General features: G+C 41.3%; 1 protein-coding gene and 1 pseudogene across 2 annotated transcripts; one reads left to right on the top strand and one right to left on the bottom strand.

The window, feature by feature from the left end:
* Positions 1 to 5,063: 5,063 nt before the first annotated feature.
* Positions 5,064 to 113,714, bottom strand: PKP2 (plakophilin 2). 2 transcript variants are annotated; one of them, XM_015151418.3, is made up of 13 exons: positions 113,425 to 113,714; positions 94,830 to 94,942; positions 93,759 to 94,456; positions 84,503 to 84,638; positions 65,672 to 65,879; positions 54,993 to 55,170; positions 37,961 to 38,078; positions 36,669 to 36,833; positions 35,559 to 35,732; positions 16,438 to 16,591; positions 10,457 to 10,646; positions 6,954 to 7,041; positions 5,064 to 6,802 (listed from the first exon to the last, which is right to left on the bottom strand). In XM_015151418.3, the coding sequence occupies exons 1-13, from the start codon at positions 113,645 to 113,647 to the stop codon at positions 6,734 to 6,736; spliced, it is 2,514 nt and encodes an 837-aa protein (XP_015006904.3). In that variant the 5' UTR covers positions 113,648 to 113,714; the 3' UTR covers positions 5,064 to 6,733. The 2 variants fall into 2 exon arrangements, with proteins under 2 accessions (XP_015006904.3, XP_077809976.1); XM_077953850.1 differs by lacking the exon at positions 10,457 to 10,646.
* Positions 66,000 to 79,188, top strand: LOC114671020 (large ribosomal subunit protein eL33 pseudogene; annotated as a pseudogene).
* Positions 113,715 to 144,179: the final 30,465 nt, after the last annotated feature.

The following is a 144,179-nucleotide window of genomic DNA, read 5'->3' on the forward strand; positions in this document are numbered from 1 at the left end:
TGATGGAGACTTCTAGAAAAATTTACTTATAAAAGAGGTGAAAGAAAGGTATATACTTCTGGCCTTTGGACATGGCTCTGTGAAGATGGAATGTTTGGAGCTGCTGCAACCATTTTGTAAACATGAAGAGATCAACTGGAATGCAGAAGCCAAGATGTCAAGGATGGTACAGCTGAAAGACAGAAGGGCCGGGTGCGGTGGCTCATGCCTGTTACCTGAGCACTCTGGGAGGCCGAGGTGGGCAGATCACGAGGTCAGGAGATCGAAACCAGCCTGACCAACATGGTGAAACTCCGTCTCTACTAAAAATACAACAAATAGCCAGGTGTGGTGGCAGGCGCCTGTAATCCAGCTACTCGAGAGGCTGAAGCAAGAGAACGGCTTGAATCCAGGAGGCGGAGGCTGCAGTGAGCTGAGATTGCGCCACTGTACTCCAGCCTGGGTGACAGAGCAAGACTCTGTCTCAAAAAAAAAAAAAAAGAAGGGAACTGGGTTCGTGATGTCTTCAACGAGCTGCTGTAATAACCAAGCACAAGCCTAAACCTGGCCTTCCTGTTACATGGGATAAAAACATTTATTGCATAAGGTGTTTTGAACTTTTTTGTTACTGAAATGCAATTGAAGCATTCCAAGTGATAAACTGAAGGAGGAGAAATAAAACATAAGATAAAGAATTGGGTCACTCTAAGTATGAGCTACCAAAAGAAATCGGAATGTGTTACTTAACATGTTCACACATAATTCTTATATAAAACTGTTAAGGCAACCCCACTAAAATAGATTGCTTCTATTTTTTAAATTAGGAATTGCAAAATCTGCAATTAGAACAAAGGGCAAAAGAAACAAAAGTTTCTTAAAAAAAAAAAACCGTTCATTTCTTAAATATTAGAATTACAGGTTTTCTAAGTGGTTCTTCTTACCATTAATTCTGATTTAACTCCTGGCTAAAACTGAACGATTTTTAAAAATAATTCTCTGCTTCTCACGCCAACCATGTCTTATTTTATAAGACAGCTATTCTAGATGATCCGTATGGGTCTAGGGCTCCTTAGCCCTCACCAAACAGTTGATAACTTTTTGTTTCTCAAGTGAAGGATACTGTGAGCAGTGAAAGTGTCCATCACAGTGCAGCAAATTTCACAAATCTGTGAGCACTTCTTCATAAAGTTACATCACCGGTCCTCAGCTCCAGGAGTAGGGGTGTTCAATACATGTTGAAAGATGGATGAAAAATGAAAACACTTTTTTCTTAAAATCCCCAAACCAAAAAAATACCCAAAGGATTGTTATTGGGAAGAACATCCAATTACTGTGAAGAAAATCCCCAAGAGTTTGGGCTTGTTTTGTATTCCTTGCCAGGTTTATTGCGGGTCAGCTGCTTACAGGAGAAATTCAGGCTTCTAAGAGATGTAATTGTTTCTTGATGTGAGAGTCAAGAGATTTATTTATCTGATCAGCCAGATGCAAGAATGCCAGTCACTGCTTCCATCTGCTTCTCTGGGCTAATAACCACCTTGAGTTATCCACCTGTCTAGATCTGCAGCACTTCAGGTGGGCATGAAACAAAATCTTCAGGAAATGACCCTCAATCTATTGAAATCACGTATTTTCAGATTTTACTAAGATTGTTCAGGACTAACACTGCGTATAGTTGCTGAGGCTTAGCTTGATGAACTGTACTGAGAGCCAGATAAACACCCCTTGTCCTCTTGCGTATGGCACAGGTGGATGTTGGTCAGAGTTCACAGCAGCGGCATAGCTTCAAGAGTTGTCTAAGAAAAAAAGGGCTTACAGCTTCAAAAAACAGTTCTCTGACATGCAGCATAAGCTGTCCCTCCTTGGAAATTTTACAATTACAAGGCACTCATGGCATTCTGAGAAGTCATGCCATGGTCAAGAATCTTTTGATCTTTGTATAACTATGTTTTTTTTCATAAGGAACATATTTATTTAAGTATAGGATATTTCTTTTCATGTAGCACTTTACCCACAAAGGACTAATGTCCTGAGGAATGGACATTCAGAGTCACTTGCCTGGGCCATATTTGTTTTCCTCATTTCTACCTGGCCTTCTATTGGGGCTTTTAACTGAACCAGCTTTATCTTCAAAGAGAAATTCACAAGAGATGAACTTAAAAAGAAAAGCAAAGACCTCCAAACCAGGGAATTCCAAGTAATTTAGTTAGCATTTGTATTAGTTTTCACACTGCTATAAAGAAATAGCCGAGACTGGGAAATTTATAAAGGAAAGAGGTTTGATTGACTCACAGTTCCACATGGCTGGGGGAGCCTCAGGAAACTTACAATCATGGCCGAAGGGGAAGAGGCATGTCTTACATGGTGGCAGGCGAGAGAGCAAGTAAGAGCAGGGAAAACTGCCATATAAAACCATCAGCTCTCATGAGAACTCACTATCAGCAGAACAGGACGAGGGAAACCGCCCTTATGATCCAATCACTTTCCACCTGGTCCCTCCCTCAACACGTGGGGATTATAATTTGAGATGAAATTTCGGTAGGGACACACAGCCAAACCATATCGGCATTTATTGAGTAGATACTATTAGGCACTGTTTCAAATGCTTTGTATTTATTAACACAGTTAACCCTCAGAACAACCCAATGAGGTAAATCCTACTGTCACACATTACAAATAAGGAAAGCTGAGGCTCAGAGAGAATAAGAAATGTGCCTCAGCTAGTAAGTGGAGAAACCACAATTTGAGCACAGGCTGGCTGTTCTAGAATGAGCCCTCTTAACCATGATGTCATACTGCACTCTTTACTCTCCAAAGGTAGCAAAGCCAAAGAGACTTCCACTGTTGACCAGCATGGAGACATGAATTGTTCACGCTTGGCTCACAGGGGACTCGCAGAGAGGAGCCAGACCATCTGGGTTCACAAAGCCCTTCTGCACTTTCCAGCTATGACTTAACCTCTGTCTGCTTCGAGGTTTTCTTTCTCATGCTTTTTAAAATGTTAAAAAAGAGGCCGGGTGTGGTGGCTCACACGTGTAATCCCAGCACTTTGGGAGCCTCAGTGGGGTGAATCACGAGATCAGGATATCAAGATGACGTGAAACCTCGTCTCTACTAAAAAGACAAAAAATTAGCTGGGCATGGTAGCATGTGCCTGTAGTCCCAGCTACTTGGGAGGCTGAGGCAGGAGAATCACTTGAACCTAGAGGTGGAGGTTGCAGTGAGCCAAGACAGTGCCACTGCACTCAAGCCTGGGCCACAAAGCGAGACTCTGTCTCAAAAAAAAAAAAAAAAAAAAAAAGAGAAAAGGATGATTTCATGAGGCTGTGAGAAGTACTCAATATATGTCCACTATTACCCTGTCAAAGCTAATCTCATAATAGCCTCCACCTATTGATCCTGGTTTCATCCTCTATACTATGCCAGAACAAGCCTATCATCTTCTCTACAGTGGGCTTTCAAATATGTACAGAGAGGTGACACAACACCCTTCTCAGGCTAAGGACTGCTGGATCCTCTCACTGAGTCTCCCAGGCTAGGGCCTTCACGGCACTTTCCCTTCTCATATTTTCAACAATTCTTATGCCAGTGCTTGGGATTTTGGATCTCTCTTTCCTGAATATCATATCACAAAGAATTTTTCTTATAGTCCTTCAAAGGTTAACATTTACTTCATAAATGATGAAACTGTTCTATTTCCCTTCTCATATTTTCAACAATTCTTACGCCAGTGCTTGGGATTTTGGATCTCTCTTTCCTGAATATCATATCACAAAGAATTTTTCTTATAGTCCTTCAAAGGTTAACATTTACTTCATAAATGATGAAACTGTTCTATAAACTAAAACATGAAAGTTAAAGCAGAATTTTATTTTGAAAAATTTGTTCCCTTTTTTATCTATCTTCCCTCCCACAAGAAATACTTTAATGCAACAGTGAGTCTTGAAAAGAGCCAGTTATATGGTCATGTTGAGAATTAGTTGAGTGTACGACTCCATGTTTTTCTTTTCTGTCACATTAATAAGAACTGAGTCTTTTTCATGCAAGATGATACTTCGAGGAGGATTTGACCAAATGCCTTCTAAATTCCCTCTTAATCCTGAGATTCTGTGATTTGAGGCTTCTTCTGCAATTTTGTTCAATGTACACACATACTGAAGTCCTCCTTATTCCAAAGCGGTAAGTTCATTAGACATTTTATTTAGGGGAAATCTCATTTTATAACTATAGTATATAGGCACACACACACACACACATATGTAGGTGTGTATATATAAACGTGTGTGTGTGCGCGTGTATATAGATATATATCTCCCATCTCCTGTTTTCTTCTAAGAAATTGCTTCTTCAGAAGGTGATTAAATTGGTTTTATAGTGGTTTATCTAGTCCTGCTGCTTATTCTCCCACTTGACATGTTAATCCCCTGTCTATTTTATCAGATAACCCTTTGGTTATTGCCATCAGATCTAAACAAATGTTTCCAGTGATGGAAATCTAGGGCAGCAGCCTCCTTCATTCCAGACCATGAAGAATTCTTGACAGAGAGCAGCCCTTTGGAACAAATAAACACAAATGAATAAAAAGGCCCAGCTTTGCCCATTCGTGTCTCTGAAGGCATGGGCGAGGTCTGGGACACACAGGAAAACAAACATATTTATATATAGACCTGTGATCAAAACTGTTCATTCACAGAAGAGCCTCCCTGAGAGGTGTTCACAAACTGTAAAGTAGTGAGGTGTTTGCAAACAGGGTAGACAAAGCAGCACATGGAAATCAAATGTAGTCTGTCTTTTCGCAGTCACAGAATCACCCAATAATATACTAAAATCTAACCACAGCTAACACGTCTGCATGTGTCTTCATTTTTATGGTCACCATCTAGTCCCACCATTCTTACAGGAAATGTCCCTTGGTAAAAAATTTAGGATTTTAATTAGGGGGAATATATAACTAATTACAAAGTATCAAACCCTTAGTAATTGAAGTTCACAAAGTTAAATCCTCAAATTTCATGTCAATCATACCATATATTCCAAGATACACAAATAAATCAGATATACACAGACACCAATGCAAGTAACACTACTTTTGTCTCATTTTGTATTTAATATTATCAAAGGCTTTATTAATGCCTTAAAAAACACAAAAAGTCATTGAACATACATTTATTATCTGGAGGAATAAATGCACTCCAAATGCTTATCATCAGAACTCTGGAAAAAGACATATAAATTCCTTCCAGTATTTTAAAAATTGGTATCTAAATAATTTCATTTTGAACTAGGTTAGTAACCTAAGTTGTCTTCATTCAGCTTTTAAAATTGAAAAAAAAAATTGTTTCAAATACAATAAAGACTTAAGTACACATTCAAAATTTATTTTCTATTACACCTTTCTGGCCAAAGGAGTTGAAGAATTTTTTTCCTTATCTTACTTAGGACAAATGTTGCCAGATTTAAAAAAATATATATAACAGAATAGTAGTTGTAAAGACTAACTCTATATGAATGGTTTTAATCATAGCGCAGTTAAAATAACATTTAATATAGATTCATTTCGCTGGATGATGTCACCTTTTAAAACATCAGTATTTCTCATATCATTTCTGGATGGTCTTGACACATTCTTATCTCTTCTTCAACATGACTTCTTTTTTTTTCTCTAGAGTTTTCTTGAGTTAAAATAATGGCTTGAAGAAGATCATATGAGATCTAGTGGCTCTGTGATATTTCTTAAATGCTGGGCAAAGCTGGGCTAGTTGATAATGTAACTCATTAAAATGAGCTGTATTTTCAGTGCCCCAGGCTGGTTGGTTAGTCTGATAGAAGGCCTTAGTTCCTCTTGCAGATAAAGATAGAGTCCATTCTTCTACTAGTCCAGGGCAGTGGCCAAAGAAGTCCAGGAAAGGCATTACACGGAATGCAATTGTTTAGAAGGGATTTGGATTTAATGGCATTGTTATAGGTAAAGTATTTCCTGAGCAAAAATCTCATTCACTGAGTGTTTGGGGGAATGTTAAATTTTATAATCATAGTTGCCTTTCTCTGTGGAAAAGATTTTATTTATTTATTTCTTATTTTACTTTAAGTTCTGGGAGGAAAAGATTTCTTTAATTTGCCATGATCACTTCCTCTCAATTTCTTTTTCTTATAGTCATGCATACTCTGTAATCTAAATTTCTTAAGTTTATTTAAAAATCAGAGGAAAAAAAAAGGGGATTAAAAACAAGCACAAAGTAAAGAAAGAAACCAATAATTTTGCCATTATGCTTTCTCCTGGATAACTGCAGATATTTATCATTTCTATTCTGTTTCAACACTGCAGAACAGTACACTCGTGGCCCAACGGTGAAGCAATGTGCACGAGTGACCAAACATGGGAACCGGAAAAGGAATATAAATGTAAATCACACTTTTAAAATCCCAGTAATGCAACCGCTTCTTTCCTTATTTATTGGATTAATGTCCCTTCCACATGAATTCCCATTTTGGTTCCAGGAGGCCATGCACCATAAACTCTAATAGCAAAGACGACTATTTGTAGTGCCTGTAGCCAGTATCTACTGGTGGCAAACTCGCGAAAGTCTTCTGGAAGACTCATAAAATTATGTTCTATTTGTTTTCTGGATTCAGGGGACCATGGAAATAGAAAAGGATAGAAACAAGGCATGCTTTTGAGGTTTCTTGGGCTGGGTAGTAGAAAAATAGGTGTTTTCCTTTGGGGATTTTTGCAGCTGAGAATGCTTTGTCATTTTCCTCAGTCTTTAAGGGAGTGGTAGGCTTTGGCAGTCCGGCTGTTGACGAAATCTGTCTTCTTAAACTGAGCCTTTGGAATAAGGAAACAGAAACGTGAAAGGTAACAAAACTGGCACACAAGAAAATGCAATTTTTTAGTGATTTCTTACCAGGGTCAAGTCAAGTGGGCCATCATTACCCGGCTCTGTTAACTATGACACATTCCTTGTTCATGTTCTTACCTTCTTGTAGGCATGGTGGAGTTCCGTGTGTGCCCACAGAGAGTACAGGAGGACGGAAGCAGCTTTACTTGCTTTGTTGGAGGCATAGCTGAAAAGAAAAGGACATTCTGAGATCAGGGAGAATGAATGAGGCTTCTGCATGCTGCCTGTCGGCGTTCTGTAAGACCTCTTCACTCTTCAACTGCTCCTCCCCAGCAGCCGTCCGTGAAGTCAGGCCACTCAGTGACCAGACAATTAGGCAGCAAACTCTGGAAGGAGGGGACCATATTTGTTTTTGTTTTCTTTTTAAACCACTAGCACAGTGCTAATAAAGAAATAGTTTATAGCCCAGGTGGGGTGGCTCATGCCTGTAATCCCAGCACTTTTGGGAGGCCAAGGTGGGTAGATCACGAGGTCAGGAGATCGAGACCATCCTGGCCAACATGGTGAAACCTGTCTCTACTAAAAATACAAAATCTAGCTGGGTGTGGCGGTGTGTGCCTGTAATCCCAGCTACTAGGGAAGCTGAGGCAGGAGAATCACGTGAACCTGGGAACGGAGGTTGCAGTGAGCTGAGATCGTACTACTGCACTCCAGCCTGGAGACAGAGTTAGACTCTGTCTCAAAATAATAATAATAATAATAAAAAAATAAGCAAAGTAGTTTATAGAGAAAAATCCCTGATATTTATAAGGAATATATCTTTAGATATGTTATAAATTCTTGAATTATTTATAGAATATAATCTATATTTGTATGGTTATAATGTATGTTTATAGAATAAAAATGCATGAAAGCATGACTGAAAAATACATATGATTTTGTGACACCATAAATGTAGGAGTAATTTTTCAAGTCAATAAAATAAATTCTTGTGGCAGCCCCTGTTAAAGCAGTTTCAAAATCTCTTTACGTTTCTGTATAGAGCAAATGGAAAACTTGTTCCTGCTATAAATCCAAGTCACCACTGCATTTGAACTGTACTTAGTATTTCATATTCTGCTTTTTTTTTTTTTTTTTTGAGATGGAGTCTCACTGTGTCACCCAGGTTGGAGTGCAGTGGTGCCATCTCGGCTCACTGCAAGCTCCGCCTCCCAGGTTCAAGCGATTCACTTGCCTCAGCCTCCTGAGTAGCTGGGACTACAAGCGTCCACCACCACGCCCGGCTAATTTTTTGTATTTTTAGTAGTGACCGGGTTTCACCATGTTAGCCAGGGTGGTCTCAATCTCCTGACCTCACGATCTGCCTGCCTCGGCCTCCCAAAGTGCTGGAATTACAGATGAGAGCCACCGTGCCCGGGCCATGTTCTGCTTTTAAATTTATTCTAAATGTCCCACTTCAGGCTTAGATCAGTGCTGCCTTAGATCTCTTTCTCTTCTATCACCTGATTAGCACATGGCTGAGTTTTTTTTTTTTTAAACAAAGACTTTTCCCCCCTCCCATAGCATAGGCATTTGTAAACATAAAACCAAAACCAGAGAGTGCAAAGATGTACAGAGAAGAGCATGCTGTGTTCCTTCAAGAGTGAAAAGCCTTTCTCTTCCATACTAGCCTGGCAGGGAGGAGCAGTCAAATCAGCCTTCACAGACTTGTTAGTACCTCCTGGACTTTTCAGAATCACTTGGTAATAACTGAAGGGCAAATAAATCCACCAAAGTGATGGGTCTCTAATATTCAAAAGTGTAAAAAGTTATTAAATTCCAAGGCTGTTATATTCATAACGTTTGTTTATAATATTGGTTGTTTGATACTTGGTACTCTTTTATTCAAAGATGTAATGTTATAAATGATAATTAGTTCCCAGGCTAGCCTACAAATGATAGGTCAGATATATAACACTCTAGTAAGGAAAGAGCAGCAGACACCACTGGCAAGAAGCTGCTTGTTAATTTTCGTTTTTGAAACAGAGCATGTGAGGACTCACAAGTGGACACTCAGGGCAATAAACAAGTAATGAAGTAGCTCACCCCCTATCTTGCTAAGCAACCAGAAGTTTCCAAAAGTAATTGCATATTCCCATGTGCAACAATTGTTATATCTGAATACTCAAATAATGAGCATCATACTATCTTATGGTGATTTGCCTGGAAGTTTGGATGACTGTTTGGAAGAAGAGTCATTTCTGTTTTCCAGCAGTAATTCATTCTTTCCACAAAGACTGAGCAACTCTAGATACTATCTGCCAGCCTGTGGCGACAGGTGAATATTCTTGGGGAACTGACGCTCCAGCCAGTGCTCAGGGCTTGTTTTAATCTGACTCTGAATGCAGTCTTCCTTCCTCATGTGCACTGCAAAGTGGGCTGCAGGGTAGAAGGGACCTCCCTTGGGTGGGGCTGTGGTGGAGGTGACATGTACATCCCTGAACAGCCAAGCACACGTTTCTTCAGTACAGATGAAGTCATCTGCTTTGTAACTCATTAGAACTACGCTATAGTGGCCATTTCTTTTCTTGTTTGGTTATTTACAAAAGTAACTTGTATCTATTTGTAAAAAGTCAAACAATTCCAAATTGTATAAAGAGAAAAAGATAATCTTCATGCCCCTTTTCAATCTCATCACTCTAAATTAACTAATAGTAAATAATTTGGTTAAACAAGGTTTTTCATTCTCCTCACTTTTTTTTTTTTTTTTTTTTTTTAATAGGGCAAAGTTGAAAACAGGAACACATTGGACCTTCTATTCTCAAAAGGGAATAAGATGTGGAAGAGATAAGACAGAGAAAAAACTGTGAAAGCAAGACTTTGTCATCAGGCTCCCCCCACTGCTTCTCCTGTGCCATCACTGCTGCTGCTGCTGCTTTTTTTCTTCTTTTTTGAGACAGAATCTCACTCTGTCAACCAGGCTGGAGTGCGGTGGCATGATCGCGGCCCATTGCAACCTCTGCCTCCTGGGCCCAAGCAATTCTCAAGCCTCAGTCTTCCAAGTAGCTGGAATTACAGGCACGCACCACCACATCCAGCTAGTTTTTGTGTTTTAGTGGAGACAGGGTTTTGCCATGTTGGCCAGGCTGGTCTCGAACTTCTGACCTAAGTGATCCACCTGCTTGGATCTCCCAAAGTGCTGGGATTACAGGCATGAGCCACTGTGCCCAGCCCATCACTGCTTCTTCTAAGCCACCTGGTGTGACGTTGCCTCTTAAGATGGGAGTGAGGAAAAGGGCACTTATCTGTCCAGAGGACTCCTGCTTTGCCTACATTCTGCTGTTATTAAATCATGGCTGTGGCTCTGGGAAACTAATTCATTAGGCCAATACAATGCTGGAATGCACTACCAAGAGAAGCTCTGGAGTCTGACCCTCTCTCGACACTTCAGAAGAGAAGGGACAAGCATGTGGTGTGGTGGCTCCAGTTCTTTCCTTGGCTGGTCACTGAGGGCTGGCCAGACAATCTGGCCTGGCTTTGCGTCCTGTTTGCCGCCATGTTGCACATGATGACCCTGACTGCACATTCATAACTGGGCTGTTTACACACAGGGTAGTAAGGGGAAAGGGAGGCCACTGACGGGCAGAAGCTGAAGGACTTACGCATCGCCTGCACTGATGGTCATAATTTTCTGGATGCCCCCGGTGTTTAGAAGGTCCCGTGCATTCTGGTAACTGTTTTGGATTATGTTGTTCAATGTGTAACAGGCAGAAGCTGTAGTTTCAATGAGAAGGTCAGTACTTGGGACTGTGTCAGGAATGATGGAAACCAAATCGGGGAGAGTTTCTTTGGCTACAAAATGAAAAAAAAAAAGAACACTTGATTTAAAAGATTGTTTCTTAATCCCAAAATCCCAATACATTTTGGGTAATGAACATCTTTTTTTTTTTGAGACGGAGTCTTGTTCTGTGCCCAGGCTGGAGTGCAGTGGCACGATCTTGGCTCAATGTAAGCTCCGCCTCCCGGGTTCACTCCATTCTCCTGCCTTAGCCTCCCGAGTAGCTGGGACTACAGGTGCCCGCCACCACGCCTAGCTAATTTTTTTGTATTTTTAGTAGAGAGGGGGTTTCACTGTGTTAGCCAGGATGGTCTCAATCTCCTGACCTTGTGATCAGCCCGCCTCGGCCTCCCAAACTGCTGGGATTACAGGCGTGAGACACCGCGCCTGGCCAAGAACATTCTTAAAAAGAAACACAGCTGGTTGACAACACATGGAAAGATGTAATTTCCCTAATAACAAATTTTTTAAAATATTTGAAAAGAGGATACTCTGTGCTCAGCACATTGAAAATCTTTTCAGAATGTAATTTGGCAGAAATGTCAAGAACTTAAAACATTTTCATCTTCTTCAATTCGGTCATTCCATGTCTAGTAATACATCTTAAAAACATCACTTTGAAAATGGAAAAAGCTTTCTACAGAGATCTTTATGACAGTACTACACGTAAATGAAAAACTAAAAAGCCTGAATATCCTAATAATAGGAATATGATTAACTAAAACACACCTGCAGAGACTATTATTCATCACAAAACCTATCTATGAAGCATGTGTAATAAAAAGAAAATAATTATGCTAATAGTGTATGTGAAAAATCTGTATATTTATTTATATAAAGAATACATAATATTATTGGCCAGGTTTGGTGGCTCACACCTGTAATCCCAGCACTTTGGGAGGCTGAGGCGGGTGGATCACTTAAGGTCAGGAGTTCAAGACCAGCCTGGCCAACATGGTGAAACCCCGTCTCTACCAAAAATACAAAAATTAGCTGGGCGTGGTGGCACCTGCCTGTGCCTATAGTCCCAGCTACTCAGGAGGCTGAGGCACAAGAATTGCTTGAACTTGGGAGGGAGAGGTTGCAGTGGGCAGAGATCACGCCACCATATTCCAGCCTGCGCAGCAGAGAGAGACCCTGTCTCCAAAAAAAAAAGAAAAAAGAAAAGAATACATAATATTACCAAAAAAACCCACATAAGAAACCTGAGGAAAAATGTTAATAGGAGCTGTTTTTCTACAACAGTATTAATAGTGAACTAAAATCATTTCTTTTTTTTTTTTTTTTTTGAGACGGAGTCTCACTCTATCGCCCAGGCTGGAGTGCAGTGGCGTGATCTCGGCTCACTGCAAGCTGTACCTCCCGGGTTCACACCATTCTCCTGCCTCAGCCTCCCGAGTAGCTGGGACTACAGGCGTCTGCCACCATGCCCAGCTAAGTTTTGTATTTTTAGTAGAGACGGAGTTTCACCTTGTTAGCCAGGATGGTCTTGATCTCCTGACCTCATGATCTGCCTGCCTCGGCCTCCCAAAGTGCTGGGATTACAGGCGTGAGCCACCGTGCCCGGCCAAACTAAAATCATTTTTGAGGCCAGGCACAGTAGCTTATGTCTGTAATCCCAGCACTTTAGAAGGCCGAGGCAGGTGGATCACTTAAGCCCAGGAGTTTGAGACGAGTCTGGAAAATATAATGAGACCCTGTCTCTATTTTAAAAAGTACAATTAAATAAGTGAATAAATAATAAATGAATAATCTTTGCTTCCCAAGGTTTTTTTCAATACATAAGTAATACTACCATTCTAAAAAGAGAAATAAACTATTTTAAAGGTACTTTTCTACTATGTATATGACTTCTTGGTTGTAAGTTTGAGTTTGGCTTTCTTTTTGTACTAATAAGAAAGGTATTAAAAAAAATAGACACATCACTTTCACAATTAGGCTACAGAAAATAAAAAAGACACATAGACCAATGGAACAGAATAGAGAACCCAGAAATAAAGCCAAATACTTAACAGCCAACTGATCTTTGACAAAGCAAACAAAAACACAGAGTGGGGAAAGGCCACCTTATTCAACATATTCAACAAATGGTGCTGGGATAATTCGCAAGCCACATGTAAAAGAATAAAGCTGGATCATCATCTTTCACTCAAAAACCAACTCAAGATGGATCAAAGACTTAAATCTGAGACCTGAAACCATAAACATTCCAGAAGATAATCATGGAAAATCTCTTCTAGACATTGGCTTAGGCAAAGAGTTCATGACCAAGAACCCAAAAGCAAACGCAACACAACGCAAAATAAGTAAATGGGATTCAATTAAACTAAAAAGCTTCTGCACAGCAAAAGAAATAATCAGCAGAGTAAACAGATATCCCACAGAGTGGGAGAAAATATTCACAAACTGCATTCGACAAAGGACTAATATCCAGAATCTACAAGGAACTCAAATCAGCAAGAAAAAAGCCAAATAATTTCATCAAAAAGTGGGCTAAGGACATGAATAGACAATTCTCAAAAGAAGATATACAAATGGCATATGAAAATTTTTTTGATAAGCTTCAAACATGAAAAAAATGCTCAACATTACTAATTATCATGGAAATGCAAATTAAAAGCACAATGAGATACCACCTTACTCCTGCAAGAATGACCATAATTTAAAAATCAAAATATAACAGATGTTGGCATGGATGTGGTGAACAGGGAACACTTCTACACTGCTGGTAGGAATGTAAACTAGTACAACCACTATAGAAAACAGTATGGAGATGCCTTAAGGAACTAAAGTAGAGCTACCATTTGATCCAGCAATTCCACTACTGGGTATCTACCCAAAGTAAAAGAAGTCATTATATGAAAAAGACACTTGTACATGCATGTTTATAGCAGCACAATTCACAATTGCAAAATATGGAGCCAACCTAAATGCCAATCAACCAACAAGTGGATACAGAAAATGTGGTATATATACACCATGGAACACTACTCAGCCATTAAAAAGACAGACATAATGGCCTTTGCGGCTCAATTGGATGAAATTAGAGACCACTATTCTAAGTGAAATAACTCAGGAATGGAAAACCAAATATTGTATGTTCTCACTTATAAGTGGGAGCTAAGCTATGAGGATGCAAAGGAATAAGTGATATAGTGGATTTTGGGGACTTGGGGAAAGGTAGGAAGGGGTGAGGGATAAAAGACTACACATTGGGCACAGTGTGCACTCCTCAGGTGACAGGTGCACCAACATCTCAGAAATCATCACTAAATAACTTATCTGTATAACCAAACACCACCTGTACCCAAAAACTTATTGGACAATTTAAAAAGGTATTACTATTTGACAAGTCCACCGGAACTTGTCCTGTGGTACATATTTTGGTCAATGCGAACTTGTGCTTAAACTTTTTGTAATAGTTATTTTCATGTATGTTTTCCTCTTTTTCCTCTAACCACTTTGGACTCTTCTTAAAAGATAGAGAGCATGCATCTTTTGCTTTTGCTGATCCCCACAGTTCCCGAATATGTGTTGCATTGATCAGGAATTAACAAATACTGCCTAATTTTATTGTGTGCCTTCATCTGTGTTCACGTGGCATCTTGAAGCACATTTCTCTCTCTGTGATACTGGATTGTAATGAATTGTGTGACTGTCTCAACCTCAAATGAGGCTGTGGGTTCCTTGAAGCCAATTATCTTACTTATTTCTATGTTTCCAGCATTGATCATCATTCCTGAAATGGACAAGTACTCAATAAAAGGCACTGAATGATATGTCATCATAATACCTGGACCTGATTGACAGGTAAGACATACTTTCTGCTCACAGGCCTGAACTCTTTCTTTTTGACTGTGGTTCAAGCACACAGCATACTGTGGAGAGCTCAGTGTTCATCTAAAGCCAGAGGGCTTTAGTTTCAGTCCTGGTTCTGCTACTTTATGGCTCTATGGCCTGAGCAAGCTATTTAACGTCTCTATTTGTTTTTCCCTAAGTTGCAATGTGAGATAATAATGTCTATGTCACAGGGTTATTTTGAGGGAATGAATCAATGCATGTTAAGTGTATTATAGTACTGCGCATGTGGTAAGCTCTCAATGGATGCTATTATCAGAAGGCTTCCTCCTTTTAATAAGTTAAACTACAGAATGAAAGCCTTGACTGGCAAAGTAGCACTGTGAGATACATACCCGTGTCTTCTGTGTGAAATCTGTTATTCTGTTACCATGCCCCATTGCCTGTCTTTAAGTTTTTGAGAAAATGTAAGTTTCAAGTTTATTTCTCTAGATGTAAGTAAAACGTAACAACTTATTGCAGGTGAGAACAGGGAAAGTTACCTGGCTTAGAAAGCTCTGGTGAGAAACACAAAGCATGTATTCAAGATGATTTTCACTTATGTCTGGCTATTAAAATTCTGAATTAAGAGAAGTCCTTTTACTTATATATTTGACATGAAGCCAATTTGGAATTTTAAAATTGCATTTATCTTGCTGAAGCCTCTTCTCTGTTATCCTTAAAGTGAAGTGTATCAACAGAATCATCTACTATAAACCAGGTGGCTACGGCTATACCTTCCCAACATTTAGGGGACTGCAGAGCCTGAGGCCAACAGCATTCCTGCCCTGAAGGTACATGCTTAATGTGTACAGTGCCATTGTTTACCTTGGCGGTGTTTTAAAGATGGAGTCAATTTTTCATTTGGGAAAAGAACAAAAAAGGGAAGGATAATACACCTCTATTGAAGTTCAGCACAAAAGACCACGGGGAGAGCATTTTAATAATTTTGAGAGTGCCTATGGCGAGGTCTCTTTCAGATTCACTGAGAATGTTCCAGGTTGTCTCTACTCATAATGAGCATGAAACCATCGTATAAAAGCTCCTGTCAAATGTGCGGCTGGCTGGCTTTGAAAATGACATTACTAAAACATAACTGCAGCCTTCAATATCTCTGGGGCTATCTGTGTGCATATTTAAAAATCTAATCCATTAAAACAAGCAAAATATTGTTTATATTTTTTGTGAAATGTTGTGAAAAACTGAGTTTGAGTTGTTAGAAACGACCTATTTATAGAGCATTACGAAGCATGTTTAATTTTAGCATTATCTTTCTATCATCTCATTTTGTAATTTTCTACTTGATACAACAAACATTTATCACATACTTCTTGGTATAAGCAAATAAATAAAAAATTATGTTATTTGATAATGTAACGCCATTATCATCCCAGTCAATAATAGTCAAAGGCAAAATATGTCTCATCGCAGTTACCCAAAAAAAGATGCCAAATTTGCTATATTCAGTGACTCCTTTTTTGTCTTTCTATTGTGATTATCTGCTTATCCATTTTTTTTATGTCCAACACACTGCCAAACTACTAAACTACCACTACATGTGTTTTTCAAATGTTCTAGAATTATGGTGCTTAAGAGAGCCACCGAGAGAACATTCTGAAAGACAACTATATGGATTAGAAAGACTTCATTGGATGGTGTGACTGAGGGTGCCACCCAGTGAAAAATATCAACAGTATTACTTATCTTGTTAATTATTAGTATGCTCTAAAATTTTTCTTTTGTAGTAATTTTTTAAAAAATGTCGGGTATTTAAAAAAATCTCTGGTGAGATCCACCGAGAAAGCCTCTTTGTGATATCTGGCGGCAGAAAAGGCAGGCCAGTTTATCACCTACTCCTTACTCCCATTTCCAGTGCATCTTTGTGAACGGGAGGGGATACAGACAACATTTCATTGCATTGTATCTTCAGCATGTACATATTACACATAGATACTTATACCAACTCACCAATTTCATTCTGCAGAGAAAGATTCCGGGACAGATTTCTTAGCAGCGAGATGGCTGTCTTTTTCACACTTAGGTCACCAACATGCAGCATCTTTCGGGTGTGCTGCAGGCCATTTTCCTTCTGGACAACTGCCTGAGCCACTGACGTCGGCATCTGTTTTGTGAGACACATCTTATAAGTGCTATTGTGTTTGATTTCATGATAATATTAAGTTTTCTGTAGATTACCAGAGGTTGATGAAAATGTTTTATTTTATTTTTATTTTATTTATTTATTTTGAGACGGAGTCTCTCTCTGTCACCCAGGCTGGAGTGCAGTGGTGCGATCTCAGTTCACCACAACCTCCACCTCCCAGGTTCAAGTGATTCTCCTGCCTCAGCCTCCGGAGTAGCTGGGATTACAGGTGTGTGCCACCACACCCAGCTAATTTTTTTGTACTTTTAGTAGAGATGGTGTTTTATCATGTTGGCCAGGCTGGTCTCGAACTCCTGACTCAGGTGATCCACCTGCCTCAGCCTCCCAAAGTGTTGGAATTACAGGAGTGAGCCACTATGCCCGGCTGAAGATGTTTTAAAAATTAGAACTGTGATGAAACTAGTCTAAATTAGGTTTTCAAGTCAATTACTAGATAAAAACTGTTTATTCAGTACATTTAAATGCAATCTTGGGGCTGGGCGTGGTGGCTCACACCTGTAATCCCAGCACTTTGGGAGGCCAAAGCTGGCGGATCACCTGAGGCCAGGAGTTCAAGACCAGCCTGACCAACATGGTGAAACCCTGTCTCTACTAAAAAATACAAAAATATTAGCCAGGTATGGTGGTGCGTGCCTGTAGTCCCAGCTACTCAAGAGGCTGAGGCAGGAGAATCGCTTGAACCTGGGAGACAGAGGTGGCAGAGAGCCAAGATCGTGCCACTGCACTCCAGCCTGGGTGACAGAGCAACACTCTGTCTCAACAAGCAAACAAACAAATAAATGTAATGCAATGCAATGTTGGATTTAATTAGGTTATTACATTTTTTTGCATCTGTGTTTATAAATAAAATGGATTAACCTTTTCCTTGTACTACCCTTTTCACTTTTAGAATCAAGGTTATACTAACATCATTAAGTTAGTTGGGTAGTATTTAATCTTTTTCTATCTCCTTTAGCTGTTTGTGTAATACAAGAATAATCTCTTCTTTTGGGCTTGGTAGAATTTAGCCATACAGATTGAGTATCCCTTATCTGAAATGCTTGAGACCAGAAGTGTTTTGGGTTTTTTTCAGATTTTGGAAGATTTGCAAATGTACAATGAAATATCTTGGGGATAGATAGAACCAAGTCTAAACATGAAATTCATTTATCTTTCATATGCACCTTATACTTATAGCCTGGAGGTCATTTTATACAATATTTGTAATAATTCTGCGCATGAAATAGTTTGTATACATGGAATCATCAGAAAGCAAAGGTGTCACTATCTCAGCCACCCACATGGACAATCTGTGGTTGTTTGGCATCACCATTATTCCTGACTCTGAATTCATATACTACGATAGGCTATCATTTTCTTACACCTGTACTCAACAGTTAAAAATATGGTATGCCATTAAAACAGTTAAAAAAAAATAATGTGTTCAGGTAACTAAGCAGCACAGTAGCATCACGAGAATACCTGTCTCAGCAGTCTAACAGCGACAGACAATGGCAGGCTTTCTGTCTCTAACTACCGTGCTGTGTTTTGATGCAAAGGTTATTGTCTACTGTTTTTTGTTTGTTTTTTTTCCGGTGAGAAGAAACATGAAAAGCAATTGAGGGATGAGGAACTGGGTCCTTTAGGGATGAGGAGGCATTCTGTTGGATGGTTTTGCAAAATGTTGCCTCTAGAGTCATCTGCCTCATTAACAATGGCTTTTTTCCCTTCAACTTTTAAGTTCAGGGGTACACGTGTAGGATGTGTAGGTTTGTTACATAGGTTAATGTGTACCATGGTGGTCTGCTGCACAGATCATCCCATCACCTAGCCCAGCACACATCAGCTATTCTTCCTGATGCTCTCCCTCATCCCCCCAAGTCCCCAACAGGCCCCAGTGTGTGCTGTTCCCCACCAAGTATCCATGTGTTCCCATTGTTCAGCTCCCACTTATAAGTGAGGCCATGTGGTGCTTGGCTTTCTGTTTGCCAAGGATAACGGCTTCCATCTCCATCCATGTCCCTGCAAAGGACATGATCTCGTTCCTTTTTATGGCTGCACAGTATTCCATGGTGTGTATGTATGACATTTTCTTTATTCAATCTATCACTGATGGGCATTCGGGTTGATTCCATGTCTTTGCTATTGTGAATAGTGCTGCAATGAACATATACATTCATGTATCTTTATATGAGAATGATTTATATTCCTTTGGGTATATACCCAACAATGGAACTGCTGGGTCAAATGGTATTTCTGCGTCTAGATCTTTAAGAAATCACCACACTGTTTTCCACAACGGTTGAACTAACTTGCCCTCCCACCAATGGTGGAAAAGCGTTCCTTTTTCTCTGCAACCTCACCAGCATCTGTTGTTTTTCTGACTTTTTAATAATCACCATTCTGACTGGCATGAGATGGTATCTCACAGTGGTTCTTATTTGCATTTTTCTAATGATCAGTGATGTTGAACTTTTTTTTCACGTTTGTTAACCACATGTATGTCTTCTTTTGAGAAGAGTCTGTTCATGTCCTTTGTCCACTTTTTAATTTTTTTTTTTGTCTGTCTTGTAAATTTGTTTAGGTTCCTTGTAGACACTGGATATTAGACCTTTGTCAGGCAGATAGACTGTAAACACTTTCTCCCATTCTCTAGGTTGTTCACTCTGATGATAGTTTCTTTTGCTGTGCAGAAGCTCTTTAGTTTCACTGCATCCCATTTGTCAATTTTTGCTTTCATTGCTATTGCTTTTGGCGTTTTTGTCATGAAATCTTTGCCATTGCCTATGTCCTGAATGGTATTGCCTAGATTTTCTTCTAGGGTTTTTATAGTTTTGGGTTTTACATTTAAGTCTCCATCTTGAGTTAATTTTTGTATAAAGTATAAGGAAGGGGTCCACTTTCAATTTTCTGCATTTGACTAGCCAGTTCGCCCAGCACCGTTTATTAAATAGGGCATCCTTTCCCCATTGCTTGCTTTTGTCAGGTTTGTTGAAGATCAGATTGTTGTAGGTGTGCAGTCTTATTTCTGAGTTCTCTATTCAATTCCACTGGTCTATGTGTCTGCTTTTGTACCAGTACCATGCTGTTTTGGTTATGGTAGCTTTGTAATACAGTTTGAAGTCAGGTAGCATGATGCCTCTAGCTTTGACCTTTTTGCTTAAGATTGTCTTGGCTATTCGGCTCTTTTTCAATTCCATATGAATTTTAAAATAGATTTTTTTTCTAATTCTGTGAAGAATGTCAATGGTAGTTTAATGGGGATAGCATTGAATCTATAAATTGCTTTGGGCAGTAGTTTACTGAGAGCTTTTACCTTGAAGGGATGCTGAATTTTATCAAAGGCCTTTTCTGCATCTATTGAGATCATGTGGTAGTTCTGTTTGTAGATCATGTCTGTAGTTCTGTTTATGTGATGGATCACATTTATTGATTTGCAAATGTTGAACCAACCTTGCAGCCCAGGGATGAAACCCACTTGATGGTGGTGGATACGCTTTTTGACATGCTGCTAGATTCAGTTTGCCAGTATTTTACCAAGGATTTTTGTATCAATGTTTGTCAGGGATATTGGCCTGAAGTTTTCTTTTTTTGTTGTTGTATCTCTGCCAGGTTTTGGTATCAGGATGATGCTGGTCTCATACAATAAGTTAAGGAGGAGTTCCTCCTTTTCAATTTTTTGGAATAGTTTCAGTAGAAATGGTACCCACTCTTCTTTGTACCTCTGGCAGATTTCAGCTGTAAATCTGTCTGGTCCTGGGTTTTTTGTGGTTGGTAGGCTATTTATTACCACCTCAATTTTAGAACTCATTATTGGTCTATTAAGGGATTCGATTTCTTCTTGGTTCAGTCTTGGGAAGATGTATGTGTCCAGAAGTTTATCGATGTTTTTCTAGATCTTCTAGTTTATGCATATAGAGGTATTTATAGTATTCTCTGATGGTTGTATGTATTTCTGTGGGGTGAGTGGTGATATCCCCCTTATCATTTCTGATTGTGTTATTTGATTCTTCTCTCTTTTCTATTAGTCTAGCTAGCAGATCATTTTATTAATTTTTTTTTTCTTCAAAAAAACAGCTCCTGAATTTGTTGATTTTTTGAAGGGTTTTGTGTGTGTGTGTGTCTGTATCTCCTTCGGTTCCACTCTGATCTTGGCTATTTCTTGCCTTGGGGTTTGTTTGCTCTTGGTTCTCTAGTTCTTTTAGTTGTGATGTTAGGTTGTTACCTTAAGATTTTTTTTTTTTTTTTTGAGATGGAGTCTCATTCTGTTGCCCAGGCTGGAGCGTAGTGGCACAATCTTGGCTCACTGCAAGCTCTGCCTCCTGGGTTCACGCCATTCTCCTGCCTCAGGCTCCCAAGTAGCTGGGACTTTAGGTACCCACCACCACGCCCGGCTAATTTTTGTATTTTTAGTAAAGACAGGGTTTAACCTTGTTAGCCAGGATGGTCTCTATCTCCTGACCTTGTGATCTGCCCACCTCGGCTTCCCAAAGTGCTGGGATTACAGGCATGAGCCACCATGCCTGGCCACCTTGAGATCTTTCTAGCTTATTGATCTGGGCATTTAGGATTACAAATTTCCCTCTTAATACTGCTTTAGCTGTGTCCCAGAGATTCTGGTAGACTGTCTGTTTGTTCTCATTAATTTCAAATCACTTCTTGACTTCTGCCTTAATTTCATTATTTATCCACAAGTAATTCAGGAGCAGGTTGTTCAATTTCTATGTACTTGTGTAGTTTTGAATGAATTTCTTAATCTTGAGTTCTAATTTGGTTGCACTGTCATCTGAGAGATGGTTTCCTATGATTTCGGTTCTTTTGCATTTGCTAGGGAGTGTTTTACTTCTAATTATATGAACAAGTTTTGGGTAAGTGCTATAGGGTGAGGAGGAGAATGAATATTCTGCTGTTTTTTGGTGGAGAGTTCTGTAGATATCAGGTCTGCTTGATCCAGAGCTGAGTTAACTCTTCTTGATGAATTGAACCCTTTACCATTATGTAATGCCCCTCTTTGTCTTTTTTTGATCTTTGTTGGTTTAAAGTCTGTTTTGTCAGAACTAGGATTGCAACCCTTGCTTTTTTCTGTTTTCCATTTGCTTGGTAAATTTTCCTCTATCCCTTTATTTTGAGCCTAAGTGTGTCTTTGCATGTGAGATGGAAGACAGGACACCAGTGGGGTTTGGCTCTTTATCCAGCTTGCCATTCTGTGTCTTTTGATTGGTGCATTTAGCCCATTTACATTTAAGGCTAGTATTGTTATGTGTGAATTTGATCCTGTCATCATGATGCTAACTGGTAATTTTGCAGACTTGTTTATGTGGTTGCTTCATAGTGTCACTGGTCTGTGTACTTCAGTGTGTTTTCACAGTGGCTGGTAATGGTTTTTCCTTTCCATATTTAGTGCTTCTTTCAGGAGCTTTTGCAAGGTAGGCCTCGTATTGATGAATTCCCTCGTCATTTGCTTGTCTGCAAAGGATCTTATTTCTCTTTTGTTTATGAAGCTTAGTTTGGCTGAAAATGAAATTCTGTGTTGGAAATTCTTTTCTTTAAGAATTTTAAATGTTGGCCCCCAATCTCTTCTGGCTTGTAGGATTTCTGCTGAGAAGTCTGCTGTTAGTCTGATGGGCTTACCTTGTAAGTGATCTGGCCTTTCTCTCTGGCTGCCCTTAACATTTATTCTTTCATTTTGACATAGAATCTGATAAGTATGTGTCTTGGAGATGATCTTCTCATAGAGTATCCTACTGGAATTCTCTCCATTTCCTGAATTTGAATGCTGGCCTGTCTTGCTAGGTTGGGGAAATTCTATTGGGATGATATACTAAAGTGTGTTTTCCAACTTGGTTCTGTTCTCCCTGTCTCTTTCAGGTACCCCAATCAGTCGCAGGTTCCATCTCTTTACATAATCCCACATTTCTTGGAGGTTTTGTTCATTCCTTTTCATTCTTTTTTCTCTATTCTTGTCTGCCTGTCTTATTTCAGAAAGATAGTCTTCAAACTCTGAGGTCCTTTCCTCCGCTTGGTCTATTCTGCTATTGATACTTGTGATTGCACGGTGAAGTTCTCATGTTATATTTTTCAGCCCTATCAAGTCAGTTATGTTCCTCTCTAAACTGGCTATTCTGGTTATCAGCTCCTGTATTGTTTTATCATGATTTTTAGCTTCTTTGCATTGGGTTACAACGTGCTCCTTTATCTCAGCGAAGTTTGTTGTTTCCAACCTTCTGAAGCCTACTTCTGTCAACTCAGCCATCTCAGCCTCATCGCTGTTCTGAGTCCTTGCTGGAGAGGTGTTGTAGTCATCTGGAGGAGAAAAGGCACTCTGTCTTTTTGAGTTTTCAGTGTTTTTGCATTGATTCTTTCTCGTCTTTGTGGGCTTATCTACCTTCGACCTTTGAGGCTGCTGACTTCTGAAGGAGTTTCTGTGGGGTCTTTTTTGTTGATGTTGTTGTTGTCGTTTTCTGTTTGTTTTTTTTTTTTTCTTTTCACAGTCAGGCTACTGACTGTTAGCAATCACAGGCTGCTGTGGTTTGCTGGGGAACTGCTCCAGACCTTAGTTGCCTCTGCTTTTCCTGTACTTGGAGGTATCAACAGTGAAGGCTGTGAAGCAGCAAAGATGGCAGCCTGCTCCTTCCTCTGGACACTCCATCCCAGGGTGGGTACTGACCTGCTTCTGGCCCAAATGCTCCTTTCGGAGGTTTATTGAAAGGTCTCACCTAGTCAGGAGGAATGGAATTAGGCCCTTATTGAAAGGTCTCACCTAGTCAGGAGGAATGGAATTAGGCACCTGCTTACAGAAGTAGTCTGGCTGTAGACCAGGTGTGCTGTGTTTGGGAGGACCCTTCCTCATCCAGACTGCCCAGACTCTCTAGAGTAGGCAAGCTGGAACAGCTCAGTTGACCGAACCACAGAGATGGCGGCCTCCCCTCCTGCCGGGAGCTCCATCCCAGGGAGAGATCAGAGCTCTCTGTCCATATAAGCCTGGCTGGAGTGATTAAAGGCCCCCCACAGGGAGGCCCTGCCCAGTGAGGAGGAATGGATCAGGGTCCCACTTTAAAGCAGTTTGGGCACAATCTGGCACAGCAGCTGTGCAGTGTTGGGGGGGGGTATCCCTTCCTCATCTGGACCACCCAGACTCTCTGGAGCTGGCAGGCTGGAATGTGCAGTTGACTAAACCATAGAAATAGTAGCCACCCCTCCCCCAGGGAACTCCCTCCTGTTTCAGGCAGACTCACTGTGTTGCCATTGGCTGGCTGGAATTCCCAAGCCAGTGGGTCTTAACTTGTGAGGTGCTGTGGAAGTGGGGCCCGCAGAACAATGCTGCTTGGCTCCCTGGATTCAGCCCCCTTCCTAGGGGAATGTACAAAGGGATCTGTCACCTTGCTGGGAATTCCAGGGTGGAGTATGTAAAACTCTTGTCTCTGTGTGTACCTGTGCTGAGGCTCCACACAGCTCTGTTTATTGGATCCAAGGCCCTAGTAGTGTGGGCTCATGAGGGGATCTCCTGATCCACAGGTTGCAGAGATCTGTGGGAGAAGCATGGTTTCCTGGGCGGGTTGCACAATCAGTCACTGCTTCCCTCTGCTGGGGGTGGGGGTTCCTTTGGCTCCGTGAGGCTCCTGGGTGGGCCACTGGCCCACTCTGCTTTTCTTTATTCTCTCCCGGTCAGGATGATTGTCTAGTCAGTCCCAGTGTGAGAACCTGGATATTTCAGCTGAAGGTGCTGAATTCACTCGACGTTTTCATTCCTCTCTGTGCTGTGGGCTGCAGCTGCTTCTAATGGGCCCTCTTGGTCTCCAACTCAACAATGGCTCTTATTTTAGCAGTCTCTCTTTGATTTTATAAATAGAATGAGTTGTTCTGTTATGAATGCCTGCTGCTCTAGTTCTTCAATAAGCCCATCACACAATTTCACCCTGTCATCTATAGGCACTTTTTCTGCAGTGTTAACAACATCACTATTATCATGATTACCTTATTCAGAATCATTTTGGCCATTTCACCATTGGTCAATGAATGAACAAGTGGAGCCTTGTTATCAATGTTAAAAACTTCTTATAGTATTCACTTCTTCCAGCTTACTGACGGATTATGAAGTCTATATTTTTGCAAAGGTAAGGAGTTCAGCCATCTTTTTTTCTCACTTGACATATATAATCCTTCAAAGCCACCATCTCGTTTATCATTACCACTGGACATAGCTGTAGGCCAGAGTTGTGCCAGGCATGCACACCTGTTTCAAGCAATGGCAACAGCATATAGAGCATCCTCAGGCTAAACTCCTTTTGAACACTTTCTCACACCCACACCTCTGTACACCGCTGCTAGCCAGCATGCTGTTCAAGAAAAGTGTTTTTTTAATCTACTCTTTATTGATCTAAGGATACTCTGGTCACATGGCTAAAATGATGAAGTCACATTTGAGGGAAAGTACATAGAATAGACATTTTTAAAATGAGAATTTCAGCTGGGAGATGAGCAGAACAGTTGTCATGTAATAACAAAATCTTGCAGTCATCATCCAGTCGAGTCTCCCTGCAGCAAGCATTAGCCACTTGGTACCAAATGTTTGTGAAACCAATCAAAAAAGATGTCCCTGGTGCTCCATGTCTTTCTGTTAGCATAATAACAGACTGGTAAGAAACTTGCTCCTTGAAAACAGTGAGGACACAAGTTTTTATCTATCACCCCACTTATGTGTGCCTGATGCATTAACACATCCCGGCATATTCTGTCCTTGGCAGCCTTAATTCTAGTAGGTGCTGTTTCAGCAGCTGTAGTCAGTGTCTTTCTGAGGCAATGATGCCAAAACAGTGATGTTTCATCAGCATTATAGACTTGTTTTGGCTTCAGATTTTCATTAGGCATGACTGGCAAACTCAATGAATTTCTTCACTGCTTTGTGATCAGCAGATGCTTTATCATCACAAATCTTTAAAAATGTAATGCTGTGTCTTTTGTTAAATTTCTGCAACCAGCCTATTGATTATTCACATTTCCTTTTAATTTTCAGTTCATCAAGATCTTTGCTTGTTTCATGGTCAGCGTACCATTATGTGGCATGTGTTCACTGTGACGGGGACAGATCCGCACTTTCAATACATGATCAAGATCTTCATGTTTGACTTTATGCAGTTTTCTAATTTTCACTAACTTCTGTGAATCAGTTTCAGCACAGAACTTCAACAATGTATCCTTCTGTTTCTTCAGGTCATATATGGATGTTTCATATACTCCTGTCCAGTTTCTCCAACAGCTTGGCTTTCTGTGCTAGAGGTAAACATAAATGCTTCCTCTTTTTATCAGTTACCCTGAGGGGTATCTGTAGGTCATTTTGTCATTTTCAGCAATACCTTTATACCACAGAGCAAAGAGTAAGCAAGCAAACACAGTTGAGTCATGCATGTAGGTCTTGGCTCCATGTGGGGCATTGTGGGAAACCTGCCATCAGCATGCCTGGCCTGCACACACGCCATTTTACTATCCTTTGTGGGTGTGCTTGCTTGCATGGGGGAAACTGGGTGTCTGTGGAAAAGATATATGGCAGCTGAAGGGAGCTGGGAGGGATTTGTTTTTTTTTTCTTTTCTGCTTGGGGATGCCGAGTAAACTGTGTATTGTGTGCCTGCGTTTTGACTTGACTCGCCATACAAGGTCAAGTATAACATTTTCAACGCATGATGTCATGCTGGTACTAAAAAGGTTTTGGATTTTGGAGCATTTCAGATTTTGAAAATTTGGATTAGGGATCCTCAACCTACATTGCTGCATATCTGTCACTCACTTCCACGGTGACATGGAATCTGTGTTCACCCAGAAAGCTAACTGAGCTGAGAAAAAAATCTTAAAGGGAGATGTCTTTCATTATCATTTCAGTTCATTTACCGGTTGATAATTAGTTATCTTTTCTATTTCTTCTTGTTCAAGTTTTGGGAATTTACACAGGTTAATTAATTTACGCTTTTTTTTTTTTTTTTTTTTTTTTTTTTGAGACGGAGTCTCGCTCTGTCACCCAGGCTGCAGTGCAATGGCGTGATCCTGGCTCATTGCAACCTCTGCCTCCCGGGTTCACGCCATTCTCCTGCCTCAGTCTTCTGAGTGCTGGGACTACAGGCGCCCGCCAACACGCCCAGCTAATTTTTTGTATTTTCAGTAGAGATGGAGTTTCACCGTGTTAGCCAGGCTGGTCTTGAACGCCTGACCTCAAGTGATCCACCTGCCTCAGTCTCCCAAAGTGCTGGGATTACAGGCATGAGCCACTGCGCCCAGCCATTATTAACTTTTAAATGGGAAAACCCATCACTATTTCCACACAAACGACCTGCCAATTGACTTTCTGTAACCTGCTTAGAAGTTTGGATCTATATTCGGTCAAATCCGTGTTAACTGATCACAGTCCTTGCATTTGTTATTCCTGGCTGTAGCTGTAAACTATCGCAAGCACAGTCAGTCTGAAGGTGAGAATTGTATTTTTGAAAATATAAAATGTCTTGACTTCCAGGAGCTTACTAGAGAAATAAAAAAGTGTAGCCTGCAGTTTTCAAAACCAATTCATCACAAGATTGAAGGTTATAAATCTAAATAATGGTCAGTGTTAGCCCAATAGTGACCAGACAAACATAAAACAAAAATGTAAACAAAACCAAAGCAAAAAACTAAAAACAAAACCCCAAAACAACCAACCAAACAAATAGTCTAAGCCATGAGGACCCCTTGTGAACTCTCATATGGATGTCTGGATTTTAGGAACAGGATTATCAGATCAGTGGGAGCAAATATATAAATATTGGGAAGTAGAATCATTTCAAGTTCATTTTGGGCTTTTGGATATGACTTTAATGTTAATCAACTTACTTTAAACTGAGCCTGCTTAATATATAATGAAACAAATAATTGTCATGTCTTATTGTTTTTATAATTTAGTCAGTATCATTTTTTCTTTCAATATTAAAAACAGCAGGAAGAAGCTAGGCCTGGTGGCTCATGCCTGTAATCCCAGCACTTTGGGAGGCTGAGGTGGGAGGATTGCTTGAGGCCAGGAGTTTGAGACCAGCCTGGGCAACATAGTGAGACCTTGTCTCTACAAATGATAAAAAAAATTAGCCCAGTGTTGCGGTATGTACCTGTGGTTCTAGCTTCTTGGGAGGCTGAGGTGGGAGAGAATCATTTGAACCCTGGTGGTCAAGGCTGCAGTGAGCCATGTTTGCACCACTGCACTCCAGCCTGGGTGACAAGGCAAGACCCCATCTCGGGAAAAAAAAAAAGGGGGAGGAAGAAAACATGTAATTGTTAGATACAGTTGTAATACTGTTTATTAGTTATTAAAACATATCTTTTATTAGACTCTCAAAGTGTCCATGACTCAAAGGAATTTAATTACTATTTTATAATGTTTGTTTTATTATAAACAAATAAAAATTTGTCTTTCATTAATTTGCAGAACATTCTGTTAGACTATTTGCTCTCCTCTGAGAAGAATCCTTCCCCTGTAGCCATCCAAGGAGGAGACTATTGGACACCACTTCTGTATCCTGGGCCAGGAGGGACATTTGGCACTTCTGTCTCTTCCCAGCTGCACTTCTACACTATTCCGTCTTCCCTCAAATGCATAAGTCCTGTTCTTCTGAGTTACCACCGTCCAGCTGTATCACCCCCCACAGCATTTTCTTTGCTATCACAAGGCCTATTGTTCTTTCCTCAATATTCGCTGGAGGCTTTGGAGCCCAGTTCACAGCCTTCTCCATCTCCTATTCATATACCTCATCAAAATGATTACCTCACAGTTCCTAGACTCCCGCACAGTCCCTGACTTCCATCTCTTCCATACATCAGCCACTCACTTCCATGGTCACACAGAGCCTGTGTTCACTCAGAGATATGTTGCCTCCGAAAACATAAACTCATCAATGTCAGGCTCTGAACACATTTTCCCATTCTCCTTGCTCTCCCTCCTACCATGTTTCTCTTCAGCCTCATCAAGAACTTCAGTCCCTTTACCCGACCTTCATTCCTTACACCTCAAGATATCAATTCTCTCCTGTCTTAAATTTCTTATTTAGACTACAGTGCACGAACCATCACATTAAATATTATCTCTCCAGGCTGGGCACTATGGCTCAAACCTGTAATCCCAGCACTTTGGGAGGCTGAGGAAGGCAGATCACCTGAGGTGAGGAGTTCGAGACCAGCCTGGCCAACACGGTGAAACCCTGTCTCTACTAAAAATACAAAAAATTAGCTGAGCGTGGTGGTGGGCGCCTATAATCTCAGCTACTTGGTGGGCTGAGGTAGGAGAATCACTTGAACTTGGGAGGCGGAGGTTGCAGTGAGCTAAGACCGTGCCACTGGACTCCACCCTGGGCAACAGAGTGAGACTCCATCTTAAAAAAAAAAGTTCCAGTACTCTCAACAATCTTGTCAGTCTAGCTTATTTTTCTCTCACCCATCAAAACTGCAATACGGGGTTCATTTAACTTTTTTCTTTTCTGATTTTATACTTGTCTACCAAATATTGCTAGGGCAAACAGTGCATTTGCAGAAGAACCAATCTGCAAATTATGGCCTCCAATCTCTACAAGAAACTCAATGTTGCTAGTAAACTGCTGTTTCTTAAACACCAGTGGGGGTTTCAAAGCCTTACACCAGAATCACCCTTGTAAAATTTAATCTGATTATGTTCCACACCTCAGATTTAAACCCTTTCATGACTCCCCATCGCCTTCCAAATGATGTTCAAACATCTTAGTACGGCTCAAACAGTCCTCTGTAGTGTGACATTTTACTTCCTTCCTTACCACTACTCCCTAGTTCTCTAGATTACAACTCTCCTAAACTGCCTATCTCTCCTACTAGACCATTCATTAGCCTCTTGAAAGAATGTATCTTATCCATCTTTTCTCCACCTCAGTGCCTTGTATGGTACCTTGCACATGATAGGTCCTATACAAATGTTTACTGACCTGAATTGTATAAATAATATGCTATCAAGTTTCCCTGAAGATTTATCATCTCAGAAGGTACTTGAAAACAAGATGAGGAATCAAAGTCACAAAATATTTGTTACAATTTTTGTTTTCTTTTAAAACATGAGAATTTCTTGAGAATTAAAATCTCGCTTTATAGACATATCATACTACACTATTTAATGATATATGCTTAGATATAATAAAGAGCATTAATGTTTTCATGTTAATTCGTAAGAACAATCATTGAAAACATGTGACTGTAGATGAGGTCTGATTCCTTAAATGCTGTTTGCTCAGCTTGGGGACAGCATGGCAAAATTTCACTAATTCTGATTCACTGAGGGAAATGAGAAAGCGTGAAGTAGGATGACCTTTATAGTTTGCTCCATAAGGAAAATAAGCAATGAGCGCTACCAAATAGAGATTCTATATTCTAGCTTTTATAAATATGTGAGAATGACTGTTATTTAGCTGGTCAACTGTTTGCAATAGCACTTTTAACTTATATTGTCTTGATCATTAATGAGGTTGAAAAAATGTTTTCAAATGTTTATTGGCCTTGAAAAAAAATTTCAACTTTTAGATTCAGGGGGTAGATGTGCAGGTTTGTGACATGGGTATACTGTGTGATGCTAAGGTTTGTGATATGAATGATCCCGTCACCCAGGTAGTGAGCATAGTACCCAAGAGTTAGTTATTCATCTCTTTCCCCCTCCTTCTCTCCCTCTTCTTGTAGTCCCCGGTGTCTAATGTTGCAATCTTTATGTCCACGAGTAACCAATGTTTAACTCCCACGTATAAGTGAGAATATGTGGTATTTGTTTTTCTGTACCTGCATTAATTCACTTAGGAAAATGGCTTCCAGATGCATCCATGTTGCTGCAAAGGACATGATTTTACTCTTTTTTATGGCTGCATATCATTCCAGGGTGCATATGTACCACATTTTCTTTATTCAATCCACCATGGATGGGCACCCAGGTGGATTCTCTGTCTTTGCTATTGCAAACAGCATGGTGATGAACCTATGAGTGCACGTGTCTTTTTGGTAGAATAATTTATTTTCCTTTGGATATCTACTCAGTAATGGGATTGCTGGGTGGAATGGTAGCTCTGTTTTAAGTTCTTTGAGAAACCTCCAAACTGCCTTCCACAGTGGCTGAACTAATTTCTATTCCCACCAACAGTATGTAAGTGTTCCCTTTTCTCCTAAGCCTCACCAGCATCTGTTGCGTTTTGACTTTTTAATAATAGCCATTTTAAGTGGTGTGAGACGGCGTCTCACTGTAGTTTTGATTTGATGATTAATGATGATTAGTGATGATGAGTGTTTTTTCATGTTTTTTGGCCACTGGCAATGTCTTTTTTTGAGAAATGTCTGTTCATGTCTTTTGCTCCCTTTTTTAATGGGGTTATTTGGTTTTTGCTTGCTGAATTTTTTAAGTTCCTTACAGATTCTGGATTTAAACCTTTACCAGATACATACTTTGTGAACATTTTCTCCCATTCCGTAGGTTGTCTATTTACTCCCTTGATAGTTTATTTTGCTGTGCAGAAGCTCTTTAGCTTAATTAGGTCCCAGAATAGACAACCCAGCAATGAAGCTCCACACCTACAGCCATCTGGTCTTTGACAAAGTTGACAAAAATAAGCAATGGGGAAAGGACTCCCTATTCAATAAATGGTGCTGGGATAACTGGCCAACCATATGCAGAAAAACAAAACTGGACCTCTACCTTTTACTATATATAAAAATTAATTCAAGATGGATTAAAGATTTAAATGTTAAGACCTCAAAATGTAAGAATCCTAGAAGAAAACCTGTGAAACACCATTCTGGACATTGGCCATGGGAAAGAATTTATGTTGGCTATTTCAATGTTATCTTTCGCCAAGTGTCTCTTAAGTCTCTTGTCCATTCATTTTTCTATTGGGCTGTCCATGTTTTGTTTATTTATTGTTATCTCAACTCTTCTGTATTTTCCGGATACCCACGTTTGTTACTTACATATGTTGCAAAAATCTTTTCCCACTCTGTGGTTTGCCTTTGTAATGTCTTAACATGTCTTTTGATAGCATAAGTTATTAATTTAGTCAATTTATCAAATGTTTACTTTAAGGTTAGTCCTCTTTGTGTCCATTTTAAGGAAATCTTTCCCTATTCCAGGTCATGAAGATATTCTTCCATGTAATTGTTTAGCATCTTTATTGTTTTACCTTTTATATTTAGGTTTCATTCCTGTTGGTATTTACTTTTATATTTAGGTTTCATTCCTGTTGGTATTTATTTTTGGGTAAGGTATGCGGTAGGGCAGAAGATCCCAACCCCCTGGGTCACAGTACCAGACCATGGACCGTTAGGAACCCGCCGCAGAGCAGAAAGTGAGCAGTGAGTGAGCATTGTTAGTGCTTGAGCTCCACTTCCCGTCAGATCCGTGGTGGCATTAGGTTCTCACAGGCGCACGAACCCTATTGTGAACTGCACACGTGAGGGATCTAGGCTGTGTGCTCCTTATAAGAATCTAATTGATCTAAGGTGGAACAGTTTCATCCTGAAACTCTCTCTCCCCAGCCTAGTCTGTGAAAAAACCGTCTTCCATGAAACCAGTCTCTGGTGCCAAAAAGGTTGGGGGCCGCTGAGGGAATCTGTTTCATTTTTTTCTGATCGATATTAAATAAAGGGCTTTTAAAACTATTTATTTCAGGCTGGGCACAGTGGGTCAGGCCTGTCCCCAGCACTTAAGGAGGCTGAAGAGGGCAGATCACTTGAGGTCAGGAGTTCGAGACCAGCCTGGCTGACATGGTGAAACCCATTTATACTATAAATACAGAAATTAGTTGGGAGTGGTGGCACAGGCCTGTAATTCCAACTACTCGGGAGGCTGAGGCACGAGAATTACTTGAACCCAGGAGACAGAGGTTGCAGTGAGCCGAGATCGTACCACTGCACTCTAGCCTGGACAACAGAATGAGACTCTATCTCAAAAAATTAAGACAAAAATACCAAACTTTATTTCAATGACTTTTAACTTTTACTATGCAATGTTTAATCTTTTAATTTATATTATATTTAAAGAGCTTGCTAAATAAGTAAATTTTATTATTCCATCCTTTTGCTACTAGAGTGACCATTATATCTGAACTAATAAAGCTTAAACTAACATACTTGTACTAACTAGAAATTACTGTCATAATTTTTGTATGTAAATTATATAATCTGTCTTTTAGGAAGCTATTTCAGCTTGGGTTCTTTGCCAAGTAAAGTACACCGTCATTAATTGTTCGGTGCTATCTCAGTTACGATCATATGACCAATGGACTTGATATTTTCTGGTACTATGTGTATGACCTAATTTTCATGTTTTCCTATTCAAAGATTCCTTGTTTGAAATTATAAAGCCAGAGATCTTATCACAGCATCTAAGCATACAAAATTAGGAAAAGTAATGATTTAAAAAAAACACATATGTCAAAATTTTAAAAAGCATCTCGTAACTTAAAAAAATAAAGGGAGGTTGGATGCGGTGGCTCACACCTGTAATCCCAGCACTTTGGAAGGCTGAGGCTGGTGGATCACCTGAGGTCAGGAGTTTGAGACCAGCCTGGCCAACATGGTGAAACCTCATCTCTACTAAAAATACAAAAATTAGCTGGGCGTGGTGGTGGGCACCTGTAATCCCAGCTACTCAGGAGGTTGAGGCAGGAGAATCGCTTGAACCTGGGAGATAGAGGTTGCAGTGAGCTGAGATCGCGCCACTGGACTCCAGCCTGGGTGACAGAATGAGATTCCATCTCAAAAATAACAATAATAAATAAAAACAAAATAAAATAAAATAAAGGGGCTTCATATTTGTCCCATGCTGCTAATGATTTTCTCTTATAAATCTCCAATCAAGTCCAATTCTAACAACCTTGAATATGAATCAGTATCAGTTGAGTGTAAGCTTCCCTTTAGGGATGGCCTATTAGGCCCCTTAGGTATGACTATTGGCTACTTCCCTGCCTTTAGGAGAGAGTATAGGCCTCCCTTTAAACACTCCCTCCTGAAGGGAGGGAAATAGCCAATAGTGATACCTAAGGCTAGGTATGATTCTAAATGCCTTGATACAATTAGGGCATGAAGGTATCTTCCTTACTTAGGTCCTTTATGGACCTGGTACCTTAAAGTTTTCCTAGTACTTTAAATTTCTGTTTTTTATCCCAGTAAGACTATTACCAAACACAGGGATTTGTCTTATTTACTGCTGTGTAACCCACACCATAACTGCTAGTGTCTGTTATGTAATATGCTCAAAAGAATGTGTGTTCAGCAAATGAACGTAGGAACTTAGGGACTACGTAATACAATCATATTCAGAGCTTAAGTGGCACAAATATCCCTGTAACCTCAGAAAAATGAAAGCACTCCTGGTCTGGATTCTGTGGGAGGCTCCTGGAATGGAAGAAGCTAAAATCCAAGCTTAAAGGGTTAGCTTATATTGAACTAGACTCAGACCACAGCAAGCTTAAACACACACACACACACACACCCCTATTTAATTTTCTTTTATGTTAGCTGGGAATTAATAAGAGGGCTTCTGTAGTTCAGCAAAGTAAGAGAAATGGTTTTGGGAAATCTAGCATAGGAAAATGGGAAATAACATGATTCATTAGTGTCCCTGTGTCATCAAGGGCTCCCTGGTAGTTATCAGTTTCTTTCTCAATGTACATTTTGCAGAAAGCCAAACAGATGAAAGTTTGGGTGCATTCTTAACCACAATGCTAAGGTAAGAGAAATACTGGTGTTAGCATTTCACAATTTTATTCAAAACAGAGAACAAGCTTCTGTGTAAACATACATATTAAAGAATAATATGGTTTCTCAAGTAAAACATAAATATTTTTTGCTACTTACAAGAGTCCTTTTCTCTACAGAGATAAGTGGAGACTACACAGATAATGAGCTACTTGGGGGGAGTTCATTCTAATCGTTTCATGACCAAGGCAAATAATACAAGCTTAGTTTAAATCATTAAATACTTATAGAATACCTTAAATATAGGAAGGGTATAAAATACATGGGGAAGTGAATAAGCTTTTACTGTTTTAATTATTTTGACTTTGCTGGTATAAAGTAAGTGCATCTGGAAAGAGGATCAGCTCTTTATTTTGTAGCTGAATTTCTGGGACACAAAAGCACAGATGGCCTTTCCAACTCCACACTGCAGTAGACATCTGCTGTTGTTTTTGCCTTCCCAGCACTTTTTCCTCCTTCCTTTGGTAGTAACAGTCTCATTTTCCATTAGGAAGCACTCCTTTACCAGTTCAGCCCATGTGGTACAAGGGGTAGTGGCCCTCATCCAATCAAACCCATCCCCTGGAAGTGCAAATCTGGGCATATGACCCAGACTTGGCCAATTAGAACATCGCAGCCTCAGAGACACAGGTACTGGTTCAGAAACGGGCAAGAGGCCCAAGCCAGCCCGTGAGACATACTCTCCAACTTCTTAACAACACTCTTGGGAAAATGGTAGTTTGTTTCTTGTGGGGGACACATTGGGCTGATAAAATGTGAGCCTGAAATAATTCATGGCTGTCTTTGTTACCCTATGGACAGAACCTTTGAGAACAAAACCAGCAGAGGAAAACCAAGCCCAAAAGATGAAGAAAGTCATAATTGTAATCACTGATGCACCTAAGTCCAGTCATGACAGAAAGAAGACCCACCCTGGACTTTTCAGTTCTATAAGCCAAAAATTGCCTCTTTTTTGCTTAAACCGGTTTGAGGCAGGATTCTGAAATCTGTAACTGAGAGTACTGACCAACAGCAGCCTGACTTGACTTCACATAAGCTGAGACTGAAACCCTCTGTAATTTCTGAGAACTGTCTTGACTAAAATAAGAAACCTTTGTCTCTTACCTCACTGTTTCGTCTCTGAAATGAATGTAGGTATGTCTACAATATCGTTATTTTAAAAAGTAGGAAATCAGGCCCAATACTCACTGGTCCACTTCCGGCAGTGAGGTTCTGGAGAGCTCCTAAGGATGCTTCCTGTGTGTAGTTGCGGACACTCTTGGCGATCAGTGACAGATACATCCTTATCACGATGGAATGCCACAGCCACTCCACACCCTTGGGGTTGCTCTTTTCCTCTGGCATCGGCATGTCCTGGTATTGCTGACCACACACAAAAGGAATCCAGAATTAATGCATGTCAGGTGACGTCTACAATTTCACACTCAAACCAGGAGACCAGAAATACTGTCTAGAAAGGCTCATAATTTGCATAAGCCCTTGAAATAGAAATTTTAAAAGCAAATACATACAATTTCTAATCACTTAACTTTTAGCCCATGATGATTATTTCTTCCTAGTAACACCCCACACCCCTAACTTGATATTTCTCCCAGTGAGAGAAAATTCAGAGAATTAAGCATAGGCCATTCTAGAATGGTTTTCAGGCTGCTGTTGAGCTAAAAGCTAAATTAGTCACAACCACCCTGCAGATAAGAAAAACAGGCCTGTTCCCTCAGTCTTGTGAAAGTGTCCAGGATCGCACCAGGGTTCTAAATTTACCAGCTGATCTCCACAAATACCATGATACTCAGAGAAGGAGGGGAGGTTACATTCTTTTAGTTTTCATATCAGTATGGAAATAAATATGTATTCCTTCCTATGAGGTTTGCTTTTAGTATGTCCAAAGTTGGTTTTCAGAATGCCCAAAGCCAAATATCAGGGCTGACTTTAATAAAAACAATTTATATACAATTAGCTATGCTGCATTAAGCTTCTTTCCTAACCTATAAGGCATAAAGCAGTATGGTTCATGGGTAGCAATGAAAATCTGGAGCCAGGCTGCCTGGGATTATATTCAATCTCTTCTACTTATTTGCTGAATTATTCCGGGAAAATTAATCTTACTGTGTCTCTGTTTCCTCACTGGTAAATGAGGGTATTAATAATACACACCTCAAAAGGTTGATGTAAGAATTAAAATAACTTAAAATAGTGCCGAGATATACCAAGTACTTAGACATACACATATACACAAACACGGAATCTCTCTCATTATCTCCCTCTCTTTCTCATTCTTTCAAAAACTTCCCAATATACCTCTTTTACTTTCCTGCTTCGACTGCCAAAACACCCAATACTTTTGTTGTTGTCAGTCTGGATATTCCGGTTTTGAATATAGATATTCTGGGAATATTTCTCTGGGAGCTCTGCCTCCAGCTGGTAGGAGAGGTTATGAAGAATGCATACACAATTCTCTGTGGCCTGAGAAAACAGGACAAGAATACTGATCGTATACATATAGACATCCTTGCAGGTGTGATATCACAGGACGCAGGCTTTAGCTCTTACAAGGTTTACCAGATGCAACTGGGTGTGCTTAAACTGCGGGATGCCTGAGGGAATCGCAATGAGTATGTCTAGAAAAGCTAATGTTATCATGAATAGTCAGGAGTGCGATGCTAAGAAGTAGAGGCTAAATTTCTTAAACAATGGAGAGTCTTTTTAGTTTACTTTCTAAAGAGTGTGTCCAGAATAACTCTATAGTTTAGATACGTAACTTACTAGCTATGCTGAATTGGAGAAGAGGAGGAGATACTGTTTATAGGAACCAACTAGGAGGCTATTGCAATAATTGGAATGAAAGATGCACAATGTAGGAAAACACTAGAAGCATCAGAGGGAAGTGGAAGAACTGAAAGCCTTTTCAGAGGTAGAAAGCACATGATTACTCAGATTTCCATCTTCTTTTGGTGGATGGTGATGATTAAGAAGGATTATAGGCCGGGTGCTGTGGCTCACGCCTTTACAGAGCAGTTTGGGAGGCCGAAGCGATGGATCACCTGAGGTCAGCAGTTCAAGACTAGGCTGGCCAACATGGCAAAACCCTGTCTCTACTGAAAATACAAAAATATATTAGCTACGCATGTTGGCGCACACCTGTAATCCCAGTTACTTGGGAGGCTGAGGCAGGAGAATTGCTTGAACCCAGGAGGTGGAGGTTGCAGTGAGCTGAGATTGTGCCACTGCACTCCAGCCTAGGCTGGGTGATGGAGCAAGACTCTGTCTCAAAAAAAAAAAAAAAAAAAAAGAAGGATTATAAACAGAAGGGGCAAGTTTGGGAATGAAAAAAGAGATACATTAAAATTCATTGCTGAACATGTAGCATTTGTGCTCTTTTCAAATATCCACATAGTGAGGTTAGACAGACAGTTAGACATTGGAGCCTGGAAAATAGAAAAGGCAATAGGTTTGAATATTTCTAACGATGTATGGAAAAATCTTAGGCTCAGCAATTGAGTCAGTGAAGAAATCCAAAACCAAGCAGCTATCTTAAGAATATTCTGAAACATCTTAGTAAGACAGAACAGGATAGTTATCTCTTGAATCACCTTGTCATCTGGCTGGTAATCTGCAATGGTTCCTCTGACATAATGGACCAGTGAGTCAATGAGTCCGTCACATCTTCTCATTGCTTTTCTCCCATCAGGGCCAGCAGAACTCATGTTTCTACCAGAAAAAAGTAAGCAAAAAACCGTAAGTCTTAGGCTGTGTATCCAACAGGCCTTTGTTTTGAAGTTTTACTTGACGCTTCTTCCAAGTGTTTGGAAACTGGCAAATATGTAAAAGTGTGACAGACTTGCCCAGTCAACAAATCACTGACTGCCTAAAGGATCAACTATGAACATACTTTCTGAATATTTCCAAACAACACGTAATCGTGTCATAAGTCTTCCGTCTACTTCACTCCAAGCACCATGATCAAAACATTATTTACTTAATCTTCGCTCCATTTTGACTGTTTTGGATATGAGGCAAATGTTTTTGTAACTAGAACGAGAGCAAATGGCACATTAGACATTATAATATACTGGATGCCAAGTCCCAATTTGCTCTAATTTTAACTCTAAGTAATTTAAAGTTGCTCTGGGCCTCAGTTTCCTCATTTGTAAAGATAGTGTGTTGGACTACATTCTTTGTGGTTTTCTAAGTTTCAGTATAAACTGTTATTGACAAATATTAAATCAGATGCTCTAAAATATGATTATTTTACCATTAAAATGGCAGAGAGATGTTACAGAAAACATGGAAGAGTCTGCAGTGTGTAAGGCTTCAGTCAAGAGTATGGCCCATGAACATCTTTACACTTCTCTATTTCTAATATGGCTAAGTCATGACACCTTTCTACAAACAGTAACTAAACCTACAATTGGAAGTTGTTTACTGAGAAATGAAACTTATCAAATACAGGAAAGTAATGCATTTGGGGATTATAGTGCAGATTCACATCATGTTTATAGTCTGGTATTATTGTTACTACCTTCCCTTAGATTAAGTTTTTCTTACTAGCATTAACTACTTAAACATATTTTTTTTTCCAAAAGTGTCAATACCTCAGTCAACAAGAATGACAAAAAAATCTGGCCTTCAGGTTTTTAAAACTTGAGAATCACCTCTATTCCCAACTTTGTTAAGAACTGTCCCTACAAAATGTATCAGATTTTTTTTTTTTTTTTTTGAGACGGAGTCTCGCTCTGTCACCAGGGCTGGAGTGCAGTGGCGCGATCTCAGCTCACTGCAACCTCCACCTCCTGGGTTCAAGCGATTCTCCTGCCTCAGCCTCCCTGAGTAGCTGGGACTACAGGTGTGCATCACTACGCCCAGCTAATTTTTGTATTTTTAGTAGAGATGGGGTTTCACCATGTTGGTTAGCCAGGATGGTCTCGATCTCTTGACATTGTGAACCACCCGCCTCAGCCTCCCAAAGTGCTGGGATTACAGGCATGAGCTACCACGTCCGGCCCAGATCAGTTTCTTTTACTGGTAGGTAGAATATCCAAAATATGTTCAGGACTTTTTGTTTACAATGTGTTAGTGTCATTCTGAACATCAAAAAGAACTGCAACTTCGAGACATTTTTGAGCCTTATTTTCCTCATCTTTAAAATAATATAGGCCAGAAGCTGTGGCTAACACCTGTAATCCCAGCATTTTGGAAGTCCAAGCCAGGAGGATTGCTTGAGCCCAGGAGTTTAAGACCAGCCTGGGCAACATGGCTAAACCCTGTCTCTATGAAAAAATACAAAAAACTAGCTAGGCATGGTGGCATGTGCCTGTAGTCCCAGCTACCTGGGAGGCTGAGGAATAAGACTGCTTGAGCCTGGAGGTTGAGGCTGCAGTGAGCCGAGATTGTGTTACTACACTCCAGCCTGGGTGACAGAGCAAGACCCTGTCTAAAAAATTAACAAAATAAAGTAATATAAGTGATTTCCAAAAGGCCTTCTGCCTCAAAATACTGCTTTCAATGTATATTTGTCAAAGAAACAAAGGTGCCTAAGCATTATATCAAGAACTAAAGGGAGCTGGGCACGGTGGCTCACGCCTGTAATCCCAGCACTTTGGGAGGCTGAGGTGGGTGGATCACGAGGTCAGGAGATTGAGACCATCCTGGCTAACATGGTGAAACCCCGTCTCTACTAAAAATACAAAACAAAAATTAGCCGGGCGTGGTGGTGGATGACTATAGTCCCAGCTACTGGGGAGGCTGAGGCAGGAGAATGGCGTGAACCCGGGAGGTGGAGCTTGCAGTGAGCTGAGATCGTACCACTGCACTCCAGCCTGGGCCACAAAGCTAGACTCTGTCTCAAAAAAAAAAAAAAAAAACAAAAACAAAAACAAAAAAAAACTAAAGGGAATGAGAGGAAGATACACAATATTATACCTTGCCTTCAGGGAGATCACATCTATAGGTTGAACTCTGGAAACTAACAAAAACCGACTGTTTTAACCCTCAAAAATGGCAATTTCATGATTCAACCTGACAGTTGAGGCGATAAGACTAACATACCTAAAACTAAGAATATACTAACAATTTAATGGCTGCTGAATTGATATAATGAAAGCTTTTAACAAAATCTCTTATGTGACTGATTCTCATTTGACACTTCTACTTCCTTATTAATTTTTACTGTACCTGAAAAACTTGGACAGTTTGTTCATTAAAAAAAAAATAATGAATGGGTTCATAAGCTGGAAATAAAACAATTTTTTTACTTAGCTTTTTTCAAAGAAATGATCATTTCAGCCAAGATCCTCTATCTACTTTGTGAGCCCTTTAAGAATCATGGGGCTTCAGAAGCTTGACAGAAACTGAAAAAGCATCTTTTCCAGTCTCCTTATTTTATACATGAAAAACTAGAAGCCAAAAGAGCTTCCGTTACTTTTCCCAGTGACAGCAAATTAGTGGTAAAGTCAGGAAAAGAGGGCTGTTCTTTATTCTGCACCCAGGGTGGCCCAGAACACAGCAAACCCCATCTAGCATTCATTCAGTCTGCAAATACCATATGTCCCCAACTACATGATGTTATCATATGTTTAAAAGCTTCCCCTTGGCCTTTTTAACCTCTAGCCAGGATAAATGGCAGTAGTTTAAAATTGCTTTGACAAATCAAAAGGTCTTTCTTCCTGGCTAAGCCCACTGCGTACCTTGCAGATGGATGACTTAGCTTTGTTTAACTCCAGGGTGTTTATTTCGGGTTGGAGTGGTAAGTCAAGTTGGCAGTACTGCCAGTTCACAAGTACTAACTGTTGTCTTGCTGTTTGGTATTATCCAGACTCTACTTGCTTGAAATGGGACTTATCAGGGGTTTCTGGCAGCCGATACTTTTGCTGACAGAAAGTGCATGGAACCCCATTGCTCCGGCATATCAAAAATAGTTCCCACCTTACTCAACTACACAGAAATATGAATGATAAGGGCAGATTATTTTATACCACTGCATCCAGGAATAGAAGTCATTAGACAGAAAGTAATTTGTTATTGTACCACCCTGAAAATAACCAATAACTATAGAAAATGATATATCCATCTTAAAATACATATTTTTTTAACAGCTAGTACTTAAGCTTGAGGGAATCAGAAAATTAACATGGCTATCCTTAGGCAGAATTGATCTTTTTTACAATGTATCTCTTGAATCATAAGAACTATTTATTGATTAGTTTCCCATACATTACCCAATCGTGGCTCAATAGAAAAATATCTCAAAACTATAAGTGAAATACACTGAAACAATGACCTTATTGAAAATTAAAAGAGAATGAGCATACAAACATGGTAGCTACTCAATAAAAAGTGCTTATTAAAGTTAACAACAGAATATATTAAAAATGTGTAATTTAGTGCCTGTCATTTGCATTTGATTAAACAATGGGTTTATTTCCCCTGGTATAATCAAGCCTAGGTCTGAGTAAATATCTGGGTACCTTTAGGAAAACTAAAACAGTATACTGTTATATACTGAAATTTAAAAACAGCTCCTTGGACTAGGGGTTGAAGGCAAGGGGCCAGAGCCTTTGGAGATGGAGAGTGAGGAAGGAGACAAACTACTCTTCACATAAAAGCAGGAATTATTTGGAGTTCTTCACCTTCACTGGTCCCAAATGGGAAGACACCAGCTTGACTTGTGGCCAGTGCTTGATATTGGGAAGAATCTCTCCAGCAATGTGACTTGTAATGGGGGAAGAAATAGAATCTGAACCTCTGTGTGTCTCTGAAATGGTCACAGAGCTTCACATATTTAGGAGGATTCAGGTGTTTTATCAGAAAGCAAATCTGTGACTTTTCACTCCCTCTAGGACCTCTTATCTCACACATTCCTGAGTGTCACAATGAAAAAGAGAAAAGAAAACATAACACCCTGGACCTTGCTAGAATGAAAAGGAAGAATGGTATGTTAATGGTTGAGATTAATGACAGTGTGACTAAATCTTAGATTCATATGGTAAACCAAAGAATGGGCAGTGACAAATGAAAAAAAAAAAAACCAGCTGCAATTTAGTGTTTGCACTAGACATTATGGTAGGCAACTTACAACTAGCATGATCTGTAATTTTCACAAAATTCCTGAAATTAGGGTACCCTAGAATTTCATTCTGGGAAATTCTGACCTGTGATTCTCATTTAAAATCAGAATTAACTGCTCTAACAGGATTGTTACAGGCTCTTCCATATAAGGTAGGATATAAGCTAGTCTGTCTGTGGCTATGTGCAGGGGTGCTGTCAAATATGCTTAATTGACCAGCATTGAAAGGAAGTTTGTTACAATCCCAGAACATCCAAACTCAGGTACAGTGTGTGGTCAGCTGGCCTGGGGAAACAACGAGCTGAAGGAGATGGTTAAAGTAAAAGGCTACAGTTAGTTTCCAGGACATGAAATGGCCAGGAACAATAATGTCTGGTGCATCTTTTCAAGACACTTCACCACCAGACAAAATAAGGAACTTTAGGAGGCAGAATTTTTGTTTTGTTTTGTTTTGTTGTTTTTGAGTTAGTCTCACTCTATTGTCCAGGCTACAATGCAGTGGCATGATCATGCCTCACTGCAGCGTCAACCTCCCGGGCTCAAGGGGTGCACTTGCCTCAGCCATCTGAGTAGCTGCGACTATAGGCATGCACCTCCAAGTCCAGCTAATTTATTTTTGTAGACAGTCTTACTATGTCGCCTAGGCTGGTCTTAAGCTCTTGGCCTCATGTGATCCTCCCACCTGGCCCTCAAAGTGCTGGGATTACAGGTGTAAGCTACTGTGCCTGGCCCAGGAATTTTTTTTTTTTTTTTTCAAAATTTTTTGAGACAAAGTCTCACTCTGTTGCCCAGGCTGGAGTGTGGTGGCACAATCACAGCTCATTGCAGCCTTAACCTCCTAGGCTGTAGGGATCTTCCCACCTCAGCCTCCTGAGTAGCTGGGACTATAGGCGCATGTCGCCATGCTCAGTGAATTTATTTTTTGTAGAGACAGGGTCTCATGGCGTTGCCCAGGCTGGTCTCAAACTCCTGGTTTCCAGGAATCCTTCTGCCTTGGCCTCCCAAAGTGCTGGGATTACAGACGTGAGCCACGGTGCCCAGCCAAAATTTTGTTTTTTAAATGGGACTATTGCTACTTGATAATGGGTATGGTTTTTACCAACACACAGTTTATGTGCATGTATCATATACAAGGCCTGGTGGCTGTGGGACCAGTCTTTTTTTTTTTTTTTTTTTTTTTTGAGACAGAGTCTTGCTGTGTTGCCCAGGCTGGAGTGCAGTGGTGAAATCTTGGCTCACTACAACATCTGCCGCCAAGTTCAACTGGTTCTCCTTCCTCAGCCTCCTGAGTAGCTGGGATCATAAGCGTGTGCCACTGTGCCCAGCTAATTTTTGTATTTTTAGTAGAGACAGGGTTTCACCATGTTGGCCAGGCTACTCTCAAACTCCTGACCTCAGGTGACCCACCTGCCTCGGCCTCCCAAAGTGCTGGGATTATAGGCGTAAACCACCGCACCTGGCCTGGGACCAGTCTTGAAGGTCTAATAATCAGCACTCTCTGAGAGAGTGATCACCTCAATGGTTTTAAAAAATTATGCACGCATCACCAACAACTATAGGCTTCCTAGTACTGTGTAATGTAAACTGTATGGTAAGACCCTAAGTGGTATCAGTCAGAAAGCCACTTGGTAGGCAAAGTTAAAGTTATTCCAAGACTAAGTAGGTACTTGACAAGACATCAGCTGATACGCAGGCATCCTTCTTCCTCTTGTTATTTAAGATTTAGGCTTGGGCTTTTGTTTAACTCCCACCTGATACATATCAAACAGTTGGGCCTTGTCTGTGATTAACTAAGAGAAGCAGCACAGTCAGCTTGTGGTTGCACATGACAAAAGGGAAGCCTCATTTGAACTGGCAAGAGGAAGAAAAACTCGATGCCAAAAGAAGGCTTGTCTGTTAACTCTGAAGTCAACATTATTTCCTGAAGGTATCAACAAACATCAGCCAAAGTCAGCTGTTCATTCTGCAAATAGAGCAACATTGGGAGGTAGGACAAGGCCCTACAACCTACACATCCTGGTCCTTTCCAGACAAGCAAAATTAATGGAACAAAGCTATGTTGTCATCTATTCTGTACCATGAAACTAGAAGGTGGTAGAGGAGAAAATCTAACCTTAAAAATCCTTTAGCTCTGGCCAGGCACAGTGGCTCACGCCTGTAATCCCAGCACTTTGGGAGGCCGAGGTGGGCAGATCACCTGAGGTCAGGAGTTCAACACTATCCTGGCCAACAAGGTGAAACCCCGTCTCCATTAAAAACAAAAAATTAGCTGGGTGTGGTAGCACATGCCTGTAATCCCAGCTACTTGGGAGGCTGAGGCAGGAGAATCGCTTGAACCCAGGAGGCAGAGGTTGCAGTGAGCTGAGATAGTGCTACTTCACTCCAGCCAGGGTGACAGAGTGAAACTCCATCTCAAAAAAAAAAAAAAAAAAAAAAATCCTTTAGCTCTGCTTTCCTCCATTTTCAGGTTTTCCAAAAGCATTCTGAATAGTTAATTCAGCCAGTAATCAACTGGCTGGCAGGCTACATTAATTTCCTCTCAATTAGCTAGAATATGTTATGTAGGACAGAATCCCAAATTCCATTGAAAATAATTCTATTAATCATAAACAGCAAACCGTAATTTTAAAAATACACCGAAGAGCTACTGCAACTTGAATAAGCATTCTTGACACATAAAGGAGATATCTGGAATGTCAGACTAGGAATAATAAAGATGTTTAAGACCTAAAGTAAAATAATATGATGCTTAGATAGTCTGTACCTTCAAGACAGGCACAGATTTTAACCACAGGATAGTGACAAAATCGTCAGTTGCTTTATCCCAATGTATCAACCCCTCACTTTTTATAATAATGAATAAAAACAATTTAGTAGTCATTTTGACTATGATGATAGTCTTACATTTTTTGGAAAAAGACCTTCAGTGTCACAAAATACAGTTCATAAAACACCAATTTGAGCTATACAGATATTTTTCTTTAAACATGAAGATGGTATTAAAAGTCTCTGATAAAGACATTCTTGTGAATTCTTTTTTTTTGCCCAAGACTCAACTCATAAGCTAACTGATTAAGAAAGCCCAGCAAAAAGAGTCCATTTGATATAATGAGTAAAAATTAATGTCCTGTTTCCTTCCCTGATTTTTCTTCCTCTGTATTGTTCCTATTCATGTATTTTCAGGCAGTCAATATTTATGCACTGATTGATAAGAATAAAGAGTTTCTTTAGCAAAGAGAAGTGTTACATAATTTCTGTAAAGTACAACTTTTAATCTGGGCCAATTTGGTAAAGAAACGAATAGGACAGTGGAAAATGTTAGTCTGAAGAACAGGGACCTTCGTAAAGGGGTCAGTTGGTTGTACATGTGCTGCTTGAGGATTTCAGTGAGACATGTACTCTTAAAAACACTGGGTTCAGGAAGACCATGGTTTACCAGGTAAGCATAGTCATATTTGTTTTGATTTTGTTTGCTTTAATAACTTAAGAACTGTTGAGATATTTCAAAATAATGGCCTAAAACCCTGAAGCTTAGTTCATAAAACAATCATTTTTAAAAATCAGGATCTTATTTACCCATTTAAATACCACTTCCACCTTTTAAATTTACTTAAAGAAAAAGTTGGCCAGGCACGGTGACTCATGCCTGTAATCCCAGCACTTTGGGAGGCTGAGGTGGGCAGATCACAAGGTTAGAAGATTGAGACCAACCTGGCCAACATGGTGAAACCCCGTCTCTACTAAAAATAAAAAATTGACTGGGCGTGGTGGCACACGCCTGTAGTCCCAGCTACTCAGGAGGCTGAGGCAGGAGAATTACTTGAACCCGAGAGGCAGAAGTTGCAGTGTGTGCCACTGCACTCTAGCCTGGCGACAGAGTGAGACACTGTCTCAAAAAAAAAAAAAAAAGATAAATTTACAAAGTAATTTAATTAATTAAACCATGTACTTGTTTGTATATCTAAAGTAACCAACGGAAAATATGGTTATGACCGGTTATGATAGTGTAACATTAGAAATATTGCCAATTCCATTATTTATGAACTTCATATTGCTTATGTTTACACATGAAACATGAAGAGTTTAAATAATCAGCCAAATAACTGAGGCTGAAGATGATGATTCAATTGTCTTTCTATTTCTGGGAAAGCCAGTCTCAGGGCTGAACTATCTAGATGCTTTCATCAAGTTTCCATTTTGTTTGCACTGTCTCATCTAGCATTACTCTTCTAGTTTTATGGTAAATTCTTCTCCAGAAGTAAATGCATTTAGATTGTGATTTTCAATAGTAAGTTCTGGCCTCTTTTGGGGGCTACATCTTACAAAAAAGAAAAATAGCTATTTGATAGTCAAGAAAATTAGATCCTGATTTACTTATCTTCTTAATTATCTGGGATTATGCACAAGGCTAGACCAAATAAGTCATGAGTATTCAGAATAAGATGTGGATAAGCAAAGGTAACTAGAATGAAAATGCATACAGGCTGAGCGCCTTGGCTCATGCCTGTAGTCCCAGTACTTTGGGAGGCTGAGGCGGGCGGATCACGAGGTCAGGAGTTTGAGACCAGCCTGGTCAGTGTGGTGAAACCCCGTCTCTACTAAAAATACAAAAACTAGTTGGACGAGGTGCCATGCGCTTGTAGTCCTAGCTACTTGGGAGGCTGAGACAGGAGAATCGCTCGAACCTGGGAGGCAGAGGTTGCAGTGGGCTGAGATTGTGCCATTGCACTCCTGCCCAGGTGACACAGCAAGATTGTCTCCAAAAAAAAAAAAAAAAAAAGAAAGAAAGAAAGAAAGAAAAGAAAATGCATAATCACGAAAATGTAGATGCAGTAAATTTCTAAAGTTTGGTACCAAGATATACATTAAAAATTATATTCAGTATGTGGTTTTTTGGTGTATATGTGCTGGAGAAGACAGTTGTAACTGAATATATTAAAAATGTACATGGAGACATTCATTTTTCAGAGAGTAGCTTGTACTGATATTCCAAAACAACTTGCCCTTAACTCTGTGACTAATTAGAAACAAGATTGATAGTTACGGCTTTTCTTTCTAAAGGTACAGTTTGCTTCCTCTGACAAGCCACTCCAGCTAGATTTCCAGTGGAAGAGACAATGAAAGTTTCTTTTAAGAATTTAAATAATTTTAAGTAATAAAATGTAATACATAAAAGGATATTATACATTCAAAACACATTTACTATAGGATGAAAGGTGGGAGAAAGTGAACTTTATGTCATTTGTAGGAGAAATGCATTACAAATTGCTTTTCGTCGTTCACCAGCATACACAGGCATAAAATGCATTGAGAAAAAAAGAATATGTTTTATAATGTGTACTGACAAATTCTGGGTAGACCTTCATAAAGCAGACTGCATCTTTATCTTAAGGTGGCAATTTTATAAGCCTTTTCTCATAAGCAGATGGTCAACAAAATACAGTAACTCAGGAAAATGACTTTTTAGGGCTTTATGAATTCAGATTTTTAATATGACTATAGTATTTAACAATGCTGGAGACAACCTAATGATAGAATGATGATCTGACGACTGAGATGGACATTCAAACACCTACTCATCCTTTAACAGTTTGACCTTCTCCAGAAAAAATTCCCAACTCCCAAGGCAAAGTGAGTGAAGCAACTCAATGCTTTGATAACAGTTTATTCATTCCTCTCTTTAATCTCTTACCAAAAGGATTGTCACGATCTCTTCAGGTGCCATTTTCCTCCACTAAACCCAGAGTTCCTCCAGGGCAAAAATAGGTCCCATTCCATTTTGAAATCTCAGAAATTTAAATAGTGGTTTGGATAGAGGAGGCCTTCAACATACTCCAGGAATAACAAAAGGGTTGGATAAGAGGGAGAATAAATGAAGACCAGTGGCAGAATCCCAAGAAGGCTGGACTAGCTGTCATTCTCAAATTTCTGATAGCTGGTTCTATAACTGTGGAAGAGTCTTGGGGACTTAATTTCTTCCCCTGAAGAATGAGGCCACTAACAGAAGCTCCCTAGATGTGTTTGGTTTTGACCTAAGTGTTTTCCAGAACTTGACTCTCACTGCTCTTAGGGCAAGTGTTTTTCCCCTTCTCTAGTCTGACAGAGCCAGCCCATTCCTCATGTCTTACACCTGCCCACTTAAGTGCCTACCTTAGCCCTGAGGCATTTTAATTTATTACCTCTAAATTGCTTCCAGTTCTTGTCCTTTAAGAGAAGAAAGAAGCTGAGGGAGGAGGAGGGGAGAAAGAAGGAAAGAAAGAAAGAGGAGGAAAGAAGCTATAAGAATAATAAGCAGAAATGATGGTAAATCTTTGGCAGCAATTTCAGACTTATCCCAGATAATAACCATTGGTTTTATTTATGCTACATTCAGAGGTTTTCCAATCAGTGATGTGGAAAATAGAGTTAATAGTCAGGTTACACCAATTCCCTAGGATGAGCCACAGTATAAATTCATACTACAAAAAAAAAAAACAGGACTCACAATAGGTGTGTGTGTGTCTAGAGGGGTATGGAATCAAAGAAGACAGCCATTGCATTTTTTTTTTTTTTTGAAGTGGAGTCTTTCTCTGTGGCCCAGGCTGGAGTGCAGTGGCGTGATTTCGGCTCACTGCAAGCTCCACCTCCTGGGTTCAAGCGATTCTCCTACCTCAGCCTCCCGAGTAGCTGGGATTACAGGTGCCCGCCACTATGCCCAGCTAATTTTTTGTATTTTTAGTAGAGATGAGGTTTCACCATGTTGGGCAGGCTGCTCTTGAACTCCTGACCTGTTGATCAGTCTGCCTCGGCCTCCCAAAGTGCTGGGATTACAGGCATGAACCACTGTGCCCGGCCTACTTTTTTGGTAATTTAAAATTCTAAGCCTATTAAATAAATATTTTGGAATTTGAAATATTTGGAAGAGCAATCTGATAATTGCAATACATATTTTAACTAAGTTATACTTCTTACTCCAAGTAAATAAAGGATGCTGTGAAAAAAAAAAAGAGATATTTTAGCAGCTTTTCTCCACTGAAGAAAGAAAAAGAAAGAGGAAAAAAAGAAAAAGAGGAAAAAAAAAGAAAAAAAAAGAAAGAAGAAGAAAACATGCTGAAGTTTCATTATACCGTCTAAGAAAACAAAGGAATTGCTTCTTCTTTGAAAAGGAGTGTTTATGGAGAAATATGCCTATACCTTAGTTACCTATGTTGTGATGTTAAAGTAATCAACTAATGGAAATTCAGTGCTAGCAGCTTGCTGATAAATGTTTAACAACCAGCTTTCTGGGGCTGTGGTAGGGGGAGACGTCTGACTTGCAGAGTTTGTCAATTTCTTTCTTTCTTTGTTTTTAGAGATGGGTCCATGTTGCCCAGGCTGGACCTCTGGGCTCAGGCAATCCTCCTGCCTCAGCCTCCCAAGTTGTTGGGACTACTGGCACACACCACTGTGCCTGGCTTGTGTTTGCCAGTTTCTTACTAAAATACTCCCATCACGGCTAGTCTCAAGCTACCAACATGGCGTCACTGAACACGGAATGATGCTGAAATGCCAAGAATCCCTCTCACTTGCCGGCTCCAACACACTGGAGTGTACAATTTATTTTCCTCTCCTATCTTGGATTTTACCAGTCATTAAGCTAGTGTAGTATGACTTAAGAAAAAAAACGGAAACTTTACGTGGGCACATGGTTATCCCTGTTGCAAAATTTGTATCACCTTTCAGTGAGTGACTTCAGTGGTGAAAAGTATGTAATTCCAAAGGGCCCTAAAGAAAGCACCGATGCCTGTGGTAAATGCTGTTGCAGGCACATGCTCATCCTAAAGACAAATGATCCGGTACATCCCCAAGGTGGCGGACCTGACAGTGCTAGTCTTTTTTGAAGGATAAATTATGCATGTTCTCTTAGAGGAGTGACCTCACTATAGAAGCTTCCGGTGGGCAGAACTGAAGTCACTGCCACAAGTTCGTTAGTTAAGCAAACATTCTACCTACAGAGCAGATTTGCTCAGCACCATTGCCACGTGCAGACCAGAAACGATCTTAACGTCAAGTCTAGTAAGTGGAGAAAGTCACTGGTGTATGCACAAGTTTTTCTCCAAAATAGACGGAAAGAATTTATTATAGTAATCTAAATCAAACACAATGCTCGAAATACTACTCAATTTAGTTCACTGTCGGCTCTGAATACATGTAGGGAGAAAATAACACCAATCAATTTGTGGCAATTAAGATATTCGGTAACATTCATGAGTTTTAAAAATGTAGCTAAGATTAACTCTTACTAGAACCAGTCAACATCTGTCTTAAAAATTTTTAAGAGTGAGCTGGAGACATAAATGAGCAACTACTTAGCAGACACCTCTATGTCCTGGAAATCAATGCTATGTGACTGCAGGTTCCATGGAGGTCTTTTCTTTTCTTTTTTTTTTTTTTTTTTTGAGACGGAGTCTCGCTCTGTCGCCCAGGCTGGAGTGCAGTGGCCGGATCTCAGCTCACTGCAAGCTCCGTCCATGGAGGTCTTTGCTTACATTCTGACTCATATCCTGAATATTCTCCTGGTGGCCTTTCTATCCATTGTGATGACATCTACCCTGAAGTTGTCTACAATGCCATCTCCTACCTTGGAAAGGTGTCTCATTTCATATACTTCATCTTTGTATCTTCTTTGATTATATGAAATGCAGTGCAGAGTTCTACATGCACAGAACTTCAAAAAGAACAACACTGAAATGCTGATACAATGCCCATAATGACAACTGAATATGCCTGTAAATTGGCAATATCTGACCCTGTGGTGTCTTGAGACTATGAAGGGCAGGGGCTTTATCCACCTAAGCACAATCTGTGGACATGTGACAAATACTAATGTATCTAGCATACTAAGACCTTCGGCTTTGAAGACAAGCTTCCCGCATTTGAATTTCAACTGTCTACTGCTAGCCATATGACTTTAGGAAAATCACTCAACCTCTTTGAGGTTGTTTCCTCATCTATAAAATGAGGAAAACCTACCTTGTAGGGGCTGCTGCTGAGAATAAACTGAGAAAAACCTCATAAGGCATTTAGAGCAGTTTCTAGAACATAACAACAATAAATGTTAGCTATTATTGTTATAAATGAGATATACAGATGAAATCGGAAGGGACAGTTTAGTAAACATATATATTATGGTACTCACTTCCCAGATTTTGGCTATATTCTGCTTTTGGAAGGTGAAATTCAAATAAGTGTTCTGGACTGTTTTGCAAACACTGTTTAAAACAGTGCTATTCTGACTAGAGTGTGTTCAGCTACTATATGTTCTGAAAAATGTGTGCCAACCAGGGCATTGCTACAACCAACCAATGTATATCTTCTACTCATCAATCGTAAGGGGAGACTACAGGAAGAGATTTGTAACTAGCATCGTTGCCTTTAGATTTTTACCTTCACAATACACCTTTCCCTGTTGATACTATCATTCTTCTTCTTCCCACAAAAATTATCATATCTCTGTCCTCCATACTAGCTAATTTTGCTTACAGAAGAAAAAAAATTAACTCCTGTTTCTCAAAGAACTAAAAATAGAATTACCATTCAATCCAGCAATCCCATTACTGGGTGTATATACAAAGGAAAATAAATTGTTCTACCGAAAAGGCACATGCGCTCGCACGTTCATCACAGCAGTTCACAATAACAAAGACATGGCTAGATGCCTATCAATAGGGGACTGGATAAGGAAAATGTGGTACACATATACCATGGAATACTACACAGCCATGAAAAAGAATGAAATCATGTCCTTTGCAGCAACATGGATGCAGCTGGAAGCCATTATTCTAAGCAAATTAATGCAGCAATAGAAAACCAAATATCACATATTCTCACTTAAAAATGGGAGCTAAACACTGGATACAAATAGATACAAAAATGGGAACAACAAACATTGGGGATTTCAAAAGCAGGGAGGGACAGAGTAGGAAAAAGAGTTCAAAATCCATCTATTGGGTACTAAGTTCACTATTTGAGTGATGGGCACATTAGAAGGCCAAACCTCGGCATCATACAATGTACCTGTGTAACAAACCTGTACGTGTACTTCCTGAATCGGAAATTTAAAAAAAAGTTAACTCCTTAATGTGATCCTCAAGATCCCCACTATCTGGCTTTAGCCTATGTTTCCAATTTCTGTTTGATTACTTTCTACCACAAACTCCACACTCTTATCAGACTCGACTATTCACCAAATTCACCATGTATTTTCATTTATTCACTCATTCATTTATTCATTTTATTCAAATACCTTGCTCACTTACTATATGCTGAAAACTTTGCTAGGTGTTAGGCATTAAAGACGGTTTTTAAATGCATAGGCTTAGCTTCTATGGCATTCACAATCTATTAATAGTAGAAAAGCTATGTAAACAACTATCATAATACAGCTATGTGACAAAATCAGTAACGGTGGTGACTTGCCTACAAATTCCCATTTGATCAACCTCAGGAACAAGCACTAGCTTTTGCTGGGGAAGCTGGAAAATGTTTCATAGAAAACATAAACTTTATCTTTGGTTTTAAATCATTAGGAGATTAAGTATTCAATAGGCAGATAATAGAAAATGTTTACCAGGCAAATACAATTAAATAAAGTCTTGATAAGAAAGTACTATGACATCTAAGGAAAAGCAAGTACTTCGGTGGGTATGAAGTATATTTGTGGGAAAAAAGGTGGTAATGAAGGTTGTGGATAGACTGAAAAGGGCTGTGTATACTGTCATGGACCAACGTGTCTTCCATTTTTGTTTGGTTCACCCAGCAAGTTCTTCCACCCTTTTCTTATGGTAATAGATCTTGCTGTCCTTGCTATAAAAGCAGGTATCTGATCCAGGCTTGGACAATCCAGGTCAAAAGTGGCTCAAATGATGTGCCCCTTTCTGAAGCCAGGCCAGGAAAAAACTTTCCCTGTGATTGGCACAATCATTTTAAGAAAGACGTGCACTTTTTTGTGTGTGTGGCTAAGCAAGGGCTGCCTATGATTAAGTTATTAAGCAGAGAAGGCTTGTTTGCATTTGCAGGAAATGAGCCCACTAGGAAAAACGAAGAGCAAGAAGAGATGAGATACAAATAGAAAAAGAGTGAGTCCCAGGAATGCTGAATTCTGTCCCAAAAAGGGAATACGGCCATGGTTCCTGGTATACTTCCTTCACTTCCTCAAGTGACCTGCAATATCTCAGCCACATGGGCCAATGAATTCCTACTTGTTTCAGTGAGTTTAAGTTTGGTCTCCACCACTTTCAATGGAAACAGTCCTAATACATCTGCCATACTAAGAACTCTGTTTTATGTGGTAAGGCAATGGGAGCCGAAGAGAAACTTTAAGACGTGAAATGTGTTTAAGCAGGTGAGCGATGGATCAAAAGTGCACTAGAAAAGCAGATTCAATGGGCAGTACAGAAGATGGATTCAAGGAAGGCCATTTAGGCACTTCTTACGCCTTTCAAGAACGTGGTCCTTTATCTTTAGAGAATTTCTGACTACCGAAATAGTCCAGCAAGGCCCAGCTCACTTGACAGCTCTTCTCTAGTGCCCTTCTGATCTCACCAGACGTCATGAATGGTCCTTTGTTCTGCATTCCCGCAGCGCTTCACTTGCACCTTTGACATCTTAGTTCGCAAACTTCAGTGTCTGTCAGAATCACCTAGAGGTTTGTTAAAACTAGACTGCTGGGCCTGACCTTGAGCATTTCTGACTCAGGAGGTCTGGGGTGGGACCTGAGAATTCTAACAGCTTCCAGGTGGTGCTGGACCTGTGGCCAGCTTTGAGAACTGCTGCTGTCTTTTATCTGTGTCCCCTGCTCCAGTAAACATTCCTTACAGATATTCTTGTTTTGTATGTTTTGAGACAGGGTCTTGCTCTGTCACTCAGGCTGGAGTGCAGTGGTGCAATCAGGGCTCACTGGAAACTCAAACCTCCTGTGCTCAAGAGATTCTCTGTCCCAGCCTCCCGAGTAGGTGGGACTACATGTCCACACCACCATGCCCAGCTAATTGTTTTCATTTTTTTGTGGAGACGGGGTCTTGCTATGTTGCCCAGGCTGGTCTTGAACTCCTGACCTCAAGTGATCCTCCTGTCTCAGCCTCCCAAAGTGCTGGGATTTCAAGTGTAAGCCACTGCACCCAGACAAGGGTTTTCTTATTCATCTTTGTATAGCCTTCAGCAGCTAACATAATGTTTTACACAAAATTGGCATTTGATATGTATTACTGTGTGATTAACTATGGAGATAAAATAAACATATTATCGTAATAAATTTTTTCAGTTACCATCCAAATAGAGTCTTTCAAAAAATCAACTGTGTAGGCCGGGCACAGTGTCTCACGCCTGTAATCCCAGCACTTTGGGAGGCTGAGGCAGGCAGATCACTGTACTCCAGCCTGGGCAACAGAGCGAGACTCTGTATATTTTTTTTTAAACAAACAAACAAACAAACAAACTGTGTAACTAGAGAAAGAACCAAAGGCAGAACATATCCTGACTTCCTTGGGGCTACCTAATTTTTGATTACATCTTCTATCAGGGCAGGGTACAGGTAGCATTACCTTAGGCATCCGGTGACGTTGTAGAATATGTCAAAATCGAGCAAACCATTTGCTTTTGGGTAGTCTCCTTCAGGCCACCCAGAAAAGGGGATGATGATATTCTCGGTCAGCGTAAGCAATGCTTCTGTTATCATGAGATTCTTGAGTTTGTCATTAGATGACAAATTCCACAGCAAACCTAGAAAAGCACAGAGTTAACATGAAGACAGTGCAGGGTGGGACCAAAATGACTGCTGGCAAGTTCCGTGAAGGCCATCAACTCCAGGGCTATGACTAGTCACAAAAAAATTTGGGGGTGGGGTGGGGCGGGCAGCCCCTTTCCCAAATGGAAGAACCCAATTAGAACTCATTAGATGGTGATGGAGGCTGACCCACGTGAACAATAAATATACGGCTTAGGCTACAAACTGTGCAGGTTTAAACTCATCAGATAGATAAATAAAAGCCACACATACTTAAGCATTTATTGCTGTTTCTCTTAAAGGGCCTTACCACAAAGCTGACTTGACTGAGATTAAATAAAGTCTGGGCTCACCAGCAGGGAGGCTTAAAACGGTCCTATTGTAACTAAAACTTCAACATTTTTAAAGAGTTGTATTTTTTTCTCCCTTAGATACACATGGGAAAATATCTTCCCTGCCTCCTTCCCCACTAACTGTAACTTTCACCTGACATTGTGCCTCCCAGTAAGAGCAGGGAGGGTCTGCAGAAAGCCTTTCTCCATGCCTGTCAACAGGAAGCTGATCAACATCACCAATTAATGTTATTGACTGCTACCCAATCACAGAATCACATCCTCCAGCTATTTATTCTGGCTACCTCATGTATAGTTTTATAGTTTGGCAGTGAAGGAGAGACAAGAGGATCTTCCCTATCTGCCAACTTGCATGGTCAAAGATTAGTACCCCCTTTACTCATTAAATTTTCTCTTTCCTCTTGAATCCCCCATATTAAAGAGAAAGACCATATGGGCTAATCTGAAGAAACTGAGATAATAGCATGTTGTAATTTCTAAGGTATATACTGTGACATAGAGACTGAGGCTGGGTACTGAGAGAGAACAGAAAGTGGTATATATATATTTACGATTTTTTTTTCTTTTTGAAATTTGGAGCTCGAATGCTTCAGGTTCAGTGGAAGGAAGACTGTACACCGATTGCTTGCTATTCCAGGGACTCCCAGCAGGTGTAGAGTTGCCTCACCATCTCTTTTTTTTTTTTTTTGAGACTGGGTCTCACTCTATTGCCCATGCTGGAGTGCAGTGGCGGCTTGATCTCGGTTCATTGCAATCTCCGCCTCCCAGGTTCAAGTGATGCTCCTGCCTCAGCCTCCCAAGTAGCTGGAATTACAGGCGCCCTCCACCATGCCTGACTAATTTTTGTATTTTTAGTAGAGACGGGTTCCACCATGTTGGCCAGGCTGGTCTCAAACTCCTGACCTCAAATGATCTGCTGCCTCAGTCTCCCAAAGTGCTGGGATTACAGTCATGAGCCATTGCCTGGCCCGCCTCATCATCTTTCATACCGCAATAGGTTACCCTAACTCACTAATGCCCAGGAAAAGGAGAAGAAGGGGCAGAAAGAGAAGGGATGACTCTTCCCTTTCTACCCTATCCTCCTTGCTGCCCAGGCAACAATTCCTACTTCTTTTTTTTCCCTTGAGACGGAGTACTACTTTGTTGCCCAGGCTGGAGTGCGGTGGTGCGATCTCGGCTACTGCAACCTCTGCCTCCCAAGTTTGAGACATTTTCCTTCCTCAGCTTCCCGAGTAGCTGGGATTACAGGCACGTGCCACCATGCCTGGCTAATTTTTGTATTCTCAGTAGAGACGGGGTTTCACCATGTTGGCCAGGCTGGTCTCGAACTCGACCTGGTGATCTGCCCACCTCGGCCTCCCCAAGTGCTGGGATTACAGGCGTGAGCCACTGTGCCTGGCCCAGCAATTCCTACTTTTTTTTTTGAGACAGAGTCTTACTCTGTCGCCTAGGCTGGAGTGCAGTGGCGCAATCTCAGCTCACTGCAACCTCAGCCTTCTGGGTTCAAGTGATTCTCCTGCCTCAGCCTCCTGAGTAGCTGGGATTACAGGTGCACATCACCACACGCTGCTAATTTTTTGGTATTTTTAGTAGAGACAGGGGTCTCACCATGTTGGTCAGGCTGGTCTCAAACTCCTGACCTCATGATCCACCCGCCTCGGCCTCCCAAAGTTGTGGGATTACAGGCATGAGCCACCGCGCCCAGCCAAAAATTCCTACTTCTTAAATTGACTGTGGTCTGTGCAAAGGAAAGAGGAAGCATAGGTACTCGGAGCAGGCTCCTTTATGAACACAGCAAATGTGGCAGACTTGGCTGAACTCTGTGGCAATCATCATCTCCCCTGAAATAACAGTCTGTATAGTTAAAGCTTGGTAATTACTCAGTATACTTATATTTGGTCCAACCAATTAGAACACATTAGGCTTCAGGCAGTCTTTTGGGCTTAAACAGTTTGCTTCCGCTGTGCAAAGGTAGCTACTTTTTGAAACTGTAACCAGATTTCCATTGGAGCCTACACAGAGCTTCCATTAGATACAGTGACACTGGGTCTGGTGTCTTGTGAGGACTAGATTTCTGGCTTATGAGGAGGTCTTTTCCTGATCAAACTAGCATTTGGGGTTAAGGAGCAGTGTCCCTCAGCCACAGGTTTTGTAACACAATGACTTCATTCCTCCCACTTCTCCTTAAGAGGCCCTGGAAGAGGGACAGATAAAACTCAGAAGGTGGTTGAAAACAATTTAAAGGCAAGTCTGAGGTTGAATTTTGGTTACTAAGCTACAAAAGCAAGTTAGAAAGAAGAGAGAAATGAAGAAGAAGAAAAAAAGCTTCTTTAGTTCTAAATAAGCAAACAAATAAATAGTCTCTGCCTGCCAGAAGCTTAAGAACGTGAAGCATAATGACATTTCCTCCTTTTAAAAAGGACCACACAGGGCACTCAAAGGGAAAGTACACCTTACAATAAAAACCAGAGAGGATTAATTGGAACAAAGGGAGTGGAATTTTCCTTCAACAGTCAATATCCGTTAGAACTTGGCATGCTCTGTTATTTCTACAAAAGTATACAATTTCGGAAGTTTCAGTATAATTTTAGAATTTCTAATATAGGATTTTGCATAGAAATGTCATGCCTGTCAAATTTCTGGGTGGCATGAAAGCTGTGAAAGAACTAAGATGTTCAGTAGAGATTTAGGATTACATATGCTTACACACACACACCCTCAAACAAAATCAGTGAGTAACCAACTACAAACTGGGAAAATATGTACAAGATGAGATAAAAGGTTAATATTCTTAATATATAGAGTTCTTATAAATCACTAAAAAGTGAAACACCAGTAGAAAAATTGGGAAGGTACACAACACAGAACCAACTGATATTAGGAGCTAATCTACACAGCAATCCATGTTCTCTAGTAACTAAAGAAATGCAAATTTAAACAACTAGATATCATTTTGTATCACTGGAGGAGGCAAAACCAGAACCAATGAGTGGAAATTCTAAAGAAGGAGATTTTGGCTCACTGAAAGTATAAACTTCTAAGAGAGCTTTGAAGAAAACAGAAGGAACTACTTGTAAGACCCAGCTCTATCACTGGAGGGAATAAAAATTAGCTTATCCCTTATCAGAAAGTAGATGAGGGCTTTCACCCTGAAATTAAAGTGTTAGACTAGACGAGTGGTTTCCAAATGAGCCCAGTGACCAAACAGACTCACAGTCTTGGGCCATGCCCCAAATTTGCTGAGCCAGAATCTCGGGATGGAGTTCAGGACTTATATTTTTTAAAAACGATTCCAGTTTTGGGCATAACGAAACCAATGGACTAGATGATTCTGAAGAGATGTCCCTTTGATGATCAGATTCTGGACTACCTAATATAATATTTACAGTTTGGGTTTTCATGTATCTTATCTTTAACTGTTGGTCAATTTATTCATAGTGTCTTAATGTCTACTAGTATAGTTCTTTGTTGCAGAGGGTCTGTCTGCCTGTAATTTTCTACCATGAGGCTCTCATTCTAGCCAAAAAGAAAGGGATCTGGACACTGTTAAGGGATATAATTAGAATAATTATCAATTATAAGAGACAATGATAACTCCTATTATCCAGAAATTTATTGCCAACTGTGATGTTTGCAAAAAATAGCTAACCAGTAAAGGGATCTTAGATATTACAACTCATGTTTAATAATAATGGCCTCAGCCGGGCACGGTGGCTCACGCCTATAATCCCAGCACTTTGGGAGGCCAAGGTGGGTGGATCATGTGGTCAGGAGATCAAGACCATCATGGCTAACACGGTGAAACCCTGTCTCTACTAAAAATACAAAAAAAAAAAAAAAAATTAGTTGGGCGTGGTGGTGGGCACCTGTAGTCCCAGCTACTCGGAGGCTGAGGCAGGAGAATGGCGTGAACCAGGGAGGCGGACATTGCAGTGAGCCAAGATAGCGCCACTGCACTCTGGCCTAGGCGACAGAGTGAGACTCCGTCTCAAGATAAATAAATAAATAAATAAATAAATAAATAAATAAATAAATAAAAATAATGACCTCTAGGACAGAAAATATAGTAATTTAACAAATCTGCCTTAACACTTAGGCAGCAAAACTTCTGATTAAATAAATTTTCTGATTAAATAAATCCCTATCTTCAGTGACAAAGAATGAGGAGGAAAAGATGATGACAATGACCACTCGAACAAGGACAAGAAAGAAAACTGGTTCTTTTTAACCGTGTTTTTCAAAGTGGTCAAAGAGTGGGAGGATTTTTTTTGTTTTGTTTTTTGTTTTTGTTTTTTTTTTTTACAATTTCCCTTACATAGATATACCCCTCCTTTCACCTAAATTTTGCAAAACTTACCTGGAATATCAGGTTATTAAAAAAGTCATGTATTTCAAGTTACATATAAACCCAGGGTACCTTGTTATACATTATGAATGTAGAATAAAATAATATACAATTACTTAAAGTACATAATATTTTATAGCAAAACATTTTGAGTATTTTATTAAAATGTAGCAATCCAATTAAGTACTTCTGCAAAACATGCAGAGATTAATACGCAGTTTCAGCACATTTCACTGACCATCACCTCTGAATCTTTCATATGTAATGAGAGAGGGATAAGAACCCCCGCTGCACTCTTACCATGACTTGTCCGTTTTCATCCAAGGTATATCCCTGCTCACTCCAGCCAATGCTCACTACTCAGTGACCTTGAAGATGAACTTCTGAGACTAAGATGTGCCGTTCTCATTTCAATTACGGGAACACTACCACACTCACTCAGTAAGGGAGAAAGAACAATCTCACCGGGTGAGGGGAATGGGGGTGTCTTTGATCCTAAAGTTCTTTCATTAGAAGAGAAGATCCTAGGCTACTACTGGAAATGTCAGGAAAGTCAGTGAGTTTAGATTCGTTCCCAGTGATGCTAAACTTCTTATGCACGTGTAGAAACAGATGGTTCATTTTGTATATTTTGGCTAGAAAAATGAAGGTCTTATCTTAAAACACACCTGACTCTCTTACTGGTATGTATTCTAGGTATTTACAGGCCAGAAGACTCTTTTTCACATTTGGTCAGACATCCACAGTTGTTGAGAAACTAACGTGAGCACCACAGCTCATTCTGTGATTAAATACACGGCATGGCAGAAGTGGCAACTTAATATTAAAGGATGCAAACGCGGCTCAGAGACGCCCCTTTCTTCAAAATTCTGCTGAAAGTCGGGAGGAAACTGAGAGTAAAGTATGGAAAGATGGCATTTGAAATGCTTCAGAGAAGTGAAGTTGAGCCAACTATTGAAGGATGAGCGGGTTCTCCAGGCAGTTTAAGTGTGCAAAAGGATTCCACTCTAAGACAGCAGCAGAGACAGACACCAAGACAGAAAACAGGCATAGAGCAGACCAGCAGGTTCTTTAGGATTTCAGAACTTAGGCTGGAAGAAGATGAGAGGAGACCCTGCTGCCAATGATCATCAGGCTCACATCATAACACCTTTGTGTGGGATACTACAGAGTACGGGCTTCATCTCACGGGAAGCAGGGAGCACAGTGGGACAGTATGTTTATTAGAAAGACAACACTAGAAGCAGAATGGAGGATAGTCTGGCGATGTGCAATACTGAATCCCAGCGGCCAGGTAAGAAAGAGGCTACTACTGCAGGAGTAGAGTGAGAGATGAAGACAGCTTGAACCAAGGCAGAGACAAGAAGAGAGGGGGCCGGGCACGGTGGCTCACGCCTGTAATCCAGCACTTTGGAAGGCCGAGGCCAGCGGATCACCTGAGGTCAGGAGGTTCGAGACCAGCCTGACCAACATGGAGAAACCCCGTCTCTACTAAAAATACAAAATTAGCTCGGCATGGTGGCTCATGCCTGTAATCCCAGCTACTCAGGAGGCTGAGGCAGGAGAATTGCTTGAACCTGGGAGGCAGAGGTTGCGGTGAGCCGAGATCGCGCCATTGCACTCCAGCCTGGGTAACAAGAGTGAAACTCCTTCTCAAAAAAAAAAAAAAAAAAAAAAAGAATAGAGAGGAAGGGTCAAACAGGAGCGAGGAAGAGCTCTCTGATGAGAGTCTCAAAGACTACAGAAATGAGTCATCACGTGCCTCAAAAGTAGGCGGGATGACAGCAAAACACTCAGATACAACTAGGTTCAAACCTGGGCTTTGTACTTTACTATTTATACAACTTTGGGCAATTAACCCCTCTGAGTCTCATACTGATCATATGTAAATCACCAATTATGCTTCCACCTCTTATGGAGTTGTCAGGAGAAACTGGATAAAAAAAAATAGAAAGCCCTAGCTTAGTGACCAACACATAATAGAGGTTCAGAAAAAAAAAAAAGGTCTAAGAAATAGACCAGTAAGATTCACATATATACTTACTTTCTTTGTGTTTCTAAACAAAGATATAAACATGTCTATATTAGGTTAACAATTTATTTCCGAGGCCCAGAAAGCCCTTATTTAGCTCTTCTATTAGTAGAGCCACAGGGAGTAATTTAGAAGGATTTGTATCAAATGTTCAAATGTCTGTTCGGTTCAATTAGCATGTAATGAACACCCTCCAGGAGGGATGTTTGGCTTATACTAGAAATCCTGGGTGCTGTACAATCAACTTCCATTTATCAGCTCTATAGCTGATGTAATGATGCCTGAATGGTTTCATATGGAATCAACATCACAGAATGTTCTCTGACGTTAGTCTCCTATTGCCTATGCAGGAGAAGAGGAACCGTGCTTCAATGGCTTGTTCCCTCGACACATGCAAGCACACACACATTTCCCAAGCTTTCTAACTACCAGGCACCCTAACTCCAAATCACGCTATTTTCCATGTTTCCTCTAAATGACTGGCAGCTAGCTTCTTTCTGCCTCTTTGCCTTGCTAGTGATGCTCACTTTGCCAGGAATAACTTTCATCCTCCTTCAAAACACCAATCCAAAGCCTATTCCTCTTTTAAGGCCCACAATGAAACAACCCCATCAGGAAATCCTGTCTATTGCTGCTTTTGCATTACAACACAATTGAGAATTGCTGCTGAATCTGTATGGCCTACAAAGGCTAAAATGTTCACTGTCTTACCCTTTACAGAAAATGTTTGCTTACCTCTGCTCTATGTGAATGGAGGTAAGTGATGAACTTTTCCAGGGTCTATAAAACTAGTAGATGGAGAAACAAAATCCAATGTGGGTGCAGTGGTGTGTCCCTGTAGTCCCAGCTACTCAGGAGGCTGAGGCAGGAGGATCTCATGAGCCCAGGAGACCAGCCTAGGCAGCACAGTGAGATCTCCATCCTTTAAAAAAACAAAAACAACAACAAAAAAACCCCAAATCCACACCCTTCCTAGGCTGTGATTCTCAGTGCCCGACCTCTGAAAGCTGCTCTGTAAATGTTGATTAAATGAATGGAATCACTTTTAATTTCTACAGGCATTTTACTACAAATCATGGATATGAAAAGAAATCCCTCATGGGACATGACAAAATGCTGGCAAGAGGGTAGCATGGTACTAGCCAGGCGCGGTGGCTCATGCCTGCAATCCCAGCACTTTGGGAGGTGGAGGCAGGAGGATTCCCTGAGGTCGGGAGCTCGAGACCAGCCTGACCAACATGGCGAAACCCTGTCTCTACTAAAAATACAAAAAATTAGCTGGGCGTGGTGGTGAGTGCCTGTAACCCCAGCTACTTGGGAGAGTGAGGCAGGGAGAATTGCTTGAACCCCAGAGGTGGAGGTTGCAGTGAGCTGAGATCGTGCCACTGCACTCCAGCCTGGGCGACAAAGCAAGACTCCATCTCAAGGAAAAAAAAAAAAATAAAAAGAGAGAGTAGAGAGAGTAGCATGGTACCTCACATAGTTTTATAAAATTAAAATACATCAGAATTTAAAATGTGATATTTAGCAATATGGATACAGCTGGAGGTCATTATCCTAAGCAAATTAATGCAAAAACAAAAAATCAAATACTACATATTCTCACTTACAAATGGGAGCTAAACATTGGGTATACATGGACATAAAGATGACTAAAACAGGGAGGAAAGGATGGGGGCAAGGGTTGAAAAACTATCTATTGGGTACTACGCTGAGTACCTGGATGACAGGACCATTCGTACCCCAAACCTCAGCACCACACAATATACCCATGTGACACACTTGCACATGTAACCCCAAATCTAACATGAATGTTGAATTTTTTAAAAATGTGATATTTTAAGATACAAAGCGAGTAGAGACAATGACAAAGTCTTTATAGAGAAATTAAACCTATCGTATAACTAAATGAATAAGGTGGAAGAGCAAAATATATTCAATTCAATTTAAAACAGTATTTGTGGAGTACTTCCTTTAAAAGTATTTACCAGAACACTGTCAACTATTATACATAGTTAATTTAAAAAAAACCTCTTCTATGATATATATTCTTTGAGCATTTGTTTCCTCATCTATAAAACTGACATAACACCTGATAATATCTAGAAACCCAAGGTTTTTGTGATAATTAAATTAGAAACTGTATGTACATCTCTGAGACACTGAAGATATTTAATAAAAATTTACTGATGATTGCACTCAGTTATGCCTCCTGCAATCTTTTTTAATTCTTTTGAGATAAGGTCTCACTCTGTTGCCCAGGCTGGTGTACAGTGGTGCAATCATGGCCCACTGTACCAACCTCAACCTCCTGGGCTCAAGCAATCCTCCCACCTCAGCCTCCTGAGTAGCTGAGACTACAGGCACACACCACTACCACGCCTGGCTAATTCCTTATTTTTCGTACAGACAGGGTCCCACTGTGTTGCCCAGGCTGATCTTGAACTCCTGGGCTCAAGCAATCCCCCTGCCTTAGTCTCCCAAAGTGCTGGGATTACAGGCATGAGCTACTGGACCCAGCCCCTCCTTCACTCTTTGTACTGTGTGCAGGGAGCACAAGTGGAGAGCTGATGGTGATGGCAGGGAGCGTGATTTTTCTGGAACATCAATAAATCATTTTCTCTTTTATCATATGACTGTTCATTTAAATGAAACTAGCCCCTTCTCTTCATGCTTAGAGGACATATTACTAACACTGCTGTTTTAATTCTCTCTGATTAGTCCATCTCTCCAATTCATTGCATAAAAAGGAGACATTTGCTCAAATCAGTATTTGAACAAAAATGTGAAGTAGACAATTAAAAAAACAAACATATCCAGTTACTCTTCTTTCTTTAAGGTTGCAGTGAGCTAAGGAGGTGGTACTGAGAGGAGTCCAGATAATGGAAAGATTGGAAAAAACAGCTTCTAATATTTGATTAATTTGATTAAATTGATTCTCCACATGGGAATACTACGTGACTCTCCATTTCGTTTTTTTTCTATAGATCCAGCAAGCCGGTTATTGAGCAAATAATACGAACAACTGAGTGTGGTTCTTGTCAGTTTTCTTTAGAAGGTTTAGGACACCTGGGTAACAGTGAAACCCTACATGTTCTTAAACTACAAAGTGGGCTGTTAGTGAATTTAAGCAGAATTTTTATTACAGTGAGTCTTGTCAAGTTGTTTTAAAGACATTTAGTCAAAGGCTCATAGAGTTCCTAATTAAGAATATCAAGCAAAAGCCGCAGAACATTTTCCCTTTCAGAAAAAAGGAATTCAGGCTGGGCGCAGTGGCTCATGGCTCATGCCTGTAATCCCAGCACTTTGGGAGGCCGAGGCGGGCGGACAAGGTCGGGAGTTCGAGACCAGCCTGGCCAACATGGTGAAACTAAACTTTAGTAGAAACATGGTCTCTACTAAAAATACAAAAATTAGCTGGGTGTGGTAGCACATGCATGTAATCCCAGCTACTAGGGAGGCTGAGGCAGAATTGCTTGAACCCCAGAGGTGGAGGTTGCAGTGAGCCAAGATTGTGCCACTGCACTACAGCCTGGGTGATAGAGCAAGATTCTGTCTAAAAAAAAAAAAAAAAAAAAAAAGGAATTCAAATATGGCTCAAATCTGGAGTCTAAGCCAGCAGGTAACCATGTTCCTTTAAAGCCATCTCTAGCATAACAATGAGCCCATCAATCATTTGCTCCAGGAAACTTAAGAAAAAGAGATGACGTAAGGCATCTGGCTGGGGTGCAAATGTGTTACGTTCTACAATATTCAGTAAGCACTACCTGTTATTTGTTTTTTAGTCTCCAAGTCTCTGGTTTGCTTCAGCACCTGGAGCAGCCGAGGTATCCCATTTAGTTCAGCCACCTCCAATTTGTTGTCATTGTCTTCAAATACTAAGTTTCTCAAGGCCCCACACACAGATCGCTGAACGTCTTCATTCTGAACTTTCAGGAGCTGCAGAAGCTTGGGGATGCCACGAAGCTGGTTAACCTGGGGAAGAAGTAGATGCACATTTCTAATATTAATTTTGATGTGGCATCAAGACATTCAATGTAATACAAACAGATGAAGTTTACTGATGCTGATTAGAACCTTTCTTCATCAACAACTATGTGTAGCACAACTGAGATTCTTGTAGAATATACCCCAGCTATAAGGCAGTTATCTGTCATCAAGGAACTTACAGTAAATTCAGGAAGTTAAGGCTGAAACCTATGAAATAATTGAAGGGGAAGATTAAGTGATAAAGGGTGCATAGGTACTAGTTAAACAAAGTTAAGTGATAAAAGCTTGGAGCATAATAAAAATGAAGAGAATTGGGAATGTAGGCAGTAAGGGAAGTTTTATTAAAGAATCCAGAATTACGTATGTTTTTTCCTAAGACAAAACTTTATAGTCCATATAAAATGAATAGCATCACTTTCATTAACAGAAGTAAAAATGGATTTACTATGTCAACCTCAGTAGTAATGCAAACTAACCCTAAATTCTTACACTCAATTGCATTGAGTATTTTAAAAGACTTATAAAACCTATGCAAGCAGTTTAAGCAGATAAAATAACTTTACACTTTTAAATGTGTTATTTAAAAAATATTCCTTCTCTCCAAATACGTAAGAAAGCGCATGCTATTAGAGAAAGGGCACAACCACCAATGGGAAACAAATTGATGGTTTAAATTTTGAAACCTATGGGTGTTTAAGAAGAGGCCAAATAATCCTAATCTAAACAAGGAGATTTCCTGTTTTAGTCTGAAAATATTATCTAAAGAAATTAAAAGGCAGACACAGTGTTGGTGAAATGAAACATTAGGTTGTAGACTGAAGGCTTTCCTTCTCTTAGGCTTCCATTCACATTTGATTTTGAAACTTTTAAGTTGCCAAGAGCAGTTGGTAAAGATCTCATTTTCACTATCTTAATGCAGAAATTTTGAGGAAGTAAGTTTTCATGAATGGGCATGAGCTTCCCTTTCAGACGAAGTTTGTCACTTAGCAAGGACACCCTAACTGCCAGCAGTTTATGCTCAGCAGAGAGCTGCATGCCTGGCTTGGGGCAGATTTGCATATTTTCTATGTATCAAACTCTAGCCTCCCTTTCATAGACAGATAAATGGTATTTAGGACACAGGCTCCAATATTACATATTCTTTTGACAGGACTGGAGAAAAGTCTAGAAAGGTGGAAATAAGTATCAGAATTGTAAAACAATATAAATAATAAAAATAATAGCCACAATAACAACCACAATCATTATAATAAAGCAAAAATTACAACTCCTCTCCCTCCTACTTCTAACATTAAGAAGTGTCAGTATAGTGTTAGGAGTTTTATATACATTATCTAATTAATAGATTGCAAGAACCTTAAGAAGAAAGTACTCTTGATTCCTTTAAGGCTTCACTGGACGTAATAAGGAATAAATACTTCCACTTGCTGACTGCCTTCTGAGGAGACATTTGCTGAACAAGAGACAGATGGGAGAGTGGCCACAGCAATTCTGTTGGACGGTGTCTAAAGCCATTTAAATGCATGATAAAGATTTCTTAGCTGGCTGGGTGCGGTGGCTTATGCCTGTAATCCCAGCACTTTGGGAGGTCGAGGTGGGCGAATCACGAGGTCAGGAGTTCGAGACCAGCCTGGCCAACAAGGTGAAACCCCATCTCTATTAAAAATAAAACATTAGCTGGGCGTGGCAGTGCATGCCTGTAATCCCAGCTACTCAGGAGGCTGAGGCAGGAGAATTGCTTGAACCCGGGAGGCGGAGCTTGCAGTGAGCAGAGATGGCACCACTGCACTCCAGCTCGGGCGACAGTGTGAGACTCCATCTCAAAAACAAACAAAAAAGATTTCTTAGCTGTCAAGTAAATCTGGTCCAACAGATTATTTCATCACTTCATCTATTCCTATTACAGGCTGAGTATCCCTTATCTGAAAATCTGAAATCTGAAATACTTCAAAATCTGAAACTTTTTGAATGCTAACATAATGCTCCAAGGGAGTAATTCAGATCTTGGATTTTTGGATTAGGAAGGCTCAACCAATGTAATGCAAATATTCCCAAATCTGAAAAACCCCAAATTCAAAATACTTCTAGTCTCAAGCATTTTGGATAAGCGACACTTAACCTGTATTATACTTCCTTAAAAGCAAAAAAAAAAAAAAAAAAAAAAAAGAAACACACACACACACACACACACCACAATTTATGTTAAAACAATCTGTAATTCACATTTCCCTAATTCCCTAATTTTTATTTCATGGTAAGGTTTTAAGGTAAATTCATACTATCTCTTTTTTTTTTTTTATACAGAGTCTCACTCTGTCACCCAGGCTGGAGTGCAGTAACATGATCTTGGCTCACTGCAACCTCTGCCCCCTGAGTTCAAGCAATTCTCCTGCCTCACTCAGCCCCCCAATTGCTGGGATTACAGGTGTGCGCTACCACGCTCAGCTAGTTTTTGTATTCTGAGTGGAGATGGGGTTTTGCCATGTCAGCCAGGCTGGTCTCAAATTCCTGACCTCAAGTGATCCACCTACCTTGGCCTCCCAAAGTGCTAGGATTGCAGGGGTGAGCCACTGCACCCAGCCGGCTTCCTCCTTTTAATAAGTTAAATTACAGAAAGAAAGGCCTCGACTGGCAAAATAGCACTGTGGGATATATACCCGTGTCTTCTGGGTGAACCCTGTTATTCTGTTACCATGCCACATTGCCTGTTTCTAAGTTTTTGAGAAAATATAAGTTTACAATATAAATTCACACTGTATAAGCTACATGAATGCCAGATATACCAAATCTTCCCAGTAGCAGTATACATATCAGATGCAAAAACAAAATCCTATTTGTCCTGAGGTACTTTGGCAGCTTTAGACATATTTTATTAACTTAATTCTTAATTTATAAGTTGTCTTCTTCAAAATATGATGGGAAATGGCTTACTGGCCATATTGTATTTCAAGCTGCAATCATAGAATTAGTACAAAGTGACATATGGAAGCCTCCCCCAGCTCAGAACAGCTCCCTTACCCTGTCACCTTTATCACCTTGGCTTTCAGCACTCGCTCTAGCCCGGAAAGAGAGAACTACAGACACAGCGGTGCTCCGATAAAGGCTGAAATCTGGCTACAGCTCTACTTACTGTATAACTTGACTCCCTAGTGTCTGGTACTTATCCCAAGTTTAAAAATAGGCTTTAGTTACTTTCATCGATTTTATCAAGCAAATGGATATAAATCCTGCTAAACGCAAAAAGTTAATGACCTTCTCCTTGCATTTAACTAAAAGATGGTAGGTGATGAATCCTATCCACAGTAGGACCAATGTCAAATATGCTGCTCTTGTCCTTAACATTCAGGGAAGCAGCTGGGACCAGAGAGGTTTGATGAGTTTCCCAATTATACTGAATCCTCGGGGTATTTTTCCCTCCTTTGGGAAAAGGAAAAAAGAAATAGACTAACATGCATGTTTCAGAACTTCAAAAAAGTTATCATTTGAGTTGGTTTCTAAATACATGAAAGGGCAGAGTCACATATGAGAATCTTAACTCTCTCTGTGGCTTTATTCTGATTATCTTTCCTGTCAATTACAAAATAAGTAAATGACGAGGACTTCTGGTTGCAAATAAGTACAGGGAACACACGGCCTCTGCTGAGGCAAAGGCTCTGTCCAGCCCCGGAGCCTTTGCTCTCACTTCCTCCTCCTGTCTGGAAGGTTCAGTCCACTCTGCCTCTCTTCCAGCAAAGCCCTATTCATCCTGTGGGATCCAGCTCAAATGTCACCTCCTCTATGAAATGTCACTCCCTTTCTCTGCTTTCCCTCCCATTAGAATTAATCACTCCCTGTAAATTGACATAACCTTTCAGGAAGGCAAGTGGCAATATGTGTCAAAACTTTTAAAATATTCACTTCTAGTAACCTTTATTGGGAAACAATGTGAAATGAAGACACAGACTAACATGCAAAAATAGTGACTACTTCTTTTATAATAGCAGAAAATAAGAAACCATGAATATCCAGCAGTGGGGGAAGACTGGTTGATAGTTGTCACATACCCATATGTTGAGGTATCCACAGGTGAGGCAGACCTGACAAAGACACTATTAGCCACACAGTTCCCTCACTAGTCAAATGGGAATTACTGTGTAAGATGAGCAATTACATGTCAGGCACACAGCAGTCACTCAATACAAGGTTGCAACTACCATCACCTTTAACAAGTTAACTGAAACTGGCCATCAGAGAAATGCAAATCAAAACCACAATGAGATACCATCTCATACCAGTTAGAATGGCAATCACTAAAAAGTCAGGAAACAACAGTTGCTGGAGAGGATGTGGAGAAATAGGAACGCTTTTACACTGTTGTTGGGACTATAAACTAGTTCAACCATTGAGGAAGACAGTGTGGCGATTCCTCAAGGATCTAGAACTAGAAATACCATTTGACCCAGCCATCCCATTACTGGGTATATACCCAAAGGATTATAAATCATGCTGCTATAAAGACACATGCACACGTATGTTTATTGCGGCACTATTCACAATAGCAAAGACTTGGAACCAACCCAAATGTCTATCAGTGGCAGACTGGATTAAGAAAATGTGGCACACATACACTATGGAATACTATGCTGCCATAAAAAAGGATGAGTTCATGTCCTTTGTAGGGACATGGATGAAGCTGGAAACCATCATTCTGAGCAAACTAACGCAAGGACAGAAAACCAAACACCGCATGTTCTCACTCATAGGTGGGAACTGAACAGTGAGACCACTTGGACACAGGAAGGGGAATACCACACACCAGGGCCTGTTGTGTGGAGAGGGGAGAGAGGAGGGATAGCATTAGGAGATATACCTAATGTAAATGACAAGTTAACGGGTGCAGCACACCAACATGGCACTTGTATACACATGTAACAAACCTGTACATTGTGCACATGTACCCTAGAACTTAAAGTATGATAATAAAAAAAACCAAAAAAAAATTGTTATAAAAACTCATATGTCATTTAAAAAATGGAATAAGGCCAGGCGTGATTGCTCATGCCTATAATCCCAGCACTTTGGAAGGCTGAGGCAGGTTAGATCACTTGAGGTCAGGAGTTCAAGACCAGCCTGGCCTTAGTGAAACCAGGTCTCTACTAAAAATACAAAAAATTAGCTGGGCGTGCTGGTGCAAGCCTGTAATCCCAGCTACTGGGGAGGCTAAGGCAGAAGAATTGCTTGAATCCGGGAGGCAGAGGTTGCAGTGAGCTGAGATAGCGCCACTACACTCCAGCCTGGGCGACAGAGCGAGACTCCATCTCAAAAAAAATAAAAAAAATAAAAATGGAATAAAACATCTATGCATTTCTACTTATAAACACAGGCAAAAAGGAAATGAGATTAGGGAATTTGGGAGAAGTGGCAAATGTATGAGTCATAAATAGGATCTGCCATTTTCTATGTTTTCAAATAACAAGCCTGTATTTGTGCACACTTTTAAAAATTGAAATAAAAATTTTCTTTTGTGGGGACAAAGAAAGCTACATAAGCAATTTGATTGAAGATATGTAAATATAAGCATTAAAAATTAGAGAACAAACCCAAAATGATAATGGGGAGATTATGGGTGCATTTTCTTTTATGTTTTTTAATTTCTCAAATTTCTTATCAAAAACTTGAATTTGTTTTATAATAAGTTTTTGCAAGATATTTATGGCAGTAACTACTTCAATAATGCGATATGAAACAGCATGAAAATAAGACCATGTTAAAAGGGGTCTTACGACTAAATAAGGGATTTATCTTTTATCCTGCAGGCAATGGGGGCAGTTATCGGAAAGGTCTCCCTGGGGTCCGTGAGGCATGAGACTATTAGGAATGGATAAGAATGGAGACAGGGATGTTAATCTGGAGACAGCTGGATTAACACAAGATGGTGCTGGGACCAAGTCAGTAGCTCTGAGTAGGGAGGGAAAGATGTGGGTAGATTCCAGATACTTTTAAAAGTAGCATTAATAGGACTTGAAGACTAAGTGACTATGAGAGGTAAGTTAAAAAGAAGGTTCACCACATGTTCTCACTCATAGGCGGGAATTGAACAATGAGAACACTTGGACACAGGATGGGGAACATCACACACCCGGGCCTGTTATGGGGTAGGGGGAGCGGGGAGAGATAGCATTAGGAGATATACCTAATGTAAATGATGAGTTAACGGGTGCAGCACGCCAACATGGCACATGTATACATATGTAACAAACCTGTACGCTGTGCATATGTACCCTAGAACTTAAAGTATAATAATAATAAAAAAAAAGATTCAAAGTATTCAAGTTTTGGTGTCAAATTACCTGGGTGAACTACCCTCCTACCATTCACTGACAGGGAACAATATGCTTGGAGTTATTGCCTTGGGGCAGGCAGTGCACCATTATCTGATTGCATTATCAGGACAACTCTTGGCAGGAGAACTATTTCCACTTTATAGGTAAGAAAGCTGAAGCTCAGAGAAGGAAAATATCTTGCCCAAGGGCATCTATGTAATTAGGGTGCTGGGAATCAAATTCAGCTAGCAGTGACTCTTGAGAGTCCATGATTAAGCCACCAATGTCCTGCCTCCGAGCCCAACAGGAAGAACAAGTTCAGAGGGAGGGTTGGAGAGTAGAGAAGAAAAGCAAAAGAAGATAATAGGTTCAGGCTGGCACTACGGCTCATGTCTGTAATCCTAGCACTTTGGGAGGCCAAGGTGGGAAGACTGCTTGAGCCCAGGAGTTCAAGACCAGCTTGGGCAACGCAGGGAGATCCCATCTGTATAAAAAATGTTTAAAAATTAGCTGGGCATAGTGGCATGCACCTGTAGTCTCAGCTACTCGGGAGGCTGAGACAGGAGGATTGCTTGAGCTCAGAAGGTCGAGGCTACAGTGCGCCATGATAGTGCCACTGCCCTGCAGCCTGGGCAACAGAGTAAGAACATGTCTGAAAAAAAAAAAAAAAGAGAGAGAGAGAGAGATCAACAGTGTAAAACACCAAAAATCCTAATCAAACAAACAAAATGAGGACTGAAAAGCTGCTACTGGTTTTAAAAGTATTATGATTTAAAATTTTGATCTCTATGTCCAAATTATAATTTTCTTTCATACATACATTTAAAAACTATAGTACCATGTTTAATATAAGGATTTTTCAAATGTTCTTGGGTTATAACATTATAATTCTTAGGCTTTCTATGAAGCATATACATTTTTAGTTTTGCATATAATTTTCATGTTTCATCATTCTCAAAACCAGTCTTTGTTCTAGTTTTATCTCTGAGTAATGGTCAAGCCAGCAAACACAACTTCAATGTGTAAGCAAAATGATATTTTTAATCAAATTAGTAATTTAAGAGATAGTAGAAATCTAGACCAACTTGGGCAACAGAATAAAAATTCCAGTAATTTGTAATACGAAATCGAAGCATACATAATGATGCCCAGTTTTTAAAAACTAGGAATAGGCCCTGGTGTGGTGGCTCATGCCTATAATGCCCAGCACTTTGAGAGGCCGAAGTGGGAAGACTACTTGAGCCCAGGGATTTGTGACCAGCCTGGGAACACAGGGAGACCCCATCTCTATGAAAAAAAAAAATTAGCCAGGCATGGTGGTATGTGCCTGTGGCTCCAAGCTACTTGGGAGGCTAAGGTGGGAGGAATGACGCCCAGAGGTCAAGGCTGCAGTGAGCCATGATCACACCATGCACTCCAGCCTGGGCAACAGAACAAGACCCTGTCTCAAACAAACAAACAAAACTCCCCCAAAACCAGGGATAAACAAATATTTAAAGATTTAAAGATATTTAAATCTAAATATTAAAACAAGTATTTAAATATTTAAAGACAAATATTTAAAGATTTATCTCTGACTAGCTATTAAAGGATCAATATTTAGCCCCATTCCCTTCACCTATATGTATAAAGAAGGTTCATCACTAGCTAAATATCTTCTAAAATCCTTACTCATTCTTCCTATGGAGCAAATAGGCAAAGGGTCAGTGAGAAATACTCCATAATTACACAACTTTTGAAACAGAAAAGTCTAGATGTAGGGATAGGTCTTTTAAAGCAATATCTAACATACAGACATCGAGATGAAAAATATTGAGTTTGATCTCACAAGAATTTTAAAATCTTGCATGATGAAAGATACCATAAACAAAGTTAACAACAACAACAAAGATAGAACAGGAGAAACTATCTGCCACATAAGTAACAACAGATTAATATGTGTAATAGGTAAAGAACTGTAAGTCATTATGAAAGAAACATATCTTAGTAGAAAAAATACACAATGGATTAAAAATGACAATTCACTGAAGAAATACAAAGTCAAAAACCACACCAAAAGGTGCTCAACTTCATGAATAATTAATGAATGCAAGTGAAAAAAAAAATCAGCAGAAGCTCTTTTGTGTGACCCTTCCTCAACCGAACTGCAAGGTTTACCAACCACATGCTCTTTTCCCTCTGTGAAACCTCCTTGATTCTCAGAGTACTATCAAAGCTGGTAGGTTACTCTATTTGAGCCTTTGCACTTCTATTTCTACCAGTTGAGTTACATGTTTACCAATAGTAATTTAGGTTTGTTTCCCAGTGTATTTATGTCAATTGTATTTGTTATAATTATGTAATTTACTTACCTATTCTATAAATGGATGGAATGTAAGTATAGAAAGAGTACTTATTTCGCTGAAAATTAATCTGAATATTTTGGAAAGACTAGATGAAGGTGAAAAGCTTAAGAGAGCTTTGTAATTAGTGGTGGATAGAATTAATGTAAGAGACTAGGATTTGAACTCAGATGAATTAGTTCCATTAAGTTCTCATTCCACTTTAAACTTAAACTAAAAATGGCAGATGATCTATAATGGGCATAGTCTATGCATGCAAGATGACGACAAATTCTAGAAAAGTGTTTATCACTTTAAAAAATAATTTTCTCAATAACTTTTTTTGTGTGTTTGTATGACAGAGTCTCTCGCTGTTGTCCAGGCTGAAGTACACTGGCATGATCCTGGCTCACTGCAACTTCTGCCTCCTGGGTTCAAGCTATCCTCCTGCCTCAGCCTTCTGAGTAGCTGGGACTACTGGTGCGTGTCACCATGCCAGTTAATTCTTGTATTTTTAGTACAGATGGGGTTTCGCCATGGTGGCCAGGCTGGTCTTGAACTTCTGACCTCAGATGATGTGCCTGCCTTGGCCTCCCAAAGTGCAGGGATTACAGGTATGAGACACTGCACCTGGCCCTCAATAACTCTTTGGACAACTACTAGTCTTGATTTCAAAATATAAGAAAATTTCTATGATAATGAAATGCCTATTTTTGCTTCTCAGATTAACAAAAACAAAAGAATAATACCTTGTGGTAGTAATGGTACATGGAAATGAACACTCTGATAAAATGTTGATGGGAGTGTAAACTTGTACAGTTTTTCGGAGGAATTATTGGGGAGTTATTTATCAAAATTAAAAATGACTCGATAGTTATTAACAACTCAACTTACCTACTGCCTGAAACAAAAATTGGACAAAGCATACAATGGTTTCAATAACTGAATATTAGTAAATGATGGATAGCGATCCCTTAGATATCACTGCCTTGGGAGAGTTCCCAGGCTACAGGGCAGCGAGAGAAAACTTAAGTGAAACTCAATAGAGTTGAGGGCACAGAGCTCAGAGTCTGAGAAGACCAAAGGGGCGAATTTGTTCAGAAAAGAGTATCACAGAGAAAAGAGCCGAACAGAAAGGGAGCTCCTGAGATCTGCAGAGGACCTGCCCGCTAGTATTCAGTAGAGTATTAATTAGTGCACATGGTATGAGGAAACTGTCTGAGGCCAGGGAAATAATCATCCAAAAGGATTTAAGGGAACAGCTCCCCATGTTCACACAGGCCTAGGAACAATGACTATTTTTGTCAGCCAGCCAGAAAAATGTCAAAAATTCCTGCTACATTAGGTAGAGTTCTCAGAAGTGTCTTGCCTTAAGAAGTAGGGATTAATGATCTCTAGAATAAATGCTGCTCTGGTTCCACTTAATGAATCTTAAAAGTAGAATTTGAGTGCAAGGAGAGGGAAAGCATTAGGACAAATACCGAATGCATGCGGGGCTTAAAACCTAGATGACGGGTTGATAATGCAGCAAACCACCATGGCACATGTATACCTATGTAACAAACCTGCACACTGCACATGTATCCCAGAGCTTAAAGTAAAATTTTTTTAAAAAGTAGAATTTGGTCTGGGCGTGGTGGCTCAGGCCTGTAATACCACCACTTTGGGAAGCCAAGGTGGGTGGATCATGAGGTCAGGAGTTTGAGACCAGCCTGGCCAGCATGGTGAAACCCCATCTCTACTAAAAATACAAAAATTAGCCCAGCATGGTGGCGCGTGCCTGTAATCCCAGCTACTTGGGAGGCTGAGGCATGAGAATCGCTTGAACCTGGGAGGTGGAGGTTGCAGTGAGCCGAGATCACACCACTGCACTCCAGCCTCTGGGATAGAGCAAGACTCCATCTCAACACAAACAAACAAAGTAGAATTTGAAAGGATCAAACTGTTTCCAAGTACCTTAACTGCACCCAGAACAAAGCTCAATGACCCATAATGTGGAGAAAAGCCAATCAATCAAAAGCTACCTAGAATAGACACAGATGTTAGAATTAGCAGACAAGAACATTAAGGTAGCAATTTTATCTGTCTTCCGTATGTTCAAACATCTTGAGCAAAGATGGAACATGTTAAATAGAAACACATAAGACATAAAAATACTGAAATCTAACTTTTAGAGATGAAAACTACAATGAAGAAAAAATACACTGAATAAGATTAATGGCATATTAAACACATATTAATGTATTAATGGCATATTAAACACATATTAAGAGATTAGCAAACTTACAGCATAGGAATTGAACTTGTCTAAAAACACAGAGAAAGAAGACTAAAAAAGAAAGACCTAAAGAAGCCTAATATGTATGTGATTGTAGTTCCCACAGGAGGAATAGAAAAAATGTGACATTTTTCTAATTTTGATGCAAAGTAGAAACTCACAAATCTATGAAGCTCAGTGAACTCCCAAGCACAAAAAACTAAGAGAAACTACACTAAGGCACATGTGACCAAACTGATCAACACCAATAAGAAAGAAAATCTTAAAAGCAGCCAGAGGGGGTTGGAAAAGACACATGTATGGAGGAAGGAAGATAAGGATGACAGGAGATTTCTTGTCTAAAACAATGCAAGTGATGCAAGTGAGAAGACAGTGGAGCAACTTTCTTTCTTTCTTTGAGACAGAGACAGGGTGTCACCCAGGCTGGAGTTGCAGTGGCGCGATCTCAGCTGACTGCAACCTTCGCCTCCTGGGTTCAAGTGATTCTCCTGCCTCAGCCTCCTAAGTAGCTGGGATTACAGGCACCCGCCACCATACCTGGCTAAGTTTGTATTTTTAGTAGAGACAGGGTTTTGCCATGTTGCCCAGGCCGGTCTTGAACTCCTGGCCTCAAGTGATCTGCCCACCTCAGTCCTCCAAAGGGCTAAGATTACAGGCGTTAGCCACCGCACTGTGGCCAACTTTCAGTACTAATATTTAGAAACGGTCAACCTAGAATTCTAAAGCCAGTGAAAATACCTTTCAAAAGCAAAGATGAAATTCTTTTCCAGACATACAAAAGGTGAAATAATGCAGGTTTGCTGGTGATGAACTAAAATATTTTTTAAAAATTCTTCAGGCCGGGCGCAGTGGCTCACGCCTGTAATCTCAGCACTTTGGGAGGCCGGCGTGGGCGAATCACGAGGTCAGGAGATCGAGACCGTCCTGGCTAACACGGTGAAACCCCGTCTCTATTAAAAATATAAAAAATTAGCCAGGCGTGGTGGCGGCGCCTGTAGTCCCAGCTACTCAGGAGGCTGAGGCAGGAGAATGGCCTAAACCCGGGAGGCGGAGCTTGCAGTGAACCCAGATCGTGCCACTGCACTCCAGCCTGGGCCACAGAGCCAGACTGCATCTCAAAAAAAACAAAACAAAACAAAAATTCTTCAAGTAGGCCAGGCGCAGTGGCTCACACCTGTAATTCCAGCACTTTGGGAGGCCGAGGTGGGTGGATCACCTGAAGTCGGGAGTTTGAGACCATCCTGACCAACACGGAGAAACCCTGTATCTACTAAAAATACAAAATTAGCCAGGCATGGTGACACATGCCTGTAATCCCAGCTACTCAGGAGGCTGGGGCAGGAGAATCACTTAAACCTGGGAGGCGGATGTTGCGGTGAGCCAAGATTGCACCAATGCACTCCAGCCTGGACAACAAGAGTGAAAGTCTGTCTCAAAAAAAAAAAAAAAGAAAAAAGAAAGAAAAGTAAAGAAAAAAGAAAGAAAAGAAAAGAAAATTCTTCAGGTAGTCTGGGCATGGTGGCTCATACCTATAATCCCTGCACTTTGGGAGATAGATCACTTGAGGAGGACCCAAGTGGATCACTTTGAGAGGCGGGTGGATCACTTGAGGTCAGGAGTGAAAGACCAGCCTGGTCAACATGGCAAAACCCTATCTCTACTAAAAACACACAAATTAGCCAGGCCACGTAGTGCCCACCTGTAATTCCAGCTACTCAGGAGGCTGAGTCAGGAGAATTGCATGAACGCAAAAGGTGGAGGTTGCAGTGAGCCAAGATCACGCCACTGCACTCCAGCCTGGGCAACAGAGCGAGACTCCATCTCATAAATAAATAAATAAATAAATATTCTTGCTTCACCATCTTGGATCCTGGGGAGGCCTGCTAGGAACAGGACTTCTAAAAGGAAATACGTCTGGAAAGCAGGCTGTAGTCCAAAGCCATTTTTGCTGGCTATAAGTGGGGTCTCCAGAACCAAAGGGAGCACATCTCTTCTTAAAATTAAAGGTGTTTATGCCCGAGAGGAAACAGAATTCTATCTGGGCAAGAGATGTCCTTATGTATACAAAGCAAAGAACAACATGGTGACTCCTGGCGGCAAACCGAACAAAACCAGAGTGATCTGGGGAAAGGTAACTTGGGCCCACGAAAACAGTGGCATGGTTTGTGCCAAATTCTGAAGCGGTCTTCCTGCTAAAGCTATTGGACACAGAGTCCAAGTGATGCGGTACCCCTCAAGGATTTAAACTAATGAAACAATAATAAATAAAAGTGGGTTTGTAAAAAACAAAACAAAACAAAATTTTAGGTAAAGGTAAATGATCACAGTATCTACACAAACAGATAAAGACCACTGGGGCAACTTAGATCAAATGGGCAAATCCCTTGAAAGACACAAACTACCAAAGCTCACTAAAAAAGCAACAGATAGCCCAAATAGCCCCGCAGCTGTTAAAGAAACTGAATTTGTAGCTAAGGCTTCTACACATAAAAAACTTCAGGCTGAGATGGCTTCACTGCTGAAGTCTACCAAACATTTAAGGAAGAAATAATACCATTTCTAACCAAACTCTTTCAAAAAACTGAAAAGAAGGGAATATTTCCTAGTAAATTCTATGAGACTAGTATTACCCTCAACTCAGAATCAAAGACACTAAAAGTACAGATCATGTCTTTTATACATACAGACATAAAATTTCTTAACAAGATTTTAGCAAATCTAGTCATAAAACCTACAAAGTGATAGTACATCATAACCAGGTGGGGTTTATGAATGGAATAACATTTCAAAATCAATCAAGGTAATTTACCATAATGGCAAAATTAAAAACCCTAAAAAATTTCAATAAAAGCATCTGACAAAATCCAACATCCATTTGTGTTTCAAAAACTCCATTAAAGCAGGAATAGAAGGGAAGTTCTTCAACTTGATATGGTCATTTATAAAAAACCTACAGGGTTGGGCGGTGGCTCATGCCTGTAGTCCCAGCACTTTGGGAGACTGAGGCGGGCGGATCACGAGGTCAGGAGATCAACACCATCCTGGCTAACACGGTGAAACCCCATCTCTACCAAAAATACAAAAAAAAAAAAAAAATTAGCTGGGCATGGTGGCGGGCGCCTGTAGTCCCAGCCACTCAGGAGGCTGATGCAGGAGAATGGCGTGAACCTTGGAGGCGGAGTATGCAGTGAGCTGAGATCGCACCACTGCACTCCAGCATGGGCGACAGAGCGAGACTCTGTCTCAAAAACAAACAAACAAACAAACAAAAAACCTACAGGTAGCATAATATTTAAGGGTGAAAGAAAGATTGAATACTTTTGCCCTGAGATCAGAAACAGGATAATATGCCTACGCTCACCATTTATTTTCAAGATTGTAGGAGAGGTTCTAGCCAGTACTCTCTCTCTCTCCATATATATATATACACACACACAAAAATATATATATATTACATATATATTATCTATTCTATATACTAGCAATGAACAACCAAAAATATAAATTAAAAAGTATCATTTATAATAGCAGCTGGAAATATGATAAACTTACGGATAAATCTAAGAAAAGACATGAAAGACCTCTACAGTAAAAATTATAAAACTCTGCTGAGAAAAACTGAAGACCTAAATAAATGTTAAGATGTACCATGGTCATGGGTCACAAGACTCAATATTGTTAAGATGTCAATTTTCTCCTTATTGATCTACAGATTCAGTGCAATCTCTAACAAAATCCCAGCAATTATTTTTTAAGAAATTGACAAGCTGATTCTAAACTTCAGATGGAACTGCTGAAGATGTAGAATAGCCAAAACTTTGAAAAAGAATAAAATGGAAGGACTAACATTACCTAATTTCAAGACTTACAAAACTATAGTAATCAAGACAGTGTGGAATTTGAAAAAGACAGACAAATAGTCTTCATCTTTGCTGAAGACTAATTACTCTGGGATTATTACCTAACGTGTCTGTTTCTCTGAATCAGATGATGAGAAGTTGGCCCCTTTCTGGGTGAAGGCTTTTTGAAAGTAAGACGTGGTTGACTTGAGTCATATTTATTTGCACTAGGACGTAAGCATGTTTCACATCCCCAGTTTTACATAGTATCCTCAAAAAATCAATTTTCTCAAAATTCATTTAGGAAATAATACTTGGGAATAGTAAACATTCAAAAATAATCTTACAGGCTGGGTGTGATGGCTCACACCTGTAATCCCAGCACTTTGGGAGGCTGAGGTGAGCGGATCACTTGAGGTCAGGAATTGGAGACCAACCTGGCCAACATGGTGAAACCCTGTCTCTACTAAAAATACAAAAATTAGCTGGGTGTGGTGCCTATAATCCCAGCTATTCAGGAGGCTGAGGCAGGAGAATCACTTGAACTCAGGAGGTGGAGGTTGCAGAGAGCCAAGATTACGCCAGCCGGGGTGACAGAGCAAGACTCCATCTCAGACAAAAAAAAAAAAAAAAAAATCAGCTGGGTATAGTGGCTCACACCTGTAAATTCCAGCACTTTGGGAGGCCGAGGGAGACAGATCACTTGAGGCAAGAAATTCAAGACCAGCCTGGCCAACATGATGAAACCTCGACTCTACTAAAAAAATACAAAAATTAGCCATGCGTGGTGACACATGCCTATAATCCCAGCTACCTGGGAGGCAGAGGCAGGAGAATGGCTTGAACCCGGGAGGCAGAGGCTGCAGTAAGCCAAGATTGCACCACTGCATTCCAGTCTGGGAAACAGAGTGACTCCGTCTCAAGAAAAAAAAAAAAAAAGACAAACAGATCAATAGAACAGAATACACAGTCCAGAAATAGACTCACACATATTTAATCAATTCCTTTTCAGCAAAGATACAAAGACAATTCAGTAGTGAAATAAAAGTCGTTGCAACAAATGACACCTGAACAATTAAATTTACATATATCAAAAAAAGGAACTTCAGTCCACATATTACAATATATAAAAAATTAACCACAAATGGACCATAGAACAACTACAAAATATAACATTTACAAAATTTCTAGAATAAAATATAGATTATCTTCTAACCTTTGAATAGGGAATGATTTCTTGGATACACAGGAATCTCATTAAATCTCATTAAAATGAAAAACTATTAGGAGAATGAAAAAACAAAGCGCAACTGGGAGAAAATATTTCCATATATATCTGGAAAAGGTCTTGTGTATAGAAAATATTCAAAAACTGTCAAAATTCAGTAATAAGAAAACAAAACACAAAAAAATGGGCAAAAGAATTGAATACACATTTCACCGAAGAAGACATATAAGTGGGAAATAAGCACATAAAGAGATGTTCTGGCTAGGTGTGGTGGCTCATGCCTGTAATCCCATCACTTCGGGAGGCCAAGGTAGCCGGCTCCTTTGAACTCGGGAGTTGGAGACCAATTTGGGCAGCATGGTGAAACCCCGTTTCTACAAAAAATACAAAAATCAGCAAGGTGTGGTAGTGCACTGGTAGGCCCAGCTACTTGGCAGGCTGAGGTGGGAGGATCACTTGAGCCCGAGAGGTGGAGGTTGCAGTGAGCCTAGATTGTGCCACTGCACTCCAGCCTGGGCAACAGAGGCAGATCCTATCTCAAAAAAAAAAAAAAAAAAAAGTTCAACCCCTTTGTCATTGGGGAAATGCAAATCAAAATCACAATAAAACACCTCTACAAACTCACAGACTAACATTAAGGCTCACTATATCAAATGTTAAGATAAGGAGGAACTGGAACTCTCATAAATTGCAAGTGGGAATGTGAAATGGCACAGCTACTTTGTAAAATGGTTTCACAGTTTCTTAAAAAGTCAAACATACACCTATCATACCATCCAGGCATTTACGCCTACGTATTTACTCAAGAGAAATGAAATCATATGTCTACATGAAGTCTTGTACACAAATGCTCACGGTAGCTTTATTTGTAATAGCCAAAACTTCTGACACACACGACATGGGTAAATCTCAAAAGACTTACTCTGAGTAAAAGAATTCAAACCAAAAAAAGCTTATATTCTATATGATTCCATTTATACAAAATTCTAGAAAATTCAATCTAATCTATAGTGACAGAAACCAGATCACGACTGGGCATGGTGGCTCATGCCTGTAACCCAAGAACTTTGGGAGGTCGAGGAAGGGAATTGCTTGAGCCCAGGTGTTCCAGACCAGCCTGGGGGCAACATAGTGAGACCCCCATCTCTACAAAAAATACAAAAACTAGCTGGGCATGGTTGTGTGCACCTACAGTGCCAGCTACTCAGGAGACTGGGGTAGGAGGATTGCTTGAGCCCAGAAAGTTGAGGCTTCAGTGAGCTGTGATCGCACCACTGCTCTCCAGCCTAAGTGACACAGTCAGATCCTGTTTCAAAAAATAGAAAGCAGATCATTCATTGGTTGTTTTGGGAGGCTGTTAGTAGGTTAGGGGCAGGTGGGATATATGGATTACAGAGGGGCACAAGAAAACACTGGAGGTAATGGATGTGTTTGTTATCTTGATTGTGATGATGGTTTTATAGTGTCAAAACATGTCAAAACTATGTCAGATTGTACCTCAATAACGTTGTTAAAAAATGAATCAACAAAACTGATACATTTAACAACAGTAATCTATGCAGCATCTTGAAAGAATGAGGTAGGATTAATATATATTGAAGATTTCCAAGATATAGTGTGAAAAAATAAAGTACTGCAAGTAGTAAGTTATCATTTATTATTTCATGTTTTAAAAAGGATACTCAATCAACTGTTTCAACAATTGTTTCTATGTGTATAAAATATCTCTGGAAAGACAAAAAAAATGATATATGTGTTTGTGTGTAAGAAAGACTGAAAGAGAACAGAGAGAATATATAGGCTGGAGTTTAGAGTAGAAGAGACTTACTTTTCACCGAACACCTTTTTGAGCTGTGATTCCTTCTCCCTCATGAATGTATCACTTTTGATTTCTTTTCTTTTTTTTATTTTTATATCACTTTTTAAAACAAATATAAAATAACCTATTGCTTCCATCTCTGAGGATCTGTCCTACAGGAACAAAGAGTCAAACGACATATGCACAAAGCAATTCATTGAACAACTGTTACAAATGTTAATGGAATCATTGAATGAAAAAAAGTTGCAAAACACTGGCCGCTGGGGAGGGTTCTAAATGGAGAGGTTGGGGAGACAGGAAAAGAAAGGGGAAGTTTGCGTAGGGACTTACTTTCTGCATTTCCGATTTGCAGGAAATATTTTTGGTAATGAGTGGCTGTTTCCTTTTAAAGTAAAAGACCTCAATGAAATTTTTGTTTGTTTATTTTTTCTTTTTTAAGATGAGTCTCACTCTGTTGTCCAGGTTGGAGTGCCATGGTGCAATCTTGGCTCACTGCAGCCTCCACTTCCCGGGTTCAAACGATTCTCCTGCCTCAGCCTCCAGAGTAGCTGGGATTACAGGCACCTGCCACCACACCCAGCTAATTTTTGTATTTTCAGTAGAGATGGGGGTTTCACCATGTTGGCCAGGTTGGTCTGAAACTCCTGACCTCGTGATCCACCTGCCTCGGCCTCCCAAAGTGCTGGGATTCTAGGCATAAGCCACTGCGCCCCGTCTCGATTTTTAAAAATTTAAATAAAGTACTGGTTTCAGTGTGCAAGGTCATCATAATAGAAGTGAAAGTGTGTTGCGTTTTGCAATGGACTGAAGATGACACTCACCCTCTTCCGAGCTTCAGATTTCTGGAAGCACTCATGCTGTATGAAAGTGGCTGCAGCAGAAATCCTGGACAGCGGTATGTGGTCTGCATCGAGCATACTCACTGCTCGCTCCAGAGTCATCTCCATGTCTGCATTCCTAGACAAACAGGCACAGATTCAGCCAGATTCCAAACCTCCCACCTCCTGCCTACCGACCTGGTCTTCCACAGATGACTCAGCTAATACTGGGAAGCACTAGAACATCTGAACCTTGGCTTTTCTTCAGCCAAAAGAAAAATCAGCACCCAAGATTGGAAGGCAGAGGGACTACTGACTAGAAATTCTCCAGCTCTGATCAGACGGGAGAATTGGATGATGTCATTCGATTGAATTATACCATATACCAAAGAAAGAAGCTGAACTTTTAAAAAGAAATATGACGCCGAGGTGGGTGGATCATTTGAGGTGAGGAGTTCAAGACCAGCCTGGCCAACATGGTAAAACCCCATCTCTACTAAAAATACAAAAAATTAGCTGGGTGTGGTGGTGGTATACAACCGTAATCTCAGGAGGCTGAGGCAGGAGAATCACTTGAACCAGAGGTGGACATTTCAGTGAGCAGAGATAGTGCCAATTCACTCCAGCCTAGGCAAAAGAATGAGACTCCGTCTCAAAAAAAAAAAAAAAAGGAAAAAAGATAAATATGTATCCTATGATTCTTACATCTTTAAAAGCAACTTTAAAGGCACAGTAAGACTTTTAAAATAATTCAAAAGAAATCTGTTTACAGAAATTAAACATTATTTCTAGCTGGGCACGGTGGCTCACATCTGTAATCCCCGCACTTTCGGAGGCTGAGGCAGGAGGAATGCTTGAGTCTAGGAGTTCAAGACCAGTCCTGGCAACATAGTGAGACCCTGTCTCTACAAAAAGACAAACAAAAAACCCAAAATCAGCTGGGTGTGGTGGCATGTACCTATAGACCCAGCTACTTGGAAGGCTGAGGTGGGAGGATCGCTTGAGCCTGGGAGGTCAAGGCTGCAGTGAGCCTCGGTGACGCCACTGCACGGCGCTCCAGCCTGAGCAATAGAGCGAAACTCTGTTTCAAAAACAAACAAACAAACACACAAAATAATGACTAAAGACACGCTTAAAGGTAATATAGGGCTGTTCTTTGGCTTCAAAGAGGGTTATACCTGACTCATTCCAGGTAATAAAGACACTGGAGACATCCTGAGAAGGAGTTTTCCAATATCTACTAGCAAGTACAGTGAGTAAATACTCTTTTCTATTAGGCTAACCCATGAATACATGCACATGTGTACAGGTGTGAGTGTGTGCAGCGTTGTGAAGGGTGTGCCTGTGTGTGGGTGGGTGTGGTGCAGGTGGGGCGATAAGGAATAATGTGCCTCATGACTAAAAACTAATAGCCCCTGCTTCTGAAACACATGTTCAAACACAGAAGGGTTACCTCATAAGTATAAAGGGTATTAAAAGTGAAGCAGCAAATTTCTGGCATCTATACTGAGAATTATATAATGATCTCATATTTTTAATGTGCCTCACACGAGTCAATTATACTTGGTAAAAAAAATAAAAAATGCAGGCTATTACCATTAAAACTAGAATTTGAGTCACTTTTATCTAATATTTTTATCTAATATACACACACCTTTTAAAGGAGAGGGAAAGAGTTTACATTCATGGACTCTGAGGCCTTTATAGAGAAGTCAAAACTCTGTAAGTCTAGTCTCAAGCTCAGTGGCAAAGTCTTTACCAGCCATCACGGGTGTATTAACTGATGAAAAATCATTCGTAAGAATAGCCTTCTGTTATGCAGCTTTTAAGAAAAAAAAAAAATATTGAGCCATTAATCCATCTCATAAGCCATACATGACTCAGGAAAGTTTGAATTTCCCATCTCTAACACCCACAAATAATTCCATTACTCTAATCCTTTATTTTCCTGAACATGATTCACCTAGAAGCTCTGTGTTCACACTTAGGCAATCCAATGCGATTTCACTTTATCACTAAAAAAATTCCTAAACTAAGTGAAGACTTCCTCAGCAAGGTTTACTACAGCTGTCAGGGGGTCAACTTTCTGTCTGACTGTCTATCAAGTCCGACTCCATAACATGGCATACATTCTGGCCCAAGTCTGACTCCATTTCCTGTCATCCTCAACCTCTTTTCCTTCCCCTCCTTGGATCTTACACCCCTCCAATCACACCGGGCTTTTAACCCTTCTCTAAACACTGCCACCTTCTTCACAAGCCACCTTCTTTTACTTTTCCAGCAAGCTTATCATACTACCTAATTCGTACCCATTCTTCAAGACTCAATTCAAATATCTTCATTTCTTCTTGTTCTTCTTTTTTCAGAAAGACAGTCCTGTTCCGTTACGCAGGTGAGAGTGCAGTGATGTGATCATAGCTCACCATAACCTCAACCTCCTGGACTCAAATCATCCTCCCACTTCAGCCTTCTGAGTAGCGGGGACTACAGTTGCATGCCACCACACCTGGCTAATTTTTTAAATAGTTTTTTTTTTTTTGGAGACGGAGTCATGCTCTGTCACCCAGGCTAGAGTGCAGTGGCACAATCTCGGCTCACTGCAACCTCTGCCTCCCAGGTTCAAGCAATTCTCCTCCCTCAGCCTCCCCAGTAGCTGGGATTACAAGCGCCCACCACCACGCCCAGCTAATTTTTGTATTTTTAGTAGAGATGGGGTTTCACCATGTTCGCCAGGCTGGTCTCGAACTCCTGACCTTGTGATCCACCCACCTCAGCCTCCCAAAGTGCTGGGATTACAGGCGTGGGCCACCGCGCCTAGTCAAATTTTTAAATTTTTGTAGAGATGAGGCCTCGCTATATCGCTCAGGCTGGTCTCTAACTCCTGGTAGTAAGTAATCCTCCTGCCTCAGCTCAAATATCTTCATTTCTGTGAAATCTTTTCTGTGCCCTTATCCCGGCTAGAGCTATTCTTTCCTCCTCTATTCTCCTACAGCATTCTCCCGTTCCAGCCCCTTTTCTCTCCCTTCCTCCCTCCTTCTTTCTCTCCGCACTCACTTATAAAACATTTCTTGAAGCCGGCAGAAATGTGGCCTGAAGAGATGGCGATGGGCATGGGCTGGAGGATCAGGAAGAGAAAGCTGTTCCCCAGCCCCACTCACCCCTGAACATATTCTCCAGAAGTGAGTCACTTCAACAATTTTTAAAATGATATCAGTATAAATTTAAAAATGTAAGAGAAAGCAGTGTAAAATACCACTGGTCGGAATATGAGACATTACGGCGGCGGGGGGAAACCCCAGTAACTTGGCTGGGGAGCAGTAGCTCATACCTGTAATCCCAGCACTTTGGGAGCCCAAGGTAGGTGGAGTACTTGAGCTCAGGAGTTTAAGATCAACCTGGCCAACATGGTAAAACCCCGTCTCTACTAAAAATATAAAACATTAGCCGGGCATGGTGGCAAGCACCTGAAATCCCAGCTACTCGGGAGGCTGAGGCAGAAGAATTGCTTGAACCCGGGAGGTGGAGGTTGCAGTGAGCCGAGATCGTACCGTTGCACTCCAGCCTGGGCAACAAGAGTGAAACTGTCAAAAAAAAAAAACAAAAAAACAAAAAAAGCAAAGCAAGACAACACTGTAACTTGTGTGTGTGTAATCCCCCAGTAGCCAGCATTCCTGCCAACTAACAACACAGCCCTGCCCGGGCTGGTTCCCGTGATATTAGAATATGGCTACACCTCTGAAGGCAAAGCAAACACAAAATAATGAATAGATAGCTCCTACAAGTGTTGTCAGATGCTCAGGAAATGCAAATCCTCACAAATATCTTAAAGTATGGTGAAAGCAATGCTTTGGAAAGATGACTCTGGAATGGATATGTGTTCCTCAAAAGAAAGACACAGTGTTGAGGACACTATAAAAGGTTCAGCAGAGGCAAACAAGGCTTGAACTGGGCTGTTAAAAATGGAAATGGAAAAAAAAGGTATAGTCGAAAGAGATGAAAAATCAAAGAACTAAAGCAGGTAGTAATTAAGATGATGTGGAGGGAAGTCAATATGCTCTGTTTCTGCTCTGCAGTGCTCTTGGTCACAAATTTGACTGTCAATCCTAGAGAAGATCCATCCTCTCTGCTTAGTCTCCCTCAACTAATCCCAAAGTACAATGCTCTTGTGGGTTTTGTTTGTTTGTTTGTTTTGCTTTGAGACAGGGTCTCACTCTGTTGCCCAGGGTGGAGTGCAGTGTCGCGATCATGGCTGACTGCAGCCTGGACCTCCCAGGTTCAAGTGATTCTGTTGCTTCAGCCTCCTGAGTAGCTGGGACTACAGGCATGCACCACCATGCCCAGCTAATTCTTGTACTTTGTAGAAATGGGGTTTTGCCATGTTGCCCAGGCTGGTCTCAAATTCCTGGGCTCAAGCAATCTGCCAGCCTCAGCCTCCCAAAGTGCTGGGATTACAGCTGTGAGCCACCATGCCCGGCCCTGCTCTTGTGTTCTTTAAATTTCTGTAGACACTAATATGTATCACACAACCTAGCACTTGACGACATATCCTATTTTTCACTGCTCTTCTCCTAGACCATCATACATCCCACTCAATTTTCATCTTTAATTTTATTTATTTAATTATTTTTTTTGAGACTAAGTCTTGTTCTTTCACCCACGCTGGAATGCAATGACACGATACCAGCTCATTACAACCTCCGCCTCCTGGGTTCAAGCAATTCTCCTGCCTCAGCATCCAAAGTAGCTGGGATAACAGGCATCTACCACCATACCTGGCTAATTTTTGTATTTTTAGTAGAGACGGGATTTCACCATGTTGGCCAGGCTGGTCTCGAACTCCTGACCTCAAGTGATCCGCCCACCTTGGCCTCGTAAAGTGCTGGGATTACAGGTGTGAGCCACCGTGCCTGGCCCATTTTCATCTTTTGTGATGCTTACTGGGAAGGACCTATGAAGACCCTAACACTCATTTGCAGAACCATCAGTCTCCAACAGGTCATAAATCATGGTTTTAGAAAAATTCATCTGGAATTTTTTTGTGGTGATTCTTAAAACCTTTTTCATCAGTTTGATTTAGAACATGAGTTTCATCAGTTTGTCTCTCTTATACTCCAAGTCTCAGTTTTTAGCTGCATTAGTAACCGTTTAACCAGCCATTCTTCTTTTGGAAAGCCAGGTCCATTGTTTAATAACTTAGGTCATTATGCAGGTTTATGGTTTTATCCAGTTAATATTCAACGTATATGAAAGAATACTCCTTTACATGTGGGAGTTTCACTAGGCATAAAAACTTAAATCTCCAAAATAGGGGCTGGACAGAGTTTGACAATGCAGGACCAAGGAGAACACAGTGTGTGGTCTCAGGGCAGGTGTCCCAGGAGCAGCCTGGGGAACTGAAACGAGGCGTGGAGCCCAGCAGAGGAAAGGGGGAGGTCAGGTAGGCACAGGCACCACCGTGGGCATCTATCTTCCTCATTACGCAAAATATTTCTGGTTCCCTCTCCTTTTCACAGACAGCTAAATTTTCCTTTCAAAATCAGAGAAAAAAGTTGATTTCTATGATTTCTACTCTCTAGAATTTGGGGAAATCTCAGGAAGAGATTTCTTACTCATTATTTTTAAATTTCTTGACCCCAAGTGTTCCTTCTATTCTTTGAAATATTCTAATACAATTTGCCCTGTCTATTAAAACAATAATCCAAAAATAGTATGACTAATACTTCTAGAATTTGAGCAACAAAAGAACCTAGATGGCAAAAAGTAAAGCTTATATTTCATTTCTCCTTTCTGTAATTCCTTCACTCTTTCACTATATACTTATTTATTTATTGAAATAAGATCTCACTCTGTTGCCCAGGCTGGAGTATAGTGGCACAATCACAGCTCACTGTAGCCTCAACCTCCCTGGTTCAATCAATCCTCCCACTTTGGCCTCCGGAGTAGCTGGGACCACAGTTGGGAACTATCATGCCAGGCTAAGTTGTTTATTTGTAAGAGAAATGGCATCTCCCGATGTTATCCAAGCTGGCCTCAAACTCCTGGGCTCAAGCGATCCTCCAGCCTGGGCCTCCCAAAGTGCTAGGATTACAGGTGTGAGCCACTGTACCTGGCCTCATCATATATTTATACAGTGCCTACTATAGACCTACTTCCATTTTAGGGTGCTGAGAATATAAAGATGATTGAGCACTCACAAAAAGCTCAAAGTCCAGAGGGAGAACAGATAAGCAAATGTGTAGCCACAATATAATATTCTGATAGAGACACTCATACAAGGCTCACAAGGCTCCCATCTGGGGTACCTAAGCTAGACTGGGAAGGAAGTGGTCAGAAAAAAGGTGGTATCTGAGCTAAATCCAGAATTATAAGTAGTCAGACAAAAATAGAGCTGCATATGTAAAGGTCTGGAGTGGGGGGAAAGAAGGAAAGAGAGAGAGAATGAATATGGATGAATATCTTCCATTAAGGAAAGTAAAGAGGTTCCAGGTGGTTTGGGTATTGGTATGTGGCTATGTTTGGGGATGGTGGTGGCAAACGGCAGAGAAGAGGAGAAGGAGAAGAGGCTGAAGTGATGAGCAGAGCTGAAAACACAATGGGCCCCGTATGTCATGCCTAAAAGCATGAACGCTTAGTGGAATTACGGAAGGGTTATAAACTGGGGAGAGAAACAATCAGACGTGGAAAGATAATTCTGACAGTCCTAGAGAACGGTTCTGACTGAGCAAGACCAAAGGCAGAGAGGCCTGTGTAATGGAAATGGAAAGAAGGATAAAATTCAAGACCCATTATAGAAGGAAAAATATGGCTTGGTGATAGGTGACTAGAGAGGGAGAAGATAGGAATGACTTCCAGGTTTGAAAATAGTAGGCTACAGCAGGAGGAGACGGGTGGAAGTTGAGGACAGGGAGATGAGTTTCGTTTAGGACATGCTGAGTTTGAAATATGTAGGAGGTTGTTACATTTTCATATAGGTCCAGAATTCGGCATCGAGGATGGAATTGCAGACAAAACTTTGAGAACTATAAGGATAAAAGTGAGGTACACAGGGCCTCTCTGGAAGAGCATCAAGGCTTGGAATAGAAGGGTTACTGAAGATGCCTCCTTTGGGCAGGCGGAAAGGGAGCATGCAGAGAAGACTAACAAAGAATGGCTGGAGAGCTGAGTGGAAACCCAGGAGAAGCTAGTGCCCTGAAAACCAAGGGATGAGAGAATTTCATGGTGTCTCAAACACCACCTGCAGGTTGAGTAATATAAGGACTGCTTATACTACTCAATATAGCATCCGCTTAGAATGTAGCAGATAAGGCAGTTATTGCTACATTTGTCAGGAGACCGTTTAGGTGGAATGGAGGGGACTGAAATCATGTTGCAGTGGGTTGACGAGAGCCTGGGAAGTGACAGGGTGGTTCAAGAAGCAAGGGGCACAGAGATGGAGGAAGAGAATACCAGTTGTTGGAGGATGTCAGATAATAATTTTTTTACTGTTAAAATCATTTTGCTAAAATTGTGGCTATCACAAATCCTAGACTATGGTAGGCATTCCATAAATTTTGAATTACCTGTTTAAAAGCCTTTATCAGCTTTTTCCTCCATAAACAATGACCTGATACACTTTCTCTCTCTCTCTCTCTTTTTTTTTTTTTTTTTTGAGACGAGGTCTCACTGTGTTTTCCAGGCTGGAGTGCAGTGGCACAATCTTGGCTCACTGCAACCTCCATCTCTTGGGCTCAAGCAATCCTCCCGCCTCAGCCTCTCGAGTAGCTGGAACCACAGGCGCACACCACCACACCCAGCTAATATTTGTATTGTTTGTAGAGATGGGGTTTCACCATGTTGGCCAGGCTGGTCTTGAATTCCTGAGCTCAAGTGATTCGCTCGTCTGGGCATCCCCAAGTGCTGGGATTACAGGCCTGGGCCACTGCTCCTGGCTCATTTTTCCTCTTGGTAAGTATGCTCATATTGCCAAAGGTCTGCTTACTATAAGAAATGTTAGAAATCTTGCCGGGCGCAGTGGCTCACGCCTGTAATCCCAGAACTCTGGGAGGCCGAGGTTGGCGGATCACGAGGTCAGTATTTCGGGACCATCCTGGCTAACACGGTGAAACCCCGTCTCTACTAAAAATACAAAAAATTAGCCGGGCGTGGTGGTGGGCACCTGTAGTCCTGCTACCCGGGAGGCTGAGGCAGGAGAATGGCGTGAACCCGGGAGGCGGAGCTTGCAGTGAGCCGAGATCGCGCCACTGCACTCCAGCCTGGGCTGCCGAGCAAGGCTCCATCTCAAAAAAAAAAAAAAAAGTTACAAATCTCATGGTGAATTTTACATCATAAAAAATATTTCCTGTGTTAAGATTAGATTAGCCCTCATCATTTTGAGAAGTAGTTTACCAATGATGCCTACCTGGTCAGTGAGCATGCTGTACAATTTCACTTGAAGGGATGTTTAGAGGTAACAACTATCATTAGACAACTTTAGCAATCAAATGACAATAACATATCTAATGCTTTATCCTAATCATGTTAGATGGTTATTGCAGGATCTAATCAGCCATCCATTTCTCAATCTTTCTCTTAGTAACGTGCTCAGTTTATAAAATTTGTGCTCAGGCATTAAACTTGAATAAGGGTTAAGTTCCAAACACTAAATTAGTCAAGCTATAAAGTAAATAGGAAGGGAAAGGAATGATTTAAAAATTCAGTTATTTTAATAATTTAGTATGGGCAAAAGAATACCCCTTCAAATCACTGACACTAGAAATGTAAAAGGTACCAAGTATCAAAGGAAGAAACTTCTGTCAGCCATCTAGCCATCTTTCCTTAGCTCTTTTTACAGTCATAGTTATCAAAATGGCATTTGAGGTTCACACTTAGCACTAGGAATAAGCATTTTTTCCTTTTATTTCAAGGGATGATGAAGAAAATACACGTGCAGTTCTTCATTTCTTGGCCTACTTTGGAGTTTAGAGCAGATTTTCATATGGCTGAGGGGTAGGGTCCCTTCAGCCAGCATCTAATCTGGAACAGATGGACTAAATGTCACATTTCCGCACAAAGCTGCCATGTGAGCAGGTAGCCTGGCCCCTGTCCCCGAGGTAAATAGGCTGATCTGTCAATTAGGCAGCTGCCTGAAAAGTCATTATTTTAATCACTTATCTCTGGAAGCCTTTCTCTCAAGCCCCAGAAGTGCCAGCTCATGCTGTCAGGGCTGTGGGAACAGAATGTGCTGGCAATGACTGAGCTGCAGAGTCAGGAGGGGACTTACCCCAGCTGGGAGTCAGTGAAAGTGCTTCTCTCGGTGAGCAGATTCCCACTTCCCCCTGCCGCCGCCTGGCCAACGGTCAAGTGCGCTCTCCTCCCGCTGGAATCCACGGCGACACTGGGCCCAGCTTCCCTCAGCGTGCGGGTGCTGTGGAAGGAGCTCTGGTGCCAGGAGGACCTGGAAGCCCTGTTCTGAGTGAGGGGCTGCAGGGGCACCAGCGGCCTGACCTGCCCAACGGTGAGCCCTGCCGTCAGGTAGTTCTCTTTCTCCAAGAGGTTGCCCATGCTGCGGCTGGTCCCTGGCCTGGGGTACGTGAGCAGGGCCGGGTTGGCAGGGATGCTGTCAAAAACGGTGTCGCTAACAGAACCATGCTGGTACTGTCTGTGGTACGTGTCAAAGTGGCGCTGCCTGCTTGTGGTGCCAGCACGGCTGACCCCCACAATCTCAGAACGAGCATATCTCGGTGGCACTAGGAGGGCGGCCCGCCTGCTTTCTTGGTGGCGCAGGGTATGCCCAGCCTGGCTTCTCTGGCTGTACTGGTAATCGCTGTGCGTGTAGTGAGCCCTCTCTGGGCTGCTGTCAGGAGAAATCTCCAGCCTCCTCAGAGGATGCCTCAAGGACCTTTCTTCCACCGACTTCTGGGAGCTGTACTGTGCTGTTCCTCTTCCCCAGCGACCTTCATAAGTGGCAGTTGTGCCAGCCTGCACATGAGAGAAATAAAGTTCAAAGGAGGCATAAATCAGATTTCAACTTTGCTGAGGACTAATTACTCTGGGACTATTACCCAACATGTCCGTTTCTCTGAATCAGATGATGAGAAGTTTGCCCCTTTCTGGGTAAAGGCTTTTTGAAAATAAGACTTGGTTGACTTGAGTCATATTTATTTGCACTAGGATGTAAGAATGTTTAACATCCCTAGTTTTCCATGGTATCGTCACAAAAATCAATTTTCTTAAAGCTCATTTAGGAAATGATAATACTTGGGAAAAGTAAACACTCAAAAATAATCTTAGGAAGTTTGAAAATATTTTCATGGTAATCTGATCACTAGGGTTACATTCTTTGATATCCTACCTTCAGCATGTCATAGGTTTTAGGAACAGGGGAACGGCCTCCAACAAAATCATTTTCAACCAGGTGTAGGTTGTAGACATATTCAGGAACACTGCTGGTTCGGTGAAGATTTCCTGCAATCAAGAAAATAGTAAAATAACTCAGAATATAAGTGGGCTAATTAACATTTACAGACTGCATAACAACGATGTACTAAACTTTAAGTAATGGACGCCAAGAACAAGTATTAAATGTACATTAATGTTTTTAAATGCTAGTTTCACACCACCCTGGGATATGGCAAGTGATCAAAGGTTATCAAAACATTCTCTACAAAAGTTTTTTAGCTGGGCGTGGTGGCTCACGCCTGTTATCCCAGCACTTTGGGAGGCAGAGGCAGGTGGATCACCTGAGGTCAGGAGTTCGAGACCAGCCTGGCCAACATGGTGAAACCTATCTCTACTAAAAATACAAAAATTAGCTAGGCATAGTGGCAGGCACCTGTAATCCCAGCTACTCGGGAGGCTGAGGGAGAAGAACCGTTTGAACTCAGGAGGCAGAGGATGCAGTCAGCCAAGATCACACCACCACTGCACTTCAGCCTGGGCAACAAAAGCGAAACTCTGTCTCAAAAAGAAAGTTTTGGCTGGGTGTGGTGGCTCACGCCTGTAATCCCAGCACTTTGAGACGCAGAAGCGGGTGGATCACCTGAGGTCAGGCATTCAAGACCAGCCTGGCCAACATGGTGAAACCCCATCTCTACTAAAAATACAAAAAATTAGCTGGGCGTGGTGGCGGGGACCTGTAATCCCAACTACTCGGGAGGATGAGGCAAGAGAATCGCTTGAACCCGGGAGGCAGAGGTTGCAGTGAAGCTGAGATAACTCCATTGCACTACAGCCTGAGCAACAACAGCGAAACTCTGTCTCAAAAAAAAAAAAAAAAAAAAGTTTTCAAAATGAAAGTTGAATTTAAAAAAGAAAAAGAAGGGAGAGGAAATTCACAAAAATCTAAAAATGTTCGGTGGTTATAGTGCTGAAAAATTTGGGACTCATTGTCTGGTTTAGGTGGTCTGGACTATAAAATTCAGTTTCCCAAGTCACAGAACTCTGTTCCCAGGGCAGGAATTCGGAAGCTTCTTATAATAAGCAGGTGTAGGCAATAAATATAATGGTGACTCAGCACTACTAGATAAGACAGCTTGTATAAACAACAGGGTAGGCTGAGCGTGGTGGCTCACACCTGTAATCCCAGCACTTTGGGAGGCCGAGGTGGGTGGATCATGAGGTCAGGAGTTCAAGACCAGCCTGGCCAACATGATGAAACCCATCTCTCCTAAAAATACAAAAATTAGCCAGGTGTGGTGGCAGGCACCTGTAATCCCAGCTACTCGGGAGGCTGAGGCAGGAGAACCCAGGTGGTAGAGGTTTCAGTGAGCCGAGATAGTACCACCGCATTCCAGCCAGGGCGACAGAGCAAGACTCCATCTCAAAAAAAAAAAATAAACAAAAAAACAAGAAAAAAAACAGGGCAGATCAGCATGATCAAGGGAAACATGGATCAACTTAAGGCCAATGCTGGGGTTGAGATATTTGGCAACAGGAGAGTTAGGCAGGAAAGGAAATCAACCTCTATACTCCATCCAAATGGCTGCTTTTGTGGAATCACCTGGCCCCTCCTTTGTTTGGTGTTCTAACAGCCAGCCCACTCTCATGAAAACAGACAGGAGCCAGCCCTTTGTGCTCAGCTCTGTGAAGCCTGCAGGAATTCAACGGATGCCTGTCTCGTACATCTTCAAATACTCCTCTCTGAGGAGTGGGGAGTAGTGGAAAGCAGTATATTGTGTCCCTCTTCTGCCTCCTTTATCCTTCTCTCAGCTTTTTTTTTTCTTTTGAGTTTTCTCTTACTGCCTTAAAAAAGGGCTAATCAAAATAATCAACAATCTCCAAAAGCCAAGTAATATCTACTTTCTTATGTTTAACTGAAATTTCTTTTTCTGTCATGTAGCATATCTTAGAAATTGGAGGAAAATATACTCAATTAACTCTTCTAGGCTTTAGAGACTCATGAAAGATGTTGAGAATACAGCAACACAGGCAGCTCCTTGCCAGTGCAATGGGAACACATCAACATAACTTTTCCAGTAAACTGTTATAAAGACAAAATTTCAAAATACTGACGATACATTCAAGGGGAGGGAGAATGGTAATTTGAAATTATTTTTGCCAGAGAGCCAAAAAGTCTAAATCCATCCCAAATTATGTTTGTCCACATGTCCTTATTTCCTACAGCCAAACGATCTGCCTGATAAACAATTTTCAGGCCTCAAGGAGTCTTGTGAGGAGGCAGTGACAGGCTTGTAACTGTCACCCTGGAGACAAGGGCAGCTGAGATAAACCAGGCATCTCCTGTTTCCAGGGGCTTGATTTCTCCACAAGGGCTGGCAAAAGGTCAGGCAGCCACTTAATTTTTAATCTCTATGGCAAAGAACGGCTGGAATTTGGATCTTAAATAAGGAAAAACAATTTTTTTCCATAAATTTTATTGGAGATGGAGTATCACTATGTTGCCCAGGTTGAACTGCAACCTCTGAGCTCAAGTGATCCTTCTGCCTCAGTCTCCCTTACTTGAAAGCAATCTTTTCCATGACCCCACAGCCAATTTAAGAGAGAAATCAAGGACACATTAAGAATTGGATCCTTAAGGACGCTGAAATTTATTATTATAAATAAGTTGAAAACAACTCATATTATTATTATTGTTATTATTTTTTGAGACAGAGTTTCGCTCTTGTTGCCCAGGCTGGAGTACGAAGGCACGATCTCGGCTCACTGCAACTTCCACCTCCTGGGTTCAAGGAATTCTCCTGCCTCAGCCTCTGGGAGCCACCGTGTCCGGCCTCATATTATTGTTTTACGTTAGCTGAGGCTCATGCCTAGGCTAACCCTTTATCCTCTACTCTGCACTTCTCTCCTCCCCAGGCCACTAGGGAGGTAGGCCTGCAAGGGCCCTGCTGGTGTGGGAAAGGAGGCTAGCAGGCCAGGTACAGGGAATGTAAAAAGGCTCTAATCCTGAAGAGTCTGGGGGCCAGAGTACCCTCAGCATTGGGAATATGCAGAAAGGGGAAGGGGTCGGGGTAGGGGGAGTGGTTGGAGAGAGTGCTTATGCTACCCCCAGCCCCAATAAAACAATCCTTTGTACAAAGGCTGTGGCCAGGCAGAACATTATTAGTTAGCTGATACATAAGAAATCCAATTTATTGTCTTTATAAAAATTAGTTTAGGGCTATCCATGTTCAAACCTTTATACCACATGATAACTGAATTAGGAAAGTCCGGGACAATCTAGAATGGCAAAATACTAATGGTCATTCATGGACCGTAGCTGGAACCATTAATTCCTGTTACTGTATAATAAAGTGGCAGGTGATGAAAGCAGGCAATTTTAGGAATTCAAGAAAAATTCTGTAAATCAGCCCCTCTAGCCCATCATCACCTGGAATACACCCTTGCCCTAATTCCAGGAGTAGGTATTCAGGAATAGTTAATAGCATGCTTCTTCCATCTTGAAGCTGAGATTCCTGCAAAGGTTTTCTAAATGTGTAACAATCTTTGGACAGGACCCAGTGAAACAGTATATCCTATCACATAGCTAATTAATCAGCGTGTTTTATAATCAGGCTTATTGAACTAAAATGTTTAACTGATGTTAAACATTCACGTTGTTGCTGTGAGTTTTAAGGCTTTTTAAAGCAACTTGTGTGAACTCCTTACATTTCAATGTGACTTTTCTTTTAAGGAGCTCAAATTATTTTATGTTCCTTTATAATATTCTATGATGCGGAGCCAGCTACTATCATCTCTGTTTATAAATAGGGAAACTTAAAAATTACCTGCTTTAAATTGCAAAGAGATTTAATAGTCAGGGTTGAACTCTGCGTTCCTCCTTTCTCCGGTCTTTGCTGTCTGACTGCATGGTGGCTACTATGATACTGTCATTTATCAAGGCCTTAGAGGGATAATTATTATAGTTTTGATATGAGGACAAAAAAATTATTTTCTCTTGGCAGGGCGCGGAGGCTCATGCCTATAATCCCAGCACTTTGGGAGGCTGAGGGGGGCGGATCAAGAGGTCAGGAGATCGAGACCATCCCGGCTAACACGGTGAAACCCCATCTCTACCAAAAATACAAAAAAAATTAGCTGGGCGTGGTGGCGGGCACCAGTAGTCCCAGCTACTCAGGAGGCTGAGGCAGGAGAATGGCAGGAACCCGGGAGGCAGAGCTTGCAGTGAGCCAAGATTGCGCCACTGCACTCCAGCCTGGGCGACAGAGCGAGACTCCATCTCAAAACAAAAACAAACAAAAAAAAAATTATTTTCTCTTTTCTCTTAAAACCTTCACTTATGAAACTCCAAATACTCTGTAAATATTAATTCTTTATTTGCCAACATAAGTTCTTAGAAGAAAGCTGCTTCTTCAGTTTTCAGATGAATGAATTGAGACTGGTTTAATGGTTCCCCAAATAACAAGGTAGTTGGAAACAGGGAAAAAAATACAATTGAATTTTTAAAGCACAGACACTCTTCCTGTGGAATACACATGAAAGATGTGACTCCAGATATTCAGCCTGCAAGTTGGCGCAATCAATGGTTTTTCTGGATAAATAGCCAATCTCAAACAACAAATAATGCAGATGAATTTGCCTAGGCAGTCATGAGATTGAGATCAGTGTGGTGGATTAAAAGTGAATTAATGGGCCGGGCGCGGTGGCTCAAGCCTGTAATCCCAGCACTTTGGGAGGCCGAGACGGGCGGATCACGAGGTCAGGAGATCGAGACCATCCTGGCTAACACGGTGAAACCCCGTCTCTACTAAAAAATACAAAAAACTAGCCGGGCGAGGTGGCGGGCGCCTGTAGTCCCAGCTACTCGGGAGGCTGAGGCAGGAGAATGGTCTAAACCCGGGAGGCGGAGCTTGCAGCGAGCTGAGATCCGGCCACTGCACCCCAGCCTGGGCGACAGAGCAAGACTCTGTCTCAAAAAAAAAAAAAAAAAAAAAAAAAAAAGTGAATTAACGGCTGTGTTCTAAGATTTTAAAGAAATTTTGGACTGAGTAAAGTTTTTTTAAAGTAAATACTAATAAGGATGGAAAATGAATTTCTTTAAGTCATTTTCTGTTCAATCAGAGAATAAGATGATATCGTGATGACTGCTGAATATATAAAATAACTCAGCCATGTCCTTTTCTGAAAATAGAAGAAAGCAAACAAAAACATACTATACACACAGGTGCATCCTGCTTTAAACAAATCCAACATGAAAATCCAGATTTTCTTACACTGAAAATTGAGGTGTGATTCTATTTCAAAGGATGTGTTTATTTCGAAAAAGAAGTAGGCATACTCCCTACGTTGAAGAAATCCATAGACTTCACCTGGAACCCCTATTCTACCACTTTGTATGTGTCTGGACAAATCAGTTAGATGCCTGTTTCCCATAATTCCAGCTACTAACAGGACTGCTGAGAGAGGTTTACCTGAGAAAGCATACACTCAAACGCTTTCAAAATTGTGAAGTGATGGGTTTCAGGACATGTCATCCCAAAATACGGTACTTGGCATTTGAGGAAGCAGCAGGCGCAGGAAGTGCACGCTTATGCCTTCCTCTCATCCCTTCTCCCTTGAAGCAGACCATATAAAATCAAGCTGACCTTCCTTTGAATTAGGTCAAAGACTCATTCCAGAAGGATCCTCCCTATACCTGGAGGAAAGGAATGTCACAAAGGGAAGAATCTGAACAAACAAGCCTTGCTGAATTCCCTCAGTTTATTACCATTAGATCAGGCCCACCTTTGTCTCACCAGACTTCTGTATGACTGTATAAAAAAAAAGCCAGGCAAGGTGGCTCACGCCTGTAATCCTAGCAGTTTGGGAGGCCCAAGTTCGGCGGATCGCCGGAGGTCAGGAGTTCAAGACCAGCCGGGCCAGCATGGTGAAACCCCGTCTCTACTAAGATTACAAAAATTAGCCGGGCGTGTTGGCAGGCAGCTGTAATCCCAACTACTCGGGAATCTGAGGCAGAAGAATTGCTTGAACCCAGGAGGCAGAAGTTGCAGTGAGCCAAGATCACGCCATTGCACTCCAGCCTGGGCAACACAGTGAGACTCCATCTCAAGAAAAAAAATAAATAATACAGTCTTCCCTGTTTCTTTGGGTCTTCATTTCTGAAAACTCGCACGTCACATAAAACTTACAATAAATAGGCCGGGCGCGGTGGCTCAAGCCTGTAATCCCAGCACTTTGGGAGGCCGAGACGGGCGGATCACGAGGTCAGGAGATCGAGAGACGATCCCGGCTAACACGGTGAAACCCCGTCTCTACTAAAAAATACAAAAAAAAAAAAATAGCCGGGCGAGGTGGCGGGCGCCTGTAGTCCCAGCTACTCGGGAGGCTGAGGCAGGAGAATGGCGTAAACCCGGGAGGCGGAGCTTGCAGTGAGCTGAGATCCGGCCACTGCACTCCAGCCTGGGTGACAGAGCAAGATTCCGTCTCAAAAAAAAAAAAAAAAACAAACAAAAAAAACAAAACAAAAAAAACTTACAATAAATAAATTTGTTATGCTTTTCTCTTGTTAATCTGTCTTTTGTTATAGGGGTCTCAGGCATAAACCTGGCGACAGGTAAGAAAAGAAAACTTTTCTCCTCTACTCAAGCAAAATGCAAAAATGAGATAAGGTTTTTAAACAGAATTTGAGTCATAAAAATTTGTTTTTCACATTTTTTCATGAATTGGTCTATTCTAATAACAGGGATAAACTAGTGTGCATGCTTTACACTGTGTTGTAGAGCAGCTTTTTTTCTGCTAAGTTTACCATTGGTCTTGAATTGGACTTTTTCTGGTTTTTTGATTGACCTGCCACTGAGGAGCTCGATGACATTACCGTGTTTTCCAGCCATTCATTTCACTTGCACGGTGCATAATGTGCTTTCGATGCTTCCTAAAGAAGGGGATGTTTTACCAGGAAATAGTTCAAATTAACATGGGCTCAGGCAACATTACCTAAATTGTTTTTTCTAAAAATACCATGCACATATTATGGAGCCCATTTTAAGGAAAATGAAGTAGGTAGTTGCAGAGCAACTTTAAACTCCACCCTTCTCAAATAACAAGCAATTCAGGTCAAACCAATTGCGGGGTGGGGGGGGGTAATGGTGAGGGAGGTCTGTTTGGATGGTGGTAGGATTCTAAATTCCTCGGAAGATTGCAGAGGTGAAGCCTTCACAGGACAATGTAATTTTCTCCCTTTCCCAATCTGAATGTTCATTGGAATGATATGATTCCTAAGCAGCTGTTATGGAAAAAAAGAGCTTTGTGTTTGGTCACCAATACAAACACCGCTCGAAATAATGAATTATTGTTAGGGTTAAAAATACTCAGTTGAGGCCAGGCATAGTGGCTCACGCCTGTAATCCCAGCACTTTGGGAGGCCAAGGTGGGCAGATCACTTGAGGTCGGAGTTTGAGACCAGCCTGGTCAACATGGGGAAAGCCTGTCTCTTCTAAAACACAAAATATAAACCCTATCTCTAAAATACAAAAATTAGCCAGGTGTGGTGGCAGGCGCCTGTAATTCCAGCTACTTAGGGGCTGAGGCATGAGAACTGCTTGAACCCAGGAGGCAGAGGTTGCAGTGAGGTGAGACTGTGCCATTGCACTCCAGCCTGGGCAACAGAGCAAGACTCCATCTCAAAAAAAACAACTAAGTTTATTTTCATAATCACAGTTTTGTGAACAATTTTATTATGTAATTGGTTAGATTTAATATATTTATGAAATCAAATTGACAAGTCTCTATTGCCGTTCCATTACCTGTTTCTGGGCATATTTTAAAAAAACCAACTGCAGTTTCTCTTACAGTAAGCAGATGACAGAGAATTGCTAAACAAGCAAGACCTTTATACAGCCTGCTTCTATTAGAGAGAAGAGAGGAGCACTCACATTCAGAAAAGCATCTTTTCTTTCAATCTTCTAGCACTGAGTATGGTTTTTAAAAAGTGGTTTGGTTCACGCTGAGCTCTAAAAGGAGGATTTCTGGAGTTGAAGATGCGTGTAGAGGGCCCCACAGAAACAGGTGTGGTTAAACGTAAGCACAGAAATCAGCAGGTGTTCACTACTAGTATTGATGTAAACACTGCAGGTAATTGGGCTAACAGCCATGAGCAGTTGTCCTCACAGTGTGGATTCACGATGGTCTTTTAGAAGGAAAGAGAGCCTGAAAGTCTAAAAGCTTATCGTCCTCCTGTATTTGGTCTTTCTACAATAATCTCTGGCTTGCAACAGCTCTTATTCTCCACAAATCTTAAAAGATTTAACTTCTCCCATTACAGTAAAGTTGAGGACATGTTATTCCAGGTAAGACATGGGATCCTGACACTTATTAGGAGGAATTTGTGTAACAATTCATATTTGAATGGATCCTTAAAGTCATTTACTAGCAAAAGTAGGAGCTTAAAAGAAAGCATAAAATATGCTGAGACTTACCAAAGACCATAAGTATGCCCGTACTCCTGAGTTGGTGAAGGAATTTTTTTTGTTTTTTATCTGCCTGTGTTGGCATAAAACATAGGATTGATTCATTTCCTTGGACTTACATATTTTTTAAAACTATATTTTATCTTCTATTCTTACTTTCTGAGAAGAACAACCAGATATTGGTGGAAACCACAACAGCCCAAGTAAGCTTTTGCTTAGGCTGGAAAATAAGTAGAATTTGTTGGTTTAGAAAACTATAGTTGGCCAGCTGGGGGTGGCTCACACTAGCAATCCTAGCACTTGGGGAGGCTGAGGAGGGTGGATCACTTGAGTCTAAGAGTTTGAGACCAGGCTGGGCAATATAGTGAGACCTCGTCTCTACAAAAAATTTAAAAATTTAAAAATTAGCTGGGCGTGGTGGCATGGGCCTGTAGTCCCAGCTACTTAGGAAGTTGAGGTGGGTGGATTGCTTGGGCCCTGGAGACAGAAGTTGCAGTCAGTTGATGTTGCACCACTGCACTCCAGGCTGGGTGACAGAAAGCAAGACTCTGTCTCAAAAGGGAAAAAAAAATGGGAACACTATGATGAACGCTTGTTTCAAAGCAGATGAAAGTCTAATAAAGTTTTATACTATTGAAAATTTAACCAACAGTTGTACAGTGCTGTATTTTGTGACCAGTTAGCTCACATAATCAATCATGAGAAACAACTTGGTATATCAGGTATATGCTGAAAAGCACTGGCTACGAGTTCTTACGAAGTTGAATATGCCAGGGAGAGAATAGCTCTCCTGCAAGAGTGGGCCACATATTCCACATGCCAGTGTGCAACTGACTAATCCATCGCCATTATCACTCAACACGATACACCGGCCACTAGAGTCCTTATTTTTCAGGAGGCCCGCTAAGCAATTCAAGAACTATCCTCTGATATACCAATTTATGACATTTGGGGGGCAATCCTCAAATTACTGCTTTAGGTAATGACAAAAATACATTTTAAGTGTCCCCCTCCCACTTTTTTTTATTGAGATGGAGTCTTACTCTGTTGCCCAGGCTGGAGTACAGTGGTACGATTTTGGCTCACTGAAACCTCTTCCTTTCAGATCAAGTGATTTTCGTGCCTCAGCCTCCCGAGTAACTGTACTACAGGTGTGTGCCACCACGCCTGACTAATTTTTGTAATTTAGTAGAGATGGAGTTTTGCCATGTTGGCCAGGCTGGTCTCAAACTCCTGGCCTCAAGAGTTCCACCCGCCTCAGCCTCCTAAAGTGCCAGCACTTTAGGTGTGAGCCATTAAATGGCCCTTTTATATTACAAGTGTTCATGTCATATTTTGTTTGAGGTATTAGAATATGTAATTGTAGAATTTGTTATTATAAACTGGTAATTTGGCATCCTGGTGAAGAATTAAATAGAAATATCCTGGAAGTATCTAAATCTGTTCATTTCTCAGTCAGGCGCGGTGGCTCATGCCTGTAATCCCAGCACTTTGGGAGGCCAAGGTGGGCGGATCACTTGAGTCCAGGAATTCAGTAAAAGCCTGGGCAAAAAGGCAAAACCCCGTCTGTACAAAAAAATACAAAAATTATCCGGGTGTGGTGGCATATACCTGTAGTCCCAACTGCTCAGGAGGCTGAGGTCAGCGAATGGCTTGAGCCCAGGGGGCAGAGGTTGCAGTGAGTCAAGATGTACTCCAGCCTGGGCAACAGAGGCAGATGCTGTCTCATGAATGAATGAATGAATGAATGAATGAATACACTGTTCATTTCTGTAACTGTCTTTACTGTGGCATTCCTGCCAATTTATTTGCTGAGTTATCTCATAAGACTTTAAGACTTGTAAGACTTTATAACTTCAATGGCAAATATCACATTATACTCCCAATAGTATTTAAAAAAGTGAATTTATAGAACTCACAAATTATTTTTTGCTTTAAAATACTTACTAGAGGTTTTCTTTGTAATGACTTTCAAGTCATTATATTTCCCCTGACTCTCACTTGCCAGGGTTAACCCTTCCCAAGTGATTCATAACTGCTATCTCAACATTTTTTTTTTTTTTAAGACAGTTTCGCTCTTGTTGCCCAGGCTGGAGTGCAATGGCGCAATATCAGCTCACCGCAACCTCTGCCTCCCGGGTTCAAGTGATTCTCCTGCCTCAGCCTCCCAAGTAGATAGCATTACAGGCGTGTGCCACCACGCCCGGCTAATTTTTTTTGTATTCTTAGTAGAGACAGGGTTTCTCCATGTTGGTCAGGCTAGTCTCGAAGTCCTGACCTCAGGTGATCCGCCTGCCTCAGCCTCCCAAAGTGCTGGGATTACAGGCGTGAGCCACCATGCTCAGCCTCTTTTTTTTTTTTTTTTTTTTTTTTTTGAGACAGGGTCCGCTCTGTTGCCCAGGCTGATGTGCAGTGGTGCATTCAGAGCTCACTGCAGCCTCGAACTCCTGGCCTCAAGCGATTCTCCTGTCTCGGCCTCTTAAAGTACTGGGATTACAGGAAAGAGCCACTGTGCTTGGTCTGTTCCTACTTTAAATCCACCAAATCTGTCAAATGTATTTTCACAAAACTCCTGTACTTTCATGTTTCTTCCCTGTGGAAACATCACAATTATCAAATTCTTTAACTTGCATTCAAGATCAGAGGAGAGGGGTGAAGGAGGCTGCCTATAAGGGACACAACTGAACTGAGTTAACCAGGCAAGAGAAGGAAGGGAGGGAGACGGGGAGGGGTAGAAGTACCAAGCAAGATAAACTGCCCGCGTGTTTGGTAGGGAGCAAGGGTAGTGGCCCCAGGGATGAAGTTTGAGAAGTTGCAGGCATCAGATCACGAAGAACTTGGAATGCTGTGTTCAATAATTTTACTCTTGTAGATAACAGCAAGAAACTGAAGGAATTTAAACTGGGAAATGATGCAATGAGATTTTAGAAAGTTCACTCTAGCAGCTGTGTGGAGAATGGATTGGAGCAGAGCCACATTAAAGCAAAAAGAGGTTATTTTCTCTTCTAAGGAGATTTTGACAGAAAGAACTGTATCTTACACTACCACTTCTAGCACAGTCTTGCATCAGTACTTGACAAGTTAATTGTTGATTATTCAGATTACCTGTACATTAGAAATACCCTAGTTACACAAATTCAGTTTGTGCTTATCATTCAGGCAAGTATCTATTCTGTGGCTCACCAGAATGGAACTAAAATGTGAGTATGATAGTCACATATATGCTTTTATCTTGGGGTAGATGGAAGGTGCTCAAATAGTTTCGACTGTTCTCTGTCATTCTGGGTATATGGAGAGGAAGAAAAGTTGCTTCCCCCCAAACGTAGGCAGACTTTCTTCTTAAGTTATTAGGAAAGCAGACTTTGGGCCAGGTGCAGTGGCCCATGCCTGTAACCCCAGCACTTTGGGAGGCCAAGGCGGGTGGCTCGATCAGTCAGGAGATCAAGACCATCCTGGCTAACACGGTGAAACTCCATCTCTACTAAAAATACAAAAACTAGCCGGGTGTGGTGGCACGCACCTGTAATCCCAGCTACTTGAGAGGCTGAGGCAGGAGAATCGCTTGAACCCAAGGAGGTGGAGGTTGCAGTGAGCCGAGATTGCGCCTCTGCACTCCAGCCTGGGTATAGGGCAAGACTCCATCTCAAAAAAAAAAAAAAAAAAAAAAAAAAAAAAAAAAGAAAAAGAAAGAAAAGATGACTTTGTTCATTTTGGCAAGGTTGTTCTACATTTGAATAATATATGTTTACTATCATTCTTTTATCTGTATGGCTTGTGTATTTATCTGTAATATTTTGGTGGCCTAAAATAAGTTTATATTATCTGTCAAGAAAAGTTCCCATTTGTTTTCATTCTTCCATGAAAAAAAGTAATCAAGATCCAATAAGCTTGATGTGCCCCCCTCACCCACCCCATGAATAGTTTACTGAGAGATTCAGAAAAAATAATCCTAAGCTTCAAATGAATGTTTTCATCCACAAAATCTGGAAATCAAGGAACTGCAGAACTTTGATTGTGACTGCTTTGATTAGCTGATGTCGTTAAGTCTAAAGCTGATTATTCCAAGAATATAAGTATGTGAATTATTTTAATAGTAATGGCAGGTTGTATTTTCAAATGCTTAAGGTTCTTTTTTCCAACTGTCCATTTTTATTTAAATCTACATATTGAACTCTCAAGCTTTTGTCTTTAAACACTTTAAGAACATTACAACTGTTTTTATGTCCAATATCTAATCACCACAAATGGCATTATAGAAAAGATACACAGGCTGGGGGCGGTGGCTCACGCCTGTAATCCCAGCACTTTGGGAGACAGAGGCAGGCAGATTACCTGAGGTCAGGAGTTCGAGACCATCCTGGCCAACATGGTGAAACCCTGTCTCTACTAAAAATACAAAAAATTAGCCGGGCTGAGTGGGGGGTGCCTGTAATCCCAGCTACTCGGGAGGCTGAGGCAGGAGAATTGCTTGAACTCAGGAGGCAGAGGTTATAGTGAGCTGAGATTGCACCACTGCACTCCAGTGTGGGCAAAAAGAGCAAAACTCTATCTCAAAAAAAAAAAAGAAAAGAAAAGATACACAACAGGTTTTTAATGTTTCTATTATGAGAGCACTTGATACTCTGTTTAGTAGTCTTACTCTACTAGTCAGGTGAGCCAGGTGGCTCACTCTAATAGAAAAATAAAGTTTTCACCTAATTTATTGTCGTTCCCACTTGCATTGCTGCCTTTTGCTGCTAATTTACTTCCCCAGGAGAAGTAGGGTATTTATCTTCATATATTTGCAGACATGCACAAAATACCTGAGGAAGTCTAACATTTGTCTCAGAATTGTATAATTTAAACTTGTTGAATGTCATCTGAGATGGAAATAAACCATCTTACAGGCCTAATCATCTGATTTATAAACTCCAGAGGTTTTAGCAACATATTTATTATATTTCATTACTATCATAGATAGGTTGCCAATAGTATGCTTGTTCTCTCAGAGAAGAAAAATCAAAACTTTTAATAATTTGTATTGATCAGACTAGGAATTCAACTGTCGGGTAAAATCAATGTAAAAATATGTGAAGATAAAATAATGTAAGTATGTATAGCCTTATTTTAATAACTGAGAAAAAACTGTAAAGTTGCTATCTAAAACTGGAGAAACTGTGAACTACAAATATCTAGAATATTTAATACAAGTAAGCTACCCTCTGTTCCCAGGACTGTGGAACTCCTAGCACAGGGCATACAGATAACATTAAGGTCTTTTAAAAGCCTAAATGAACAGTCTTCCCCCCTTTAAGGTACTTTCCTGCATCTTATCTGTCACACATAGAACAATGTATTTTCATAATCAAACCCTGTTACTCTGAGTCTACTTGTGGTTTCTTACAGTTCCATGAATTCTGAAGCATCCTTACTTTACCCTCACACAAAACTTCACCCCTAAAAGATGTGTTCTAAACATTTCCAGGGGTGTGAAGTTTGGTTTTTTTTTTTGTAACTACCATTTTGTTAACATTCTATTTCATTTGACTTACTATAATCAGAAGGATTTCTTTAAAAATAAAAACAAAAGATGACCACACACTTTTTTTGGACTTACCGAACTCAATCTGCTTGGCACTGGACAAAAAGTGGCTCACAGGCCATATTACACAGACACAGAGGTGCATTTAATCCAGTGTGCTACTGACACCTCACATTCAGAGCAGAGGGCCATGACCTTGCCACCCCCGCCATCTCACTCTTTTTTTTCCTTTCCTGATCCCTCCTACTTTCTGAATGATTAGTCACCTTGCTCCCCAGAATTGCTTCATTCCTGGGATTCCTTTTTGTCAAAGGAAGAATTTATGCAGAATTTGAACAATGTCTAACTTTTTTTTTAACAGTAGCACCTGGTAACTACCTTTCCTTTGCTACCCTGAGCAAATTTTCAATTCTGTCTCCAGAATTCACTTTTTTTTTTTTTTTTTTTTTTTTTGAGATAGAGTCTCACTCCATCGCCCAGGCTGGAGTGCAGTGGCATGATCTTGGCTCACTGCAACCTCTGACTCCCAGGTTCAAACGATTCTCCTGCCTCAGCCTCCTGAGTAGCTGGGGTTACAGGCACGCACCACCACACCTGGCTAATTTTTTTTTTATTTTTAGTACAGACGGGGTTTCATCATGTTGGCCAGGCTGATCTCAAACTCCTGACCTCAGGTGATCCACCCGTCTCGGCTTCCCAAAATGCTGGGATTACAGGCATGAGTCACTGCGCCTGACCCAGAATTCACTTTGATCACAGATACTGAAAAGCAGCTTCACCAAGGAAATCACCTTAAGATAATAGCGTGCCTCAAGTTTTATGGTGGATTTTCAAAGAGGCTGTAAATTGCATTAGGAGATTGTTCAGTGTCCTTTACAAGTAGTAAATACAATTTAAAACACAACTTTCTCTCTACTCAGATACCCCGGGGGGAGAACTGTGTAACAAGTAGTACTTTTAAGGCAAGTGTAATCAATAGGATACGGACACTTTTAATTTTTCCCTTTGCCAATACTTGCAATTCTTAAATGCCTTCTGTTTATTTTAGGAAAATATTTTAACTATTAGCTACAATACAGACTTACTTCACAATGCTGCTATACACCTCTGAAGACCCCCTTCCCAAAGAGTTATAGCCAACTTTAAAATGTTCAGCACAATTAAAAATAACGCCAAAAGTCACTGAGTGATTTACAATGAAAATCACTAAGGCATTGGAAAGAAGTCAAAGGGTTAAAGACCCTTGCGAGATACTTATCAACAAATCAGCCACATTTATCTCATCTCTGTTGTCAGCAGGTTATCCACTGTCTCAGCCATACAGGTTTGTCAACAACTCAGAATTCTCCAGGGCCCTGGAGCTAATAGCAGTTAACATCAGGGTCTTTTCTTCCTGGAATTTCTTATGTTGATACAGGATTTTTTCCAGACCAGCACTGTTTCAACAATTGCTTGTCTGTTTCAACTTGAGAGACAGGATAATAATATGGAAATAATAAAAATTATAGTCAGAACCACTACGAGCCCCCAGACCTTTTCAAAGAATTTAAATTAAACAATACATAGGAACCACCCCTGGTAATTGTTTCATGGCATGCTAATGTTAAATTCCTTTGAAGCTGATTTCCTTTTTGAGTCTCAGAAAGCTGAGGCTTTAAAGTAAGTAGGTGTTGTTTGCTGCCTTATCTCTCTGCCTGATTTGTACTTCTGTGTAGGCTGCAGAGTGTATTTCAGCTTACTGGAAAGCTGCTGTTGCAATCAAAATATTTCAAACACTTTGTTCCTTAGTTGGAAGAGCCAGTCAAGTAGTTGCCCCAAGCATTATAGCAGGACCAAGATAGCGCCCTTTGTTCTACCATATCAACTCTGTGAACTGTGAAATATTCATTCTGTTCCCTCTTAGAATGATTTTTCTCCAATCACCTCCCTATGTCCAGTCCTACTGAATTTTTGAGCTGTGCCTCCAGAAGCTTTTCAAAATTTTGTGCTACTAGGAGTAACTTACTTTTTTTTTTTTTTTTGAGACGGAGTTTCGCTCTTTTTGCCCAGGCTGGAGTGCAATGGCGCGATCTCCACTCACTGCAACCTCTACCTCTCCGGTTCAAGCGATTCTCCTGACTCAGCCTTCCGAGTAGCTGGGATTACAGGCATCCCCCACCAAGCCCGGCTAATTTTTTGTATTTTTGGTGGAGATGGGGTTTTACCATGTTGGTCAGGCTGGTCTCAAACTCCCGACCTCAGGTGATCCTCCCGCCTCGGCTTCCCAAAGTGCTGGGATTACAGGCATGAGCCACCATGCTCGGCCAATTTACACTTCTAAACTCCATTAATATATTAGCCATTCTTTTAGGTCACTTACTACTTTTTATTTGGTAATGTATTTTTCTAGCAGTTGACTTCCTTCTTTAAACTTTTTGCTTTAAAGCAAGCAGAGTCTTTGTGTTTAATTCAGCACCTGCACAGTGCCCAGCATGAATAACATACTCATTTGATGCTTGCTGAATTCACCACACAGGTGATGCATTACATTGTAGAGAGAACAGATTGTGTGTGGAGTTGGGATTAAATTTCCAACCAATGCTGACAGACACATAGTTCATATGTGAGATGGATTCTCGTATCTGTCTCACACAATTGTTTCAAGAATACGGTGAAGATTCTGGAATAGGCACATAGTAGATGCTCAGCAACATTCCCTTTTCTTCTGTTCATGGCTCCATTTATGGAAGAGTTGTATCTGCTTGTTCTCTTCCTGGCTGGCCATTCTCATGGATAAGAAAGAACATCTAATATGCCTCCTGTGTCCCCCACGCAGAGGAAGCTGATTTGATTTCAGTTTAGCACTGGACCTATGGGCACAGAGAATGAATGGGTGTGATGGCTCCACTCATCAAAGACTGGCCTCACTCATCCTGGAATCTTTAGTCAGACTCCTAAGTCTAAATATAAGGTCTTTCCCTCCATGTATTGCAGCAGTTCTGTGTTTTCTAGACCTCCCCAGCCTTTCAGAAATTCCTCAATTTTATTTAAAGAAAATGAGAGGGGGCCATGGAGAGGCTTAGCATCTAACAAATCCCACTTTGTATTAATCATTTTAAAACTTAATGATAAAACTGATAAGTTTAAAAATCAGGTTTGGGAGTTTAAATACCAGCTCTGCCACTTACCATCTATGAAAGCCTCAGTGTTACTTAACTGCTTAGTTTCCTCATCTGTAAAATGAGGATTCAAATACTAGCTCACAAGTTTTTAAATATATATATATCTCAAATGAATGCAAACCACATTGCCCAATTCTTGGCACATACTAGGCCCTCAGTTATATTAACTATGATCATTGAACATCTTCTCTTTACCTTTCAAGTATGTTAACATTGACTACCTGATCCTTTCGGATTCTTTTACACGAACAGTACAGCCTCCCAGACTCTGCTGTTTGAAACCTGTGGTCTGGCCTGTTAGAATTTTTCTATTTTCCTAGCAGAAATTAGAATGGGTTAGCCTACATTCGCCAATGCCCAAGTTTACTTCATACAGAAACAATTGCACGTTGCAGGAAACAGATATTCCAACTTAATTGCTCAATTTCTTTCCTCTCCTTTTTGCTATAATAAGCCAACATAGTGCTTTTATAATGCAAACTCACACACACAACAAGTAAAACAAGGGTTACTGAGTTGATCCGATCACCTGACTTCAGCAGGGGAGAAAAGGATACATCATGATCTCTAATTTTTACAAGTGGCTTGCCATCTTCTTTCCCTTCACCTCCCCCGTCTATCAATCACGAACATAGTGTGCGTGTGTGTGCTTACACCCTTTTCACCTCCGGGTTTAATTTTTTGGAGGGATCAGCCTTGCACCACACCCGCATTGGTGGGGGTGGGAAGCGCAGCTAGGCGGGCAGGGCTGTTGCCGGCAGGGCCAAAGTCCCCTACCTCCCCCTCGGCGTGTTTGTTCCCTGGACCAAAGCCTCCTAGCCACTTTCTTCACTCCCTAGATCTACAACTCGCCTCCTAAGAGGGTGGAGCGTCCCGAAGTACTAGCACAAGACAACACAATCCCAATTTATAGGTTGTAGGAGCGCCAGTGCTGTCGGGTTTTTTTTTTTTTTCCAAGATATTTATGGAGGTCATGAACTATTTAACAAATCTAATAAAAGTGAAGGGCTCCTTCTCCCAGAAAAAGATCGTACACACCAAAATTCTGCATAGCATCTCAAGGTGTTTATAGACTCCCTGAACCTCCAAATTAAGTCCGCACCACCGAGGGGTGCGGACGGGCGGAGTAGAAAAAGAAAGGGGTGATATCTTGAAGTGAGGTCTTTAACACTGATAGATATGTGCAATATTTAATATACATAGGTATCTATATGACGAAGCTGAGTAATAGGTTATGGAAAAGAGTGCTTTCCACAAGCAAGTCGGTCACACCGAGGACGGCGAGCAACAGGTGGGCACAACATGGGGTCCCGCACTCCCAGCACGCGGGGTGAGGGCGGGATAGGAAGAGGCGACGGGGTGCGGGGCAGGGGGCGGCGCCGGGGAGCGGCGGGCTCCACTCACCGTTGCCCACGGAGCTGCGGCCCTTCCGGGCGAGGGTCTGCTGCACCTGCTCCTGGATCCGCAGGCTCTTGACTGTCTGGCCGCCGCGGCCGCTGCTCCCCGCCAGCTTCAGCTTGGCCTCGGAAGGCAGCGCCAGGCTGGAGCTGTCCAGTTGTCCCAGGATCTGCTGGCCCAGGACGGTCCGGATGTAGCCGTACTCAGCTGGGGCGCCGGGGGCTGCCATGGGGCCGGTGGGGGCGACCGAGCCGCTCGCCTGCCTTGGGACTCGCGGGCGAAGCAGCCACGGAGCTGGGGGCGCTGGCGCGAGCCCCGCCCCGCTCGGGTCCGGCCCCGCCCCTGGCCCGCCCCCAGCGCCGGTGAGAGGCCCGGGCCGGGGGGAGCTCGGCCTCGTGGGCTGGACGCCCGGCCTTCCCTGGGGAGGGGGCGCGGCTCCGGCCGGGCACGCGCAGTCGGGCCCGGGGAGCGGGGGCGGGCCCTGCCGCGCGCGCGGACACCTGGTGACTTGTACCCGCCCGCGGGGAGGTGGGGAGAGAGGTGCGGTTCGCCCGGGGTCGCGCACGTTGTCGGAGTTCCAGCGGATATCGCCTGCCCTGCCGGGGCCGCGCCCCGCTCTGCCCACGCCCCGCGCTGGACAGGATGGATTTCCGCTTGATGCAGGGAGGGGCTGCCCTGCAGGCAGGTGCGCCCTGGAGAGTCACTCCTGTTCTTAGACTGAGGCTTGCCTGCGGGATCCCCGAGCGAGTAGTATGTTTGGTTAGTCAGGCTTTGTCGGACTGTTGGAAACGTTTCCTGGTTTTCCTGGACCCAAGGGTGAGAAAGGGCTATTTGGTCAGGCGGAAAGGGCAATATGAGGGAAATGTGCCAAGAAGATGACATGTGTGAAATAAAAGACTTTCTAAAGAGTGTTTTTTTCTTAGTACAACTTCAGGACTATGTACTTTTTGCACAGATGCAGTCCCAGAAACATATGTTCTTCCTCATTGAGAGCTTCTGTTTTCTCTTGAAGATACACGAATTGTACCCTGTACTCTTGCTCACCCATTCCTCTCTTACGAACACACCCACACAGAGAAACTCCAGCAAGAGGCTCTAGAGAAGAAATGAATTTTAATAGACGATGCTTTTTTAATAGCCCTTTTAACGTTGATTAAGTTCTCTTTATTGCAGGTTCTTTATAGAGAGATCCACAGAGAAGGCCTCCAATTTCAATCGAATCTTCCACAACTTGTATTTATCGTGCTATTAATTATGTTTCACCGCAGTTGACTACTGAGAACTTGAGAGCTAAGCTCAACAGAAAGGATCCTCGACCTTAAAGTTTACAACCAAAGCCACTTGTCCTGATTTTCCTCTTTGGACTTAAGAGGCAGAAAGAAAAACATGTATCCCTGGTATTAAGTAAGATAATCTTCCCTTTGATTGCTTGGGTTTGTATGTTCACTTTCTCTCAAATCACTCAATTGCTGCAAAACCCCACTTACTCAAATCTGGAGTGTTTGGCGAACGCAGCTTCCCTCCTCTCCATTTTCCTACCCACACCCTTCTGCCTTTAGACACACACCGAATGCTTAGACACACAAGGCACAGGTGTATGGCCTCCGTTTTTACATGAGCGTCCAGGGAGTGAAGAGGAAACCAAAGGACTGAAAGCCTGGACAAAACAGTGGTGACAGTTCTGCCATCTTTTGTCAGCAGGCTACGTGGCTAAGTGGGAGCCATATGGATGTGAGTCCTGAAAGCAATTGCTCCCACCCCAGCAGAATGGACCACTGTTTAAGCAAATTACACCTTGCGTAAAGCTTGGTTATATAGCCAGATGGAAACATCCAACCATGATGCTGAAATGTAATTGAAAAAAGAGGGGTAAACTGAAGGTAAGTGATGATAGAAATGTCCAGCAACATTCCTGATGTTCTCTCTCTCTCTTTTCATGGCCTCTTCTGGCAGACTAGAGTCTGCTGCTTTGAGAGACAGTTTTAGTATCTGTCCCTACAGGGTCAGTTGGGGGCATTCCTTGTTATTTTGTACCTGAAGAGCCATGACTTAGAATGTCAGCTCTGCCTCCAATTAGATTCCTCACCAGGAGAATAGAGAGAAATTTTTCTCATTTATTTTAATGAGCCAAACCTCAGATACTTTTTTCCTCTCAAATTAATTTTTTAAAATTGTGATGTTCGAATTGATTATCCTATTGGGTAGGTACCAATAATTGGGCACATAGAAATCTTGATGTTGGATTGTTAGGTGATTTGAGGGGAGGGAAGGTGATTAACAGCACAGCTTGTGAGTGAGGAAAATCTAGGTTTTAACCGTAGCTTACCCCTTGTAAGTATATGGCCACAAGCAAATTTCTTTAGATTTTTGTACCTCTGTACATTCTCTTATCTACAAATGGGAGCAATAAAAGTATCTACTACATAGTTATATTAGTCTGTTTGTACGCTGCTGTGAAGAACTACATGAGACTGGGTAATTTATAAAGAGGTTTAATTGACTCACAGTTCCTCAAGGCTGGGGAGCCCCATGAAACTTAGAATCGTGGCAAGAAGGCACCTCCTCACAGGGTGGCAGGAGAGAGAATGAAAGCTGAGCACAGGGGGAGAAGCCCCTTATAAAACCATCCACCCCATAAGTCAATTACCTCCCACTGGGTCCCTCCCATGACACATGGGGATTATGGGAACTATAATTCAAGATGAGATTTGGGTGGAGATACAGTCAAACCATATCAATAGTGTTGTTGTAAAAGTTAAGCAATAAGTAGTACATTAGACATGTTCAACATCCCCCAGAGATCCACTTCCTTTTTTTTTTTTTTTTTTTTTTTTTTTTTTTTGAGCTGGAGCGTTGCTGTGTTGCTCAGGTAGGAGTGCAGTGATGTGATCTTGGCTCACTGCGGCCTCTGCCTCCTGGGTTCAAGTGATTCTCCTGCCTCAGTCTCTCAAGTAGCTGGGACTTCAGTCGGGCACCACCACACACCAGGTAATTTTTGTATTTTAAGACTGGGTTTTGCCATGTTGGCCAGGCTGGTCTTGAACTCCTGACCTCAGGTGATCCACCCATCTCAGCCTCCCAAAGTGCTGAGATTACAGGCGTGAGCCACTGCACCTAGCCCAGACATCAGCTTCCTTTCTTTTTTTAATTTTTTATTTCCGTAAGTTTTTGGGGAACAGCTGGTAGTTGGTTGCATAAGTTCTTTAGTGGTGCCAGAGATCCTCTTTTCTTTTTTTGTTTTTTATTTTATTTTTTGTGTGTGTGTGTGTGTGTGTGTGTGTGTGTGTGTGTGTGTGTAAGAGAAAGGGTCTCAGGCCAGGTGTGGTGACTCGCATCTGTAATCCCAGCACTTTGGGAGGTTGAGGCAGGAGGATCACCTGAGGTCAGGAGTTTGAGACTAGCCTGGCCAACATGGTGAAACCCCATCTCTACTAAAAATACAAAAATTAGCCAGGCATGGTGTCAGGCACCTGTAATCCCAGCTACTTGGAAGGCTGAAGTCAGGAGAATCGCTTGAACCCAGGAGGCAGAGGTTGCAGTGAGCCAAGATGGCACCATTACATTCCAGCCTGGGCAACAAGAGCGAAACTCTGTCTCAAAAAAAAAAAAAGAAAAAGGCCGGAGTGTGGTAGCACAATCTCTGCTTACTCCAACTTCCATCTCCCAAGAAATCCTACCACCTCAGCACCCTCATCCCCATCGCCAAGTAGCTGAGACCACAGGCACGTGCCACCACCCCCTGCTAATTTTTTGGGTTTTTTTTTTTTTTTTTTTTGTAGAGTCGGGGTTTTGCCATGTTGCCCAGGCTGAGATCCCCTTTTAGACCACCTCACTTCTTTCAGGTCTCTGCTTTTTTGTCAACTTACTGGATGATACCCTTTCACACAGTCACTCTTTCCCTTCTCTGCTTAATTCTTCTCCATAGCAATTATTTTAATCACACATGCTTTATGTTTCACTTATTTAATTGTTGATTGTTTCCTTGCTGGCATATAAACTCTGTGAAATCAGGGATTTTGTTTTGCTTACTGCTGTTCTCCAGGACCTAGAATAGGTAGGAAATAGGAATACATGGAATGAATGAATCCTGCATAAAAGCTCTTGGTACATTACATGGCATATAATAAGTGCTTAACAACTGTTAGTAATAATGATTTAGGCTTTCAAACTCTTGGTAACTCTTATCTTTTAAAAAGTCACTTAGGACTGGGTGTAGTGGTTCACACCTGCAATCCCAGCAGTTTAGGAGGCCAAGGCAGGAGGATGCTTGAGCCCAGGAATTTGAGACTAGCCTGGGCAACATAGGGAGACTCTGTCTCTGCAAAAATAAAATAAAACAAAATAAAATTAGCTGCTTGTGGCAGCAATGCACACCTGAGGTCCCAGCTACTTGGGAGACTGAGGTGGGAGGATCACTTGAGCCTGTGAGGTTGAGGCTGCAGTGAGTCCTGATTGCTACTATACTCTAGTCTGCGTGACAGAATGAGACCCTGTCTCAAAAAACCCACAGAACAACAACAAAAAGTCACATAGATACCATTATATACTAGATAGTCTGCTAATTAGCTATGTAATTGTCCTTATAAATAAAAAAAAAACTAAACCAAGATGCAGTTTAAAATTTTTGAATACTCACAGAATGCAATGATTCAGTAGAACAATCTCTTTGAAAATCAGAAAAACAACTTACAAGGATATTTTTACCGGGCACAGTGGCTCACGCCTATAATCTCAGCAATTTGGGAGGCCGAGGCGGACGGATCACAAGGTCAGGAGTTCGAGACCAGCCTGGCCAATATGGTGAAACCCTGTCTCTACTAAAAATACAAAAATTAGCCAGGCATGCTGGCCAGTGCCTGTAATCCCAGCTACTTGGGAGGCTGAAGCAGGACAATCGCTTGAACCCAGGAGGCGGAGGTTGCATTGAGCCAAGATCACGCCACTGTATTCCAGCCTGGGTGACAGAGCAAGACTCCATCTCGAAAAAAGAAAAAAAAGGATATTTTTAGAGTTGAGAACCTCACCCACAGGGTGAGGATGTATGCACACTCTAGTGTTGTGCTCCTAAATGTAGCCTAGATGTGCTTATATTCCAACAGCGAGCGGGCCCTGTCATGTTCTTCTCATTTCTTGGGAAAGCTGCCTACCCAACTTCCTAAACTGTGAGCAGACCCTGAGATAACAGCTACCCTCTAGCTAACAAAGCGAAGCACAGGCTAAAACGCTTCCTTTTATTGAATGCTTTTGCAGTGTTTGGCTGTTCTACGATCTGCTACCTTTTGGTATTTAGGTTCCGTTTTCAAAACTCTTCCATTTCTTTGGTTTTCATTTTCCACCAGAATCTGAAAAAAGAAAAATAAAAAGGCAAAACCACAGGAATGTTGAAGTGGAATGTAAATAACAGATAACCAAATTATGAGGCTACAGTTCCTTTTGCTTTGAACCTACAGTAAAGACTCAGAAATTCTTGAGTTTAAACCTTGCATTTTTATTTGATTTATACACTATATAGCCTCAAAGCGCTAATCATTTATTGTTTTAAAATCTACAGTTAGGGCTTCCACAGAATAATCTTTATTTTCTTTAACCATACATAAATTCCTCTATGAGAAATTTTAATATGCAAATAATTCAGGAAGTTACTAGAAGACTAAATATAGTATAAATGTTGGAGCAGAAAGAATATTTTAATGGGGAATATTAAATAACATTAATGGCACCAAAGCTCTTTGATTTATATTTAAAAAATAATAAACTAACATTCTCATGAGTGTTAACTTACGTGAAGTATTTTCTGCCACTATCTCTAGGCTATTAATATATATTGCTTTTTAAAAAAATATATCATAAATTAGTGTAAGGGACCTGGCAGGTAGAAAATTTAAAATAAACCTCAGAATGTAGTCCCTCTTTTAGCAAACAGATATGTTGCCAAGGCAATCGGTAGCAGTTTTATGATTAACTACATGTAATGAAACGGAATCAGGGCTAGAAAAGGAAGCGATTCACATGTAAGATGCTGAGCACTGCTCTCTGATGGGGACTTTCAGCAGCAGTGGGGGTTAAGGTGTTTATATGTCATTCAGATGTTCATTTTGTCTGCAATTTTGGATATACTGTAGGCGTGTAGGTTTGAAACCTATTCTTTTTGAAAGACCCCAAATGTGATGTAGGAGGTGGAAATCAGGTGGGCAACCCTGAGGGCTGGCAATGAGCAATTTGTTCATAGTCACGGAGGCTTCAAAACAGTCCCTTTAACCATGACTCATGGGCATGCAGAAGCACAGTACATTAGTTAAAATGAATACCTTCTGGATGGATGACCACAGCTGCCCCATTAATGGCTGTCAGGTCTTTCACCTGATGTTCAGAGATGCTGAAGGGCGGGCACAACACGGACAAGTCCTACCATAGGTTCTTGGCTTTAATAGGAACCATGGTCAGAACTCCTTTGTCTCTACCATAGAACCCAGCACCGAGATAGCTAACAGGTGCTCAAATGAATAGTGAATAGAGTGTAATATCTCACCTATAGGTATTTCAATTAATTCGTTTGCCTGTGGGCCCAGCTGCAGCTGAGCAGGAGGAAACATCCTGCAGGACATGGCCTGGCCTGAAACAATATGCCGAAGTGACTTGAGTGCCGGCTATGGGAACACAATGTTTAGTGATTGCTAAGCTTATGAAAATGTCAGAGAAACTCATAGGATTGATTTTCATAACTCTGTAGAGAATATAGCACCTCACTGTCATGCATTGTTTAAATAATACTGCACTATATATATTTTTTGAATTGTTTGGATATTATCTGTATATATCCAAACAATTCAAAAAATATTATCTGTATCAGATATTGTATCCAATATTGGATATTATCTGTATCATTGATAGTATTGGCCTCTTAGGATGGGCAGAACATTCACTTAGTTACTAAATATAAGGTACTTCGATCTCGTAGTTTATAATTAGTGTATCAGTTATCTATAATTGCAAAAGAAAAACATACACACATAAAACAAAAAACCTTCCCAACATTTAAGAGCTTAAAACAAAAATGATCTCTTTTTCATGATTTTGTGGTTGATCCAGTTCTGCAGGCCTGGGCTCTTTTCACTTTTGTGGCTAAGGCCAGCAGGTGACTTGGCTGGGGCTGGATAGTCTAAGACAGCCATACTCATACATCTGGGATTGCAACTGGTATGACTGGAACAACTACGAGGACTGAGCCTCCCCTTCCATGTGACCTTTCATCCTGCAGTAGGCTAGTTTGGGCTTCTCCACAAGGTGGTCTTGGGTGGGAGTAGCATTCTAAGACAGCGAGAGCAGAAGCAATCTAGATCGCTTTAAGTCTATATTCCCAGCAAAATGTCATCTTGACAGACTTCCGTCCTTCTTTCCTTCCTTCCTTCCTTTTCTTCTTTCCTTCCTTCCTTCCTTTTTTCTTTCCTTCCTTCCTTCCTTTTTTTCTTTCCTTCCTTCCTTTCTTCCCTTTCTTCCGTTTCTTCCCTTTCCTTCCTTTCCTTCCTTCCTTCCCTCCCTCCCTCCCTCCCTCCCTCCCTCCCTCCCTCCCTTCCTTCCTTCCTTCCTTCCTTCCTTCCTTCCTTCCTTCCTTCCTTCCTTCCTTCCTTCCTTCCTTCCTTCCTTCCTCTCTTTCTCTCCTTCTCTCCTTCTCTCTTTCTCTCTTTCTCTCTTTCTTTCTTTCTTTCAATGGAGTATTGCTTTTAACCTAGACTGGAGTACAATGGCACAATTGTGGCTCACTGCAACCTCTGTCCCCTGGGTTCAAGCAATTCTCCTGCCTCAGCTTCCCAAGTAGCTGGGATCACAGACACCTACTACCATGTCTGGCTAATTTTTGTATTTTTCGTAGAGACGGGGTTTCACCATGTTGGCCAGGCCGGTCTCAAACTCCTGACCTGAGGTGATCTGCCCTCCTCAGCCTCCCAAAGTGCTGGGATTAACAGACGTGAGCCACCACGCCTGGCCTCATTTTGACCACACTCTATTGATTGAAGCATGTCACACAACCAGCTCAGATTCAAAGGACAGGGAAAGAGATACCACCTTTTAAGGGAGAAAAGACAAAGTTATATTACGAGGGGGATGCATGTAGGGATGGGAGGAAATATTGTGGCAGTCTTTGCAAACCATCTTAACACCTTAGTGCTCAATAAATGGTAACTATTAAATTATTTTTTATTTTAGAATTGGCATATCTCTCAGAGGTTGTCAGGATTATTATTACTTTTTGATGGCTGGAGGAAATAAATCAAAGGAAGACAATCTTGATTTATCCATTATGAGATACATTATCTCTTACATAGCTCTCTGCCTGTGACACCAGTGGAGCTTAAGCTCTATTCACAGGAACCTTGGGTATCTAGAAATCATGACATGTTTCACTAGACATGAAGCAGTCCCTGCTGTTCCTCTGCTGGTTCAAAAGTGAGTGGAGTTCCAATTTGCTCCCCATCTTAGTAAGGTCACTGATGCTTGAACAGTCACCATCTTGTATTTTATTCAAAGTACACTCATTAATAATAGAAAATACTAAATGCACACTTTAACCTCAAAGCTGACTAATAGTATGCTTTTATCGTGGTATCCCTACTTACAATGATAAGAGAAAAATACATGATACCTTTACAACAGTAAGAAGCAAAGTGTGCTATTCATTTGGAGTATAGCTGTTGTATTTCATAATAATAGCAATTTATTTGTCCAATCTCATTATTTTACATTGCTTTCCCATTATGTTCTGTTCTCTTTTATTAGGTCTGCAGTAGGATCCTAATTTAAAAATTGTCCAAGTGAGGCTGAGAGGTAGGGATTCCCTTATTATTTCTTGAAGAAATATACCTGTGCATTAATTCTTTCCACTTCCTGGAATATGTTTTCCGCAGATTTCCATGGGCTTCACTTGTTGTCATTCAGATTTGTTTAAATATCTCTTCCTCAGAAGGAATTTCCTGGCCAACAGTCTGAAGTAGCCACCTTGTCACTCTCTGCAAAGTACTTAGCATGACTGATAATTTTCTTGCTTGTAGAGGTATATGTGTTCATATGTATTATCTTTCCTAGTAGAATGTAAGAGCTAAGCAAGCAGAAACTGTGTCTTGTTTACCAATTCTTCTGTAATTCTTAGAATCCATACATATAGTAAGCTTACAAGATATGTTAAATGAATATTAACAGAAAGATATTTTAGTTTTAGTGCTTCTCTACTTTTTTCTTTTTGTTTTTTAGACAGAGTTTCACTGTGTCACCCAGGCTGGAGGGCAATGGCGCTATCTTAGCTCACTGCAACCTCCGCCTCCTGGGTTCAAGTGATTCTCCCACCTCAGCCTCCTGAGTAGCTGGGATTACAGGCACCCGCCATCATGCCCAGCTAATTTTTGTATTTTTGTATTTTTGTAGAGAACGGGATTTCAGAATGTTGGCCAGGCTGGTCTTGAACTCCTGACCTCAGGTGATTCACCCACCTCGGCCTCCCAAAGTGCTGGAATTACAGGCGTGAGCCATCATGCCTGGCCTGCTTCTCTCTTTTTAAATAGAGTTTAAATTTGGGGACAAACCTTTTTGTATTTTTCTGAAAGATGGTTTATAATGAAGATGAGATTCTGAGACATTTATATTATTTCATTATTATTGTTTTACTTAATGCTGTGAATAACAGTGTGTTAAGTGAAGGTAAGTTTAAGCAATCACCTGTGTTCCCAATCTGTTTTAATTCTGGAACCTGAAACCCAGAGCTTAGCGCTGAGTTCTGGCAAATCTCCCAGAACCACCACCCTTTAGTTAGGGCTTCTGTGTCAATTCTCTAAAGGGCAAAGGCCTTTTGGGAAACTGGATTTTCATGGTTTCAGGGATAGGTCTAAACAATACATACTTCTGAATCCCCAAGTTCATTTGTTTTATCTTTATAGCCCAAGATTTCCTGCAGCAACTGAAATTCTCCAATATTTTCACTGGATTGAACTAAGTTCAAATTTAAAACCTATTCAGTTACACTGTTTTTAAGCTTAAAGTAGTGTTCTTGCTTAGGTAGCAGGAAACTTTTTCAAGGGATATTCTTGGTACAGAGCCAAAGTCAAATAGAAATCCCAGTGGTTGCCTTGTGATACAGAAGAGGATGTAAGAACATTTTTCTGTAGTTGTGATTGTGGCAACAGCTTCTGTGAAAATGGTTCAAATAAGACTGGGCACGGTGGCTCATGCCTATAATCCCAGCACTTTGGGAGGCTGAGGCCGGCGGATCACCTGAGGTCGGGAGTTCGAGGCCAGCCTGGCCAACATGGAGACACCCCGTCTCTACTAAGAATACAAAATTAGCCGGGCATGGTAGCGCGTGCCTGTAATCCCAGCTACTCGGAAGGCTGAGGCAGGAGAATTGCTTGAACGCGGGTGGCCAAGGTTGCGGTGAGCCGAGATCGAGCCATTGCACTCCAGCCTGGGCAATAAGAGTGAAAGTCCATCTCAAAAAAAAAAAAAAAAGAAAAGGAAAAAGGTTCAAATGATGTGCTAGGTATTTTGATTAACCTTGGGAATATTTCAATTTTGTCATCTTCAGCAGAAAAAAATGAACTTTTGAGTCATGAATAACAAGGCAATTATTGACTCAATAAACAACATGTCAGGAATGTTATCGGAAAAGTATTAAGTGAGAAGATTTCCCCATTGAAGTCTTCATTGCTTAAGTGGTCAAGACAGCATTCATTATCATGGCATTCCAAGACCTTCCTTCTGGACCTCACTTTACCAAGCTGACTTTATCTCAATGTATGGAACTCTTCAGCATAAACGTTCAAAAGCAGTCAGGCCAAAGTTCTTATGATAGCCTAAATTATTGGTGCTCATTTCCTTTTATTTTGGTGGCTACATAGTTGATTTCTGCCCATCTTCTAAGATCCAGTTCACGCTTCCTCTCCTTAGCAAGGCTGCCTTCATCTGCCCTCATGCGTTCTTCCTGGCCCATTCCCTAGAATCTTTCTAGTCATGTTTTTGCTTCCTGATAATCAAAGGAGATGACATAATATTTTTAAAGAGCTCAGCCTAGTGTCCTGAAAGAAGATGCCCCTTTTTTTGTTTGTTGGCCTATATAACATACTGAAAACAAAAACTGGGGTATTAAAAATGAATAATAAATGCACGAGGTATGAAGAAATATAGCATGATGGTTTAGAACGTAGCCTCTGGAGTTACAGAAACCTGAATTATTTCCCTTACTAGGCCCCTTACTACTTGTTTAACTTTGGTCAGGTTGTTAGACTTCTCCAAGCCTTATTTTCCTACCTTGAAAAGGAGGGTAATACATAGGACACGTTTAATAGGGTAAATGTGACAAGTGAAATAACAGATATGAAAATTCTTTACAAATCATAAAACAAGTGAAATAACAGATACTAAAATTCTTTACAAATCATAAAAGGGCTGGGTGTGGTGGCTCATGCCTGTAATCCTAACACTTTGGAAGGCCGAGACGGGTGGATCACTTGAGGTCAAGAATTTGAGACCAGCCTGGCCAACATGGCGAAACCCTGTCTCTACTGAAAATACGAAAATTAGGCTGGGTGTGGTGGCTCACACCTGCAATCCCAGCACTTTGGTAGGCTGAGGCGGGTGGATCACCTGAGGTCAGGAGTTCGAGACCAGCCTGGCCAACATTGTGAAACTCTGTCTCTACTAAAAGTACAAAAATTAGCCAGGCGCAGTGGCGCGGGCCTGTAATTCCAGCTACTCAGGAGGCAGGGACAGGAGAATTGCTTGAACCCGGGAGGTGGAGGTTGCAGTGAGCCAAGTTTGCACCACTGCACTCCAGCCTGGGTGAGGGAGTGAGACTTTGTCTCAAAAACAAAAAAATATCGTAAAGTGCTGTATTAATGTTAAATATTATTTTGTATATTTTAGAATTTTTAGATATGTGGCATTAGAGTAACAGAATTTTTTTTTTTCTTTTTTTTGACGGAGTTTCACTCTTGTTGCCCAGGCTGGAGTGCAATGGTGCCATCTCAGTGCACTGCAACCTCCACCTCGTGGGTTCGAACGATTCTCCTGCATCAGCCTCCAGTAGCTGAGATTACAATGGCATGTGCCACCATGCCCAACTAATTTTTTGTGTTTTTAGTAGAGATGGAGTTTCATCATGTTGGCCAGGCTGGTCTCAAACTCCTGACCTTAGGTGATCCACCCACCTTGGCCTCCCAAAGTGCTGCGATTACAGGCGTGAGCCACCACGCCCGGCCTACAGATTCTCTTTAAGCCAGCAACATGCAAGGCAATAGCTGTTTTGAACTTGGCATCCAACGAGAAGAAGTCACATTCTTTCCCTGGAGGGGCTTTCATTGTAGATAGGGGGACAAAATATGTCTCCTCATAAAGCAAAAATATGTCAAAAGTGAAATAAAAATAGTATGCCAAAAATTACTCAAGGCAAAAATAAAGGAGATGGTACAGGGCGTCAAAAAATTGGAAACATAAACACTGTTTCTGAAGTCCCAGGAGTAAGAGATTGCTTTCAGATTGGCGTAATCAGGGAGGATTTGTAGAGGCTATGGTTGGGTGTTAAGTGAGCAGGGGCTTGAAGGTAGGTAGGATTTGATTAGGTGGAAAGTGGGTAGAGGGTATGAGAGAGCAGAAGTGTGGAAGTGGAAAAGGGTAATAGTTGGAAGGTTAACAAGGAAACCAGTCTGACTAGAGTAATTCAAGCTAGTGTTCCCAGACTCAGTTGAATATTAGAATCGAAGTGGAAACTTTAAAAAATTATACAGATTTCTGAGCTCCACTGAAGATGAAATAAATCAGAATCTCTGAAGTGTGGGGTCTGGAATCTGTAGCTTGAAAAAGCTTTTAAGTTGATTCTAAGGAATAGCCAATTTTGGAAATCACAGATAAAAAGGATCAGTAGATTATAAACAATAAACTTAATTAAGGTTCAAACTCCAAAGGTCTTGAATGTTAAGACTGTGGATTGTATTTAACAACATTCTCAAGCTTTAGTAATGTATCAATATTGTTTAAAGGGAGAAATGTCTCTGGGGACTCTATAAGAAAACCGCAGAATTTAGTGGAGAGTCACAGAAATTTTGGGGGGACTGACCATGCTCAGAGGTATGATTCTGAGATATCAGTCTATTTGTCACCTCTGGAATGGGCTGGAAGAAAAAGAAAGTGGAGATGGATTTATAAACTAAGAGACCACAGGTACAGTGTAGGAATTAATGGGATCAAAAAGAGAATTCAGGGCTCTAGAGCATGTATTTCCTCAGCCAGATACAGAGGAGGGAATGGTAGCAGAAGCACTTGTTATAGAGGGTGGATATTTAGCACCATCATTCATAAGACCCCTGAAAAGTCTGGTTGTTTAGAAGGTTAAGACTGTTTCTTTGGCCGGGAGCGGGGGCTCACACCTATAATCCCAGCGCTTTGGGAGGCTGAGGCAGGTGGATCACCTGAGGTCAGGAGTTTGAGACCAGTCTGGCCAACATGGCAAAATCATGTCTCTATACTAAAAATACAAAAATTAGCTGGGCATGGTGGAACACGCCTGTAATCCCAGCTACTCGGGAGGCTGAGGAGAATTGCTTGAACCCAGGAGGCGGAGGTTGCAGCCAGTGGAGATGGTGCCACTGCACTACAGCCTGGGCAAAAGAGCGAGACTGTCTCAAAAACAAACAGACAAACAAACAACAACAAAAAAAACCACTGCTTCTTTTAGGCTGGGTGTGGTGGCTCACACCTGTAATCTTACACTTTGGGAGTCAGGCAGATTGCTTGAGTCCAGGAGTTTGAGACCAGTCTCGGCAACATGGTGAAACCCCATCTCTAAAAAAAATAGAAAAAAATTAGCTGGGCATGGTGGCGTTTCCCTGTAGTCCCAGCTGCTTGGGAGGCTGAGAAGAGAGGATCCTTTCAGCTGAGGGAGGATAATTTCAGCCTTGGGGACATTGAGGCTTCAATGAACCATGATCACACCATCGTACTGCAGCCTGGGTGACAGAGTGTGACCCAGTTTCAAAAAAAAAAGACTACTTCTTTTCCCTTCTCAGTCTCCTATAGCTCTTGACACAAGCAACTCTTGTAATACAGAAGAATTGTGGATCTATGTAATAATATGTGTAAATTAACTGATAGGAGACAGTTTTTCAGCTGATTTTCTTGGGAATTCCAAATTTATAGTCCTGTTCTTAAGCTATTCCTGTATACATTTTTCTGGCCAGTCTATAAATTTCAATTAATGGTTTTACCACAGACTTTTAGGGATTTCTGAGACCCTTTCAGAGAGTTCTGCAAAGTAAAACTATTTTCATAATAATTCAGATACTTTATCTACCTTTTTCACTGTGTTGACATTTGCCCTGATGATAAAAAGCAATGGTGGGTAAAACTGCTGGCAATGGACAAGTCGTCATTGTATTCTTCATTGCCACATCCTTGCAGTAAAAAAGGAGATACCAGTTTTATTTAGAACTGTCCTTGATGGAACCATAAAAATTATTAATTTTGTTAAACCTTGACCCTCAAGTACCTACCTTTTAAAAATTCTAGGCTGAGCACGGTTGCTCACACCTGTAATCCCAGCACTTTGGGAGGCCGAGGCAGGTGGATCAGCTGAGGTCAGGAGTTCGAGACCAGCCTGGCCAATATGGTGAAACCCTGTTTCTACTAAAAATACAAAAATTAGCCAGGCGTGGTGGTGGGCACCTGTAATTCCAGCTACTCAGGAGGCTGAGGCAGGAGAATCACTTGAACCCGGGAGGGAGAGGTTGCAGTGAGCTGAGATTATGCCATTGCATTCTAGCCTAGGCAACAAGAGTGAAACTCTGTATCAAAACTAAAAAATGTTCTATATGATGAATTTAGAATTACACATGAATTACTTCTGTCGCACTTAGAAGTGTGAGGATTGTCTTGAGGAGAAGCATTTGTGCAGTGTTTGAGTTCTAAGTGAAACTAGCACCTTTGTTCATTTGATATCAATTTTTACTTGTGAGAATGACTGACACAATACAGTTATTCAGGCTTGGGTAATTGGCAGGTATTTTCTTGAAAATTAGTGAAGTAAGCATGTCAATTCAAGGATATCAACTACAAATATTTGTTATAAATTTCAAGATTCAAGGTTTTAAGTAAAAAATTAGAATTTTGGAAAACATGTGTCTTAGTCCATTTCGTGTTGCCATAAAAGAATACCTGAAACTATGCGATCCATGAAGAAAAGAGGTTTATCTAGCTCATGGTTCTGCAGGCTGAGAAGTCCAAAGGCATGGCCCTGGCTTCTGGTAAGGGCTTTCATGTTGGATCACAACATAGTGGAGAAGGTCAAAAGGTAAGCAGACATGTGTAAAGAGGGGAAAATCTGAATGTTGTCCTGTTTTTTTTTTTTTATTTTGTATTTTTTGAGATGGAGTCTCACTCTGTCACCCAGGCTGGAGTGCAGTGGCGTGATCTCGGCTCACTGCAAACTCCATCTCCCAGATTCATGCCATTCTCCTGCCTCAATCTCCCCAGTAGTTGGGACTACAGGCGCCCGCCACCATGCCTGGCTAATTTTTTGTATTATTTAGTAGAGACGGAGTTTCACGGTGTTAGCCAGGATGGTCTCGATCTCTTGACCTCGTGATCTGCCTGCCTCAGCCCTCCAAAGTGCTTGGATTACAGGCGTGAGCCACCACGCCCGGCCTGTTCTGGTTTTATAACAACCCTTTCTCACAAGAATTACTACATTCCCAAGAGGACTAATCCAGTCTCTTAAGAGTGAGAACCCACTCACTACTGGGAAAACAGTCCAAGTCATTCATGAAGTATCTGTTCCTATATCCCAATCACCTCCCAGTATGCCCTGCCTCCCAGGGCTGCCATACTGGGAATCAAGTTTTAACATGAGTTTTGGTGGGGACAAGCAAACAGCATCCAAACCATAGCAATACGCATCTATCACCACTGTGACCTGGAAAACTCAGCTTCCCATATTTTTCTTTTTTTTTTTTCTTTTTTGAGACAGAGTTTCGCTCTTGTTGACCAGACTGGAGTGAAATGGCGTGATCTTGGCTCACTGCAACCTCTGCCTCCCGGGTTCAAGCGATTCTCCTGCCTCAGCCTCCTGAGTAGCTAGGATTACAGGCATGCACCACCACGCCCGGCTAATTTTGTATTTTTAGTAGAGACGGGGTTTCTCCATGTTGGCCAGGTTGGTCTTGAACTCCCGACCTCAGGTGATCAGCCCACCTCAGCCTCCCAAAGTGCTGGGATTACAGGCATGAGCCACCATGCCTGGCCAGCTTCCCACATTTTTCTAATGAGATTAATGGTTATATTAACAAATAGGATTTTTTTTTGCCATGTATAATACATGTATCAACATGTGGAGGAGACACATAACTCAAGGTACCAACATCTATAATGTTATGATCATGCATGATTGAAAGATCTATTCAAAGTGCAAAATAGACAGATTTTAATGTAATTGATTAAGAAAACTTAATTAATATAGTTTCAGATTCCACATTACAAATAACCTTTTTATTATTCTTTAGGCAGAGTCTCACTCTGTTGTCCAGGCTGGACTGCAGCGGTGTGATCTCGGCTCACTGCAACCTCCACCGCTTGGGTTCAAGCAATTCTCCTGCCTCAGCCTTCTGAGTAGCTGGGATTACAGGTGTGTGCCACCACGCCTGGCCAACTTTTGTATTTTTTGTAGAGATAGGGTTTCACCATGTTGGTCAGGCTGGTCTTAACTCTCAACCTCAAGTGATCTGCCCTCTTCAACCTCCCAACTTACTGGGATTACAGGTGTGAGCCACCGTGCCCTGCCACAACCAACCTTTAAGATTCTTCTATCTGTTGAGTTTTCATGTAACATTAAAGCAAATGCCCACATTATCTGAAAAGGCTATAAAGCTACTTCTCCCTTTTCCAACTACCTCTTATACTATTGCATTGGGGATTAGGTTTCAACCTATGAATTTTGAGGGGACATAAACTTTCAGACTATAGCAGGTATATGTCAAAAGGAACTGAAAACTGATAGTCAAACAAATACATATGCACACATTTTTTTTTTTTTTTTTTTTTTTTTTTTTGAGACAGGGTCTCACTCTGTTGCTCATGCTGGAGTGCAGTTGGCATGATCATGGCTCACTGCAGTCTTGACCTGTCAGGCTCAGGTGACTCTCCCACCTCAGCTTCTTGGGTAACTGGGACCACAGGTGTGTGCTACTAAGCCTGGCTAATTCTTTTGTATTTTTTTGTATAGATGGGGTTTTGCCATGTTACCCAGGCTGGTCTCAAACTCCTGAGCTCAAGTGATCCACCCACCTTGGCCTCCCAAAGTGCTGGGATTATAGGTATGAGCCACCACGCCCGGCCCTCACATGTCATAGCAGCACTATTTACAATAGCCAAAAGGTGGAGACCCAAATATCTATCAACAGATGAATGGATAAACAAACTGTGATATATATATATATATATATATACATTAGAATATTATTCAGCCATAAAAAGAAATGAAGTACTGATATATGCTGTAACACGGATGAACCTTGAAAACATTGTGCTAAGTCGATGAGCCAGATGCAGAAGATCAGAGATATGGTTTGGCTCTGTCCCCACCCAAATCTCATCTTGAATTGTACTCCCATAATTCCCACGTGTTATGGGAGGGAACCGGTGGGAGATACTTTGAATCATAGGAGTGGTTTCCCCCGTACTGTTCTTGTGGTAGTGAGTAAGTCTCATGAGATCTGATGGTTTTATCAGGGGTTTCTGCTTTTGCATCTTCCTTATTTTCTCTTGTTGCCCTGATGTAAGAAGTGCCTTTTGCCTCCTGCCATGATTCTGAGGCCTCCCCAGCCATGTGGAACTGTAAGTCCAATTAAACCTCTTCTCTTTGTCTTCCCAGTCTTGGATATGTCTTTATCAGCAGCATGAAAATGTACTAATATGGTAAATTGATACCAGTAGACTGGGGCATTGCTGAAAAGATACCTGAAATTGTGGACGTGACTTTGGAACTGGGTCACAGGCAGAGGTTGGAAGAGTTTGGAGGGCTCAGAAGAAGACTGGAAAATGTGGGAAAGTTTGGAACTTCCTAGAGACTTGTTGAATGGCTTTGACCAAAAGCCTGATAGCGATGTGGACAATAAGATTCAGGCTGGGGTGGTCCCAGAGGAAGATGAGGAACTTGTTGGGAACTGGAACAAAGGTGACTCTTGCATGTTTTAGCAGAGACTGGTGGCATTTTGTCCCTGCCCTAGGATTTGTGGAACTTTGAATTTGAGAGAGTTGATTTAGGGTGTCTGGTGTAAGAAATTTCTAAGCAGCAAAGCATTCAAGAGGTGACTTGGGTGCTGTTAAAGGCATTCAGGAAGCAGAGCATAAAAGTTCAAAAAATTTGCAGCCTGACAATGTGATAGAAAAGAAAAACCCATTTTCTGAGGAGAAATTCAAGCCAGCTGCAGAAATTTGCATAAGCAACCAGGAGTTGAATGTTAATCACCAAGGCAATGGAGAAGATGTCTCTAGGGCATGTTAGAGGTCTTCACAGCAGCCCCTCCCATCACAGGCCTGGAGGCCTAGGAGAAAATGGTTTCATGGGCCCGGCCCATGAAACTTAGGCTGTTTGCAGCCTAAGGACTTGGTGCCCTTTATGTAAGCTGCTCCAGCCATGGCTGAAAGGGACCAACATAGAGCTTGGGCTGTGGCTTCAGAGGGTGCAAGCCACAAGCCTTGGCGGCTTCCACATGATGTTGAGTCTATGAGTGCAAAGAAGTCAAGAACCGGAGTTTGGGAACCTTTGCCTAGATTCCAGAAGATGTATGGAAATGCCTGGATGCCCAGGCAAAAGTTTGCTACAGGGGCAGGGAGCTCATGGAGAACCTCTGCTATGGCATTGTGGAAGGGAAATGTGAGGTCAGAGCCCCCACACAGAGTCCCTACTGGGGTACCACCTAGTGGAGCTATGGGAAGAGGGCCACCATCCTGCAGACTTCAGAATGGTAGATCCACCGATAGCTTGCACTGTCTACCTGGAAAAGCCACAGACACTCAATGTTAGCCCGTGAAAGTAGCCGGTAGGCTGTACCCTGCAAAACCACAGAGGTGGAGCTGCCCAAGACCATGGCAACCACCTCTTGCATCAGCGTGACCTGGATGTGAGACTTGGAGTCAAAGGAGATCATTTTGGAGCTTTAAAATTTGACTACTCCATTGGATTTTGGAGTTGCATGGGCCCTGAAACCACTTTGTTTTGGTCAATATCTCCCATTTGGAACAGCTGTATTTACCCAATACCTGTACCCCCACTGTATCTAGGAAGTAACTAGCTTGCTTTTGATTTTACAGACTCACAGAGGGAAGGAACTTGGCTTGTCTCAGGTGAGACTTTGGACTGTGGACATTTGGGTTAATGCTGAAATGAGTTAAGGCTTTGGGGGACTGTTGGGAAGGCATGATTGGTTTTGAAATGTGAGGACATGAGATTTGGAGAGGCCAGGGGCGGAATGATATGATTTGGCTTCATGTCCCCACCCAAATATCATCTTGAATTGTACTCCCATAATTCCCACGTATGGTGGGAGGGACCTAGTGGGAGATAATTTGAATTATAGGGGCGGTTTCCCCCATACTGTTCTTGCGGTAGTGAATAAGTCTCACGAGATCTGATGATCTCGGGTTTCCGTTTTTATATCGGGGTTTCCGTTTTTATATCTTCCTCATTTTCTCTTGCTGCCTCCATGTAAGAAGTGCCTTTCACCTCCAACCTCACTCTGAGGCCTCCCCAGCCATGTGGAACTGTAAGTCCAATTAAATCTCTTTTTCTTCCAAGTCTTGGATACGTCTTTATCAGTAGTCTGAAAATGGACTAATACAGTCATATATTGTATGATTCCATTTATATGAAACATCTGGAATAGGTAAACCCATAGAGACAGAAAGCAGATTGGTGGTTGCAGGGGGCTGGAGGGGAATGGAATGGGGAGTGACTGTTCAATGGGTATAGGGTTTCCTTTTGGGGTTATGAAAATATTTTCGAACTAGTTAGATGTGGCAATTGTACAACACTGTGAGTGTAATTATGCCATTGGATTGTTTCTTTTAAGACTGTTAATTTTATGTTATATAAATTTCACCTCAATTAAAAAAAATCACAGCTGGATGATCACCAGATATAGGCCCTAGCACTCGGCAGGGATTCAGAATTTCTTTTTTGGTTTTACGCAAGTAAGCAAAATGAACAATATCTGTTTTCTTTCTGTTGGCAGTGTTTCGAGTATCTGGTGCTAGTATAATCATTATTTTGGCTATTATCAGACTTAGCAATGCAATTTTTGCTTTGATATTCTTCCCAGTTGTTGTGTCAGGAAGAAGGGAGAATTAGGCAGTGTGCTAAAATCAAATCAGTATTTCTTACATAAATGATTGGTTGGGTGAGTCTGTTTTTAGTCACACATCTCCTTTGAAGTCTGAAAGCAAGCAAGAAATTTGAGATTGTTGACATTTCCTACAGAAGAGCTAAAATGTACTGTTATTGAAAGACCACAAGATTTATGAACTGAAAATACATCAACTTCAACACCTTCAATTTATTAACCAAAGGTGGGGGTCACTTATTGCGTTCTTTGTCCAAGGTACAGGTTGTTCTGTCCCTCACTCCCAGCAAAATTTTGTGAAATATCTTTATTGGATTATTGAAGAGCAGTTGGCTTACAGTTCTGTGGTTTGCCCCTGGCTTTTCTTCCCTAGCAACCAAAAACAATACGACTCATCAAGAAGATTGCATCTTATATCATTATACAGAGCCTTTTTTTTTTTTGGAAACAGAGTATCACTGTATTGCCCAGGCTGGAGTAGTGGTATGATCTCAGCTCACTGCAATCTCTGCTACTGGGGTTCAAGCGATTCTTGTACCTTAGGCCTCTGAGCAGCTGGGACTACAGGTGCGCACCACCATGCCCAGCAAATTTTTCTATTTTTTGGTAGAGATGGGATTACAGGCATGACCCACTGCACCTGGCCATTATATAGAGCTTTTTATATTTAACATTTAGTCTAATTTTCCTTGAAGTCTGCACACTGGACAATTAATTGGTCAGCAGCAAGGTGATAGTTCTAGTAAGACAAAGCAGCATCTAAAGGAGAGAGTGAAAACCAGACAAAGTATTTACATTAGTATTTCAGACTTTAAGACTGAGTTAATTAAGGGGGGAGAGGCACTATTTTGGCTTAAATTTCTTCATCTGTAAAGGTATGTTAATGGTACATGCACATAGAATTTTGTGAAAAAATGTGTGTATGTGAAATGTTTTATATAGAATCAGGAATATAATTGGCCAACAAAGGATGCTTTTTGTTTTTTAATGAGGGATAATGCCGCTGATGAGCAGTTAAGATAGTGCTCATCATAGAAGAGAGAACCAAATGACAAAGGGATGTGAGGCCAGCTCAGCTTTCCTTCAGTTAGAAAATAGACATAGAAGTAAAGCATAATATATAATTATTGCTATGAAGCTGGTAGCAACATGGCAAAATCCCGTCTCCACTAAAAATACAAAAATCAGCCGGGCGTGGTGGCGGTTGCCTGTAATCCCAGCTACTCAGGAGGCTGAGGCAGAACCTAGGAGGCAGAGGTTGCAGTGAGCGGTGATCGCGCCACTGCACTCTAGCTTGGGTAATAGAGCAAGACTCAGTCATGAAATAAAATAATAAAATAAAATAAAATAAAATAGAATAAAATAAAATTGAAGCATCGTTACCTTTTAAAAATATCCATATCCATGAAAAGAATATAACCTTATTCCCCTGGTTCCTGAGACTGATTTAGGACGGCACCAGCTTCTTTTCTCCTCTAAAGCAGGGGCCGAGCTACAGCAGTGACACCAAGCGGTTGTTTTAGGGGATTTTCCTTTTCATTTGGGACTTCGTGATTTTTAAATGACTGAAATAAGATGTTGTTTGCCTTCTTTTTCTTTCCCATCAGTTAGAGCATGTATTCTTCAGTTCTTGCATACCTCACTCACCAGAAATGCTAAAAGAATGAATAAAGCAACAAACAGGATTTGACCCTGACATTTGATCTTTTGAGGACTTCCAATATAAACACCTTTGTTTAGTTGTTTCTAGGACCAGGTGGTTTCAGAGAATTGAAAGAAAGCCTAAACTAAGCTCTACATGCTAAAACTATGATAATGATGATGAAACTGTCAGTGCATTTAAAATTATATGACTCATAAAAAGAGAGCACTGTGAACTTAAAAGTAAGAATGCTGCAGACTGATGCCAAGAAAACTCAATGAGTCTGTGATGAAGGTCAAGACTCCCTTCATAACCATCTGTGGTGAGCTAAAACTTCAGTATCCAAAGAATAACAATGCTTAAAATGTCTTGCTTAGGAAAAAAAAAAAGTAAAAGTAGGTTTAGAAAGTTTGTGTCTTAGTTTGGGCTGCTATAACAAACTACTGTAGACTGGGTGGCTTATAAAGAAAAGCAATGTATTTCTTGCAGTTCTGGAGCTGGGAAATCCAAAATCAAAGCACTGGTGTCTGGTGAGGGCCTGATTCCTCACAGACAGGGCCGATAGGGCCATGAGTTATCTGTGGTCTCTTTTTTGTTAATTATAATTTTTTGGTTTTTAATTATTTTTGAAAAAATAGAGATGGGGTCTCACTATGTTGGCCAGGTTGGTCTGGAACTTCTGATCTCAAGCAGTCCTCCTGCCTCAGCCTTCCAAAGTGCTGGGATTACAGGTGTGAGCCACCGTGCCTGGCCTGGAGTCTCTTTTATGAGGGCACTAATCTCATTCATGAAGGCTCTTCCCTCATGACTCCAGCCCAGGTTGGAGTGCAACGGTGCGATCTCGGCTCACTACAACCTCTGCCTCCCGGGTTCAAATGATTCTCCTGCCTCAGCCTCCTGAGTAAGTGGGATTACAGGTGCCCGCCACCACACCCAGCTAATTTTTGTACTTTTAGTAGAGACGGGGTTTACCATGTTGCCCAGGCTGGTCTTGAACTCCTGACTTCAGGTGATCCACCTGCCTCGGCCTCCTAAAGTGCTAGGGGCCTCCTAAAGTGCTACAGGCGTGAGCCACCGTGCCAGGCCTACTTTCAGGATTTTTACCTGATAATAGTATTCACCAAATATTTCTTTAAGCGGCGATTTCACCAGTACATTTATACTATGACTAAGTTTATAAATATTTGATATACAAACTTTTAAGAAATACATTTGCTAAGTAATGTGGACACACCCAAATTACAAACAAAAGAAAGAAGAGGAAGTTAGGCTATTAACTGACATGTAGACAAGAGAAGTATATGTAGTTATGCAGAGGAAGAACAGTCAATTACAAAGAAAAGCACATGGAGGAAATGGGATTACTGTTGGTTCCGGGGACCATCATTGTGCAGGTGGAACCAAGAGATTTGGTTGAGAACACTCTGCTAAAGACAGTGCAGCTAGATTAGCCACTAATCACAGGCCAGTGTGGGAACTGCGGGACATATTCCTCAATGCCCAAGAAATGTTGGTTGCTTTTCCTCCTTGTGTTTCTCAAATGTCATTTTACTTATCTTTTTTTTCATTATATCTGTCCTGTGCTTCTAAAATCTGAACATAAAATGAAACGTTTTATTTTATTTTTGAGATGGAGTTTCATTCTTGTCGCCCAGGCTGGAGTGCAGTGGTGCAATCTTGACTCACTGCAACCTCTGCTTCCCGGATTCAAGAGATTCACCTGCCTCAGCCTCCCAAGTAGGTGGGATTACAAGCATGTGCCACCACACCCGGCTAATTTTTTTTTTGTATTTTTAGTAAAGACAGGGTTTCACCATGTTGGCCAGGCTGGTCTCAAACTCCTGACTTCAGGTGATCCACCTGCCTGGGCCTTCCAAAGTGCTGGGATTACAGACGTGAACCACTGCAGCTGACCCTTCATTTTAAATCGTAGCTTTTACCACCTTCTTTCTGACGGAAATAACTAGTCCTCAGTTTATTTCCTTCATGCTTACTAATTTTATGTCACCAGTAGTTGGCAGATACATTTTAGAAAACTGTCAAGAGAAAAATTTGTATAGAAACTAAAAACAGCAGTCAGCTGATCCGGTGGGCCGTGGACTTGCTGCTGTAGACAATGGAATGATCAGAAATAATAAACAGGGCAAGAACTTTATCTATTTTTGAGCTGAGTGTTCTAACATTTATGAATGACTAAGTGATGAGGCATCAATCTAAAATGCCTCTGCATTTCACATTAGTATGTGAAAAACTAGTAGGGATTAATGAATATTTTTCTTTAGCTTCTGAGTAAGAAACAGTTCCAAGATGAGGAAAGAATACCTTGCTTTGCCTTAAACTGAGTGTTTCTAACTCTGAAACTCTGGGAACTTTATAAATCCCTAAGACATGGTTTAAAGGCCACAAATAAGAGGACTGAGTTTTCACTTTTACCCAATTAGATGCTAAAGTGGCCTGAACAAAATCACATATTCTTGGACTATAGACTGGAGCATAAAAATTTATATCATAGCCAATAATAATGACTGTCCTTTTGCCAAGCCATTGTACTCCTACTCCCTCTACCCCCATGACCCACGAGTGTTTCTTAAGCACCCACTAAACATGAGAGAAAGCAGCAAGACTGGGAGCACATCGTGGATGGCTTGATATTTTCTTCAGCAATAAATGGAAGTTGTCAAGAAGACAAAAGACACCATCAAGCCTGTGCTTTGGGAAGATGTAACTGTCAGTGGTGTGTAAGACATACTGCTGGAGGATGAGGCTGAAAGTAGGGAGACTGGGAAATACCATGGCTGATAAAATGGAAAGGAGGGTAGAAATTACGAAGGTGGCTTCTGTGAAATACTGCTGTCTTTTACTGTTTTAATTTAGAAAGAATGAATGCTTAAAAAATAGTTGAGGCTGGGTGCAGTGGCTCACGCCTGTAATTCCAGCACTTTGGGAGGCTGAAGCAGGCGGATCACCTGAGGTCAGGAGTTTGAGACCAGCCTGACCAACATGGTGAAACCCCATCTCTACTAAAAATACAAAAATTAGCCGGGCGTGGTGGCACGTAGCTGTAATTCCAGCTACTTGGGAGTCTGACACAGGAGAATCTCTTCAACCCAGCAGGTGGAGGTTGCAGCGAGCCAAGATCATGCTACTGCACTCCAGCCTGGGCAACAGAGTGAGACTCGGTCTCAAAAAAAAAAAAAAAAAAAAAAGTTAGTTGAATGCATATTGGTCATTTGTTGAGGGGAGGAAACAAAGATGATGGTGAAGTTTCAAGTCTTAATAGCTAGGTGTATTAGTCAGGATTCTCTAGAGGGACTAATAGGATGGATGTATATATGAAGGGGAGTTTGTTAAGGAGTATTCACTCACACCATCACAAGGTGAAGTCCCGCAATAGGCCATCTGCAAGCTGAGGGGTAAGGAAGTCAGCCTGAGTCCCAAAAACCTTAAAAGTAGGGAAGTCGACAGTACAGCCTTCAGTCTGTGGCTGAAGGCTCAAAAGCCCCTGGCAAACCACTGGTGTAAGTTCAACAGTCCAAAAGCTGAAGAACTTGGAGTCCAATGTTTGAGGACAGGAAGCATCTAGCACAAGAGACTCAGCCAGTCCAGTCTTTCCAAGTTCCCCTGCCTGCTTTTATCCTAGCTGCGCTGGCTGCTGATTAGATGGTGCCCACCCAGGTTGAGTGTGGGTCTGCCCTCCTAGTTTACTGACTCAAATGTTTTTTTTTTTTTTTTTTTTTTTTTGAGACGGAGTCTTGCTTTGTCACCCAGGCTAGAGTGCAGTGGCCGGATCTCAGCTCACTGCAAGCTCCGCCTCCCAGGTTCACGCCATTCTCCTGGCTCAGCCTCCCGCGTAGCTGGGACTACAGGCGCCTGCCACCTCGCCCGTCTAGTTTTTTGTATGTTTTAGTAGAGACGGCGTTTCACCATGTTAGCCAGGATGGTCTCGATCTCCTGACCTCGTGATCCGCCCGTCTCGGCCTCCCAAAGTGCTGGGATTACAGGCTTGAGCCACCGCGCCCGGCCTCGACTCAAATGTTAATCTCCTTTGGCAACACCGTCACAGGAACAATACTTTGCATCCTTCAATCCAATCAAGTTGACAGTCAATATAAACCATCACACTGGGTTAAGCCCAAACTCATTCTGTGTCCATCAACATTTGGTCCTTCTCTTGACTTTGCTAAAATTGTCTGTGGTTCATGCTTCCCTCGGTTTCTTAGTGAAAATCAGGCTCAAAATCTTGATGTAATGGTTCATTTCTTTTCTCCCTCTCTTGCCTTCTACAACCAGTTCTCAAGTTTTGTTCTCTTGATTGGGCAGTAGCAATGACTTCTTAATGGTCAGGGCCAACACATAGATTTATTTCACCTTTAACCTTTCTCACATACTACTGACACTTCAATTTTAATCTTCAAATCATAACTTTGAACATTATTTTTATTTTGAGACAGAGTCTCGCTCTGTCGCCCAGGCTGGAGTACAGTGGCGCAATCTCGGCTCACTGCAACCTCCACCTCCTGGGTTCAAGTGATTCTCCTACCTCAGCCTCCCAAGTAGCTGGGACTATAGATGTGCACCACCATGCTTGGCTAATTTTTTTTTGTATTTTTGGTAGAGACAGGATTTCACAGTGTTAGGTAGGACGGTCTCGATCTCCTGACCTTGTGATCTACCCACCTCAGCCTCCCAAAGTGCTGGGATTACAGGCATGAGCCATTGTGCCTGGCCAACTTTGAACAATTTTTAAAAAATTTTAAGTTCAAGGGTACATGCACAGGTTTGTTGTACAGATTATTTTGTCACCCAGGTATTAAGCCTAGTACCCATCAGTTATTTTTTCTGATTTGTCTCCCTCCTCCCGGCCTCCACCCTCTGTTAGGGCCTAATATCTCTAACTACCATGCTGTGTTTTGGTTAAAAGGTTACCGTCCACTGTGTTTTATTTTTTCAGGTGAGAAAGAAACATAACAAGCACTTGAGGCACCAGGAACTGGGTCCTCTAGGGACGAGGAGGCATTCTGTTGGATGGTTTTGCAAAATGTTTCCTCCAGAGTCATCTGTCTCATTAACAATGTTTTTTTTTCCTTCAACTTTTACTTTAAGTTCAGGGGTACATGTGCAGGATGTGCGGGCTTGTTACATAGGTTAATGTGTGCACGTGGTGGTGGCTGCACAGAGCATCCCATCACCTAGGTATTAAGCCCTGCATTCATTAGCTGTTCTTCCTGATGCTTTCCCTCTGCCCTCACCAACAGGCCCCAGTGTGTGTTGTTCCCTACTGTGTGTCCATGTGTTCTCATTGTTCAGCTCCCACTTATAAATGAGAACATGTGGTGTTTGGTTTTCTATCCCTGCAGTAGGTTGCTGAGGATAATGGCTTCCAGCTCCATTCACGTCCCTGCAAAAGACATGATCTCATTCATTTTTATGGCTGTATAGTATTCCGCTGTGTGTATGTACAACATTTCTTTTTCCAGTCTCTCACTAATGGGCGTTTGGGTTGATTCCATGTTTTTGCTGTTGTGAATAGTGCTGTAATGAACATATTCATGCATATACCTTTATAATAGAAAGATTTCTATTCCTTTGGGTATATACCTAGTAATGGGATTGCTGGGTCAAATGGTATTTCTGCCTCTAGATCTATGAGAAATCACCACACTGTTTTCCACGATGGTTGAACTAATTTACACTCCTACCAACAGTGTTTAAGTGTTCCTTTTTCTCTGCAACCTCACTAGCATCTGTTATTTTTTTTTGACTTTTTATTAATAGCCATTCTGACGTGTGTGAGATGGTATGTCATTGTGGTTTTGATTTGCATTTTTCTAATGATCAGTGATGTTGAGCTTTTTTTCAAATGCTTGTTCACAACACATTATGTCTTTTGAAAAGTGTCTGTTTGGCTGGGCGTGGTGGATCACGCCTGTAATCCCAGCACTTTGGGAAGCTGAGGCGGGCTGATCACCTGAGGTCAGGAGTTTGAGACCAGCCTGACCAACATGGTGAAACCCCATCTCTTCTAAAAATACAAAAATTAGCTGGGCGTGGTGGTGCATGCCTGTAATCCCAGCTACTCAGGAGGCTGAGGCAGGAGAATCACTTGAACTTGGGAGGCAGAGGTTACAGTGAGCTGAGATCACACCACTGCACTCCAGCTTGGGTGGCAGCGTGAGACTCCATCTCAAAAAAAAAAAAAAAAAAAAAAAAAGAAAATCACATTTCATTTAAGTCAAGGAAAGTAAGAAAATGTGGTTAAGAGTGCCAAATACTGTAGAGGCAAAGAAAAATGAAAAGAGACTAAAGGATTCTATATGTAACAGTTAAAAGAGTCATTGGTGATTTTTTTTTTGAGACAGACATCTCATACAATTATAAACCTTTGGGGCTGAAAGATCCTACAGAGATCCAGCTCTCTTTCTCCTTCTGCTCCCAAGGATCCTAGAGATTCTTGGGTGTCAATTTTTCCACATTTAAAAAACTGGGAAATGTTTTCTTGGGAAAACTGACACCCAAGAATTTGAGGGGTTTGCCCAGTCTCTAGGAGCACTATCTAATACTCTATATATCTTTCATTTCAGACTTGTGCCTTGTATTGTATTATTATTTTTTAAATAAAGAATTTCTGAGATAATCTGCCTTTTTTTTTTTTTTTGAGATGGAGTCTTGCTCTGTTGCCCAGGCTGGAGTGCAGTGGCGCAATCTCAGCTCACTACAACCTCCACCTCCTGGGTTCAAGCGATTCTCCTGCCTCAGCCTCCCAAGCAGCTGGGATTACAGGCATGTGCCACCATGCCCGGCTAATTTTTGTATTTTTAGTAGAGACGGGGTTTCTCCATGTTGGCCAGGCTGGTCTCTAACTCCTGACCTCGTGATCCACCTGCCTCGGCCTCCCAAAGTGCTGGGATTACAGGCATGAGCCACCGTGCCTGGCCTGCTAATCTGCTTTCTGAAGCACATCAATTTAGGGAATGTAAAAGTCTAAGAGGCAGCTTTTGATAAGATAAACTGGCACTGAGGGATGAAAGAGAAGAACATTACTCATAGCATGGTTGTGGATATAACAAGTTCTATAATTTTAAAGTTCACAATTTCTTTTAGTATCTCCCATCATGCAGAGGAAGTTTCTTCTGTACATCTTATCACTGGAATGAGGTTCTATGTGTTGAGATAGATGAGCAGGGGGAGAAGAGATGGCTTGTAGAGTAGGTAGTGTCCATGAATGATTCCTTTTCTCTTTTATTTACTTTTTTATTTTTCTAGAGATGGGGTCTTGCTATGTTGCCCAAGCTGGTCTTGAACTCCTGGCCTCAAGTGATCCTCCCCCTTCAGCCTTCCAAAGTGCTGGGATTACAGATGTGAGCCACCATGCCCAGCATGTTTCCTTTTCTATTCTAGAATGAGGAGGGAAAAAGCTAAAATGCTCTGGGTGGAAGGGTGACTAAGGAGTGAGGAGAGAAGGAGTGTGGATTGACTATTTATAAAATAAGTTTAGCAAAGAATAATGAAAGGTTTCTAGGAGTGGAAGATAATGCAATTAAGACAAAAAAAAGAAAAGAGAGAGAAGGGTAAAAACACAACCTTTACATGACATTTCTCGTTCTAGTTCAGTCCTCATTCCTGGGTCCCCTTCTAACTCCTTTCCTTATCGTTTCCTTTCTTCTTCAGACTCTCTTTGAACATTTACTATCTCTATGAAGTTGTTCCTAACTCTAATCATCATATTATATATTTCTGTGTACCCCATACATGACTTTTTAGAATTATGAATTATTGTATAACTTTGTATGTGTTATGTGCTTCTGTTCAGTTTAAAAAATTTAGTCTTTCAGAGATCAGTATGACTCATGTTTACTGTATCCAACCCTAATACTTCTTACTAGACACACATACATGCCATCCCCAACCCCACACACGGCTACTGAAACATTGCTCTTATGTTTTGCCATCCTCTCAAGCTGTCTTTAAGCCTTTCATCCATTTGAAAGAGGACTGAGCACCCTGTGTGACAAAGTGATAGAGATTAAGTGAGTCAGATATGACTCTGGCTGGTGTGGGGCTGATTTCTGCTCCTAGAGTCTCAGATAGTTTTGTGGCAGATGCAAATGTTCATCTACCTAGCAAATGTGGCCTGTCTTCCCTCTTGCTAACTGAATCTTGCTATTATTGAGGTATTGGGCAGCAATGGGCTCAAGGAAGTTAGACCTGCCACGTGGTGCAAGGGCTTAACCCCTAACTGATTAAAGCAATCACGTTCACCTCATTCTTTGCCAGTGGGAAGGGGTGGGCTTGGTTCTAGTTATGGCAATGGAATATACGGCAAGCCTCCTGAGAGTCTGTGAGAATCATTTTATTTCCTTGATAATAGAGAAATCATTGGGGGTGGGGATACTTTCTGACTCTCCCTTTCCTTTTTGCTAAGTACATCAGTAGGAGGAAGTACGGCTTGGAGCTATGGCAGCCATCTTGTGACCTTGCAGTAAAAACCAAGAGAATCTCAGTGACTCTGCCCGGGAGTGCTGACAACTTTGAGCCTCTAAACTGCCTGGGACCACTTACCTCTAGACTTTTTGTTCACCATAAGTTATATCTTTGTGGCTTAAACCTCTACTAATCAGACTTTTTTCTTTTTGTAACTTGTATCTGAAAGTATCCTAATGGAAGCCTTATCTATGAGGGAAGGGGCAGCTAGATGCTGAAAAGGCGAGTTTCAAAGCTGAGTCAATTCAGAGAGCTTGTCTACTAAGGGA

This window comes from Macaca mulatta, chromosome 11 (genome assembly GCF_049350105.2).
Source record: "Macaca mulatta isolate MMU2019108-1 chromosome 11, T2T-MMU8v2.0, whole genome shotgun sequence".
Taxonomy (NCBI): Eukaryota; Metazoa; Chordata; class Mammalia; order Primates; family Cercopithecidae; genus Macaca; species Macaca mulatta.

Bases quoted from the DNA above. Each gene is read 5' to 3' on its own strand.
- PKP2 (XM_015151418.3), bottom strand. From the start codon at position 113,647: ATGGCAGCCCCCGGCGCCCCAGCTGAGTACGGCTACATCCGGACCGTC. The intron at 94,943-113,424 runs GTGAGTGGAGCC...TCTTGATTGCAG, and splicing joins CCGCAGCTCCGTGGGCAACG to GAAATCTTCACCGAACCAGC. The intron at 16,592-35,558 runs GTGAGTATTGGG...CTCACAAAACAG, and splicing joins TCACTGCCGGAAGTGGACCA to ATGCCGACGTCAGTGGCTCA.